This window comes from Triturus cristatus, chromosome 6 (genome assembly GCF_964204655.1).
Source record: "Triturus cristatus chromosome 6, aTriCri1.1, whole genome shotgun sequence".
Classification (NCBI taxonomy): domain Eukaryota; kingdom Metazoa; phylum Chordata; class Amphibia; order Caudata; family Salamandridae; genus Triturus; species Triturus cristatus.
In genome coordinates, this window is record NC_140589.1 from 1,851,947,395 (window position 1) to 1,852,089,615 (window position 142,221).

Below are 142,221 nucleotides of genomic sequence, written 5' to 3' on the forward strand. Positions count from 1 at the left end.
CTTCCATCCCTGTAGACCCATACATGGTCTTTCTCTCTTGGGGCACAACATGCCTTTACCCACTGTTTCATTTCCTCATCTCCTGCTTCATCCTGCAACTGCCTCACTTCTTCCCATGTTCCTACAACGTTAGTAAACATTAAGGAGCAAGAAACCACTTCCTTTTCCTTTCCCCGATTAATTGAATATCTGTTGCGTGCACAATACTGAGCCATGTTATTGGCGTATCTGTTCCCTGTAGTGATATAATCACTAAAGATTAGAGAGAGAAGATTGTGTGTGCTCTAAGTATGGTCGGGCCAAATGAGTGTGGGGAATTTCTCCTTTGAAATATAGTGCCCTCACACACCCTTTCGAGTGTCCTGCTTCATCATGGGGCGTTGCTCCTCGTGGGGGTGGCGCTGCAGTCCCCCACGGGCCCCGCAAGAGAGCTCTTTATCGGAGATCTTTTTGGAGACGCCGCAGTAGTGCATGGGGGTGTGTGGGCCTATCTATGAGGGAAGTGAGTGGTGCGTTAAAACTACTAGGTAGAAGCCAAGACCTTTATTCACGGCTCTGTCTAGTATAGATTAAAAATGATCCTGGAGCTCCTCAGGGAACAAAATAATGAGGGCAGATATAAAATTTACTGCAGCTCTCAGTATAAAGGAGTGAATAGGGGGTGAAAGTCCTAGTAAAATAGGGTCAACATGTTTCGCGCTTCAGAGTAGGTCCATAAGGGATCCAATCGCGCTTCGTCAGGACCAAATCAAAAAAGTGAGTGTAAAGAATATGAATTACTTGAAATAGGTGCCAGTGAAGTAGAGTACTGTGAACCTATAGTACCTTGATAGTAAGGGGATATAGCGTCCTCGCGCTGGTAGGTGCTCCTTCTTTTAGGAAACCTACACCCAACCTAGTAAAGTAAAAACAAGGACAAACACACACATAGACAGAAAAATGGAAAATAAAAACACGGCATCTATCGTATTCATAATTCAATACATGTTGTGAATTCACTGCACAGTGGCACAACAAGTGTTCATTCACAACAGGCATGCTTCAATAGTTCACATGCAGGTAGAGTAATTTAATGCCAAAAAAGAGCTTATAAGACAAAGTGAAGGAGACCGCTACGTAGGGTGCATGTGTAGTTTTGTTTAGCTAATCTAGCAAGATCGTGTGCCATACAAAAAACAACAGGAAAGCATCCTCTAAAGCGGCCATCAGTCTGTGTCACATTTAACTCTAAAACAACACCCTGTGCATATTTAAAATGCTTCTCGAGAAATGAAAGAGTGTATAATAAACACACATGAAATACCTAAGGACAAATATGGCATACCCTTAAGATGTAAGGAATGGGCTCCGCCAGCGGCTCGGAGGTGGCGGACAGAGAAACTGAAGGAGATAAAAAAATTAATCTACCTGGTGTCGATCGATTAGAACGACGGCGTTCGCTTTCCCATGACTGATGTGTACTTACAAGTGCTCGTTCGCCCTCGGAGTGGAAACCTACCCCTCCTCCGGGTAGCGCCGGAATTGTTAGCGGGGGTGGGAGGAGATGCCTCTTAAATATAATCCTCAGAGACGCTGAGTAGCGGATCAGGGCGGTCATGAAACGCCGGAGAGTGACGTAATGACGTTCCGTGAGTAGGTAGTCATGGCAATCACAGATCACTTCCTGACGCCGAGAGATGACGCAAAGGCGTTCTCTGAGGTGTTGCCATGGCGCTCACGGTAGGTTCTGGAGCGTCAGAGTCAGGGCTCGTGTACGAAAGGTTAGTGTGTTAAACCAGGTGACCTTCAATAAAGTATTAAAAAAAAATATGTAAATATGGTGCGCAAAGTAACGGGATACATACTGTCTCGTAAGGATCCTACCTGGGGTGATTATGACGCACTAAACGTTAGCGTGGTGACACATTATAAATATATCGATTAAGGCAAGAAAGCGCTCGGCGCGGAGGCCATAATCATGGGTAATTTGCCACCAGGAATTAAGAGTTGTGAGAGTGGTGTTAACTCGAAAATGACCCCTGATGCAGCGTAGTGAATAGAAATCACATACGGGGGAATGTGAAATACTCGATATTCTTAAAGATGTATTCAATATTTAAAGGGATTCTCGTGATAGTGTTGTAGCGAGTCTAGATAGATCTGGCTAATTGATATTAATTACATATTCAAAGTGCATCTCGCATTATTAGCACAAGACCACGGAAGATGAGAGTGAACCTGGATCTGGGGGGAGTGTCCTGAAGAGATGTAATGTCAAGTATGGCAAGCTGCCATCTGCTTGTCATCTTAAAGTTCATTCTGGATATTTTAAAGGGGAATCAGGTTAGCTCGACCCACAGGATTTCATCATTTAGACCAGTGGTATCACATCTCAACCTATGGACCCATCGTTGTTCTTGTATGAACAGAGTGCGTTTGTTCCAATAAGGATTGGAAACTATGATGGTCCACCTAAGACTTTCCGCTGAGTGTCCTCGTTCAGAAAAATGTGTCAATAGTTTGGTATTGATTTTCTTACGTCTTATAGTGCTTTTATGCTCCCCTATGCGTATTTTGACTGCTTGTGTGGTCATACCCACATACCTCTTATTACATGGGCAGACTATGGTGTAAACACAGTAAGCCGTGTTGCAATTTGTGTGTCTGGTTTGGCGCCAAGGTGTCGTTAAACCAAGGTCGATTTCTTTTGAAATTGCAGTTTCTGCACAGGTTGAACATGAGCCGCAAGGGTAATGTCCCACTACTGGTGGTAAAGACCATAGTGTCGATTGACATATAGGTTGTGGTTTCGGTCTTGTATGTACCAGGTGGTCTCTTAAATTCTGCGTACGTTTAAATGCAAAAAGTGGTAGGGGACCGGGTTCAAAGGCACCTGAATTCAATATTGTCCAGTGTTTTTTGATTACCCTCTGTACACTGTTAGAGCCTGGAGTGAACGTAGTGACACATGTGATAGTATCTAATTCAGGTTTTTCTTTTATTTCCAAGAGAACTGTCCTGGGGCTGTTTCTGGCTCTTTTGTGAGCCTGACGGATAATGTTATTGGGGTAGTGTTGTTCCTCCAGATTGTGCTTGAGCAGAGCAGATTGTATCTCAAACTCCTTGACAGTGTCGCAATTTCTTCGTAGACGTAAGAACTGGCCAACCGGGAGATTGTTCCTAAGAGCCCGGGGGTGGTGGCTGTCGTAGATCAGGAGATTGTTCCTGTCTGTAGGTTTTCTATAGTTTGTGGTGTGTAGGCAACCGTTCTCCAGGGAAATGAGAAGGTCCAAAAAGGGGATTTCATGTCGAGATCTTGTGCTCGTGAACTTCAAATATGGGTTTAGAGTGTTGACCCAATTGCAAAATGAGATACATTGTTCTTCATTTCCTTGCCAAAACAAAACCACATCGTCAATGTAGCGACGCCATAGTAGAATGTGTTCAATAAAGGGGTTGTTATCTCCTAGAATGTGCCTTTCTTCTAAATGGGCCATGTAGAGGCATGCCAGACTCGGCGCAAATGTGCTTCCCATGCTCGTGCCTTGTGTTTGATGGAAAAGCTGTGACTTGAAGGCAAAGAAATTCTCTTTAAGAGCAAGGGAAGCACAGTCGCAAATGAATGAGATTGGTGTTTCGAAGGGCCATGGTTCGATGTTCCGGAGGGTGTTCTCCAATACTTCTAGTGTGGCGTCCTGTGGTATGTTCGTGTAAAGGGCTTCCACGTCCATAGTCACCAGAAAGTCAATCTTCTCCGCATTTGGGAAGAGTTCAATCAGATTAAGGACCTCGGTAGTGTCTCTAAGATAGGTGGGAGTTTTGCTAACCAAGGGGCGTAGGTAGAAATCGCAGAACTTGCTTAGAGGTTCTAGTACAGAATTGATGCCAGAGACAACCGGACGGCTTGGTGGGGGGGTAAGCCCCTTGTGGATCTTCGGTAGTGTGTAGAAGTAAGGAGTGCGAGGTTCTTCTGTCGTAAGGAAATTTCCTTCCTGTGGTGAGATCCAGCCTTCCGCTAATGCTTCGTTGGTCATACTCTTGATCCGAGACAGAAGGCGTTTGGTAGGATCGACTGTGATCAATTCATAGTATGTGGTGTTAGCCAACTGACGGTCGCATTCTCTATCATATGCATCTTGGTCCTGAATGACAATGGCCCCGCCCTTGTCTGCTGGTTTGATTATTATGTTACGATCTTCAGTGATGGTTCGAAGAATGGTTCTTTCTTCTTTTGATAAGTTGTTATAAGGTCGTTTCTGGTTCAGAGCGCCTACATCTTTAAGAACGGCTTGTTCGTACGTGAGGACCTCGTGTGGAGTCATTGCTGCTGTAGGGGTAAATTTCGAAGATTTCTTCAGGCCCGTCTCAGTAGGGGGGTTATCAGGTTTTCCTTGAAAGAAGGCCTTCAGTCTGATTTTTCGGAAGAACTGTTGAAGTTCTTGGTGTAACCTAAAAGGGTCTTCTTTGGGTGTTGGGACAAATCCCAAGCCTTTCTCAAGGAGTATGGTTTCTTTTTCTGTGAGTTGTCTGGATGACACATTCACCACTAGGGTCTCTGTCCTCTCGCCTGGCTCCGTAGCGTCATTGGTTCTTGATCTTGCCATTGCACCTTCTTGAAGCCTCCTCTTCTTCTGCCTCTTCCTTTGCCCCTCCCTCTGTTCTGAAAAGGGGGGTTCGGGAATTGTTGGAAGTGAGGCGGTTGGAGATGGTGTGTTGGAGGTACATGCCACATCGGAGGAGGTCCCATCCATTGTCCGGGATAGGCTGGTGGTTGAAAGGGTGGATGAGAAAATTGAGGTGGAGGTGGAGGATTATGGAATAACGGAGGGCGTGTCGGTTGTTGTATCCCTCTGGCATATGGTGAGTACCGTTGCCCTTCATAACTTGAATCACTCCCAACACATCCTGTTCTACTAGATCTATTGCTACTCCCTTCATCAGAAGTTGTGTCATAATTTTGGAATACGTAGTCTTCTTTAGTGTAGGGGTACACCTTCTCCTTATTGAAACGTTTCAAGTCTTTCTGTAACTTTGTGATCTTCTGCTTAGTCAGAAAGTCTTTATGTTCACTCATTTCTTCGTTAATTTCGGCTAGTCTTGACTTAAATGAAGTAATAGAGATCCCTGTTTTCAAACCGTTCTCAGCCATGGTAATCTGAATAAGGAGTTCATCCGAGAGGCGCTTAGCTGTGTTGATGATTAATACGAGCCAGTCTCGTGTGCACTTCCATGCAATTTGTGACCATTCTGTGCGAAATGTCAAATCTTCTAGGAAGATCCTTGGAGGTATGATAACTAAGAGACCGTTAGGTGCGACGTCAGCTCTCAGGTATTCGGTCATCATCAACCCGTGAAGAGCTGTCTTAATCTGTAGTTTCCTCAGTGATAGTAGGGATTTCCAATCGTCTGCTTTGCTGCCTGTTGCTGCACTGCCATCTTCTCCTAAGAGTGACGGTGCCCGAAGGATCTCTGCTATAGTTTCGTCATCGAAACTTAGACCTGCGTTGTCCATTATAGGTATCGGTGTGTGTTGAGAGAGTACTCTCAGGAAGTCAGGAAAAAAGGGGAAATATAGAAAAACTGGTCCCACGGCTAACTGCCGTTCATTAAATCATATTACAAAAAGAGGGGGGGACCGGGAGCATAATTAGAGAATAGGTCCAGTACCCATGCTCCCTCAAAATCACGTGTCAATATTGAGAGGGTAGCTCTTCCTAAAGATTAGAGAGAGAAGATTGTGTGTGCTCTAAGTATGGTCGGGCCAAATGAGTGTGGGGAATTTCTCCTTTGAAATATAGTGCCCTCACACACCCTTTCGAGTGTCCTGCTTCATCACCACCCCCGGGCTCTTAGGAACAATCTCCCGGTTGGCCAGTTCTTACGTCTACGAAGAAATTGCGACACTGTCAAGGAGTTTGAGATACAATCTGCTCTGCTCAAGCACAATCTGGAGGAACGACACTACCCCAATAACATTATCCGTCAAGCTCACAAAAGAGCCAGAAACAGCCCCAGGACAGTTCTCTTGGAAATAAAAGAAAAACCTGAATTAGATACTATCACATGTGTCACTACGTTCACTCCAGGCTCTAACAGTGTACAGAAGGTAATCAAAAAACACTGGACAATATTGAATTCAGGTGCCTTTGAACCCGGTCCCCTACCACTTTTTGCATTTAAACATACGCAGAATTTAAGAGACCACCTGGTACATACAAGACCGAAACCACAACCTATATGTCAATCGACACTATGGTCTTTACCACCAGTAGTGGGACATTACCCTTGCGGCTCATGTTCAACCTGTGCAGAAACTGCGATTTCAAAAGAAATCGACCTTGGTTTAACGACACCTTGGCGCCAAACCAGACACACAAATTGCAACACGGCTTACTGTGTTTACACCATAGTCTGCCCATGTAATAAGAGGTATGTGGGTATGACCACACAAGCAGTCAAAATACGCATAGGGGAGCATAAAAGCACTATAAGACGTAAGAAAATCAATACCAAACTATTGACACATTTTTCTGAACGAGCACACTCAGCGGAAAGTCTTAGGTGGACCATCATAGTTTCCAATCCTTATTGGAACAAACGCACTCTGTTCATACAAGAACAACGATGGGTCCATAGGTTGAGATGTGATACCACTGGTCTAAATGATGAAATCCCGTGGGTCGAGCTAACCTGATTCCCCTTTAAAATATCCAGAATGAACTTTAAGATGACAAGCAGATGGCAGCTTGCCATACTTGACATTACATCTCTTCAGGACACTCCCCCCAGATCCAGGTTCACTCTCATCTTCCGTGGTCTTGTGCTAATAATGCGAGATGCACTTTGAATATGTAATTAATATCAATTAGCGAGATCTATCTAGACTTGCTACAACACTATTACGAGAATCCCTTTAAATATTGAATACATCTTTAAGAATATTGAGTATTTCACATTCCCCCGTATGTGATTTCTATTCACTACGCTGCATCAGGGGTCATTTTCGAGTTAACACCACTCTCACGACTCTTAATTCCTGGTGGCAAATTACCCATGATTATGGCCTCCGCGCCGAGCGCTTTCTTGCCTTAATCGATATATTTATAATGTGTCACCACGCTAACGTTTAGTGCGTCATAATCACCCCAGGTAGGATCCTTACGAGACAGTATGTATCCCGTTACTTTTTGCACCATATTTACATATTTTTTTTTAATACTTTATTGAAGGTCACCTGGTTTAACACACTAACCTTTCGTACACGAGCCCTGACTCTGACGCTCCAGAAACTAACGTGAGCGCCATGGCAACACCTCAGAGAACGCCTTTGCGTCATCTCTCGGCGTCAGGAAGTGATCTGTGATTGCCATGACTATCTACTCACGGAACGTCATTACGTCACTCTCCGGCGTTTCATGACCGCCCTGATCCGCTACTCAGCGTCTCTGAGGATTATATTTAAGAGGCATCTCCTCCCAACCCCGTTAACAATTCCGGCGCTACACGGAGGAGGGGTAGGTTTCCACTCCGAGGGCGAACGAGCACTTGTAAGTACTCATCAGTCATGGGAAAGCGAACGCCGTCGTTCTAATCGATCGACACCAGGTAGAATAATTTTTTGAACTCCTTCAGTTTCTCTGTCCGCCACCTCCGAGCCGCTGACGGAGCCCATTCCTTACATCTTAAGGGTATGCCATATTTGTCTTTAGGTATTTCATGTGTGTTTATTATACACTCTTTTATTTCTCGAGAAGCATTTTAAATATGCACAGGGTGTTGTTTTAGAGTTAAATGTGACACAGACTGATGGCCGCTTTAGAGGATGCTTTCCTGTTGTTTTTTGTATGGCACACGATCTTGCTAGATTAGCTAAACAAAACTACACATGCACCCTACGTAGCGGTCTCCTTCACTTTGTCTTATAAGCTCTTTTTTGGCATTAAATTACTCTACCTGGATGTGAACTATTGAAGCATGCCTGTTGTGAATGAACACTTGTTGTGCCACTGTGCAGTGAATTCACAACATGTATTGAATTATGAATACGATAGATGCCGTGTTTTTCTTTTCCCTTTTTCTGTCTATGTGTGTGTTTGTCCTTGTTTTTACCTTACTAGGTTGGGTGTAGGTTTCCTAAAAGAAGGAGCACCTACCAGCGCGAGGACGCTATATCCCCTTACTATCAAGGTACTATAGGTTCACAGTACTCTACTTCACTGGCACCTATTTCAAGTAATTCATATTCTTTACACTCACTTTTTTGATTTGGTCCTGACGAAGCGCGATTGGATCACTTATGGACCTACTCTGAAGCGCGAAACATGTTGACCCTATTTTACTAGGACTTTCACCCCCTATTCACTCCTTTATCCTGAGAGCTGCAGTAAATTTTATATCTGCCCTCATTATTTTGTTCCCTGAGGAGCTCCAGGATCATTTTTAATCTATACTAGACAGAGCCGTGAATAAAGGTCTTGGCTTCTTCCTAGTAGTTTTAACGCAGCACTCACTTCCCTCATAGATAGGCCCACACACCCCCATGCACAACTGCGGCGTCTCCAAAAAGATCTCCGATAAAGAGCTCTCTTGCGGGGCCCGTGGGGGACTGCAGCGCCACCCCCACGAGGAGCAACGCCCCATGATGAAGCAGGACACTCGAAAGGGTGTGTGAGGGCACTATATTTCAAAGGAGAAATTCCCCACACTCATTTGGCCCGACCATACTTAGAGCACACACAATCTTCTCTCTCTAATCTTTAGGAACAGCTACCCTCTCAATATTGACACGTGATTTTGAGGGAGCATGGGTACTGGACCTATTCTCTAATTATGCTCCCGGTCCCCCCCTCTTTTTGTAATGTGATATAATCACTACCTTGACCATGAGCAGCGCATTTTACAACTGCTAGTTCTTTTGGCAATTGTATTGCTTCAATCAATTTTCCAACCACTTCTGCATTCTTTATTGGAGTTCCACTAGAGGTCAGGAAACCTCTTTGCAGCCAAAGTTGGCCAAAGTCGTGGACAACTCCGAAGCCATATTGGCTATCAGTTACCACAGTCACTCTCACATTCTTCCCAATTTTGCATGCCTTTGTCAATGCCATTAATTCTGCTACTTGAGCGGATTTAACTCCTTTCAAGTGTGATGCTTCCAAAACTTCTGAAACCGTACAAATTGCATATGCTGCACTGAGCAAACCTTCATCTGTTCTTAGACATGATCCATCTACAAACACTTGATCACTTTCTGATAATGGCAAATCTTTTATGTCAGGTCTGGGTTTTGTACAGAAATCAAGCACATCCAAACAATCGTGATCAACATCATCTCTTACCTCCACTCTTTCAGCATCTGGCAATAGTGTGGCTGGATTCACATTCACACATCTCTCAAGACTCACATTTGTTGCACCTAGTATGACTTTTTCATACTTAGTCAGCCGACTATGTGACATGAACTGTGTTCGGCTCCTTGTTAAAAGGATCGCCACATCATGAGGTACATACACTTTTACTGGATATCCCATCACAATTCCCTCACTTTGTTCTAGACTGCGACATGTAGCAGCTACTGCTTTCAGACATCCTGGCAACCCTACAGCCACTGGATCCAGCATGGATGAGAAATAGGCAACGGGTTTCCGAAGTCTTCCATGTTTCTGTATTAACACTGAGAGTGCACATCCGTTCCTCTCACTACAGTACAACTCGAACTCCTTCTCATAGTCTGGCATACCCAGCGCAGGTGCTTCACAAAGACTGTCTTTCAATTGTTTAAATGCTGCCAATTCTTCCTTGTTTAATTCAAGAGGGTCTTTCACCTCACTTTTTGTCAATTTTACCAATGGTTTGGCAATCAGGGAGAAGTTACTTATCCATTGACGACAATAGCCAACCATTCCTAGGAACATTCTCACCTCTCTTTGTGTCATAGGGGCTCTCATTCCTTTGATTATTCTGATTCTGTCTATTGTTATTTTTCTCTGTCCTTTCTCAATATTGTGTCCTAGGTATTGTACTTCCTTCTTGCAGAATTGCAATTTTGCTGGGGACACTTTCAGTCCTCCATCTGCCAAATGATTCAGTAAAGCTATTGTGTCGGCTTCACAAGCCTCACGAGTTTTCGATGCCACAAGCAGGTCATCGATGTACTGAACCAAAACTGAATTTTCAGGCATTATTAAACTTTCCAGAGATTTCTTCAACAACTGATTAAATATTGAGGGGCTCTCTGTGTACCCCTGTGGGATTCGGCACCATGCCAAAATACGGTTTCCAAACCGAAATGCAAAAATTGGCTGGCTGTCATGATGTAACGGGATTGAAAAGAAAGCATGACACAAATCAATCACAGTGTACCATTCTGCATCATGGGGAATCTGATACAAAATCACCGATGGATTTGGTACAATGGGACAACATGACACAACAATTTTGTTAACTTTTCTCAAATCTTGTACTATTCTGAACTTCCCATTAGGCTTCTTTAGTCCCATTATAGGTGAGTTACATGGACTACTCATGATTTCCCTTAGAACTCCTTGCTGAATCATTTTCTCAATTATCGGAGTTACTCCTTCAATTATTTCAGGGGTCAATCTGTACTGGGGAATGTTTGGATAAACTACTCCTTCTTTTACAGTAATCTTTACTGGATCCACATTCCTCATAAGTCCCACATCTTCTCCAGTAAAATCCCAAACTCCTGCCTTCACTGTCTGTTTTAATTCTGGGGGTAATTCATCTGGATTGAATATGGCATATGTTTCAGAAATATCATTCTCGCTGTTGGCTATAGTCATTTTATACAGGACATCCTCATCCAGTGTCTCAAAAGCTATTCCATCTGGAGTACAGAATATCGTGCAATTCATCTTGCACAACAGGTCCCTTCCTAACAAATTCACGGGACTAGTATCACACACCACAAAGCAGTGCATTTCTGAAAATTTCCCTATTTTAACATTTACTGGTTCTGTGAGGTATGTTCTAATCTGTGTGTTTGACACACCAACTACTTGGATTGTTTCATCCGAAAGAGGAAGATTCTTTACATCAGCTGACCTGACAGTTGATCATGTAGCCCCAGTGTCGACTAGAAAAGTAATGTTCTCATCATTAATCTTTCCATCCACAAATGGTCCTGTCTGGTCTATTTCTAGAGATGCGCCAAGCACGCACTCTTCTTCCTCCCTTCGGCACCGTCAGAAATTCTCCTCTGAATCACTCTCGTCATTTCGCAACCAATATTGTGAAACAGCGCTTGCGCGATGTGGTTTGTTTACCTGCTCTTCATCGTAGAATCCTGTCTCCGCACTATACCTCTGCTTACTTCTGCTTTGCGGTAAAGGTGGTTTTGGCACCTGATTCTGTGGTTTAACAGCCTTCTGCTGTCGCTGCTGTTGGCCACTCCCCTCACACTGCACCTGTGGATTCAATGAGGGATTTTCATTGTCAGTACTTGGAGGGTCCTTACACTCCGATTTCCAATGCCCTAACCTACCTCAATTGTGGCATGGAAACTTCTTTTTAGCTTCTTCTATATTACCTTTCCCCTTTCCTGGGCCAAATCTTTGCTTGTTTCCTGGGTTATTTGCTTGTTCGACTAACTGAGCTTCTTGTCTTTCTGCAACTTTCACCTGTGCCCACATTGCCTTCTCCTTCAACTTCCGTTGCTTTGCCTCAATCTCATCACTAAAGTACTTAGCATGTCTCAGAATCTCATCGATCTTTTTACTCTGCCAGTCTACAGTGTGCTGCTTTATCATTTCGCTGATTTTAGGACGTAAACCATAAACAAATCTATACACAAAATGACTCAGGTCCTTCTCACCAAGATTCTCATCTCCACTAAACTGCTTGAAAGCTAGTATTAGCCTTTCATAATAAGCATGAACTGATTCTTTCGCTTCCTGGTGTGTTCGGTCTATCTTTACCCAGTCTGTTTCTTTGGGAGGTACTTTATTTTTCAAAAATACCATAACCTGTTCATATTTTTTCATTACCTCGGGGTCTGGTGCTCCTGTTTTAGGATCTCTCGGGTATTCTTTAGTAGGCCAGTCTATGACAATTTTACATTCTGCCCATAAATCTGCTGGCACTATTATATCAAATAGGCTATTCAGATCAATCCACAGTACTTTTGACAACTTCACAAATCTGTCTACTTGTCTGTACCACTCAACCGGTTTCTCTCGTAAACGAGGAAAGTCATTGGTAAATGACAAAATGTCCTGTCTCGTCCATGGGACATGCACATATCCTCCTCCTGGTATCTCTCTCATGGGAAATTCTGTCACTACCTTCTCTTTTTCTCTCACAGGAAATGCTGGAAAAGTTATGTCTGAGGTATCATCTCGTTTCCTGTACCACCTACTTTTCCATTTATCTACATTTCCCCATTTTCTAAACAACGTGATTATGTCTCTCATCTGTCCTATCCGTCCAGTAGTATTCATGTTTTCAATATCTTTATCCGTGAAATCCACTCGGTAAGGCTTTTGTAAAGCTTTTACCCTGTCCATGTCAATTCCCATCTCACTCGCTATTTCTTCTAACCTATCATGTAGGTTCTTTGCTCTCCAAGTGACACTCTTGCACAAAAATAGCAACTCCTCGTCCTGGTAATTTCTCAGCTTCTCTATAGGGATCGTTCCTACTATTAACTCTTCTAGTACCATGCGTAATTTAGCCACATCAATTGTTTGTGATTCTTTTTCTTTTCCCTGTAAGCCCTTCAACCATTCACTCAATTCATCTGCAGTGATTACTGTTGATTTTTCTACATTTCCATGTTCTGTTACCCTTTGTGGTTCTAATATTGTTTCTCCTGTCATTCTGCTCCTTTCTATGAACTCAGGATTTAAAAACGGATTATTTGACACATTCAATTCACCTTCACACATTGTATGTCTCCACGGGTTTTTTCTTATTCTCATTGGGGTTTGTTCTGGCTGGACCATCTGTCTATTGTTCACATACGGAACTGTTAGACCATGTTCGCTCTCTTTCTGTTTCTCAAAAATGGGCATTACGGGACCTATCGTTACAGGGACTGTAACTGCGTCTAGGTTTTTAGTCAGATCCCTGATTTTCTCAGTTAATTCCAGTGTGGTTTTTGCTAATTCCATTGATTTTTCACAATCGGCTTTATCTTCCATTTCTTTTTCCCTCTCCCTAATGGAAATACTTCTTTTCCCTTCTGGGGTCGGGATCTCTGTTTTAATGATTCGCATAGTATCTCTCATGGGTGTACTTTGGGTGGATTAATCTGGTTCCTGTCTGTATGGCGGCGGATTTTTGTAAAACATGTCATCTAGGACATCATCCTCAACTTCATTTACTCCATATCTCCTAGGTTCTATACGGTTTTTCTTCTCATCACACTTTCTCCCTTCAGTCTCCCCTGCAGTTCTTACGGGAAACAGTCCTTCGGTCATACTTGCGTCTCGCCATCTCCTCATTCGGTCACTATGAGTTTCACGATCATACTGTCGCCCAAATGTATATCGGTATCTATTACCTCTTCTCTGTTTTTCTCGCTCATGCATCTCATCTTCCCACTCAGTCAACGCCTCAAACTGTGTAGGTCTCGGACACGGCTCTAAGCACAACATTCATTCTCGCAAATTCCTCAATATGGCCAGATTAAATGAGCCATGTTCTGGGAAAGCTAAAACTCCGTCTTCCTTTGTATATTTTACCCAGTTGTCTAACCAGATACAAGTATGATATCCATATTTCGCAACCATGAAGGATGCAGGCGATTTCGCCGGAGGAAGTAACTGTCCTTCCCTTGTCACAATCTCCTTGTCTTTCACAAACCCCCCCTTGATCCTACTGAATAAGGATCTTTTCTTCTTTTCGTCTGGATAATACATTTTCTATTCTCCGTAAGTCTCTAGTCTCCCTTTTCAACTGTACGGTCTTTTAGTCCAATAGCAGCGCGATTCACACTGACGCACCAATCCTGGAGCGTCTACGTCACTGTAACAATCTCCAATCCCAGCGCGACTCACACTAACACACCAATCCTGGAGCGTCTACGTCACCCTGTACTTCTTCCAATCCGTGCGCGGCACACGCTAACGCACCAATTAGGGCGTTTCTGCTGTTCTAACCCACTGTCCAATCCCAGCACGGTCTTTCTGATGTCAGCAGTCGCTGCAGCAGCTCCTGCTCCTGACTTCTGTCTCCCGTCTACCCCTCCTTTACAAAACTACTCGGTAGACTTTGTTTCAATTTCCACAATCCTGTTAGTTACAACATATAAACATCTCCATTGTCCGCTTCGCTAACCAAAGAATAGCAATAGACCTTTCCCATGAGAATTCTGCCTTTACCGAGAGCAGCGTTCACTTCTGCCCTACTACAGAATCGTTACTTCCGTTGATAAAGTAGCACATCCCTCTACTTCACCCTTCTATCAAGCATCAATTGACTGTTTCTCCAGAATTAAGACACATGGTTGGAAACGCAATGCTCCTGAGAAATAAAACCAGAGTTTCGCAATTAACCGGAATGCCTTTTTCATTCACGCACTTTCACACATGAAAATGTAGTACATTCACACAGAATCCTGTCTTTCCCGAAAACAGCGAACAGTCTGTCCTACTACAGAATTATGAAATACGTTAACAAAGCAGCGCTTACCTTTGCTCTGTCCTTCTAACAAGCTCAGAGAGTACCTATTACCTCTTCAGTGATAAGCGTTATCGGAATGCCAGTTGGATCCCTGGTACCTAAGACCAGAACTTCACAGGTAACCTTCGCTATCATACACACTTCTCTCACACAGAAAATGTCTCTAGTGGCAACACACGGCGATGTCACCGAATCGAACCCAGACAATGCGACGCGCAACTTCAATTATTACACGTTTTTCCCCGTGTACCTACAGGGCAACAACAATACCACCTTTCCGAGAGCAGCGCTTACCTCTGCCCTACTACGGAACTGTTTACCGGCTTCCTACATCCCAGAAGCCGCACAGACTACATAGAACTCAACACGACTGCAACATATAGGGTTAGTACACATATCAATACCAATCAATAATCAATAAGCTATATATACAGGCAAAATCATTAAACCAAAACAATAAAAACCATCATACTGCTACCAAGAAAAACTGATGCAGATCGTGCTTCTCAATTCCCCTAGGCTTCCATGGACAGGATGATTACACAGTCACACGCACACACACACATCACACGCTGGTGGGGCCCATAACATCAATATTCATTCTCATCAAACTATCCGTACTGAACCTGAGGGAGATTCTCTGGGGTTCTCCGATCCACACTTTTCTTTAAGATGGAAATAACACCTTTCCCTAATTTACCTTCTTATTATCTCCATCTATCCTGGCAATGGATCATTTAGTTGGGATGGTTTAGTTGCCACTTAACACTCTAATATATACAAATATACATTTCATTGAAAAAACAACCCGACACTTGGATTTTAATCAATATTTCATTTTATCTAAATCAAAAGCAGGTTAAATCCTAATAAGTCAAATTCATCTTTGTCATATTTACCTATTCTGGCTATTTGTCATTTTCTAAGTCAGAACCGTCCCGTTCTATCCGTCAGTCACCGTCCTCTCTGTCAGCATGGCGTTCAGTAGTGACGCGTCAGGAAAGCTCTCAAAACGATGACCCTCGACCCTCTCTAGTCTACCAATATTTTTACTAAAATTTACATATACAAAGTTTCATTCAACTGTTTCTCGAATTTCGATTGGTTCATCGAAGATACATTTAATTTCATTAAGTTACATGGGGAAGTTTTCCCAGCTGGGGAAAGTATCCTTTATTCAGGAAAGTTCATGTTCAACTAAAGTTCGATACTTTTCTTCCTCATTCAGGGGCCTTGGCATGGTTCCCAGATGACCTTCAAACGCATAGCTTCTCCGGTCAGACAGGGGACATGATTGCTGAAGTCATGGCAGGCACCCTTCTCCATTGTTTCATTAGCGACGTCATAAATCTAGTTAGGCTTCAGTCGGCAGCCATTTTGTGGCAGGCCCAAATGGTCAACTTAAGCAAAGAAAACACAAAAACGTAATTAATACATCCAAATGATTATAACAGTGTTATCCTTTGCTAAAACCCATATGTGTATGCATTTATCTAGCCATATGCGACATCCAAAGCCATTAATACTTGATTATTTAAGCGGAAATCACAATTAACATCACTTTAAGCAACGTTTATCATTTTAATATGCGTACAACTTAGTACACTAGTTATTTTAGCCATGCAATTTTATTCCCACATGTATTCTTTCTGTTAATAAGGTTGGTTAATATCAAACCATCAAACCATTAATCATTATAATTAATCATAAGTAATTTTAATAAAGACATACGAAAATGGATTGGGTAAATAAAAAGAAAACAAATTACCCACTCCATCACAGCAGCCACTAGCCAGCAAATCGCCCAGCACTGCCACCCAGAATTACTCCTCACGAGAGGGCGTAGTATTGAAGCGCGTGACACGTCACTGCTATGTTCTGATCGCGAGACGCGAGGGCGGGCCAAAAAGATGCCCAGGGCCGTCATTGGGTAGCGCTTGCGCGCTTCACAAGATTGACGGCCCTGGCTGGAACGGACCAACAACATTCCACTGCAAGCACTACGGTCGCGGCAGCAATTTGCAGCACAGCACTGCGGGCGCATTTACAACTGACATGCAGGTCAGGTGCGCTTTCCCGCTTGCTTGATGCACTTTCAAAAGGGGGACGCGCGACACTGGTGGCCCGTTGGGGCGGCCTTTAAAATGTATTTGGGGACACTGACATACTACTGTGACTGACAGTAGTGTCAGTGAGTGTCCCCCCCAAAATGATAAAGGCCACCGCAACGGTCCACCTATTTCCGCGTGGCCGCTCCCAAAATAGTGCCGCCTGGGGCGGACCGCCCCCCCCCGCCCTCCCCTAGCTACGCCACTGTGCCCAATGGAATTCTGACCATTTTACCATTCCATTTAAGCTCATAACTAGGAAGAGCAGAATTTTCTTAGCAGACAGAAAAATAAGGCAGGCAGTTAACATAGTCATGATTTGTGGTTATAAATGCCTGCACCACTATCTTGCTGCTATCCAGTGGGAGTAGTGGCAAGAATTGTTTGAGCCCGCAAAGTATGCCTGTGAGGAAGTTCCGCAGTTAAACCCCCCCAAAGCCTTGAGGGACCAATGGACTACTCACCTTGGTTTCTGTGTGCTGCGGATGAGGAGAAACATCCAGTAGTGCACCAACCGCTAACCAAGAACTGTCCTTCCCCTTCCCAGGGCGGAGCTACCGTGGTTCCGGGATCTGAGCAAATCCAGATCAAGCACGTGAGCGAGAAAGGCGAATCTGGTGCCCTGAGGAGTGCTGTAAAGGAGCCGGAGACAGAGAGGAAGGTCGTCGTCAGGAACCAGGAAGACGCGGAGGGGGATTCCGGAGAGAGCGATTCCAGAAACGGGACCGGACGAGCAGACGACCCCCTACAGAACACGGGAACCAGAGCGTTAGTGGCGGAAGAAGACCCCGACGGAAAGAGTGGTGGACGCCGGGAGACGCGCAGGAGCCGCCGCAATCCAGGAGGGCTGCGGCTTGAGGTGGTACGTGCTGCGGGCACAAAGGTGTGTTGGTGGGTGGAGGGTGGAGTAAGGAATCTTCAAGGCCGCATTAGAAAGGCTCAAGCACCGACTCTGTCCTCCCTTTCCTGTCTCACTTTCCTGCCTCACTATCCAGCACTACCCCACCCCTTTCCAGGGAATGATACTTGTTCCAAATCGGAACGCTCAAGAAAGCAATTAAATCTGGGCAACAAAACAAAAGCCCTACAGATGAAGTGTACCCTATATTTTTTTATTATTATTTTATTTTGACACTTCCATAATTCACCTGGGTGTGGTGGAAGAATAATTTCCCTTCCAATTCATACATACTTACCGCTTCCTTTTGTTGTGCTGTTCCATCCCTCCAAGCCTCCCGGGATCCCGTCCACCGGCAGGGGAATACCTAAAGAAGGAAGAATGAAGCAGAAGAGCGTGAAGAAACGTTCTAAAGACATTCAGAACAGCCTTATATAAACATGCATATGTAAAGAATTTCCTATAACGAACTTGTATGATTAAAGAATAAAACCACCACTATTAACCCATTACGGCCTCCTTGCTTCTGTTTCCGCCCATCCCTCTGACAATGCCATATCAAGTGCCAGTGAAATTCTGTTTCTGAGAATGCCTGGAAAGTGATTTATCTATCATGATTTCCACATTTTTTCCTTTCTCCTTTTCTGTGGGAGGATTTGGAAGATCATCAGGCCACCAGGTGCTCCATTCCGGAATGCCTGGACAACCAAAAAAGACCACTTCAGTTTTATCTGAATTACACTTTAGCTGATTAATCTTCGACCAGTTAAACAGGCCCTGATCCTTGCCCCGTCAAAGTCTGAGCCATTGTCACAGGTGAAAATCAGCTGAGTGTCGTCAGCATAAGAGACGATCTTGGTGCCCTCTTCCTCTACCATGGATGCAAGGGGGGATAGGTAGATATTAAAGAGGGTGAGGCTAAGGGTGGAACCCTGACGGACACCCACATCAGAGGACGGCACCAGAGATGAGAACGGACGGAGCCAGATAGTCTGAGATCTCTTTCCCAAGAAGGGGGACATCCATGTCAGGGCAGTCCCACACAGGCCGATGTCTTTGAGCCTGTTTAGGAGCCTGACGTGTGGGACCATGTCAAAGGCCGCCGACAGGTCAAGAAGTATCAGAACAGCCTTGCCGCCCTGATCCAAACATGTGTTATGTGGCACAACTTCGAATTTTCCAACAGTCAGGTGATAACCAGACACAAAGTTAGATTGCTCATGCTCAACTAACTCAGCTGTAAACTTTTCAGTTCTCATGAACAAAATACTAGCCTATAGTTTACAACCTATGTGGATTAGGAATTTAGGTCTCTTATTGTTGCAGAGGGAAGAGTCAATAGCTTCTTTTGGTATTTAACCGAGCATAGCTTACAAGAAAGAACCTCTGCTTTCTCGGGTGTTCTAAGACTATTCAAACCGTCACATCCATTTAGGCACTGAAAATTGAGAAATAGTAGATTAAATTAAGTTGTGTATTTCTAGTGAGTCCGCATCTTTTTCGAATGATCAGGCAACTGTAGGCAGAATTCTTTCTTTAATATTATTGAAGTAAGTTTCTATTGTACCTTTGGGTATTCATGCTCCAAGGAATACACTAACTCGTATTATTTGGCAAAGCACACTGAAATATCATTGTAATTAAAGACTTGTTTGCCTTTTTGTTCAATAATAAATGTATTCTAGGGTATTTAGCTAAGAATTTACCCCATAAAACTAGGTGGTAATCTTGAAAAGCACCCACATTTAATCTCCATACTCTATTTCTATACTTTAGCAATTGGTCCAGAGAATCTATAGTATTGTTGTATAGAATATATGTTCTAAATGGTTTATGCTCGTTTAAATTCTATTCAATTCTTTTTCAGCAAGCAATGATGTTTATTTTAAATTGACTAGTTGGAGCCTTGAGAGAGTCCCGAATAATACTCATGGAGGAGGCTTGGACAGTAATACATTAAAAAACGTAATTCATAAAGTTCTCAAAGGCTTCTGCAAAGGATTTTTCAGTCAGAGGGATAACTAACATACCACCTACATGGAACAACAATACAAGAGGAAATCTCAAGATCAATATGGACTGGATCATGATCAGAAATCCCTTTGGTTCCTATTTCTGCCCAGAGTAAATATTGACTCATGTTCTAGCTTAGAAAGAAATAATCAATCCGTGACCCAGATATGAAAATCATTATTAGTGTGTGCTCATAAATTAAGAGTACCAAGCAGGACTCTGCAGAGCTTTTATGTGTAGTAAAATCCTCCTTTCTTCAGAATCTTTACTTGGGACACCAATACCAAAATTAAAGATTTATGGCATACTACTACAACCATACTCTTACTATTACTTTACAGGAAGTGGTAAGCATCACAGACTAGGGTTCCCTTAGTTTTAATGTGAGCATCTATTTAGTGTGTTTACTCTAAATTTGCAATTTACCATTTTAATCTAGGAAGATGACGTAGTGATCTTTGCCTTTCACCGGATTTTGTATACCCTGACATCCATGTTATCATACATAGATCATGCATTTTATTATTCTGATATTGTAAATGAAAACCTACCAAATAAAGTAACATCTCTGGTAGAAAAGCATTGCTATATGTGTAAAATGTATATTTAGAGACCAAACCTGGAACAGTAAGCAAGTGAAGAGTCAGGAAAGAGAACAATAAAAGGATTTTAATCCAGCATAGTTCCACATCAATTGGAACGAAAGTATGGTAGTCACCTCAGAGGTCAAAATCAAAACATAGCAAAACATATGTGAAGATATAAACTGTGAAACATAATTTGCCACAATCAAACCAGCCAAACTACACAACATGAAATTAATAAGAAAAAGATAATGTATGGGAATGCTAAACAGAAAAATAAAATCGCCAAACTAGTAAAATCAAACATGAGCAATAGAATAAAAAGGGCAATGCCAACGAGACTTGAAAAATCAGGAAGGCACTTCTCTCAAAAATGTATGTAGGGGAGAACTGACAATGACAGCATAACATACACCTGAAAGAAAAAAGAAACACAAAATAAAGCATTTGGGTAATATAGAACTTATTGAGAATTATAATATGGTCATATGTAATATATAATATTATTAACACTATGGGGCCTATTAGGATGGCAGTTGTAGCGGAGATTGGGTCCGACCACCGTGCATGCGGCGGTCCCGCCCATGGCATTATGATTGGCCCACCACCGCAGCGGTTGGATTCCGCAGCGTTAACATTGTGGCGGGCGGTGCTGGCAGCAGCACCGCTGAATCGTGAAAACGAGCATGTTGTGCATTTTACTGCACTACGTGGCAGGCTGCTGTGCCTGTCACTTGGTGCAGTGAAATGTAGGGGGTACCATGGGCACTCCCCCAGTGCACCCACATCCCCCAACACGAGGGGGCCCGCAACCGGCCCAAAACGCAATCCCCGCCTGCCTTTCCATAGTGAAGAGACCGCTGTGGAAAAGCTGGCTTCCGCATGCATCCTAATTCGGATGGCGGAAAAAGCTAGGCACCAGCACAATTTTAGCAGTCCAGTTCCGCCTGCCAGGCCAGCGGGCGGCTTGCTACAGGAGGAAAAGCGGCGGATGGATTTTCACACCGCCGCCATAATCTGACTGGCGGTTTTCAAGATTACGACCGCGGTACGGAGGCCACCGCCAGCCCGACTGTGGCGATCCGCCCGCCATTGTAATAGGCCCCTATATATTTCTGGCATTAGCCAAGGCCATTTGTTTTTTAAAAAGAAACATTTTTTAAAATACATATATATATACATATAATGGCCTTGGGCCAATGGTCTTCTCCGATTGGTCTGTTAAATTGTCATTCACATATTGCTTCCACCTACTACAGTATACAGCTTGAGACAGTGGGTCAACCACCTCTGCCAGAGACTCTTCTTACAATTGATTGACTGAATTTTTCTCCTGCACATGTGCCCATCCTCCATAACACAAGCCCCTTTGAATTCCAGAGGTTGTGGGATAATATGTTGTCTTATTTTCACTCATCACTTTTTACATTTATAAACACCAATTTATCATTTCTTTTGTTTTTGTGCTGGCCGACAGTTCCCTACATACTGCTAGCAGGCTGTTTCCACACACAAACAGTTGTCAGCAAACATTCATAATAAGACCTCTTTGTCTGGTATAAATTTACTCTCATTGTCCTATGCATTACGGCTCTGGTGCGTCAGTAGAGTGTGAGCTTTTCATGGATTAGGGCCTTGGTTTGATGCTACTATCTAATGAGAGCATGCCTTTTTTCTTAAACGTTAAGTGTCCTTTCCTTATTGTATTAGTCATGACCACATTTTTTAGGTCTTGGATAGACAGCACATGCGCTGTCTCAAAGAGACTGTTGTATTCAGTATGTTTGCTTCAGCCCTCCTAGAGGCTTCCCATATGCTGTCTCCATCATTGCTCTCATAATCTTTCTTCCCGTTTGTCCTTGGCATGCATGCGTGATGCCTCTTCCTGTGTTGAGCCCTCTCCGAGAACATGGACCAATTACTACTGTCCATCCCCTGCGCCCATTTTAGAAACTGTTTTAGGAACTACTTTTTTCTTTGTATAAGAGCACTTCACACAAGCACTTGTGTTTTCACACCCTCTGTGCTCCGTTTCTGGAAACAGGCCTGTAAATATTGTTCTTATCTCATCACATTCGCTGTGCATTCAAGGACCGAGAGTTGTATCACTGAGTGCTACCACCGAGAGTGGTGCTTGGAACCAACCCATTGCGTCTAGGAAAATAGCTCGGGGATCACAGTGAAAATGAGCCAATGTTGGTAAGCTTTTAATTGATGGTTTCACTTCATTGCTCACAAGTCACCAAACTTTTTCTCCCACCTTTGAGAGTACAGTTTGGTTAGGTAAACGAGCATTTAACCAGAAAACAATGCCCTCTGCATTTACATCACTCAGAACGCACCACTACCAATATATGTAAAGGGGAAGACATGCTGCGGCTAAATATTATTGTGCCGGGGTACGTGTGTGCAAAAATCGCCCAATAAGCAAACGGGAAATTTGTCTATATCCTACCGAAATCAACGATTTAGAGAAGTCACAGCCCCAATGATAACCTGATAATAGGTCACTAAGCCAATTAAAATGATCAGGGTTTCCATAATCAATCCTGAAGCATCACACATTCTAGCAATGAATAAGATAAGTTTACATTCACTTGACTGGTTGTAAATACAGCGCGGGTGACCGCAATTTATTGCTCTTTTGGCAGAATAGTAAAAACACACATTGCGGATAGATAGTAACGCTTCTATCCATATGCTCCCTTGGTTTATAGCTCTTTAATCGCACATTTAACATCAATATTCCCTTTTCCTATTCGGCACTTGATTCCACTTGGGTGTTGTACGGCTCTAGTTTGTCCTGTCTCAGTGCACGTAGTTCTTCCCTGGTGCCAGCATTTGGTCTGCAGTCCTTTTGGTAACGTGGCAGAGCAGGAGTTGACTTGACTCAGCTAAGAAACTTCCGGGTCTGTGTTGACGCCGCTTTTGCTGGTCCTTCGGTAGTGAGATTGCAGGTGAGTGCCAGGTAAAAGGAGGCTTGTTTGCTAGTACAGACCACATCATCTCCACCCAGTGTTAATACTACTTATAGACCTGTATTTTGCCGTTTTGGGTGAAACGTTTTTATACTAAGGTTTGTTAGCCTGATGCAGATTAACCAGAACAAAAAAACGGTATATTATAGTCATGTGGAAGATTCTAGGGAAGTATAGCTGCCATTGGCATAGTGTGCTTCTAAAATACCGCAAGGGGGGCCGGTAGTGTGCCCGAAATGTGGCTTCTATCTTCACCAACTTTCCTTGCACGCCCCCATTCAGAGACTTGACTACATTTGACTACTTTTAATTGTACCTTTATTTTTTTCTGCCCTGATCCGGCGTCAACGGTCTGGTAGTTAACCTTTTGCATTTTATTTTTTAAATTATCCTTGGAGTTAAACATATCAATTGATGACATGGTAGTTATATGAAGATACTATATTTTTACACCCTCTGGCATCCTTTTTAGGTGCATACAGGTTTTATTCAGAAAAAACTCACTTCTGTACCATACCAAAAACTTAGTTGCATACTTAAATTGTGTGCTCATGGCTAAAAGACCTTATCATTGACAATGCCAATAGCTAGCTCATCGCTTGTTTTACATAGAGCTGTGCTTTACACACTAGGGCCCAGAGTTATTAAGGGCTTGCGGGTCCCTTGAGTCATGCAAGCTGACTCAAGGCAACATAAGCTCTCAAGTCAAATTTACTATTCCACGCAAAGCCACTTTGGTGGATCCGCATGACTTAGCAGATGTGAAGTAACTCACCAAAGGTTTTATAAAAGGTGATTCCAGGCGCAGTGCCCAAACCATGGCACTAACAGCTCTGAGGGGCCATCTGTGAAATCCTCTCTCTTTTAAGATGCAGCAACTCTGACAAACTGCACTTCACTCTCTTGGACTGAACATTGTCACAGGATTCAGGGGCGACAGTAGTTCCACATGCACGCCAGTGCTCCGATTGCCCTGGGCGTCGCTAAATGTACACGTGTTATATGAAACCAACGAGAGGCATGAGCATTCAATGAACATCTACTAAAACCCCTATTCTGAGTGCTGTGTAAGTCCCTGTGGAATACCAAAGCAGTGGTAAGCCTCAGCTAGAAGCTGATGACATTTCCCAGTGGGTAACCAGCTGGAAATGGAGAACTACCGCAGTAATCTGCAGTAGTTACTCTGATTATAGTAATTCCCCGATTGTTTGCGGCTCCCTTAGCTGCCACTCAGAGTGCCACGGTACTCCAACATCCAGGAATTACCAATGTCTGTGGCATCAGTACTTCCGTGACTAACTAACAGTGCAGTATTCTGGGACTCCTCAGAATGGGGGCCCAAGTGATGTCATTAAAGGGAAAGTGATTTGAGACTTGGCAGAGGAGTAGCCACCCAAGAACATCCCCTGAAGGCAGCAGCAATGCGGCTGCCCTGGCGCCCGCAGGGTGCCCTAGAAGGGTGGGACTCTAGTGCCAGAAAGGCACCAGCCCACCCCCCTTCTTCTAGGGGACCCCTCGGGGAGGAGTCCCCCCACTCTGTCAGCCAGTGGCTGCTGCGCGCAGGGCGCATCACTTCCGGAGTGCGAGGAACAGGGGGGTATATAGGCCTCCCCCACCCTCTGACCTTCCTCTTTTCGCACCCTGGACACGCCTTCTAGGGGTAGTTGCCGGGTAGCGCGTCAGGGGGCTCGACGCTGTTCCGGTCGTGCTTGGGCCAACGCAGCACAAGTTACGGTGAGTGCACCTAGCCACCCCCCTACCCCCCACTCCCCCATTTGAGGACAGGCCTGGGCGGGCCAGCTGGGCCTCCCGTGGGCGGACATGGGGAGGGGTGAGCTCTTGGTGAGCACGGCTGTGGCCAGCGATCGAGCCTGCGAGGTACGGGCTATGTCCGTGAGTGAAGGAGCCGTTACCTGGCACTTCTCTACGTTGGGGAATGTGCGCGCCAGTCCATGCATGCCCCTATGACCACTAAACAAGGGGGCGCAGAGGGCACCGAGGGTTTCGGTGAGCTTGGGGTGACGCTGCCACTCAGAGCGGGGTTGTGGATGGGAGGCCCCAGTAGGTAACCTGATATGACGTCTCTACTGCCGGGCGCGGTGGAGCCCTGTAGACTGGCAGAGAAAACATCTGCTGGGCTCACCGCGGGCGGTGGTTCCTGGCCCGACGTACTGGTACGAGGTGCCGAGTACTTCTCGGGATCGCGCACACCACGCAGATGCGCTCCAGGGCGAGGCGGTGCGTCAGCACGGGAGGACATGTCCTTGGCGAGCCCTGGGGCCGAGTGCGCGTCCTTCGCCGGCAGCAATATTACCGGAGGCATGGGGGGAGTGCGAACGGAGCAACGGGTTCGCTGGGATGTTTTGCTGCGCGATTCTTTTCACCGCAATCCGTTGGCCCCTCTCCCAGGACTGCCGGTGGAATACGGCTTTGTGGCACCTCACAAATTTGCACAATTGTGAATATGTTGATAAGGAGAGATAGCGCACCTTATAGCCGGCCACATACTGCTGTGACACGAGTGCCATGGTGCCGCCCTGGTGCAACCCCCCCCACACCGGGGGTAGGTAGGCCCTACGAGTGCGCGTGCAGAGGGTGCGAGCTCCAACGTGGTGAAGTTAATATTCTGACAAGAGGGTGCCAGTGGTTTAGGCAGTCCACTTGGGACTCTGGGTCTCTGCTCACCGGTCTCTGAGCTTTAGTAGCTCACTGCTGGAGCCTCGGTTAGAAATACCTTGTTGTCGTTTGTCGGCCCGTAGGAACGTGAGGCTGCCCTTGTAGGTGTAGGTCGCGGGGGTGCTGTTTAACAACTGAGTCAAGGAAAATGAAATAATTATGCAGGTGTGTATGCAATTCCTGGTCGAATTGGCATACTCCGGGGGGGGGTGGGGGGATGGGGGCGGTTTCGGCTCTGGGTGGCGGCGGTTGCGGCCGAACCTGGGAGTGGTGCAGTGTCTTCGGGTAGTCCATTGGCGCCCCTGAGTCCACCGGATGCCACTGCGGGTGCCACGGTTGGCCATCGCGGGGGGGTCTCGCTGGTGGTTTGGCACCACCAATTGCGCCGCCATTTGGGTTGGTAGTGGAGGCTGGCATGGATTGCTAGGGTTCCAGGTGCGGGTAGCTGGATCTTCCCGGGTCGACGTTTGGCACAGCTGCTGCTCAGGTGTAGCGCTCCAGGGGTCTGCTTGTTCCCGCCGCGATGGACGAGGGCGGGGGTGCAGCACCCAGGCCCCGATGCAGTGGCCCGAGGGAGGGAGAGCTCACGCTGCCTCTCCAGGGAGGACGGGGGTGGCGGATGATTGGCGCATAGGTTGTCGCGGGTTGTGGGTCTCCAGTAATGCATGTGGTGCACAATCACGAATATCAAGAAACCATAATTGGGTCACATGAAAAGGGAAAAACCCTCTAACGTTTTAAACACACCCTGTTAACATTGTGACTAATATCCAAAGATGAGCCTGTTCACCAGCACTCCCTGCTTTTGCGCATATGGAAGCTGTTATCCTCACCGGTTAACTTTTCCTGCCCAAGATCACTGTAGGAGAGTAGGGTCTGCAATCCTATGATCACCCAGATTTTTGCTTTTTGCTTCATTGGTTTACGACTTTCCCTGGCTGTGGGCCTGCCAATCAGACCCACAGCCTAGCTGTTCGCTCTCGAAATTAACACACATGTACATTAGGTGCATCCACTAATTGGAACTGGGCCGCCTTATCAGTCCCGGTATCAGCATACCATAGGTATACAGGGCATCGGTGTACCCAGGGCCTACCAGGGGCTGCAGCATGTATTATGCCACCCCTGGATGGCCGCCCAAATCTGACACAACCGGCTGCACAACAGCTGGGGCAAGGTGGTGTAATCACCCGTTGCTGTAGGTGTAGTATTCCTATACCTAACTCTAGAATGGACACATGGATTCCTATCAGTCACTCCTATGGCAGGCCTTATCAATCCTGAAGGCAGAGTGCGGGGAATCATGTGGGACGGTGCTCTGGTGCGAGCTGAGCCCGTCGACGGCTTGCGGAACCAAATCCTAATAGCCGTTCCATGGTGACGCGGGCCAACTACCTTAAAGGGCATTATAATCCTCGCGGTTATTTGCTAACTTTGGCATCGCATCACCCAAACATGTCGAGTAAGGTGTCATACGAATTGGAATACGAACCCCTCGCCAGTTCTGGCGACGGGGTTAGCATTCCACCCTTCTAGAGGGACACGACATGGAAGTAACCTTGAACCCCGGTTAAAGTTGACTCAAGCCTCAGCATCACAAAATGGATGCTGCCACCAGACACAAGTCTGACCTCCTGCTGCTGGGAGACCTTCCAGCGAGGGGAGCTTGGACAAAGGGTTTCCTGTCGAGGGCGGTGTTAGCACCATCCCAGACAGGGTTTGTGTATCCCAGGTAGGCAGGGCTGAAAGGAAGGTGATTGCAAGTAGCACCCCGGTGCTCACTGTGCATAGCCCGGCTCAAACCAGTTTCGGGGGCAACCCTGCCCCTGAGCTGGGGCGAAGCCGGACAAAGGATAGGGGTGTAACCACCCCCCTCCTGGCCCCACCCATAGGTAGGGCCTAGTCACGCACCAGCCCCTTTTCTTAGAATAAAGGTAGGAGCGAGTCCCCTTCCCAAATTGGATAATCGGATAATCGGATAATCGGATAATTCTGAATCTTGAACTACTTTCCACGAAAGGAACTCTTGACTATTTCTGAAGACTCTCCCTTGTGGCTAAGGAGTAGCCACCCTGCACCAGCAGGCACCACCTAAGCGCTTGCGGTTTGCTGCACATCTCTCCCACGGATCAAGACTGCCCAGCTCGACAAGACCCGGGTTCCCTGCCATCTCTGACCTCCACCTACATCATCAGCTCAGCTGAGATTCGTAGGTGTGACGAGACCTGCGGGGCCGGCCATCTTCAGAACCTGCACGACGCTTAACTAGCACGCCCACCGAGGGACCCTCGAGTGAGTACACCTAGGGTTTGAGAAGCCCTAACCCTGAGCGGCTCCAGCACCGAAGTCTGCCTCCCCAGCATCCACGAGATCTGCGTGGGGGCCCTTCTGCTCCTTGCTGCTCACTGCGTTGTCCGACCACTCGCCGCCTGGCTTGTGGCCCTCTTCACGATGCACCACGACAGACTTTCATCACTGGTCTGGTTGCTCCAGACTGGCTCTTGCTCCCCTTCAACAGAGGAGTACCTCGGACCCTCCTGGTCCACTCCCGACGCCATCTTGACTCCACCGCGTGGGTTTGCCACTGCCAAGACCTGCTGTCCCATTCTTGGGCCCAGCATCATCGACAGCAGACACCTTCGTGGGACAGCTCGCCCTCCCTCCGGGTCGCCGCCGCGCCTCCTGGTCCAAGGAACAGCCGAGTCCGACATCATCCACTCACCTGGTCGAGGTAACTTCAGCCGGTACCTTCCTGGTACCCACACGATCGCTGGCTAGCGGTTGAGAACTGAGTCCCCTCTGCTTTCAGGTTTCCTTCATCACCGATCCAGGCTTGGATCTCGCTGAACATCGACACTGGTCGCCTGCCAGCAACTTCTTCTTTCAGGCTCCTGAGACTACAACGAGGACTCCCGACATCTTGCTGAACCCCACGCAGCCGCAGCCTCTAGGCTAGGTAACTCGAGCATCTCGGTGCTCCACCGTAGGTTCACTCTACAAGTGTCCAGTTCCTTTTTCGTTTAGTCCCACTGATCGGATTCCTCCAGAATCAGTAACTTTAAACTACCTAACCTGTCCCATTCCACTTGCAGTGTATATGGTTTCGTGCCCCCCGGGCACTTGTGTAAATTGTGCAACCAGAAGTATTTTCATAAGAGTTTTGTAGTGTGCTTAGCTCTCTGACTCATAAAGAGCCAGGGTAGTCTTGTTATAAATAAATATCCTTTATTTTCATAACAGCTTGTGTGGTGTCCTTTCACTTGATGTTCAAGGGGTATATGTGATGGTAAACAGCTGGCTTAACACGCTCTCTAGAGTTTAGCCTAAAGACTGCTCGTATCCACGCTACTAGGATAGCTGGTCTATAAGGTTAACTTACAACCAATCATCAATAAGGGTCGTTTGGAATGATACACAGTGATCACTAGAATAGTGAGCACTACATATCAGGCCAACTTCTCACAATCACGATATGTGGGGAGCCGGAATTAGAACCAATGCCTTCTAGTGAGGCGATGGGAACTGGCCACCTCCCTGCTGTCTGGGAATCTTTTCAGCGCTCACATGCTTAATTATGATGTCGTATTAAGTCATTGTAAGGCCAGTCTGTGAATTTCCCTTCTCTGTTTGAAACTCAGGAGCAGCAGAATTGTCATGGTGTCAGCGGCTTTAAGTGAAAGCATTTCAATATTATATACAAAACATAGTGACGCCTAGTTACCTTAGGCTCTAACAACCTGTACAATGCCAAGAACACTGACATGTTGCTGGTATGATGTTCTTGCTGCATCATATACCTGGTAGGCAGGTGCAGAAACAGCAACATACCAGTCGGGCAACACACCATGCCATGCAAAGATCTTTGCTGACACGGGTCAGCCAACCCCTTATCCCTCGTTCAGAGGAGAGTAGGCTTTGCGGTTACTGCCACCGAGGGGCTTTTGACGTTTAGTTATCGTATCCCAGCACTGTGCAGGGGTGTTTTTATACACACTTTTTTCAGCTCACAGTGTATTTCAGGTAGTAGGGCATTGGGATCCTGTAGTGCGCACGCTCCTTCCTCCCTTTATGCTAACTTTTGTAAGTGGAAGTTTCAGGTTGGCTTGAATATGTAAGTTTCTCTTGGTTCGCATGTGTTCCTGCCTGCAATGCTGAGGCAAGGGCAAAGATGGCTTGGTCAATAGACACTAGGAGAGATACATCGGTAGAGGGAATTCAAGAAACAGTAGTTTCCCTTGATGAACACCGTATCATCTACTCATATCAGGGCCTTGGGGTGTTGTAGGTTACCCATATAGGTTCAGTTCCACAGCCATATATATAAAAGTATATGGATAGGTTGGGAAGGGGTGGTTTTTCCTCGAGGTAACACAGGTTGGGTACGTGATTGAAGCTAGGATGCTTCACTTGTAATGCACAGGTGCCACGTAAAGGAGCAATTTACAGCCGGTTTGTCCTTTCGTTTGCATGTGTTGGCTCATGGGTGGGGTCCACGAGCCGGAGGGGTGGCAAGTGGCGCATTCTGTGGGGTTACTATTAGCCATGTTTGTGTAATTGCTGATATCGATATGGGGGTGGCAGTAGTGATGGGCAACAGGTCCCCTTTGGGTGGGGGTGGTAGGGGTGATGGGCACCAGGTCCCCTATGAGTGGGGGTGGCAGGGATGATGGGCAACAGGTCCCCTATGGGTGGGGGTGGTAGGGGTGATGGGCACCAGGTCCCCTATGAGTGGGGGTGGCAGGGGTGATGGGCAACAGGTCCCCTATGGCTGCGGGTGGCAGTAGTGATGGGCAACATATGCCCTATGAGTGGGGGTGGCAGTAGTGATGGGCAACATATGCCCTATGGATGGGGTGGCAGGGCTGCTGGGCAACATAAGCCCTATGAGTGGGGGTGGCAGTAGTGATGGGCAACAGGTCCCCTATGGCTGGGGGTGGCAGGGGTGATGGGCAACAGGTCCCCTATGGGTGGGGGTGGCAGGGGTGATGGGCAACAGGTCCCCTATGGATGGGGGTGGCAGTAGTGATGGTCAACAGGTTCCCTGTGGTTGGGGGTGGCAGGGATGATGGGCACCAGGTCCCCTATGGCTGGGGGTGGCAGTAGTGAGGGGCAACAGGTCCCCTATGGCTGGGGTGGCAGTAGTGATGGGCAACAGGTCCCCTATGGATGGGGGTGGCAAGAGTGATGGGCAACAGGTTCCCTATGAGTGGGGGTGGCAGGGGTGATGGGCAACAGGTCCCATATGGCTGGGGGTGGCTGTAGTGATGGGCAACATGTGCCCTATGAATGGTGGTGGTGGTAGTAGGGATGGGCAACATATGCCCTATGGATGGGGGTGGCAGGGGTGCTGGGCAACATAAGCCCTATGAGTGGGGGTGGCAGTAGTGATGGGCAACATATGCCCTATGGCTGGGGGTGGCAGTAGTGATGGGCAACAGGTCCCCTATGGCTGGGGGTGGCAGTAGTGATGGGCAACATATGCCCTATGGCTGTGTGTGGCAGGGGTGATGGGCAACATATGCCCTATGGATGGGGGTGGCAGGGGTGATGGGCACCAGGTCCCCTATGAGTGGGGGTGGCAGTAGTGATGGGCAACAGGTCCCCTATGGCTGGAGGTGGCAGGGGTAATGGGCAACAGGTCCCCTATGGGTGGGGGTGGCAGGGGTGATAGGCAACAGGTCCTCTATGGCTGGGGGTGGCAGTAGTGATGGGCAACATATGCCCTATGGCTGGGAGTGGCAGGGGTGATGGGCACCAGGTCCCCTATGGATGGGGGTGGCAGGAGTGCTGGGCAACATAAGCCCTATGGGTGGGGGTGGTAGTGGTGCTGGCCATGCAACCCCTATGGTGGCCTGTTGTTAGTGGCCAGGATGTGGATCCCCTGTGTGTGTGTGCAAGGTGGTCCGTCTCGTAGCCGTGGATTGAGTTGTGGCGCGAATCGTAGCTGATATGCTTCTTTTCCGGATGCTGTGACGTGCCGTACGTGGCGACCCGTCCAGCCCGTAGGAAGTACGCATCGTACTTGTTAGGGCGGAAACTGCTGTGGATACTGCTTCCGGGCGACTCGGTTCGGCGATAGGAGTTACGGCTCGGACGGAGAATGGAGCTTGAACCACAGCCTACATGTCGGTCGTGTTTTTGGCAGTTATGCGCATCGTACTTCATCTACAGGACGGACCGGGTACGTGTCGGTCGCACGGTAAGGCTACAGACAGCTCTCGGAGAGCTGTCCGACCCGGAACGGAATCGGCCCCCAAGTATGACTATATCCTTTCGTGGAGGCTTTGTACCAGACTTACATGCTATTAAATGGCAATAACTTTGGGAACGTTTTTGATTTGATATTTCATGTAAAAAACACCTCGTTTTTTTTCCAAATTAGGAAATCATGCTATAATGTGTCTGCGGTATTTTCAATTCCATCCTCAGTAACATATTTTCATGATTTAGATTAGATTTAAATTTGCATAGTACAATCTGATCTGTTTATTCAGCTGGGTTTTTGCACACATCCCCTTTTGTTTGGGGACCCTCAGACTAGTTTCTTGTTTTAACACCAGAGGATTTAAATGACTTAATTGTGTCACACGGAATTTCATAACTTTGAAAATGATTCATCTTCATTTTGTTTCTACTTTCAGACTCCACCCCTTGCAGAATATGACACCTTCTAGTTTGCCTTTACAGGCCCCTTCCGTCTCTACCTTTCCAGGTCTGCACCCAAAAAAGATGCTTCCCTTTTAATTCTTGAGTTTCTAGCCTACCCAGGAAAGGAAAAACACTCCCACATTATGCTCTGCATGTGCTGTCATAGAAGAGCAGACAGTGTCTTATGTAAGAGTTTTTACCTACGCAGGTATCAAATGTGATGTAACACTCAAAGATAGCACCTTGCTCCACACTTAGTAATGCATCAGAACAGACAGTGAATGATCATGCAGCAATAACTACAGGGTTACAGTCAGAGACTAATCATGTGCCTCTTTGGTGTTATTTTTCATGTATAACATAATGAAGATGACTGAACAGTGTCCAATCCCAGGGTGCCTCATATTCTGATGGTGCAATTTGTTTCCATCAAGCCACTTTCCATATGACATATTAGCCTAGAACACCTGCCATTCATGTAGCACAGATGTGCAACATTTGGCTATCATCATGTTCACAATATCATGTCTCACCATGATAGTTCATACATGATAGTGTATCCTTGCAGGGTACATTGGACAAATCCAGTTATTCGATTATCCACAGGGAAACACCCCGCATCCCCAAGAACCACAACGTACATCAGCTGTGGATGTCTGTCAACCTAGAAGATGAGTATACCTAAAATAGCAACATAATACCCACATACCAGCCGGTTTGTCCTTTCGTTTGCATGTGTTGGCTCATGGGTGGGGTCCACGAGCCGGAGGGGTGGCAAGTGGCGCATTCTGTGGGGTTACTATTAGCCATGTTTGTGTAATTGCTGATATCGATATGGGGGTGGCAGTAGTGATGGGCAACAGGTCCCCTTTGGGTGGGGGTGGTAGGGGTGATGGGCACCAGGTCCCCTATGAGTGGGGGTGGCAGGGATGATGGGCAACAGGTCCCCTATGGGTGGGGGTGGTAGGGGTGATGGGCACCAGGTCCCCTATGAGTGGGGGTGGCAGGGGTGATGGGCAACAGGTCCCCTATGGCTGCGGGTGGCAGTAGTGATGGGCAACATATGCCCTATGAGTGGGGGTGGCAGTAGTGATGGGCAACATATGCCCTATGGATGGGGTGGCAGGGCTGCTGGGCAACATAAGCCCTATGAGTGGGGGTGGCAGTAGTGATGGGCAACAGGTCCCCTATGGCTGGGGGTGGCAGGGGTGATGGGCAACAGGTCCCCTATGGGTGGGGGTGGCAGGGGTGATGGGCAACAGGTCCCCTATGGATGGGGGTGGCAGTAGTGATGGTCAACAGGTTCCCTGTGGTTGGGGGTGGCAGGGATGATGGGCACCAGGTCCCCTATGGCTGGGGGTGGCAGTAGTGAGGGGCAACAGGTCCCCTATGGCTGGGGTGGCAGTAGTGATGGGCAACAGGTCCCCTATGGATGGGGGTGGCAAGAGTGATGGGCAACAGGTTCCCTATGAGTGGGGGTGGCAGGGGTGATGGGCAACAGGTCCCATATGGCTGGGGGTGGCTGTAGTGATGGGCAACATGTGCCCTATGAATGGTGGTGGTGGTAGTAGGGATGGGCAACATATGCCCTATGGATGGGGGTGGCAGGGGTGCTGGGCAACATAAGCCCTATGAGTGGGGGTGGCAGTAGTGATGGGCAACATATGCCCTATGGCTGGGGGTGGCAGTAGTGATGGGCAACAGGTCCCCTATGGCTGGGGGTGGCAGTAGTGATGGGCAACATATGCCCTATGGCTGTGTGTGGCAGGGGTGATGGGCAACATATGCCCTATGGATGGGGGTGGCAGGGGTGATGGGCACCAGGTCCCCTATGAGTGGGGGTGGCAGTAGTGATGGGCAACAGGTCCCCTATGGCTGGAGGTGGCAGGGGTAATGGGCAACAGGTCCCCTATGGGTGGGGGTGGCAGGGGTGATAGGCAACAGGTCCTCTATGGCTGGGGGTGGCAGTAGTGATGGGCAACATATGCCCTATGGCTGGGAGTGGCAGGGGTGATGGGCACCAGGTCCCCTATGGATGGGGGTGGCAGGAGTGCTGGGCAACATAAGCCCTATGGGTGGGGGTGGTAGTGGTGCTGGCCATGCAACCCCTATGGTGGCCTGTTGTTAGTGGCCAGGATGTGGATCCCCTGTGTGTGTGTGCAAGGTGGTCCGTCTCGTAGCCGTGGATTGAGTTGTGGCGCGAATCGTAGCTGATATGCTTCTTTTCCGGATGCTGTGACGTGCCGTACGTGGCGACCCGTCCAGCCCGTAGGAAGTACGCATCGTACTTGTTAGGGCGGAAACTGCTGTGGATACTGCTTCCGGGCGACTCGGTTCGGCGATAGGAGTTACGGCTCGGACGGAGAATGGAGCTTGAACCACAGCCTACATGTCGGTCGTGTTTTTGGCAGTTATGCGCATCGTACTTCATCTACAGGACGGACCGGGTACGTGTCGGTCGCACGGTAAGGCTACAGACAGCTCTCGGAGAGCTGTCCGACCCGGAACGGAATCGGCCCCCAAGTATGACTATATCCTTTCGTGGAGGCTTTGTACCAGACTTACATGCTATTAAATGGCAATAACTTTGGGAACGTTTTTGATTTGATATTTCATGTAAAAAACACCTCGTTTTTTTTCCAAATTAGGAAATCATGCTATAATGTGTCTGCGGTATTTTCAATTCCATCCTCAGTAACATATTTTCATGATTTAGATTAGATTTAAATTTGCATAGTACAATCTGATCTGTTTATTCAGCTGGGTTTTTGCACACATCCCCTTTTGTTTGGGGACCCTCAGACTAGTTTCTTGTTTTAACACCAGAGGATTTAAATGACTTAATTGTGTCACACGGAATTTCATAACTTTGAAAATGATTCATCTTCATTTTGTTTCTACTTTCAGACTCCACCCCTTGCAGAATATGACACCTTCTAGTTTGCCTTTACAGGCCCCTTCCGTCTCTACCTTTCCAGGTCTGCACCCAAAAAAGATGCTTCCCTTTTAATTCTTGAGTTTCTAGCCTACCCAGGAAAGGAAAAACACTCCCACATTATGCTCTGCATGTGCTGTCATAGAAGAGCAGACAGTGTCTTATGTAAGAGTTTTTACCTACGCAGGTATCAAATGTGATGTAACACTCAAAGATAGCACCTTGCTCCACACTTAGTAATGCATCAGAACAGACAGTGAATGATCATGCAGCAATAACTACAGGGTTACAGTCAGAGACTAATCATGTGCCTCTTTGGTGTTATTTTTCATGTATAACATAATGAAGATGACTGAACAGTGTCCAATCCCAGGGTGCCTCATATTCTGATGGTGCAATTTGTTTCCATCAAGCCACTTTCCATATGACATATTAGCCTAGAACACCTGCCATTCATGTAGCACAGATGTGCAACATTTGGCTATCATCATGTTCACAATATCATGTCTCACCATGATAGTTCATACATGATAGTGTATCCTTGCAGGGTACATTGGACAAATCCAGTTATTCGATTATCCACAGGGAAACACCCCGCATCCCCAAGAACCACAACGTACATCAGCTGTGGATGTCTGTCAACCTAGAAGATGAGTATACCTAAAATAGCAACATAATACCCACATAGGGGGCGATTACGATGTCGTTCAGAAAGGTTCCGAACGGGATACGGATTCTCCAAATCCGATTTGGAATCTATGTTTCCGACCAAATCAGAGACATTTCCGAACGACCGATTACGATGCAAGGAAACCGTTCGGGCTTTCCGATTCAGTTCCGATCTGCATTCAGACGGCCAGAGTCATTTGGAGCTGAATCATACAGCTTTATGGACACGGTTTCTGACCGAGCGAATACGATGTCCGTCTAACAGCCCATCCAAATCAGTCTATCCGACATGAAACAGCTATTGAAATCTGACATCAGGGGCCCTTTTCACCCATAGGTCTCTCTTTTCAACCATGCACAGTGTGGCAGGTACCATGAGGTGTCCGCAGGAGGGCCAAATAGGTGTTGCAGAGGGCTGGTGACTTTGGAGTAAGTGTGACTATAAGTCCCGCCTCCCACCCGGACTCATGTAGTGAAACTGAATTGAACATCACAACTGAAGCTCTCAGAAATTGCTGAAGGGTAAACTCGACCGTAAGTCTTAAGCGGTATCTGACCCCACAGGTTAGGGTACGCCTTAGCGCGCGTATACCGCCGTGGTGGTCTCACATTAGGTCCTGACGAATGCTTCGTGCACTGACGCAAGAAGCAGAAACATGTTGATCACTTTTATCACTCTGCACTTGATTTAGGACGTAGCTGGCCTAATTATCACCAGTTCCTATCGTCCGCCACACCATTTTAATTGTGTCCGGTTTACCACTATTAAAATTCCTTATTGGTTGAAACTGTGGCATATTTTAAACTTACACTATCACCCTTTGCACTGCATCCACACACAAAAAACCAGCACCGCTGTAATTCAGGCGTCGCAGCACACCGGGGAGACATTCGGTCTCTCCGGTGGGAACCCAATGATGAAGCATGTCACCAACTAGGTTGGTGAGTGAGGGTTCTTTTAAAAACATAGTGATTCACTTTTCTAAATCGCTCTGCACTTGTTCACATCTGATGGACACACTCTTCTGTTGTTGATCTATACCATGAGGTGTCCGCCACAGGATGCAAGATTTTTCCCAACTACCCCTTTTTAGGTCTTGCCTAGCGTTGCAGCACACATGCGCTGCTCGCTTTGCGAGGCATGTAGTATATACCGTAGCGGGGAAGCTTCGCGTAAGGTCCGCCCATCTCTTTGTTTGACTTACAGCCTAAATGCTGCCTTCTGATTGGCTTTCAATTTTTTAGTCCCTCCTCCTAATGGCCATGGCTTAATGTGTACACTTCCAAGGCTATTTGCCCCTTTAGTCAAATACTTATGTTTTCCATGTGTCCCTCTGCCCCCTCACGCAGTCCATGATTTTTCACCAACCCCTCACCCCCCGCTCCCGTTCGTACTTTCTTTCACGCCTGCACTCCCATTTCCAATGCAATACGTCTTGCATAAATGCGAGTCGTATTGCACTGCAAATGCTTGTTTTAAAATAGTGCGCAGTCATTTAGAGGCAGGCCCGACAAAGCCGTAGCTGGGATGTGGCACTGGAGCCACCACCCCCTTCCTGCTGGATCTGAAGCTGCATGCTCATGCGGGCGAGCCAGGCCCAAGCCCACAGCCCAAGGAGCAGCAAGCCTCCACCCAGGTCCTGGCAGACACAGCCCAGATTCGCCTCCACCCTCAGGCATTGCCAAATAGGTGTCTCATGGCATGCTGTGCTCGGGACAGCCGCAGTGGACAGTGCCGGGCATAAGGTGGGGCAGGTAGGGCAAACAGCGACAGCCGAAAGCTGAGCGACCTGAGAAGAGCCCGGACGGTGAAGATCATGTCTGCTGAAGCTGAGCCCCGTCCGGCGCACTACCGCCTTGCACAGTGCCTCTCTGCCCTATTGTATGGACTCTGTTTCTTCCTCATTGTGCTGGTCAACAAGGTGGTGCTAACTTCTTGCAGGTGAGGAGAAAGGGCGGCGCCCACCTAATGATGATTGGGCTGTAGGTCAAGGGGACGCGTACATGCTTCCTGGACAACATAGGTGTATCTGGTTTAGTGACCATTTTGTGTGTCTGAATAGTTCTAATTCACACTTGACAAGCCGTGCGATCGTGGGCAAAGCTACTCGTGTCCCGAGTTGTTTGCTCAGACTTAAGAGTTTAGTTGTTGTCACAATATTCCACCCTAGCCAAGTATTACAATGCTAATAATTGAATGTTTCATTAAACATGGCATGGTTGATGCCAGAAGCCGTCTTTTAGTCACATTTGGTGATTTATAAAAAATGTGACGAAGAAGGGTCTCAGCCATATTTATATGACGTGGTGCCTTGGCTATCTTTGTTATTCCCCACAATGGTGAATGTAACTTTTCAGCATTATACTGTTCTCACTACCCCTCTAATTTAAGCTGGAGTGCATGCCTCACCCTCTATACATTTTGCTTAGCTAGGAAAGGCTGAGAAGAGCCCGGACAGCGAAGATCATGTCTAATGACGCTGAGCCCCCTCCGACGCAGTCCAGCCTGGTGCAGTGCCTCTCTGCCCTGTCGTACAGACTCTGTTCCTTCCTCATTGTGCTGGTTAACAAGGTGGTGCTAACTTTTAACTACAGGTGAGGAGAAAGGGCGGCGCCCACCTAATGATGAGTGGGCTGTAGGTCAAGGGGACGCCGTACGCGCTTCCTGGACAACATAGTTGTATGTGGTTTAGTGACCATTTAGTGTATCTGAATAGTTCTAATCCACACTTGACAAGCCGTGCGATCGTGGGCAAAGCTACTTGTGTCCCGCTGCTTCTTTTCACTTACCTGCCTAAAGCACACAGCAGCACATGTAAAACAACTGCCCACCAATATTGACTCTGCATACAATCTAGAAGTGAACAACAATGTATCATTTTATATAAAGATATACAAAATATTTATAACAATATAAAATTAGTGATGACTTGTGTGATATCATATGCTTCGGAAGAAGGTGACGCAGGTTATTGTTCAAGCAGTGATGTTAACGATGACGTCATAACTCATGTAATGAATGTTATTGATCCAGCGCAAAACCGGGAAAATGAGGAACAACATATACCGATATCCTCCCTACATTAACATACATCGCCTATAGATCCCTAATCCTAAACATCAAGGCACTCCACCCACTTGGTCGACGGGCCAATTAGTTGGATTGGTTGATGGTGATTTAGAACCAGCTAAAACACATTTAAGATTCAGAATCCTTATTTCCCTTAATGAAAAACCACAAACTCATATTTCTTGTTAATCAATATTTATTTATCTAAATTTTCATAATAATTTATATTTGCTTTTGTCTCGACAAAGTTTAGAATTTCTAGATCAATTCAAGTAAATCGCAGAATATCATTTTTACCTAATCTGGCTATTTGGGATCCTCTCATTCATTGGCTCTGCATAACCGAGTCTGTCGCAAATTGTCCGTATAAAGCAGGCCAAAGCTCAAAGTCCACTGCTCAGCACGATACAGTCCCCAATTTTATCAAAGGACCAGAAATCATGCAAGCATCTATCATAGCCCGTGGATTTTGGAAAAAGTTTGCAGTCATCAAGCGGTCGGGCAGCATCTGGACCATCAGGAAAGGCGTCATGAACTTCACATATCTATATCTCTCTATTCTATTACCCTTTTTATAATAAAATCAGGTTAAAGAAGATACATTTTTAGGCTTGGGACAGTCGTGATTGGCTGGTTGGGATCGTCCGGTTCTTATTTCCAGATTCTCAGTACAGTTCGAGGCGTGAGGTCACCTGTCAGCCAAAGTGTCAGGTTGTTCCGGTTTACTGTAAGGTTGATTGTTCCCCTATCTTGGCGAACCACCAAATTCATATCCTTGACCGGGAACATGATGAGCAAAGGTCGCAAAGAGGTTCAGGATACTGTTCGCACTTGCGCAGTTCACTCCGCGCCTCACGAGACAGTGGCCACTTCTGCATTCGATGTCAGTGGCCATATTGGATTTAGGCCCCGATGTCAACTTCAGCGAAACAAACACAAAATAATAATTAATACATAAAAATAGTGACTCTAATGTTAACCCCTTACTAATCCCTCTATGTGCTTGTATTTATCTAGAATATAGCGACATTTAAAGCCATTATATTCACCTTTTCGATCCTCCTCGATGATGCAACTTCACAAAGCAACATATATCATACAATATTCTATTACCACATTTACTACTCATTAATATGCATACAGATTTTAGTTAGAAGAGTTATTTAGCCATGCAAATAGCAAATCCCATGTGTAGTTTAAGTTTTAATAATGTTGATTAGCATACATGCAACACTCGTTTAATAATATTATAGTTAATAGATTATATAATTAGTATTTTCATGCAAGAATAGAGGAGGTATACACAATTTTGCACTATCTGCTCCATCAATCCCCCCTTTGGTGATTATATCACCACAATACCTAAAATTTTGTAAATTTATTATAAAAAGTAAATGAATTCACTTATTATTAGTTCACATTTCTGTTTCACCAATTTCTTCTCCTCTTGCTTTTTTATACATACTATCTTTCATTTCTTCTAATTCTATTTCTTCAAACTCTCTTTCTCGTCTTTTATTTTCTCTCTTTTTCAAAGTTTCTCTTTTTAAATTTTTCTGTATTTTCTTTCTTTTACAACATACACATCCTAGTCTTAAAACTAATACTAGAAAAATCACACAGGTTAATGGAAATAGGATCTAACCTATAAATGTACTACCTAATTTTAATAGGAAATCTTTAATAGAGGACAATTTCTTTCCAATCTTTTCCCAAACACCTTCAATCTCCAGTGGTTTAATTTCCTCATGCAAATCAGTTATATTTTTAATGTATGTCTTTAGATCAGGAATATAAGTACAACAATGTTGAACTTTCAGCATTCCACAGACTCCACCCTCTTTTGCCAAAATTATATCAAGGGCAAGTTGATTTTGCATTACCATGGCACGCATGGCAACCATCTCTGTATTTACCAATACAAATCCTCCAGCGGTGCTTGTTGACAAGCGATCCACTACTGTTGATAATTTTCTAATTTTGTGTGCATTCAGAGATATTCCCACTGCTGGTATCAATGCTCCAAAATGTCTCCCACAATTTCTAACCAAGATTCTCTTTTTCTACTGTTAGTTGACTACCTAACTCATGTCCACCAACTCTTCCTCTTCCCACATGGAATATCTTTGGGAAAACCAGGCCTATATAACATGTGCCAAGCCAATGGTCTGGTAACCGATAATATGCTTTGTTCCCGCAGATAAAATATAATCCAGGAAAAACTGGATAATGTCCTCCTTTAAATGCCCATCCACCCATGATCCGATATGTATCATGGCAATCACTTGTACCTACAAAATAATTATCATATGCAGTTTGATTCCTTCTAATGCACAACTTTCCTTTCAGGGGCCAATCTAAAGCCGTTGTTGGACTAGCTTCTCCTGTCAAATGTTTTTCTCTTTCAACATCCCAAACTGTCTTTTCTTCTTTTCCTTCAGGTATTTTCCTTTGCATCTTTACTCTCCTTTCCTCAACCATATCTAAGAAAATCCTTTCCTCCTTCTTTAAGCTACAAGTTAGATTATTTCGAAATATGGACTCTAATGTTAGTTCTTTGGTTTCTAAGAAAAATTCACCTAACACCTTTGCAGGCTTCACTTTATTCAATTTATTAACTACAGGTACTTGTGAAAATATGTTATCTACATCTGAAAAATAATATTCTAATTTCCCTATTTTGTAAAACAAACTTGCTATTACACTACATGTTATTCCATATGTTACTGGGAGGTGATGATATGTCACTCCCTCAGACACAGATGCAGGTAAGTGCATGCAGACGTAGCAGTCCCTCACGTCCATCGTCTTTACATATTCATACAGTAATTTTGAAAATACATTGTTAGAGCAATCATTTATAGACCTGTCTGTATGTAAATAATTTCTATCTATATTAGTCGGATATACTTTCTGAAGCTTTTCTACATTAGTTTTATTCTCACTATGTCCTTCTATTGTTTCTAGTGTAATTTTAAATGAAATCATTAGAGCCAACACACTCCATAGAAGCATTAGTAATCGTGAACAACAACAACACGTTTTAAACCATCTTCTAAGAAATACACATTTAGTTTTTCTACTTTCGAAAAATGATCAGTGTCTTTTGACTTAGCCTCTTCTACTTCACAACTAGTATTGTCTAACCCAAGGCTCTGAGCACCTACTTGGTTCTATCAGTTATGTCTTTTCCAGTAATCTATTGTCTTACCATTGGAATCACTTTTGGTCTTTTCAGTTTGGCATTTGATCGTCTTTCACTTTTCTTTCATAATCTTGATACAGAACTTCCTGAACATCCGTTTCTTCTCCAATGTCGGACAAGATAACTCTCAGGATTTCCGATTCTTCGTCTTCCTCAACCACTTCTGGTACAGTCACCTCTGGATCTTCTTGGCTATCCGCCTCTTCTTTTATTTCAGGCAGCACCACATATGACCATTCCGACGACTTATACTTCTGGTTCGGTTTTCTCATTCTCTTATTTTCCTCTGCTGTCGTTTTTCCCTCGTCTTTCAATTTTTCTCAACTAGATACTTCATTCACTTGTTCAGCTCTAGATGAATTCACTCGTGTCAATTGGTCTCTCAATCTCTTTATTTTGTTTGGCCAAATTTCATCTCTTGCTGATCTTTTCAATTTATTTCCTTTATCATGTTTCTCAGCTCTCCATGCTCTCTTTCTCAGGACTCGACCTTCTAGTACTTCTTCATCACTGTTCTCTGATTCTGTTGCAACTTGACTTTTACTTTAGACTGTTTTTCTTTCCACCACTTCTTTTATTTTCCCTACTTCTGTCCCTCCTTGTGTTTCTTCCACACAATCTTCCTGCTGACTAACTGTTCCTTCTTCTAACTGAGTGTTTGAATTCCCTACAACTCCTCGGTCTTCCGCAAAAATCTTTCCCTCACTTTCTGTATCTGTTACCTGACCATCTGCTTTTGTTACTTCAGGGGGAATTTCTCTCAACTTTCCATCAGGAACTTCTTTATCAAAAACTTCTTTAATTGTCTCTTCACCGCTTTTCTCTTTTCCTGCATGTACCTGTGCTTGTTCAGTCTCTGAGTCTGAACTGGTGTCAGAAATCTGCAACTTCCTCCTCAAGGGACTGTTCTCTGGGGCAACGGTCAAATTTGGTTCTGACTCCCTTCTTTCAGGATTTTGTCCTGTTCTAGTGTCCTCAGTATCAGATTCAGAGCTAGTTTTTAATTCTTCAAAATACTCTCCTTCCTTGTTATCCACTGGGTTTGGAATTCGCAAGGTATGACTAGCATGGATCCAGTTCTTTACTCCTGCACACTTCACAGCTGTTGTCGTAGTTAAAATCACTTGTCGTGGTTTTGCCCAACGTGGGACCAAACAGTTCCTTCTTTTGTGCACTTTAATTCTAACCCAGTCACCTGGGCTTAGATCATGAGCTGGCTTCTTTTCAAGGGTGGTGGCATCCAATCCAACCTGATGAAACACTGAATGTACAGAGTCAGCCAACCCCTTACAGTAATCCAACACCAAGTCATAAGAGATAGACAATAACTTGTTGACTGGTATGAATACATGCCTCATTGCTCTTCCCATCACTATCTCGGGGGGACTCAAACTTGTGTTCCTATTAACCCTGGGCGTCGTGCTCCGCTTCGCCCACGGAGTGCACGTAGCGCTGCCTGCTTCGCCATTTACGAAGTAGGCGAAGCAGGCAGCGCTACGCACACACTGTAGCGAAGCAGAGCTGCCCGCCACCCGCCTCCCGCCCGCCCTAATTTTAAAATAATTAAAAGAAGGTTAAGGTAAATTTAAACATCTTACCTTCAGCGCGGCGTCCCGGGGCTCCCTCTTCTTGCTGACGGTAACTTCTTCATGCAAATGCACATGCGCGGACGCCCGCGCATGCGCATTTGCGTGAAGAAGTTATCGTCAGCAAGAAGAGGGAGCCCCGGGACGCCGCGCTGAAGGTAAGAGGTTTAAATTTTCTTTTTAACCTTCTTTTAATTATTTTAAGATTAGGGCGGGCGGGAGGCGGGCAGCGCGTAGTGGGGCTACGCGGAGCGCGCAAGTGTGCGTAGATTTTGCCACACTACACGCAGCTCCACGTAGCCCCACTACGCCTTCTACGCCCAGGCTTAGTTCCTATCTGGAATTGATCTAATAGTCATGAGTACCAGAGGCAAGACATCAGGCCATTTCAATCCTGTGGCTAAACACATCTTTCCTAATCTGTTTTTAATAGTGCCATTTACTTGTTCCACCACACCAGGAGCCTCTGGGCGATAGGCACAATGCAGTTTTTGTTGTACATTCGATGCCTCACAAATTAGCTTCATGATTTCATTATGGAAATGCTTTCCACTTTCTGACTCAATTGTGACTGGAAACCCAAATCTAGGGATGAACTCCCTCAACAGCAGTTTTGCTACTATAATTCCATCACTTCTTCTTGTGGGATATGCTTCTACCCATCTAGAAAACAGGCAGACCATCACTAAAACCTACCTCAACCTGTTACAGGGGGGCATCTCAATGAAGTCGATTTACATTCTGGTGAAAGGCCCTCCTTCTCAACCCATCGTTCATAGACTTACCACTGTTTTCCTTCCAGGATTGAACTGTTGACATATAAGGAGTCTATGACAAAGGCTCTCAGCTACAAGTCTGAATTTTGCATTGTACCATGTCTGCTTAAACAATCTAAGCATTGCATCTCTCCCTATGTGTGCTTGTCCATGATACATCCGTGCCATGGCGGACACCATGCTATCAGGCATAACTGGTCTTCCATCCCGATAAACCCACACATGATCTGTTTCCCTTGCTGCACATCCTGCTTTAACCCACTGTCTCATGTCCTCATCTCCTGCTTCTTCCTGTAACTGCCTCACTTCTTCCCATGTATTCACAATGTTAGTAAACAACAAGGGACATGAATTCATTTCCTTTTCTTTTGTCCGATTCACAGAATTCTGATTTTGCGCACAATATTGAGCCATATCGTTTGCATACTGGTTCCCTGCTGCGATGTAATCTCCAGCCTTCGAATGCGCAGCACACTTCGCAACAGCCAATTGCTTAGGCAGCTGTATCGCCTCAAGCAATTTCCCAACCACTTCAGCATTCCTTATAGGGGTTCCACTTGAAGTCAAAAACCTTCTCTGTGACCAGATTTGGCCAAAGTCATGCACTACACCGAAGCCATATTGACTATCGGTTATCACAGTTACTCTTACATTCTTTCCCAACTTACATGCTCTGGTTAACGCAAAAAGTTCAGCAACCTGGACTGATTTTACTCCCTTTAGGTAAGACGCTTCCATTATCGCTGCTAATGTGCATACTGCATATGCTGCACTCAGAATTCCTTCGTCTGTTTTCAAGCATGACCCGTCCACAAACATCACATAGTCACTTTCTGTCAAAGGTACATCTTTTATATCAGGACGTGGTTTGGTACAGAAATGAAGCACATCCAAACAGTCATGATCCACATCGTCTCTGACTTCCACATTCTCAGCATCTGGCAATAACATTGAAGGATTCACATTCAGACATCTTACAAGGCTCACATTTGTTGCACCTAATATGACTTTCTCATATTTAGTCAGCCGACTATGCATCATGAATTGAGTGCAGCTCCTTGTTAAAAGGATTGCCACATCATGAGGTACAAACACTTGCACAGGATATCCCATCACAATTCCTTCGCTCTGTTCCAGAATCTTACAAGTGACTGCTACAGCTTCCAAACAACCATGCAATGCTACAGCTACAGGGTCGAGTATAGCTGAAAAATATGCAATTGGTCTTCTCAGTTTTCCATGTTTCTGTATTAATACAGAGAGTGCACATCCATTCCTTTCGCTGCAATATAGTTCGAATTCCTTCTCATAGTCAGGCATGCCAAGTGCTGGTGCCTCACACAAACTGTCTCTCAATTGTTAAAAGGCTGTTAATTCTTCCCTATTTAATTCAATGGGGTCTTTTACATCACTTCTCGTCAGGCGTACCAAAGGTTTTGCAATCAGGGAAAAGTTACTTATCCACTGACGACAATATCCAACCATTCCAAGAAACATTCTCACTTCTCTTTGCGTCATTGGGGATCTCATTCCTTTTATTATCTTGATTCTCTCTGCAGTTATTTTTCTCAGTTCCTTTTCAATTTTGTGGCATAAATATTGGACTTCTTTCTGACAGAATTGCAATTTCGATGGGGATACTTTAAGTCCTCCATCTGCTAGATGATTTAGCAATGCTATGATATCCACTACACAAGCTTCTCGTGTTTTTGACACCACAAGCAGGTCGTCAATGTACTGTACCAGTACTGAGCTCTCGGACATCTCTAGATCTTCTAAGGACTTTTTCAAGATCTGGTTAAATATTGAGGGGCTCTCTGTATACCCCTGTGGGATTCGGCACCAAAAATACGTTCGCCAAACCGGAACGCAAACATCTGCTGACTGTCGTGATGCAATGGGATGGAAAAGAAAGCATGACACAGGTCAATTACTGTGTACCATTCTGCATCATGTGGAATCTGATACAAAATCACAGATGGATTTGGTACAAAAGGACAACATGACACAACGATTTTGTTTATTTTTCTCAAGTCTTGCACTATTCTAAATGTTCCATTAGGCTTTTTCAGGCCTATAATTGGTGAATTACATGGACTACTCATTATTTCTCTCAAAATACCTTGTTTAATCATTTTCTCTATTATAGGAGTAACTCCTTCAATTATTTCGGGTGTCAATTTGTACTGAGGAATATTTGGGTAACGTATTCCTTCCTTTACAGTCACTTTTATAGGATCTACATTTTTCATTAATCCCACATCTTCTCCTGTGAAATCCCAGACTTCTGCTTTTACTGTCTTTTTCAGTTCTTTTGGGAGTTCTTCAGGGTTAAATACAGCAAATGCCTCAGTAATCTCAGGTTCCCTATTAGCCATAGTCATTTTATACAGTACATCTTCATCAGGGGTCTTAAATGCTATACCATCGGGAGTGCAAAATATAGTGCAATTCATTTTGCACAGTAAATCTCTTCCTAACAAATTTACAGGGCTTGAATCGCACACAACAAAACGGTGCATTTCAAAATATTTCCCTATGTTAACTTTTACTGGTTCAGTGAGATACGTTTTAATCTGTCTGTTGGATACTCCAACTACTTGGATTGTTTCGTCCGAGAGAGGAAGGTTTTTAACATCAGCTGACCTGACAGTTGAACGAGTAGCACCAGTATCTACAAGGAAAGTAATATTTTCATCATTTACCTTTCCAGCCACAAAAGGACCTGTCTGGTCTACTTCTAGAGTTGCGCCAGGTACGCACTCTTCTTCCTCCCCTCGGCACTGTCAATGGCTTTCTTCTGGCTCACTCTCATTGCGTTGTAGCCAATACTGCGAAACAGCACTAGCGCGCGGCAGCTTAGTTACCTGTTCTTCGCTGTAGAATCCTGTCTCATTACTGTATTTCTGAGGATTTACGCTCTGTGGAAAAGACGGTTTTGGCGCCTGATTCTGTTGGGCAACAACCTGCTGCTGTCGCTGTGGTTGACAACTCACCTCTTTCTGCACCTGCGAATTCAATGATGCATTATCACCATTAGTACTCGGGGGAAATTTACACTCGGATTTCCAGTGCCCTAATCTTCTGCAATTATGACATGGCCACTTCTTTTTGGCTTCTTCTATATTAAATTGTCCCTTTCCTTTTCCAACATGAAATTTTGGTTTCATACCTGCACCATTTACCTGTTCAATCTATTGAGCCTCCTGTCTTTCTGCCACTTTTACCTGTGCCCACATAGCCTTTTCTTTTAACTTACGCTGTTTGGCTTCAATTTCATCACTAAAATATTTTGCATGTCGCAGTACTTCATCTATTTTCTTATTTTGCCAGTCCACTGTATGCTGTTTAATCATTTCACTTATTTCTGGACATAGCCCATATACAAATCGGTATACAAAGTGACTTAGATCTTTTTCACTCAAATTTTCATCATCACTAAACTGCTTAAAGCCGAGAATTAACCTCTCATAATAAGCATGACCCGATTCCTTAGCTTCCTGATGAGTTCTGTCAATTTTTACCGAATCAGTCTCCTTGGGAGGTACTTTATTTTTCAGAAAGGTAATTACCTGTTCATATTTTTTCATAACTTCAGGATCAGGGGCACCCGTTTTTGGGTCTCTGAGGTACTCTTGTGTAGGCCAGTTTATCATTATATTGCATTCTGTCCATAAATCTGCTGGTACTATTATGTCAAATAGACTATTTAAATCAATCCATAAAACTTTTGATAACTTTACGAACCTATCTACCTGCCTATACCACTCGACTGGCTTTTCGCGTAGTCGAGGGAAATCATTGGTAAATGACAAAATATCTTGTCTAGTCCAAGTGACATGTACATATCCTCCTCCTGGAATTTCTCTCATGGGACATTCTGTTACTACCTTTTCCTTTTCTCTTACGTGGAAGGCTGCAAATGTTTTGTCTGAGACATCATCTCGTTTTCGAAATCACCTACTCTTCCATTTATCTACATCTCCCCATTTTCTTAACAAAATGATTATGTCTTTAATCTGTGTTGTTCTTCCTGCGGTGTTCAGATTTTCAATATCTTTTTCAGAAAAATCTACTCGGTATGGTTTTTGTAAAGCTTTTACTCTTTCAAAGTCTATACCCATTTCATTTGCCACTTCTTCTAGTCTTTCGTGTAGATTCCTTGCTCTCCAGGTTATAATTTTACATAAAAATAATAATTCTTCATCCTGATAGGTTTTTAACTTCTCCGTGGGGATAGTCCCTACTATTAATTCTTCCAAAACAATCTTCAGCTTGGCCACATCTATAGATTGGGATTCTGTATCTTTCTGCTGTAAACCCCTTAGCCATTCACTTAATTCTTCTGAAGTAGGCCCTACACTATTTTTCTCATTATTTTGTTGTACTAAACTCTTCGGTGATCCTGGGACTGATTCTGTCGTCATTATTATTCTATCCACTAAACTTTGATTTACTGTCAAATTTTTAGGCGTACTTTGTTCTGAAATACTTGCTGTTTGTCTCCATGGGTTCTCATCTGCAATTTTTTCTGGCCTCTCGGTCTGTTTATTACTGTTATAAGGAATCGTCAGACAATGCTCACTATCCTTCTGTTTATCAAAAATAAGAATTACAGGTCCTATAGTTACAGGAACGGTTACAGCTTCCAAATTTTTTGTTAATTCCCTAATCTTCTCTGTTAACTCTAAAGTGGTTTTCGCTAGTTCAGCTGCATTTTCATTACCTGGTTTACCATGTTCTGTTTTCTCTATTTCTCTAAAAGGATTGTTTCTTCCTACTTCTTGTGGTACTGATTCAAATTTTATATTTCGTGGTGTCTCTCTTATTGGGGCACTTGGTGTCAATAATGTGGGATCTGATTGATATGGGGGTGGATTTTTATAAAACATGTTGTCAAGAACATCATCCTCCGATTCATGCACACCATACCCTCCTGTCTCGATATTATTTCTCTTTTCCATACATTTTCTATTGCTAATCTCTTCAGCACTTCTCACAGGAAACAACCCATCAGTCATATTTGCGCTTCGCCATCTCCTCATTCTATCATCATGGTTCTTCTGTCCATACGATCTACCAAACATATATCTGTACCTTCCGCCACTCCTCTGTCGTTCTCTGTCATGCATCTCATCTTCCCATTCTGTCAATGCTTCAAACTGTGTTGGTCTAGGTCTCGGTTCTAGATTCATCATTCTCTCTCTCAAATTTCTCAAAACTGCTAAATTGAATGAACCATGTTCTGGAAAAGCTAAAACTCCATCATCTTTTGTATACTTTACCCAATTGTCCAACCCAATACAAGTATGATATCCGCATTTCGCAACCATAAAGGATGCGGGCGATTTTGGTGGGGGAAGCAACTGTACCTCTCTAGTCACAATCAGTTTGTCCTTTTTAATAAGCTCTTAATTTTTCCCGAACCAGGACTTTTTCTCCTTTTCTGGTGGATCGTAATACATCATTTTGTCTTCCGTGTATCGCTAGATTTTCCCTATGACTATTCTGTTGTTTTAACCAATCGTAGCGCGACTCACACTAATGCACCAATCAGGAGCGTCTACATCACTTCTGTAATTCTCCAATCCCAGCGCGACTCACACTTACGCACCAATCAGGGGCGTCTATGTCACCCTGCAATTCTCCACTCTCAGTGCGGCATACACTAACGCACCAATCAGGAGCATCTACATCTCTTACTGACTGTCCAATCCCAGCGCGGTCTTTCTGACGTCAGCTTTTTCTCACTACTCCTGCTTCTGCTGACCCCTCCGTTACAAAATTTATCGGCAAACTTTTTACATTCACTTTTTTTTACTAAAATTCTGTTAGTAACGACATAAAAACGCCACCATTATCTGTTTCGCTAACAAAATATAGTTAATGACCTTTCTCACAAGAATTCCATCTTTCTCGAGAGCAGCGCTTACCTCTGCCCTACTATGGAATCGTTACTTCCGTTGATAAAGTAGCACATCCCTCTACCCTACCCTTCTAACAAGCATTAGCTTACTGTTTCTATAGAATGAAGACACCTAGTTGGAAACGCTCTACTCCTGAGAAATAAAACCAGAGTTTCACAATTAACCTGAATGCTATTTCATTCACGCACTTTCATACGGAAAATGTAGTTCATTCACACAGAATTCTGTCTTTCCAGAGAACAGAGAACAGTCTGCCCTACTACAGAATTATTACACTCGTTAATAAAGTAGCACTTCCCTCTACTTTATCCTTCTAGCAAGCGTAGGCAACTCCTATTACCTTTCCAGTGATAAGCGTAATCAGAGTGCCTTTTGGACTCCTGGTACCTAAGACCAGAATTTCACAGGTGACCTTCGCTATCATACATTTCTCTCATACAGAAAATGTCCCTAGCAGTAACACACAACGATGTTACCAAATTGAACCCAGACAATACGTCGTGCAACTCCAATCGTCACACGTTTTCCCCATATACCTACAGGGCAACATCAATTCCGTCTTTCCCGAAAACAGCGCTTACCTCTGCTCTACTACGAAACCGTTACTAACTTCCGACTTCCTACATCCCAGAAGCCGTCAAACAACATAGAACTCGACGCAACTCAACATAGAGTGTTAATACATAAACCAATTCTCATCCACAATCAATAAGCAATTTACAAGCAATAATCACCAAACCAAAAAAAGAAAACCATAACTCTGCTACCAGAAAAACTGATCCAGCGCAAAACCGGGAAAATGGGGAACGACATATACAGATATCCTCCCTGCGTCGCAGACTCGTCTTCACGCACACTCATTCATACACGCATTAATTGGTGGGCCCCATAACACCAACTCACACACGTCACCATTCACGGGTTTACACACACAGGACGGATGATTAATTCAAGCGCTGGACATGTGGGGGGAACACCTTATAACCTATAGGGAGAGAAAAGTTATTTTACAAGATGTACATTAACATCCATCGCCTATAGATCCCTAATCCTACACATCAAGGCACTCCACCCACTTGGTCGACGGACCAATTAGTTGGATTGGTTGATGGTGATTTAGAACCAGCTAAAACACATTTAAGACTCAGAATCCTTATTTGCCTTAATGAAAAACCACAAAGTCATATTTCTTGTTAATCAATATTTGTTTATCTAAATGTTCATAATAATTTATATTTGCTTTTGTCTCGTCAAAGTTTAGAATTTCTAGATCAATTCAAGTAAATCGCAGAACATCATATTTACCTAATCTGGCTATTTGGGATCCTCTAATTCATTGGCTCTGCATAACCGAGTCTGTTGCAAATAGTTTGTATAAAGCAGGCCAAAGCTCAAAGTCCTCTGCTCAGCACGTTACAGTTCCCAATTTTATCAAAGGACCAGAAATCGTGCAAGCATCTATCATAGCCCGTGGATTTGGAAAAAGTTTGCAGTTATCAAGCGGTCGGGCAGCATCTGGACCATCAGGAAAGGCGTCATGAACTTCACATATCTATATCTCTCTATTTTAGTACCCTTTTTATAATGAAATCAGGTTAAGGAAGATACATTTTTAGGCTTGGGACAGTCATGATTGGCTGGTTGGGATCGTCCGATTCTTATTCCCAGATTCTCAGTACAGTTCGAGGGGTGAGGTCACTTGTCAGCCAAAGTGTCGGCTTGTTCCGGTTTACTGTAAGATTGATTGTTCCCCTATCTTGGCGAACCACCAAATTCATATCCTTGACCGGGAACATGATGAGCAAAGGTCGCTAAAAGGTTCAGGATACTGTTCGAACTTGCAAAGTTCACTCCGCGCCTCACGAGACAGTGGCCACTTCTGCATGCGATGTCAGTGGCCATATTGGATTTAGGCTCAGATGTCAACTTAAGCGAAACAAACACAAAAGAATAATTAATACATAAAAATAGTGACTCCAATGTTAACCTCTTACTAATCCCTCTATGTGCTTGTATTTATCTAGCATATAGCGACATTTAAAGCCATTATATTCACCTTTTCGATCCTCCTGGATGATGCAACTTCACAAAGCAACATATATTATGCAATATTCTATTACCACATATACTACTCATTAATATGTGTACAGATTTTAGTTATAAGAGTTATTTAGCCATGCAAATAGCAAATCCCATGTGTAGTTTAAGTTTTAATAATGTTGATTAGTATACATGCAACACTCGTTTAATAATATTATAGTTAATAGATTATATAATTAGTATTTTCATGCAAGAATAGAAGAGGTATACAAAATTTTGCACGACCTGCTCCATCATTATCACTGGCGGTGTGTGGACCCTTGTGCCTATGTTGGATGCTAGCTGCATTAATGTACCCTTGCCTCCATTGGAGTGTTAGGAACACCTGAGTATAGCTAAGTGCGTGCCAGTGTGCAAAAACATGCCCCTTCCTGGGCCCTTAAACTCTGCCGGAGTGTCACTAAGTCAATGATGGTGAGCATGTTTTGGTCTCTCTGTGTTGCCCAGAGAGTGTGTTTGGGTGAGTAGCAGTGTATGATCAGATGCATGATTTTTTTGTATCCAACCAGATTAGACTCGAGAGTCAAAAACAAAATAGTGGACAAATCTGGCGCATCACCCCTTCCTCGGTCTGGCTGGATGATGCAAGTTTGCACAGAGCGACTAGAATCGAGCGCCTGTCAAAGTTTACGTATTAGTGTCCCTGGGAGGAAGATGCTTGTAAATTTACCTTCAGTATTGGTAATTTGTGCCCCTCCTGTGAGAGGTCCCGTCTATGTGAGCAGGAGGGGTGGCCTGATTTGGTTTCTCTCTTCCGGTCCCTTACAGGTGGAATTAAAGGTGTGTTTGATGTAGAGCCATATCACTCCATGTGGTCAGGACACTTCCTTTCACACCTGGTGGGGTCAATGGGAGCACCGGTGACTATAACGCCCAGAATACATTGTGCCATCAAATAAAAGCCTAGGACTAGGACCTACAGTGAGATGGCCACTCTAGTGGCTTAGTCCCACGGATTGGCCTTCCAGGGTCTATGTACATATTGTGTGAGCTGCAGTTGTCGGCCCTTTCATGTGCAATAAATGTCTGTGAGGATTTTTATGGTGAGTCTTGAGCTCATGTGGTCAGTTTTGCCTCCCTTCCCATTCTGCAATTTCTAAATACTGTAAATGAGAACTGCAAGCACCCATATTTGCATCTGAAATATGCAAATTAATTGAAGTAAAAAAAAACGAGCACTTCTGGCAGCCACAAGTCACCAGCATGCCACAACTGTGCAACGTCATTTGCTAACTAACGTGCATGGAAGAGCTGTTTTACCAGCACAACTGCAGAACATCACCTGCACAGCTCCTGAGCTGTGCCCGTGCAGCCCTCTGCATTACCAGCACAACTGCAGAACATCACCTGCACAGCTCCTGAGCTGTGCCTGTGCAGCCCTCTGCATTACCAGCACATTCGTATTATATCACTTGTACAGCTCCTGAGCTGTGTCTGTGCAACCCTCTGCATTACCAGCACATTCGCATTATATCACTTGTACAGCTCCAGAGCTGTGTCTATGCCACCTCTCTGCATATTATAAGCTCAGCCGCAGAACATTACCTATTAGCTCCTGAGCTGTGTCTGTGCAGTCCCTCTGCGTAATCAGCACATCCATATTATATCACATGTACAACTCCTGAGCTGTGCAGCCCCTCTCCATTACCAGCACAACTGCAGAACATCACCTGTATAGCTCATGAGCTGTGCCTGTGCAGCTCTCCGCATTATCAGCACATCCGTATTATAACAACTGTACAGCTCCTGAGCTGTGTCTGTGCCGCCCCTCTGCATAATCAGCACAGCCGTAATATATCACCATGCAGTGTGAGAATATATTTATGTCTGTCAGTGGAAGCTGCATATCACGTTGCATAAATAATGTCAGCTTTGTCAATACTAATAAGGTACCAAAGCCGAGACTGATTTGCATTGCAAATGCTTGTTTCAATTGGAGCCGGTGTTCTCGTTCAGGACACATGCTCCCACTGAAGTCAATGCGAGTCCGACAGAACGATGTTTGGAAGCAATGTAATCGGTCGGTCAGACTTGCAGAACCCGATTTGGTTGGAAATGATTCTGCTGGAGCAGGGTTTTCTATTTAAACTCAAACTTCAGTTTATATATTTTTATATGTCATAATTAAAATTACAAATAATTAATCACTAAGTATTAAAGTTTTGTCGAGTCTTTATTAATCAACATTACTAATGAAAGAATTACTCGTGGGAATACAATTGCATGGCTTAAATTAATAAGTGAACTAAGTTGGTGAGCAAATTAATTAAATATGTGTGGTTAATGTGCTATTTGTATGTGTTTGCGCTTTAAAATAATATGCTTTAATGCTTCTTTATGTCGCAAATGGCTAGATATATACATACACATAAGGGTATTAGTGGGAATTAACACTGTATAATCAATACGATGTAGTAACGTTGTTTTGTGTTTCTTTTTAGGTCTCTCCTAGACATGCAGTATACACTTTAGTGGGGAAGCTTTTTGGAAGCTCCGCCCACTGGCTTAGATCAGTAAATGCTGCTCTCCGATTTGTTTACGGCTTGGTAGTCCCGCCTCATGACGATTATGTCGTCATTTGTAACCTTCCAAGGCTACTGCCCCCTTTACTCACCGCACTTTTTTCTGGCACCCAGCCTGATCACAACAGTGCGCACGCGATGTCGTTTCCAGCTCCCGGTCTGTAAGCGCTCCCCCTGCATGTTCGCGCATGCCCATCAAGCCGCATCGTAATGTTTTCACTCCGGGAAACAATGGACTTGTATAGATATATATAGCGCAAACTCTCAAACTCGACCCGAAGGTATTGAAATGCTTTACATAAGCACCGATTACATTACGCAATGACACATTCAGGGACTGGGAGATAAAGTGATTTGCCGAAAATCACAGAATGTGGACCGACCACGAGGCTCGAACCCTGGTCTCCAGCACCAAAGTCGGAAAATTAGCCATCAGACCACAGCCGCTCACTTTGTCTAACGGGAGTGAAAAGGAATATAGCCAAAAACAACATAAAAGAAAGCACCACTGAACCTCTCTGTCTGCTTGGATTTAAATCGTTTCCAAGTTAAGTAAAAATAAAAATTTTCTAATAATAATGATTTTGTATTCTTTTCATACACATGTGTTTGTTTAATTTTAACAGTCATCTCGTTAACGATGGTTCATAGGAAAATGCAAGCCGCATCGGCGTGTTTTCACTCGGGGAAACAGTGGACTTGTATAGATATATAGCGCAAACTCTCAAACTGGACCCGAAGGTATTGAAGTGCTTTACATAAGCACCGATTACACTACGCAATGACACATTCAGGGACTGGGAGATAAAGTGATTTGCCGAAAATCACAGAATGTGGACCGACCCCGAGGCTCGAACCCTGGTCTCCAGCACCAAAGTCGGCAGTGTAGCCGCCAATCCGGTCACTTTGTCTAACGGGAATGAAAAAAAATATAGCCAAAAACAACATAAAAGAAAGCACCAAAGCAACAAGATATGTTGCTTTGTATTTGTGGTATAAAAATAACTATGTATATAAAAAAATAGGTTCCTTGCTGCTAGGTATGCTTTAAAATGATAATCGCTGCCCATGAATGTTGAGCTACCTAATTGATTGACTATCTTATTTTAGCACTAACGTGTTGCACTGCTGTTCAGCTTGCACTTTCCCTGCGCGCATCAGTTGGCTGAGCAGTGACCTTTAATGAGTTCACGTGAGTGCACTTATTGCTGTAATAGCAGATGTTGAAATGGAAGACAGGATAAGCTGAAGTTGAATAAACAGCTGCATTTCATTTATCCCGAACGTGATTACATCATATTGGCACGGGCTGTGGAATACTACAAGCGTCTTCCCGCCTGCTCACGACCGCAGATATCTTTAGTGTTGGGGGAATCTGTGAGACTCTTTGAGGGCTATCAATCATCACCTAACTGATGGCTTCTGTTATTTCTGCCATTATTTATCTTCCCTGTAACGATAATGTATTTTGTCACACGCCTTTGATCGTGTCTCCATTCGTAGGTTTTGAATGTAATGGATAAGGTGGGAATGTATCATAAAAAAAAGTCTGAAGTCATTCTTAAATAGATGGGAAAATACACTGGGCAAAGTTGGAAGTTGTAAACAATAACAAGCATTTGCAATGCATTAGGTGTCGCATTTAGGCATGTTTAAGCTACTGATATTACAAATAACAATGCTTTTTTTTTTCTTCCTTTTTTAAAACATAATTAAAAGGCATAAATAGCTTAAACTTGTTAAGGGCTGCTAGCACTGGCATAATCACCTGTTCTGCCTCTCTCAACAACTGGCAGAGATTCATTATCTTAAAGGCTGCGCTTGTTAAACTTGAGCAGGGCCGTTATTTCACCTTCAGCTAGCTTTTGGCAGAGTGTATGCACGGTTATCATTGCTGTGGATCACATTTTCTTGCTAATCACAGCTTGTGTCTGTTGGTGTGCCTTCGCTGATAGGCACAGCTTGAGTTAAACCTTTATGCTGGTCACTGCCTAGAGTTTCCTGTCGTCCTGTTTTCTTTCTTTCAGTGAATGTATAGAGATCAGTTGGTAGTTTCCTGCTTGTACGCTGCACTGTTTTAAAAAGAATAAAACTACTACCCGCATCCCACTGTACCCGCTTCACTTGTTGGAATCGTATATTTCTTCAATGCTCATGAGCGGCTACCGTGGTGGTGGTTGAAATCCACTGAATATGGTGAGATATATGTGTGTGTGTATCTCAATGTAGAGGCTCCATGTTTTTATGCATTTCATACCTTGCCACATAATTCCAATCTGCCCTAATTTTACTCAACGCCACACACTTCCACTTCCCATAATTCAACTCTATACATTTCCATTCCACACCACATAATTAGACAACAAATCACATATTTCAACACAATTATGCAACACACCATATACGTCCAATTAACACCACAGAACTCCACATCATGATACAAAATTTAACATCACACCACATAGTTAAACTCCACAACACAAAATGCAATTCCACATAATTACACTCACACACAATCCCACTCCACATAATTCCAGTACAGTCAATACCACATAATTACTATCCACATGTTTCCACTACACAAATCCACTCCACACATTCCACCATACACAATTCCACAACTAACAATTCCAATCCGACCCACAGAATTCCACTGCACAGCAAATACATCCACTCCAATCCAAAACACATAGGTAAAAGAAATTGTCATTTACATCGCCAATACCTCTAACTCTCACAAATGCGAGACCAATTTGCATTGCAAATGCTTGTTTAATTAAGTTGTCCATTCTGGCCTGTTGAGAAGTGGCCGACATCTACAGCCTGCATTTGAGTAGATGAAATATGAAGAGAGGCCTCGCTGAATATGGTTGAATATGACCTCGGCCTCTGTCTGAGCTAAAAGTTATGAAAAGACGACAACTCTGGGATGTTCGCCAAATATCCTTGGAGGAGAACATTTGTCACAAATGAACGTTTTTGATAAACTTACAGTGGTTTCACTGCGAGTTAAACAATTCCGGAGAAGAGCATCCATAGATGTTGCAAAATTAGTTTTGACTTCCTTTTTCCGTGTTTTTATTTTTGAGATATCCGAGAGTGAAGATTTTTTCTAAATGTTGCAAGCTGACATCCTTTCCTGCTCGCTCTGCTCAACGGACGTTTAGAGTTTGTTTGTAACTTTTAGTATGTAAATTTTAGTATAAATATTTCTAGACTAGAGAGGGTCTAAGGCCACTTCTTTCTGAACTTATGCTCAAGAGGATCGATGCTGACTGAGAGGACGGCGACTTGAGAGACTTTGATTCTTTACTGAGAGACCTGTCCTAACTTAGAGTACGACATTTAGCCAGAATAGGTAAATATGAGAATAAAGATTTTGCAATTGAATAACTTTTCTTTTGAATTAATTTAGATAAAATAGTTCTTGTTTGAATTCCAGTGTTGGGTGGTTATTTCTTTGTCATTTATTGAGATCTCAAATGTGTTTAAACTGTTTAAATCATGACTCGAGACAATTCAATTTGATTGCATTGACCTCAAATTAGGTGCAGATTGATTTAGGAGTTCTCTCTTATATTCAGTGTGGATAGAGTAATAGAATGACTGTTGGTGTTATGGGCCCACCAGCGTATGATGAGTGTATGTGCGCATGACTGTGAAATTACTCTGTCCGTGGAAGAAGGGAGAATTTATAAGCTCTGATCTGCAGCAATTCCAACATCGATTCGGTCGAAAGAGTATCCGACCGACATTGCAATAAGTAGTAAGGGAGATTATGTTCGACAGAGGCCACATTTACTATTCTTTGATGCAAGGTAACACTGCATCAAAGATGCCGTGCTGCTTTGTGTCAAAGGGGGCACATTGTTTCTTACCTTTGGCAGCCATGCACCAAAGCACATACCCTTGTGCCAGAATGCAAGGTGTGTGCATCCTCTGAGGCATACTTCATCTCCAAAAACGACGCTTTAAGGCTATTCAACATTGTATGTGTGCTGTACAATACACATGCAAAGTAGAAAAAACAAGAAGAGGAGTCATAAGATTTTTGTGAAAATTCCTCTGACTTGTGTTTGAAAATAGGGATTGCCATTATAACCAATGGGTGTTTGCAATCAAGCACCATCCATGGAACGCCCACTCGATACAAATAATAAAAAGCAGCATTGCACAACTTTGTGATACTATCCAACACAAATCCCAAATTGTTATGTTTGTATGTGACACACTTTCCGGGAAAAAGTCAGGGGTCATATGATGACACTTCCTGTGATGACATTGAGGTCAAAAGATATGTGAAGTCACTTCCGCTACTACTGGCATTTTGGTTAATTGAAGTCCTTGGTCATAACAGGACATGTCCAGAGTCAGTTGCCAACTGGTATTCAATCATAACATGAAGCCTACAAAGGCACTAGACAACTTTATAAAACTGTTGCCCATGCACTCTTGTAATATAGTCAAGCACGTCTTCCTTTCTATAAGTAAAACAAATACCTTTGTATAAGATAGCTCATAGGCCAGTGGTGTCACATGCAGTAGCTCCTCCTGCAGAATGTGGTGAGGGAGCCCTGAAGACCTCATTTCTCACTGACATTCATAGGCATTGGGATGACTGGGGGACCCCTGAAGGGTGGAGGCCCCCATGTGCTGCAGGGATAAGTGACCTCTCAGAACTTTGGATTTCATCATAGATACCAGAGCTATATTAGTTTTTACAATGTGACCAATGTTTGCTACAGTAAAGCACAGGTGTTGGTTCCTTTTACTAAATTGCCCCGTTGAGCTGGTACGGGGCTGTACCCACATTGTACATTTTTTAGACCTCCTAACCCAGTGATGTCAATATGTCATGCATGAGTAAGGTGGTTCTGATGTACTGCAGCCCGTTTCACTGGGGGAAATTTGCATTCTGGTGAACAAAACAGTCAGGGAAGCAGAAAACACCACTTTCATACTTACAATATGACACTCATGCATCTGTACTAATGATGACTCAATGTTTGTTTAAAGATATTTATCCTATTACTTTATAAATTACTACATGGGCTGTGACAACAAAACATACGAAAGCAGAGTGATATAATTAGGGTTAAATTAAGTGTAAACACCATAAACATTTCTATCAGGGTCCCAGCACTAGACTCCCTCTTTTTACGCCCACTATTATTACTTGCTAATATAAGAGAGTGTAAGTAGACTAAACATTGCCTGCAGGGGAATCGTTACAATTGTCACTCTTCATACCTATGACACAGCAGGCCTCTCTGTTATAAGACTTTCAACCGGGAAGGCACACAGAAAAGCGGGGCCCTTTGTTAGTAGAGTTTAAACAAACTTGGTTTCAGCTCCCGGTGCCCAACCCAGGTCCAAGATGGACAGTAGCAATAGATAAGAATCTGACTTCTCTCTTGACAGCTCATGGGCATAGACTGCTCTAACTAGACTGGTCAAGTCTACATGTTCATATAATAAACTGACCATAGCGTAATATAACTGATTGTAAATGACAAGCAAGGCAGACACATGGTCGAAAAATCCAGCCAGTTCCTGTATATATTGCATGTGTCACCTCTGTGCGCATCTCACATCTATATCTCACATATGTAACAGATGACCCTGAGAGGTAGATAGCTGGGGATCTTAGCCAGACTTGTGTCTCTAACTCTACTGATAAACTAATGAGAAACTGTTGGTATGTTAGGTTATGCAGATTTGTACGAGCGCACTATCAGCTGGGAGGGTATACTGGCACTGAGCAGGTGTGAGTCTAGGTATACATACATCCTAGTGGGACTACTCGAAAAGCCAGGTCTTCAGCTCCTTGTGGAACTCAAGAAATGAGAAGGAGGCCCTTATCTGTAGAGGCAGGTTGTTGCACGCTTTAGAAGGGTGTTTGTTTTTCAAGCTAAATGTGCCTGCATTTTATACCAAAGTGTAAACGTGTAAAATAGCTCACTTAAAGTAAACAAAAGTGAAGTACTTGAAGTAAAGCTAACATTAAACACTTCCAAAACATGGAGTCTGGTGCAGGAATCTATGTCAGAACTATGCCTGGACTTTAACAAACTGCATATAAAATAGCTAATATGTCTGTCTTCACTAAAGGCTTAGGGACCAATTACAAGTTTTGCAGTCTTACCACCAATCTGCCATGGCGGCAGTCCCAAAGGGACCCCAGAGTCGGCGGTCTTGGGCACGCCCTATCACCGTGCATGCAGCCTGAACCACTGATGGTGGTGACATAAGGTGACCTACTGGCATGTGTGCAAATTCAGGATGGTGAGTGAATAAATTCAGGACAAAAGTTCTGTACCGAAGGTCAAAATACAGGACACAAATTCGGGATAGAAGATAAGTATTACAGACACATCAGAGGAGTTTGCACAATAGTATATACGTAAGTAAATAGACAACCAACATAAGAACAGGTCAAAACAAGTTTGTATCAGTTTAAAATGTAGTACAGCACACCAAGCAGAATCTGACCACTGATGTAAGTGACAGTTTGAAGATGTTGCCCCCTTAATATAATTGCTAGTACATGGACTCATAGACAGTAGCAATATTTATTTCCTGCTAGTTTTTCAAGTTGTACTTTTTCTCTGAACTAACACACTTCAGAAGTTCTTTGTTCCTAAGAGAAAATTAATAGAAGTTTGCACACACATGTTACATGTTCACCTGGATCTGCAATTCCGCCTCAACAAGTTCAGTATCACACCTTTTTCGTGTTACAATCCACATGAACTACAATTGAGAAAACATCTTAAGATTAGGTGCATTGCTGCCTGGTAAGCTAAGTATAAATGCCATGATTTCTTTCATGTTGGGAACTTTGCAAGGCAATTTGACAAAACATTCAGCCATTTCTATGCACATGGCAAGTTGGTGCCTGCCACAGCTCACAAAGCAGGAGCAATTATACTGTATTCGTTAAATAAGTATTGCAGTTCCAGTTGACAGGGTTAAGTTCACTGCAGTACAAAAGGGGGTGGTGATGGACGGAGCATCAGAACCAATCAAACACTCACACCCCAGTTCAGCCATGGCCATATGCAAATCAGTCTGACCCTGTGCCAGAAACCGGTCCTAGGAAGCTTGTTTCCGGTCCAGGGAAGGCATGGCTTGGCAGTTCGGGCTGGACTGTTCCCATGAGGCACAGGGTCAGACTGATTTGCATATGGCCATGTCCGAACTGGGGTGGCAGAGTGGGCTAAAGAACGGTGATGGATTAAACCCAGATCAGTTGACTGGGGATGAGTGCTTGCAACGTTCAACACTCCGTCCATCATCCCCTTTGGTTTTGTTAAGTTCACTGCACCAGCAGCTTTGCTGCTGAAAAGTGAAAGTTTCTCGTAAGTAGCATGGTTCTAATGCAGACAATAAATGGCTCAGTGAAAAATCAAATCCTTTTTCTAAATACTTTAAGGAGTGCTTCAAAAATTTCAGGAAATCGCTCTGCATGATTGCGCTTAACTTAGAATTATGGGACATTAACTAATTGTGAACTTGGAAACCAAAGAACTGATTTTCTACTCTGTCCTTTAAGATGTTCTTCAATATCCTGAAGATGCCTGTACCTTCGAGGTGCTCAGCTCATTCTTTCGAAGCTGCATAATAGACGCGTTGAAAATTATCAAAGTCATGTGAACAAAGAAAAGGTAAGCTTTGCCTTGTGACACAGTGGCCTTCCCACTTTTAAGTCCTAGAAAATCCCATATTGCTCTGGGTAATTTCTCTTGCCGAAAGAAAGTAAATAGGATTTCAGTGCTGCCCAGCACTTCAACAGCTGATCGATGGCTGGGAACAAAGTGAGCCACTGTGTTGAGACATGCCGAAACAAGGAGTGCTACTCTAGGTCCACAAAAGTAAAACATTCTCTCAACTCCGCTGTTCTCCTAGTGGAAGAAGAGAAATGTTTGTAGACTTTTAGAATAAAGGATTCTACATACATAAAAAGTTAATTAATAGCAAGACAGTTTGCAGGCAGAATATCTTCATTCAAAGCAGAAATACTGAGTTATGTCGTCCAATGTTGACACCTGCAGTGTCAACATTATGCAGTGACGTGCTCTAATTTTAATCCATCCTCTTGTAATTTTGTTGCGATCTGCTGTGCAATTGCTGTAGCAGTCTCAGCAGCATCCTCATATAAATCCAGCAGAGTGTAGGTCACACCTAAAGTAAAATTAATGTGCCGCATCTAAAGTGGGTAGAGTTTAATGTTTCCTTCATTTGAGGCATCACTACAAGCTGAGAAATATCCATCTTTTAAGTCTTCATATGCTAGCTGCAACAATAGAGGTGCAAGCACATTCTTAGTGATACTTGATGCATTTGTGCTGCCACAGCATTCTTTCATCGCAATGCATGAGTCAGGATAAATTACTTTGGACAACTTGAAGCCACAATCTAAAGAGCGGTAGGAGATGTGATGCTTCACAGCATCGTACAACGGGGTGACCTCTGCAGCTGTGACCTAAAATAAAAAAGGAAAATACAAAGGTATAAACAGCACAGGAAGAAAGTCTCCACTGGTGAAGAAAATATTGGACACAATGGTTCTTAGAGCTGCTAAAGTGTCAGCTTCTAATCCAAAAGCAATTCTAATATGCTATTGATATACACTGAGTGAGAGAAGCATGTCAAAGGCAACCTGACTTGTAAACAATGCTGCGCATTTAAAGAGAGTAATATAAAATTGCAAGGTGGCTTGCGTAATCACTGGGGGAGTCTTAGAAAGAGTGTGACAAAGCAAGAAGAGTGTACATGAATTACATGCAACCTATATTACATTATGACAACACAAGAAATGACTTACTTAGGCTACTTCTGGCTGGAAGCTTGATTGGCAGTATAATAAATTTGTTGCCAATTGACGGTATACTAAAATTGTTGCCATATTCGTCGTCCCTCAGGCATTTTTCCTATGTTGTGCTCCTGACTCATGCATTTTGATTTCCCTCTTTCTTCCGTGTACAACAGAAATGTCTTTATTACAGAGTCTGCACTTGACCTTGTACACATCTTCTGAAGACTTACAGATGTTGGGGTGTGTAAGTTCCCATTCTGGTCTGTGCTTCACAAAGCATTTCTTTGTTTTTTTCTTGGGTGTGCTCCGACAAGGAGACCCCCTGCAAGGTAGATGTTGCTTTCGAATATGCCTCACAATCCGATGTGAAGGTTGCCTCTGCAGCACCTTCGCCTGACTCATAATCAAACTTTTCGTTTTTTCCTTTAAAGTACTCTGTAAAATACCCCACACACTTGAGATGTAGATGCATACTGCATTCAATGAAGAAAATAAAACATATCAGTTGCTTACTTCACTCTTGCTCATGGACTGGCCCACCTATCACTGCCCTCTCACGCTCATAATTCTACCCAGAGTGGAATAGAAGGACTTCTGTACAGGCCTATAAGTTTAAAAGGCCTAGCAGTGATTGGAAGAGGTTGTCAGCTAACAGTATGTCGTCTTTGTTATTGATCCTGTATGATAAGTGTTTCCATGTTGTGTGTGATGACTACCGAGGTGTGGCTATTACGTTAAGAGGCATTGTGACTTTTAATGTGGTGAAAATGTGTGAGAGACAATTGTGCACTAACTAGCCAAATATCAGTCCTTTTTATTTTACCTGTATATGGGGAATAGTATAGTGATTGGGCTGTTTTGTTTCTATGAACTGTAAACTGCAGATTCTCAATGATGCACAGAAGTGTACCCCAGACTTGAAACTGTATACATCGTTGAGGCTTTATTGTAAGTCAGAAGGAGGCACTGTCTTTTATATACAGAATATTTCCATTGAAGTGGCAGCAAAATACCATCCTGTAGTTTTACTGATTAAACTATATAGCGCAAAAACAATAATGTGTGGAAATGTGGTTTCAGCAAATATGCATCATTTGAACATCAACAAGTTAAGTTCCTTGATTGTTCTGATCCTATTAAAACTCTATTTCCAGCATGCATCAGAATTACAGACAAGTGGTCCATTTGTGGTTTCCTAAATGCAGATATGTTTTGAAACATTTGCACAATTTACAGGTATTTAAAAGGTGTTGTGTGACACAAAAACTGACAGCTTACAGTCTTTGTTTTCACATGCCCTTTACTGCCACCACAAGACTGCCAACTAGTGCACTTTACTATTCTGTCTTTGACTGCAAAGTTAGAGAATTTTGTAAACACCAATCCACATGTTAAAGGGATAAGCAGAAATATGTCAAAAAATATAGCCTGACATATGCCCTCTGTTCTTGAACACATAGCATTTGTGACAAGCTGAAAACAAAATTTAAAGATATATTTTTTGCCTGTTCACCTTCTCAACTCAAACTCATAAGGCTGGGATTATCGTGTGATAGTTTGCTAGACTTTGTGCACTTGGTCCTAGGCTGGTTGTGCAAGGATGTGAAGTTGGGACATTTAGGGTTTTCTCATGGGTGGTACTGCACAGGAGATACCTGGGTTTCTGTTGCTCATTATCTCACAATAATTGTGTTAAAAAGCAATATTTTGTCATTATCAGTACCCAATTTTGTGATATGGAAAGGCTGAAGCATCTCACTCTTCTGCTGAAAAATATGTTCAGTAAGAGGATGGCTAATAACACTCTGATCAGACATGGCGAAGAAGTGGGGAACTCTGAGTGCTTCTATTTATATTAGATTTGGAGTTCACAGTGCTCTTCTTCACAGCAGTAGGCAGTGTAGGCACCAGGAGGACAGTGTGGGTCTAGAAGCAGCTAACATGACAAAGGAGAGATTAACTAACTAACGCCTTCAGAGAAGAGACTTTTCATGCACGCTCTCATCCTTAAACCACTAATGGGTTTCCCTCTGTCACTACCACTGGTAATCTCTAGCCTTTGTTCTACATTATTGTTCCGTCATGCTTATCCATGGAGATGTCCACCTTTATGCTTTTCCCTTAATCCCGGATTCATAGCTCATGCACTGGATCCCTGAGGTCCACGCTATGAGCACTGCTCAACAGGGCAGGAATTACAAGTGTATTTTTTGAGACGTAATTATTCAAACTAACACAGCCAAGAAGGGTTCACCCTGCTTCTAGGACAGTTAATCTAATTTATATAACATTATCTCGTCAATGCTCCATAATCTCGAAAGCTGTAGAGTTTCTAACCCAAGGAAGATGTCTTTGTGTCAAAGCATGCTGTACAGAACAAAACCATGAACCAGAGGACTGGACCTCAACCCTAAAGGTATTGTCTGCAACATTTGTGGACCATCTTGGGCAAGGGACTTGCTGTTACCACCATTAGCTATATCACATGATGTTTCTAAGATATATTAAAGTGTAGGCTCTATCCAAATACTAACCTTGGCTTGAAGTCATAGTTATTGTAACAACACTGTTATTCTGTAGCTGGCTCAATGTTCACTATCCCCCCATGTGCTAGGCCTTGACTGCTACAGTAACAAACCTACAAGAGTCTAGGAGGCACTGGAGGCACTACTATTAGCTTAAAAACAAGTATTACCTACACTTAACAAAGTGGTCCCCGTGACTTCAAGAATACTGAAAAGGCCCTCCCAGTAGCAATATGGTCCAATTTTATCATTTTAATGAGAGTGTACTGGAACTCTTCTACTAGATAAGTCTGTCCACTTAAAGAACCTGTGCAGTTAGTTTATGTGGTAGGTAATAATGAAATTCACCTTGTTTCATGCTGCTCCCAAAGTTGGCAGATAAAGGTACCGGTGGCAATGGATAAAGTAATGTGCCTGGATCGCATAGTTCTGGCCATCGGGGAAGATGGGTGAAATAGCCGTGATCTGGTTACCACATTTGCCTCTGGTGCACATCTCACCTCTGTTTGGCTGTTAACCATTATGATGATGTGTGTATCTTAAAGTCATGGATAACATCTTCTTCATTGCAGAACAGGCAGTTAGACAAGAAAGTGGCAGATGGCAGGAAGATGATGTAGCGGGGAGAGGATGTAGCCTTACGGCTAGAGCGGTCGACCTCAAAGCTGGGGAACCGGGTTTGAGTCTCAGCAGGGACGCTCCACATCCTGTGATTCTGGGCAAATCACTTAATCTCCCCGTGCCAAACACACAAAAAAAAAAATGAATGTGTCTGTTTCTAACGCAACTGGTGCTCATGTAAAGCGCTCTGATACCCGATGTCTCGGGTCTAGTTCGCGCTATATAAAACTCTTAGAAAATAAAAAATAGGATAGCAGTAACTCTTTCTTAAAAAAGACCTTAGAGCAGACATGCCTGGATAGCAATTACTATTAGTAAAATACTCCTTCTAGAAACAAAGTCACTAGAGGACACTGCTGAGAAACATATAATGGCATATCGGTGCTACAAGAGAAAGTCCCACAGGCTCTCTGCTCTACACAAATCTCATTTCAACAGAAACATAGGACATTTCAAGAAAAAAACTGGAGACAAGGAAGAGGCACACAGGAAATGGGGAAAAGAGCACGGAGAAAGCAGTAAAGGTAGATAAAAGCAATAGCCCTTCGAGAAGTTGATTGCAGGGGGTAATGAAGCCCTTGGCTGACTCGGTAGTCTGCTTCTTCTGGGACCAGGAGATTGTGCTGGCATACGACGTCGCTCTTCCAAAAGTGCAGTAAACTGAAAGGCACTTCTGCTCAGCCTAAAGTAACCCTACTAAAGCTGTTCTCATTGGCCCCAGTGGAGCAGTGAGCACTAGGATTGGCTGACAACTCTAGGCGGCTATATAGTCTCTCCACACATCGTCCTGGGTGACAATTGAAGGGTGAAAAATGCCACATCACTGGCTGTCACCCAAAACCTTTACAACTTGGGACAAATGGCATCCGTTAAAGAAATTCTCACGAACAAAAAGGCAAAATTACGGGCTGTCCATGAAAATTACAGGTTAGTCACCCTACGTCGATGGAGTGTGTCCGACCAGCCACACGGCAGACTGCAATTTTGGTGAGTCATACTCCTCCGTGGGTTCCTGCTGTGTAGATTATGAAAACACAGTGGTACTGGCAGTTCCCCGATGGCAGTAGTCCATTGTAGTGAACTTTCAGCAAAGTACCACAAGAGTGGCCATTGGATGGATACAAACACAATACAACTAGGGGCTGATTATGATGTGGGATGGAAAGCCTCCTCATGAAAGTCGGATTCCCCTAGACCATGTCGGAATCCTTTGGACCGACTTGTTTGGACTACAAGCCGACGGCTGATTACGGTTTTCGTAGTTGGAGTGTAGATCGCACGGTCTTTCAGAATTGGTTCCTAGCAGGGCCCCCTTAATCCTGCGGCCAACGGTTGGTGGCCGAGGGGGTACTGTAATAATGAAAGATGTCTCGTAGACAGGCCGCTTAGAACAAGTTGTAAGTTTATTCATCAAGTTACAAAGTCCATATATAAGCTCATTTAAAGCCCATGTAGATCTCTTGTAGAACCCCACCAGGAGCAGCCTCCCTGCTGCTCAGCCCATCTCTACCAACTGCCAACTCCTCCAGTCCCACACACTCAACATTCCAAGTGACATCACTCATGGCTGAGCAGCAAGGGACAGAATATTAATAAGGAAGATGCACCACAACAGCAATAGGTTATAACACATCTCCCTTCCTTACGAAAACAAAGCATAAAAATATAAATGCAAAAACTCAAGATATCACCAAAATACCATCACTTACATAAACAGGAATCAATAAGAAAATACATTATGCAAGTAAATATACATCAAATCAGCAAATACTCGCAAGAAAATATCTAACAAAAGAATAATGAACCCCATCCCCCTCCCTAGAGAAACTAGTTAGATGGGTAAACACTACCAACAAATTAAAAGTAATAGGGTAAAAACACCTCCCTATAGGGGAAAAACACCTCCCAAAGACTCTGCGAACACTGTAATAGGGAAAAAAACTTTCCCTATGATACTCCAAAATTCCAAATACTGTAATAGGGGGAAAAAACACCTCCCTATAGGGGAAAAACACCTCCCAAAAACTCTGTAATAGGGAACCTCCCTATGATACTCCATAACACTAAACACAGTAATAGGGGAGCAACGTCACCCAATAGGGGAAAACACCTCCCGAAGACTCTGAAATAGGGAAAATAAACCTCCCTATGATACTCCATAACTCTAATCGCAGTAATAGGGGAACAACGTCACCCTATAGGGGAAAACACCTCCCAAAAACTCTGTAATAGGGAAAATAAACCTCCCTATGATACTCCATAACACTAAACACAGTAATAGGGGAACAACGTCACCCTATAGGGGAAAACACCTCCCACAAAAACTGAACACATCCATTTACATTGAATGTTACATCCACAGCAGCTTCTTTGCACACACACAACTGCGTTGCAGAACACATTGCTTACAGGGTTGCACATGTCAATCCACAACCAAGAACAACAGCATGACTAAGAATAAAATACAGATACAACACCATAATAAGATTGCATGTTAAACATTTTGAGCATAAAATAAGTATTGACACTACTATAAGAGAGAAGAGAAAAAAAAAAACAATGAACACAAAAGCAAGGAAAGATATAACGAACACCGGTGAGCGAATTCTCACCCGAGAACTTGACAAGCAAAGACGAAATGAAAACTTCAATGTGTCACTGTTTGCTCGACCTCGACAAAGCCTTGAAACCAGTTCCTCCAATGTCTTATCCATATTGCGGCACAATTGTACAGCGTTGTCTCCCAACTCCATCTGGTTTTATTCACACTTTATTCCGGAACCAAAACACAAAAAAAACGTGGTTGGCAAAAAGTGAAAGACGTGGTTGATAAACAGGAACTCCAATCAACCCTTCAAAATCGCTGCGCTATGGCCAAACTCAAAATGGCAGCACGCTTCATGACGCCACGCCGGGTGGCAAACGGCGCGTATCTGCATACAGGCGTCAAAGGGCAGCATCACTGGGCATAACATCCTACGAAGTCGGAACGTCGTCACAGAGGATTGCTGAATGCTGGACACGTCACGATGTAAGTAAATGCGCGCACGCACAAGCTGATCTCATGGCATGTTTAAATTTAAACAACGGTGCCCTGACAAACCCTCCGTGTAGACAAGAAAATGACTGACCACCCAAATCTCACCTGACACTGTCCCTTGCGTGTTAGGAATTGTGCTCCAAATCACCCAACACATCAAACATTGGGACACTTCCACCTTCACACCGGCCGTAAGTTTAGAGGCAACACCAGCCCCTGCATCTTCGTAACGCTCACCAGGGGTGTCGGTTCTTCACAACTGTTAATTGCTGTCAATTCTCCAACACCAGTCGCTACTTTCAATTTAGATCAAAAGCCAGTCTCCACAGCAACATAGCGGCTTTTCTCCATTAAAACGGCAAGGGTAAAGGCACTACAACACCAAAGCAGGTTGGAATTCAATACAGCTTTTGACTATTTCTTTTACAAGGGCAAACTCCAAATACCCCAGAACAAGAGCAGGCTTTAACTTCAGAAATCGGCAGGCCCAGGCTAGAGCTGACCGTTCCGAGATAGTCAGAAATGTCCAAAACCACAGTCAATCTAGTCTTTTGGGGAATCACTCACCCAAGTCCAACATCTGGCACGTCCACGATAGGGCTGACCGGTCTTTTGGTCACTGGTGGGGCTAGTGGAGTGCAAGATTACTTCTCTTTTTTTTTTATGCGCTTCTTCAGTTCCAAGTCCATCCAAAGTAGGCTCTTAAGTTTCACCAGTCCAAAATACACGCAGGTTCTTTAAATCGTCGCCAGTGTTATAATGAAAGATGTCTCGTAGACAGGCCGCTTAGAACAAGTTGTAAGTTTATTCATCAAGTTACAAAGTCCATATATAAGCTCATTTAAAGCCCATGTAGATCTCTTGTAGAGCCCCACCAGGAGCAGCCTCCCTTCTGCTCAGCCCATCTCTACCAACTGCCAACTCCTCCAGTCCCACACACTCAACATTCCAAGTGACATCACTCATGGCTGAGCAGCAAGGGACAGAATATTAATAAGGAAGATGCACCACAACAGCAATAGGTTATAACAGGTACCTAAGGTACTCCCTATAAAACCCTGCACTGTGTGGCAGGTACCATGGGGTGCCTGCCACAGGGTGCAGAGTTTTCCACCCCCCCCATTTCCCCATTGGAGCCTGTGTTGTTGGGGGAACACAGGCTCCCATAGGAGTCAATGGGAATCTGACCAAACAGTGTGCAGTCGTATCATAATTGGTTGGGCAGAACTGTTGACCTACAGTCGGTCGGTCCGGATTCCAAGATGGTGTCGATTGGAAAGTTTCCGCATGACATTGTGATGAGGCTCCTAATGTCCAAAGGCCAAGTGGATACATCTGCAAAACACTATAAAGCACACCCCATTTCAGACCATGATCCTTTGCCACTCCACATCAGCACAGCAATTCAGAGGCATCATTCTGGTGAATGAAGGCAGGCCTTTTTTGCTCCATCCCTTTCACCACTCTCCAAACACTTTTTCTGCACAATTTATTTTCATTACTAGGTGAATTATATGTTTGTACTGTCACTCACATCGCTGCTAACTCTCCTGTTTTTGGCGGGACAGTCGCGGCAAGTTGGAGACTGTCCCGGGTAATTCACTATACTTCAAACTCCAGACAATACAGAACACCGCAACCAGACTCGTCCTCGGCATCCACCGGCACGAACACATCAGCGAACACCTGCGGAGACTCCACTGGCTCCCCGTGGAGAAGAGAATCACCTTCAAAATCCGCAAACATGCCTACAAATGCCTACATGACAACGGACCCAAATACCTCAACGACAGAATAAACTTCCACGTACCCAAAAGAAACCTCCGATCTGCCAACCTCGCACTGGCTGAAACCCCTTGCATCCACAGAGCCAGAGCAGGCAGAAGACATTCTCCCACATTGCAGCCAGGAACTGGAACGAGCTACTGGCAGACATCAGATGAGCCCCCTCCCTGAACACCTTCAGGAAGACTCTCAAGACCTGGCTCTTCGGCTGAATGAATCTGCACCCCCCCCCCCCAGCGCCTTGAGACCCTCATGGGTGAGTAGCGCACTTACAATTCCCTAATTGATTGACTGATTGAGACAGTCCCAGCAATTGCACTTCCAGCCCTGCCAGGTGCGACACATGTCGCGTTAGTAACGCATTACAGCAAGTAAAAGGGTTGTCATGCAAATCATCTTATTCAAAAAGATGAGTGGTTCACCTCTTTTGATTGTAGAATCTGCTGTTTTTCATGAAGCAACAGTGCTGGGGCAGCTCCTCCATGTGGGCAGAGAAGCGTCGCCCCACTGCTTTCTCAGGGTGCCAGAAGCAGAAACTTAAAATGGTATTCTACATACTATTTTAATTTTCTGCTTCTGGCACTACGAGAAAGCAGAAGGGTTTGGTTGGGGGCGGGCGGGTGGGTGGTCCTGCTTTAGGGCAGGGGAGGAGTGGCTTGCCCACTCTAAGGGCGCCGACTGTTTAGTCGGCCCAAGGGCCGACCAAATCACTCACACACTCTCCCCCTTTTCTCCATGTAGACTGCATGCAGCCTACATAGAGAAAATGGTCTCCCCATAGACGCCTGTGTGGTCAGTGTCCCAACGAATCACAACGCTGCCATTGCAGCATTGTGGTTGGCTTAGAGGAGAGGAGGGAGGCTGCCTCCTTCCTGTTCCTGCGGAGGCAGGAAAGCAGGAGCAGACCGAAGATGCGGGACCGGGGACAGTAGGTACATTTTTGAATTATTTTCATTTATTATTTAAACCCCTCTCACTGTGTGACCCCCCTTACCTTGTGACCACTCGCCTATCTCCCCCATCCCGTGTGACCCCGCGCTCGCGCCCCCTCCCATGAGCCATGCCGGCTGCGACTGCAACCGTGATGCAAGGTAGGTGTTTCACAGCAGCCTATGGATGTTCAGTGAAGCCTCAATGGGGCTGCTGGTTAAGCTGATTGGACTGGTTTTGGTTGCATTACACAGTGCAGGTTACCTGACTACCTCCCCTGGCCCTATTGGTCAGCATTAGTTGTACGCATGTGTGTGCGGCTGTAAGGCCTGCTGTCTACCACAATGAGAGTTACTGCTGCCAGGAGGCAAGTGCAGTGTTAGTGCCCATGAACGAAGTTCAGCAGCCGCCTCATTTGTGAAGTGACAGTGGATAAAAGGCACCAGTCACCGCAGGCAGGATCATATTTTTTATTTTACATTTCTGTAAGCAGCCATCCTAGGCCACCAGGAATTGCTGCTGCCAGAACTGAATGAAAGGACAAGGAGTGTCCTCTGGGACCTCCTCGACACGTGCTGCCTCGCCCTGCTCTTGGGGGTCACCGGGGGCTCGCTTGTGTCCAGTGTTTAAATGTGCAAGGCATGGCACTGAAGACAGCATGTCTCACGCCATGCCCTCTTCACCCTGACTCCAGTCTACAGCTCAGCTCAGCTCCAGATTAGATGTGATGCAGAAGTGGCTCCACAGATGCAGCTGACCTGCAGTGACCAGGCCGAGCAGGAGGAGGTATTTTTCCTGCACTGTCAGTGACTCCGCTGTTAAGTCAAGGAGAACGTGTTATTTAATGTTCTTGCTGGTGAGAGATCGGAGTCTTGTCTCGTGCAAGTCTTGACACACCAATAGCGCAGAGGGTTACATGTGCCTGCTGCAAAGAATGTGTATCATGCATATCACAGAACCTAATATTGCTAAAAGTAGTTTGTTAGGTACAAATGCATTCTTCTTAGTAAAGCTAACCCAATCACTGTGGTACGTTTCTACTTCTCCATACAAAACACCCTTAAAATATACTGCCCCCTAGTATCTGTGACATGTGACTCTACCCCATTGTTTCATTTCCTAGACGGTTTTTAACCTTGTATGATTCATTGTCTATCTGTAATGTGTCTGTGATGTTAAGTGCTCTGACACCCTGCATTGGTATGAGCAGCGCTATCAAACAAATTCAATGTTTGTGACCGAGGGATTATGGAGAGATGAGGGGCACTGTTGGCCAGTGGTTATGAGGGGAGCCGTGGAGAACGAGGTCATAGGGAACCAAAAAAGATTGTTGCATTGGGCGCCATCTGCTGGTCTTGAGAGAGTGAGTAATGTCTGTCACTGTGCTGTTTGAGATTGATAGTTATGTCCAGTTGGGAAGGTGTTGGTATCGGTCTTGACTGTATGTATGAATGAACATTAACAGCACATTGCTTATTTTTTAATACAAGTGACAATCCCTGACAGTATTATTTTTAATTCAACTACATGTTTGTTTGCATATGTGCACACAATTTTATAAAGTACTGACTCTGAAAGATGTGTTTATCACAGATACACAATTGTTTTACTATACACTCAGCTTATAAGGGCACTAAATTAGCGCCATTCCATTTCGGTTGTTTGGCAGCAGTTTCAAGATCTTCTTACAGTTTTGTGATGCTTATATGGGTGTAATTTCTGGTATTGATTTTTTCCATGAACTTATTTGTTTGATTTTGCTCACCAGAAAGTGCCTCCCTAATTGTCTCACATTTGGTCATTGAATGTCATTCTTGAGTGCACTGAAACCATGGAAATGTCACATTATGCAATCTGAAAACTTGGCAACTATGATTTAGCTTTAAGTGTAAAGTTGCCTGGCCTTCTTCTATTACAAACTGTTCCATCAGTATTTGGAAAGGAATACAACCAATACTGTTCCCGTATCAAGATAGTATAGGGGTCATGTACAATTTGCTGATAGTAACATGACCCAGTTTGTGTCTATCTATGGTTCGAGGTTAGAGTACATAAAGTGCTTCATTTTTTTTTTGCTACAGGAAAAAAATAAGATATCTTTATATGCATATTAGATTTCTTTAAAAAGAGATCTGAGCAGGGTAAAGACAGGCAAATATTGCTATGCCACCGGATAGAGCAATTGCAGAGAAATTAGTGTGAACTGATGCTCCTTCAGCTGAGAGAGCACCCGAAAAGGAAGGACATGTAAGTGGCACTCCTCCAGCTGAGAGAGTTCCTGAAGTGGAAGGGGAAGACTAGGGGAACTGAGCCAAAGCTTAAAATTCAAGAGATTAAAGTCAGTGAAACCCCTACCACCTAAAAGAGGAAAAAAAGGGAAGAAGGCCTGGTCCTGCTCTGACACTTAAAACAGTTCTCATAAAGCGAGGACAACCAAGTCTTTCTCCGTCAGTTGATAGAGGGGTGGTCAATAGCAACCTAGCTAAAGTTCCAACCTCTGCCTCTACTGTCGACACCCACTCCTACCCCTCCCTAGCCGGCCTCCTAATAAACTGCCGGTCAGCTGTAAAGCATGCATCTGATGTCGCCGACCTCATCATGAATCTTGACTGAATCTTGACTCAAGGATTCTTCTTTGCCCCACCTTGACCTCTTAGTCCCGCCCAACTATAGCATCGTAAGGATGGACAGGCACTCAAAGAAAAAAGGGGGCGGCATTGCCTGTATCTACCGCTCCAACCTCATTGTTACGGAATTGCCGGTGGACCCCGCGGACTCTTGCGAATACCTCGCACTCGCCATCTCCAACAACACCTCACAGCTGTGCAAACTGCACATCTTTTACCACCCCCCCGGCAAGAACGACACCTTTACGGACCTCCTCATGGAAATCATCACAACCAAGGTGTCCCCAAACTCTAACAACATTTTTCTTGGTGTCTTTAACTTGCATTGGAACGATCCCAAAGACCCTTAGGTCAATGCCATCAGAGACCTCTTGGCCGATCAAGCCCTTACCCAAGCCTGCTCCCTCCCTACTCACTCAAAAGGTGCCACCCTCGACTGGATCATTGCTAAGAAATCAGCGGTCAAACTTATCTCCATTGATCCTTGTGATTGGTCTGATAACCATAACATCACTTTCCTCCTGCCCAGCACCCACAAATCATGGGCCCCCCAACCCGTGATTCCCAAACAATGGGTTAGGGACACCAAGAACCTCGACCACGAGAAACTGGCAGCTCGTTGTGAGTCTGACCTCCCCCCCCTCCACAGTGCACATCGGTCACAAACCTAGCGGACCACTACTCCTCCACCATATACGACATTCTTGATGACCTGGCACCGCTAAAACTAAAAAGACAGAAACCCTGGTTCAGTGGATCCCTCAACAAGGAGAGGAGATCCCTTCGACAGTCTGAACGAATCTGGAAAAAACACCCATCTGCAGCACATCTAAAACTCCTTCCCCAGGCCAGAAATGCCTACAATAAGAAAATCCTCAACAGTAAAAAGAATTCTTCAGAACTGAACTGGAGAACGCTAAAAATCGGCCTCGCAAGCTGTTCGACTTGGTCAACCACCAATCCAACAAACTAGTGAAAACTGCCAAAGAAACACCTAAACCCTTAATATCAAGCAAGGAATTTTCTTTCTTCTTCTGTGACAAAATCTCTGCCCTAGGAAATGAACTTAAATCCGCAACCCACCACCAAAATCTAAATCAGCCAGCTCCACCTCTTCTCTTCGTGTTGTCCTCCCAAACCTCACCCAAAAACCTTGCGCACTGGTCCAATTTCAAAATCTATGACGATCAATCTATCTCGAGAATTCTTGCCTCCTTAAAACCTAACAATCACTTTAACGATCCTCTCCCCTCTAACTGCCTAGCTGCCGCCTCCAAGGCCTTCATCCCTTCCTGGACCACAATAATCAACGCCTCCCTCCTACAGGGCTCAATTCCTGATTCGCTCAAGGTGGGCCAAGTTGTCCCCATCCTAAAAAAACCTACGCTGGACCCTGCCTCCACCGAGAACTATAGACCCATATCCAACATCCCACTCCTTGCCAAAGTTCTGAAAAAATGTGTGCAACAGCAGCTAAGCCTACACATCAACAACTTTCACCTGCTAGATGACTTTCAATCAGGTTTCAGACCCAGACACAGCACGGAAAACCACCCTCCTCCAAATTGTTGATGACGTTCTCCAAGCCCTACACCTAGGCAAAACCTGTCTCCTAATCCTTCTAGTCCTCTCTTCCGCCTTTGATACGGTTAGCCACGAAATTCTCCTTGAACGCCTCAAACTCAGGTTCGGGTTGGATGGCACCGTCCTTGAATGGTTTAGATCCTTCCTCCAAAACCGCTCACAGAGAGTCCTCATCAACGGTGGCCTATCTGCCCCCTCTCCAGTTTCTGTTGGAGTCCACCAAGGATCAACCCTCTCCCCTACCCTTTTCAATCTTTAACTTGAACCTCTCACCGAAGTGCTTTGTGCCGCCAACATCTCCTACCTTATGTACTCCGACGATACACAGGTCTACATAAAAATCTCTTCCCCTGAGGACATTGTCTCCCTAAACGAGGCACTGAAGCTGACAATCCACTGGCTCACCGCCAACCAGCTTAAACTCAACGCAAACAAAACTGAATTCCTTCTGATCTCCCCACCCAAACCAAATACAGACATCCAGGAATGGATCAAGACCATCACTGCACTAAACTGCCCTCCTACCATTGTTGACTCGGCGAAATCCCTGGGAATAACCCTTGACGGCCGCTTGAATATGCACGGCCATATAAACGCGATGGCCAAAACAGCTAGATTCCACCTGAGCTACCTAAGAAACCTAAAACCCTTCCTCGATGTGTCCGACCTTAAAATGGCAACCCAGGCCCTAGTCATTTCCAGACTCGAATATGGATGCTCTACTCTTGCAGGGCTACCCAAGAACTCTCTGGCCCCATTGAAAGCCTGCCTCAACACCGCCGCCAGACACATAATGGGCTCCCAAAAATTTGAACACATCTCTCCGCACCTCAAAGCTCTGAACTGGTTTCCCCTGGAGGCCAGAATACAATTTAAACTGGCTTGCATAACTCACAAAGCTCTGTACACGAATTCACCTACATTTCTTGCACAAAAACTCGTGATATCCAGACAGGCCAGAAACTCCAGATCTGCCAAAAACTTGCTGCTGCAGCCAGCACGCTTTCTGAAGAAAAAAACCTACAATCGAGCCTTCTCTGGGGCCGTTCCAAGAATCTGGAACTCTCTCCCACCCTCCATCAGAAGACTTCCGTCCTTGGCACACTTTAAGAAGGAGACCAGAACGTTCTTAATGGGAAAATACCTCATCTAATGAATACTTTACAATCACCTCATACACTTGTTCCACCCTCCACCTCGGCATTATCCACGGCCTCCACGGATTACACATCTTTCTGGAGTCCTGGGCATCCCCCCATGAGCTGAGACTGCGCGCCTTCTTGTATATTATAACTACCCGCTTGAACTTTCTATCCCACATGTAGCTTCGACCTCAGCTCTGGTGCACCTCGTGGATATGGAATCCTTTTTGTATTTTTTTTATCTGCATGCTTCAATTTTCTCCATCATGTAGCTTGGACTTGAAACTGCGTGCTCCTCCTGTATCCCTATCTCTCCCAATCTGATCTCTCCCATACTTATGCTTTATTTCCCCCCCCCTCAATCCTGTAAAGCGCACTGATACCCTTACGGGTCTGGTTCGCACTCTATAAAACTACAAAATAATAAATAGAATAATAATAAAATGACAGCATATAAAAGGCTCACTGAGGGAGGAGAGAAAAAGTCACACTCTGTGATATGATGTAGAGAAGGCAGGGGAAACAGAAGACTTAACTATTTATATTAAATTATAATGTTTCAAATGTTATGGTCTCTTTGTATACATTGTCAACAACTATTTACGTTCAATATAATATGTCATGGTTGGAACTTGAAACTACAGGAATCCTTTCAGGTGGATCAGAAAAAGGGTGGTGATAACAATTCAAAAACATGAGCAGTGTAGTGTCTTCTAAAGACACCCATTAACTAGAAAATTGGAGTGGTTTGTATAAAAAGATCAATCAATCAATCAACAGCCACTTATAGAGCACACAGCTACCTCAAAAGTGGTGCACCAGTGCTAGCAGACTAAAGAGACTGAGAAGCTCCAGATGTTACTTCCCCTTCCTAAAGAGCCAAGTTTTTAAAGCCTTTCTGAAATCCTGTTCTGCATTCAGCATGGGAAGGTGGCTGGGCAAGGCATTCCACAATTTGGCTATTCTTATAGTAAAGGACCTGCCTGTTAGAAATGGGGGTCTCTAGTTGGCAGAGGTAGGTACCTATGTCCAAATAGGGACCCTTGCTTCTAGTCAGGGTAAGGAGGATACACACTTTAGATAACCCCTGCTCACCCCCTTGGTATCTTGGCATGAGCAGACAGGCTTATCCCAAAGGCAATGTGTAAAGTATTTGTACCAGCACTCACAGCATCACAGTGATAACACCACTAATGGACACCACACTGGTTTAGAAAAATATAAAGTACCTTTATCTAAACTTTTTTTTTTTTTTTTTTTTTTAGTTTCAGAAAGTTTTTATTGAAATAAGAGATGCTCAAATATTACATAAAAATATATAAAGTAAGAAAAAGGTAACTAAAAATAAGCAAATATCAATTACAATAACATAGGCTGTAATATGAAACACTAAAGATTAAGAGTAAATATAAGCAAAAACTGGCAATTGATATGAAATAAAGCATTAAAAAGGGATATGAAATACACAATATAAGCAATAGCAAAGTTGAAAAAAAAAAGAACGAAAAAGAAATACCTTGTTTAGAAAGAACAGGAAATCATGGAGGTTTAGAAACTTCTTGCTGTATCGGGGGTAAAGACAGAGAAGTACAAGCACTCAAGTCAAAAAATACTGTAACTGGGCTCCACAATTTTCTTCGTTTAAGAGCTAAGGTTAAGGGATAAACAAAAGTTGTGTCTAATCTATGATTGTAGCAAAACAGCATACCACCAAGCCTTATAAGATAATTTGGTGAAATCCTTCCAGTTTTTGGTGATTTGCTGAAATGCCACAGCTAATAGCAAATCAATTATCCCAATGCTACAAGTGCAATGCACCCAGATGGGAGACAGGCTCCCTAAAAAAATATGAGATAGAGAAAAGGAGTGAGTGGAGGAAAAAATCTTATTAATTTGAGACCAAACCTGCTTCCAAAAATTAAGAACAAGGTGGCAATCAAAAAGCATGTGGAAAAGATCTGCACCTGGTAAAGAGCAGGACCAACACTTGTCAGAGGTATCTGGGAAGTGATTGCTGAGAGTGAATGGTGAAAACAATAAACGATTATGAATAAAAAATAGTGTGTCCTGGCTCCTCTGCTTTTTATTTTATATATAAATGAATTAAGCACATCTTTGGGTAAACTAACCACCGATGTTCCGCTCGTCAATGGGAACCCCCTCCCCGCACTTCTTTATGCCGACGATGCGGTACTTATAGGTCGTACACCCAATGCACTGCGCACTTTAATCTCAGGCTTCGTTTCTTATATGGCTGATCTTGACTTATGTACAAATTTTAAAAAATCCTACATAATGTCCTGCGGGCCAAAGAAACATAAAATTCGCCATATTACGTCAGGGAATAATGTTTTAAACAGCACTTGTACCTTCCCTTATCTAGGCTTGTTGTTTTCTGATTTTGGATCCTGGCAACCTCATGTTGCCAGAGGGAGGAACAAACTGGGCAAAGCAATTAATTCTATAATTACTCTACGCCAACCAAAGCATGTCGAGGTCATTCCATCCCTTTTACAAATTTATAAGACCCAGTGCGTCCCTACAGGAACCTATGGTGCCGAGGTGTGGGGTTACTCGAATTGCACCAACATTCAAACAGAAGAAAATAAATTCTGTAGGAAGGCCCTGGGGGGGTTATTTCGGCACCCTCCTATGTGTGCCATAGAGAATTGAATCTCCCCTACATAGAGGATTTTATAAAATCAAGACCCGCTTTGTTTTGGTTAAAAATTTGGCGTAATCCCGCTGCCTCATTGACCCGTGATATCATCTCAGACTGCCTAAAAAGTGAGCGGGCCAATTACATTCCCTGGCTTAATGCGGTACAGAAGAGTTTAGCAAGTGTAGAAATGGGGTACCTTTTCTTAGCCCCTGAAACAATAGACTCTTCGCATAAGAATATAGTAAGAAGGGCCTTATTCGATCTGTACGGAGTGAATCGAGAAAATATTGAACTCGCTAAGCCAGCAATCCTTAGGTATATTCCTATTCAAGGTTACTTGCGCAAGAAACTGGGCAGATGGAACAGGAGTTTGCTATTCAGGTTTAGGGATGGAAGTGTGGTAAATTTACTTTGTTTCCCCTTGGGTTATACCCATAATTTGGGAAATTTAGATTGTCCATGTAACCAAGGTGGGAAGCAAAGCTTGCTGCATTTTACATTGTTTTGTGGCTTTTATGCAAAATATACCAAACACTTCCTAATTCCCTATTTTAGAGTTAGTGCTTTGACGGATTATAACGAGGCTTTCAGAACTTTACTGATGCTAAGCACTGACGATGTAATCTCCAGAGTCAGCCACTTTCTCAAAAATGCTGTTCGTTCTCGTGCCTCAATGAACACGGTCTGACATTGCACTTTTTCTGGATAATGGGTGTTTATATTCCATAATGAACCTGGCCTGACAGTTTACATTATTATTTGCACATTGCATTTTTGCACAACGGGCGTTCCCTTAGATGTGCTTTGATTAATAAGATCTGTTTTATCTTTGTCTATTGGGATGACTTTTATGTTTTATATATATTTAAATGGATATTTTTTATAGAGTTATCAATTTTATCTTTTTATTCCCTGATGTCGAACAAAATGGAAATGGCCTGTTAGATCCAGAAGCATTTTTTGTACTATCTGTACATTGTGATTTGCACTTTTTTGGCTGTTCTGCACATATCTTAGTTATTATTGTTGATGTAACTTTTATTGTGTATAGGGATGAATGCTGCAATTTGTATGTACTTTTATGGATGTTTTAAATATATCTGAATAAAGATCATTTGAATTGAATTGAATTGATAGGGGATATGGGAAGGCCAAAACAATCCATGTTTTCCAAGGCAGAGGGTGAGAACACAAGAGTAGAGCCATCATTGTTTTGAACCCAACTCCAACATACTACTCTCATTCAGAAAAGGGAAATGTGGACCAGAATAGTAGAGAGTGAATGCTGTAATTACCACCCTGCACACGCAGGAGGAAATTAGGAAGAGGTGGAATGACCTGCGGGGGAAGGTGCATTCCCTGGCCTCCAGACCAATCTGGTAGTGTTCCTCGCAGCGCCCCCAATACAAATATTTATTTGGGAGGAGAAGGTCCTGCAGATCCTACATTCTGAGGGATTGGCAGGAATGACTGGGGAAGTGGAATCTGGTGGGTTAAACGTCACTAACTGTCACAATACTTCAATGTCCTGTTTGCTCTCATCTCAGATTTGGCAATTGTGTTCCATATCTACTTTCCCAGAATGCAATACTCAAAGTATCAGATGTGTTGGATTGTCTGTGTTATTGTGTATTGTTGAATATAAGATCACATGTACCATTCTCCTTTACATGACACATGTTGTAATGGTGTCTATAAGTGTATTATTAAAACAAATATTATTCCTGGCCCATGATTTGTGTCAGTATGTAAAAATATGGTCCATCCCAACTGCATTTTGACAACAGGTATGTTATACTAACCATTTTGCAAGTGTTGCCAAGTATAGACTAAAGAGAATACAACTGCCATGAGACCCTCTTCCTATAACGCAAAATGAAATTGTGATTTTGCTCATTTTCACAGATTACAACTGATGTTCAGTTCTCATGGACAGAGCAATCTACACACAATGCTCTATTCAAAGACTTAGTCATGGACAAAAACCCGCACTAAAAATCAGTGCCAATGGCATGACTTAATACACTGCACCGCTTGCGGAATTCCATGTAGCACAACAGAGATTTATTTCACTTACGCAGAACTCCGCACACTTGGCCCAGGGCTACTCTTATGCTATGCACTTTTGGAGTATCTATCTCCCACTACTTTGGCCCTCAATGTCTTCAGGCCGTGATAAGCAGCAAAATTGCTTCGGTACAGCTTTCATTTGACTTTGGTGAAAGTAGACGTATCATGAAGTTTCTTTTCTTTTTTTGCCAGCATTTTAGCAGCACTTTATTTGAATCGACTTTAATTTATATGACTGGCAACAGCATCAATGCTTTTCATTTAAAAAAGTTTTTATTGTGTTTTATTGTCCCAAAGAAAAAAATACAGCATGAGGTCATATATACTGAGAGGTTACCATACAATTGAGTAAACAGTCAGAACTGTAACAGCATTTTGATTGTAGGTTTCTAAATATATGTTTATACTAAGTCCTCATATAACCTCATATAACATGGTACATGTACAAGAGGGGAGAAAGAGTGGGGGAAGAAGAAAATGAGAGAAAAAGAAGAAGAAGAGCAAACAGATCTGAGTAATTAACAATCAGGAATGCGTAAGAGTTGTACAAAAAGTCTCCTTATATACTTTAGGGCAGGTTAATCTTTTGCAAATATAAGTTAAGCTTGGACCATAAAAGAAAAGAAGGTTATATATAAGGTTATCAGCACTCCTTACAAAACATACCCACACCCACCACATGTGGTATGAATTGTTGTTATAAGCTTTCCAATTCGCAAGGATCATGAAGTTTTAAGTGAAAAAATACCATTGGTGTGAAATGAGTATTTGCATTATTTCTGCTACATTGCTGTATAGACTGACCTACGTGACATCATGATGTTGTTTAAAGTAAATTAATATTTGCTGAATTCTGGGGCTTGTGTGATCAGTGTGGAAATGTATAATTAGTATCCATCCTTTTTGCTTACATCAGTTTACTATGGTATGCTACAAGGGCCAAAGTATACCAGGTTATCAACTATCATGGTATAGCCATAAGGATGGACTGTAGACAAGCCCATTAATGGAATTGGAGGTGACATCACTGTGACCAACTGTTTCCAGGTAACGTAGTATGCATGCATATACTCATGCTAATGTTGAAGCCTATATAGTCAACCATGAAGCTGCTGTGATCTGTGCATTGTTTTGTGTTGAAATCTGCTGGTCAGTTAAGTAAACGCAGGTGCAATAAATCCATTTTTAGAGGTCATTTCAAATTCCTCCCAGGCAAGCAAAGGAGAAAGGACAAACATCATTGGGGACACAGCTGGTCACAGTGGTTCCATTCATGACAGTTCAGACACAGAGGGACCCAGTGACAAAGGGGTGTGGGGAGTGCCACAGAGGACACAATCTCAACTTCGCCATCTTCAGAGTTATCCTCCAGTGTGCTCTACCGAGTGGCCCCACAGGAGTTGATCCAACTTTATACTTGTCCGCCAACCCCAGTTCCAACGCCACCCTCCCTGTTTCTCCCCAACCACTTGGACGGACCTGCTCCCCTCTAGGGAGCAGTCTCCTACACTCCAGGTACCTCAGCCCCTTCACCTGCCACCCCACTCTCCTCTGCACAGAGTGAGAATGCTCTTGACCTCCTGAGAAACATCTCTGTGAGTCAGAATGCAGTATTGAATGCCATCCAGGGGCAAGGCAGCCATCTGCAGCAGATGGTGGCCTACTGGAAGGCATTCACAGAGCAATGTTTGGCTTACAGAGATCTTTTCAGGCTCTGGCCTCCTTCCTCATCACAGCCTTCTATCCCTCAACCTTGTGTCCCTCCCACTGATCCTTACCCATACCAATACCCTGTTCCCAACCTATCACAATCAGGGCCGGCACGAGGCATGAGCAGTGTGGGCAGCTGCCCAGGGCATCACTCCTGCTCACAACTAAGGGTCCCTGCACTGCCTTTAAAAAACACTTCGCGTTAGGAGGCCCAGAGAGCAGCAGTGGTGCAGAGCTGCACGGCCCAAGGGAGGGTGCCCCCTCCTCCAGGACTCGTAGCCACAGACTGAAACAGCTTCAGAAATCTAATTGCAGCATCTGTATGATAACAGCGATTAGATGGGTACTTTGAGTGCTGTTAGGTGTAAAGGGAGCCCTGCTCCTCTGTGAATGGAAAGCAGGGTGTCCCGCAGTGCTCACAACAAAATAAAGAATCATGTCCCATCTCCTAGGATGGATGAAAGAGAGACAGGAGTAATTAAAATGTAAACAAAACACATTTATTCAACACAGTGAAGTGTTTTACCTCAGTACATTGCATCTTATTGCTGAATTGAGATGTATTCAGTAAAAGTGAGAGTTTTTAAACATTAACTGAGAAACTTTACTGCCCCTACCCTGATGATCATGGTATTAGTAAACTAAGAGCAGGTCCACTGGAATTATGTGGAAGAAAGGACCAATTTAGGTGGCAAGAAAATGCACATTGTGTGGCATAATGCAGCACATTTTGTGACAGTATTACCTCATAATTTTGTCATTTATCCAAATACAGATATCACACCCTCCTGTCTTTCGCAATTTTGTGTTTTGCAAAATTATTGTGAAATTAGGTGTGAAGCTTTTCAAGACACAGGCTGCAATAAAAGCAAATACACTTTGCCACCTGTTTACACTGTGGCAAAGGTCATGGATGGGTGATGTAAATTTGTCAGCACATTTGGTTCTTGAACAAAATAAAGCATTGGTAAATGCAATAGGGCTTGTTTATGCACAGCAGTGGCCTTATCAATGCTTTATTAGCCATGCTGCACACATGTGGCATGGCTGAATCTTTTTAAAAAGCGTTATGACGCTCCCACACTGGGTATGTCATAAAGCTTTTTTTATTATCCCTGCTGTCGGAAGTGAGAGCAAGGGGCATGAGGGTGATTGGGGATGAGTGTCTCTATACTACTGCAGACACTACTCAGTGCTTATGGATGGAGTGTGCAGCTGGCAGTCCATGTTGTGTTCAGCAGGGTGACTAGGATTGGTGTACTGAGCAGATTACCCAGCAGTGGAATATGCAGAAGGATGTCCCTTGATGGTGTGTGCAGCAGGCTCTACCTGAGTGGTGTGTTCAGCAGAGAGTTCCTGGGTTGTTGTATTCTCAGCATGGAAGTGAGTAGTGTGCAACAGGGTGTTCTTCTTTTGTGCGTGCAGCAGAACACACTTCTGTGGCATGCTTAGCAAGGTGTTCCTTTGTGATGTTGTACAGGAGTCCCTGGGTGGTGTGTTCTACAGGGTGTCCCTTGCTGGTGATGTCCTCTACATCTGTTTTTATGGGGGTGGGGGGGTGCTCAGCTAGATGTCCATTGCTGGTATGTGCAACAGGGTGTCCCTTGGGGGTGTGTGCAGCTGGGTGTAACTTGGTAGCCTGCTCAGCTAGGTGAGTTTGGGTGGTGTGGTCATCAAGATGTGCCTGGGTGGCATGCCAAGCAGGGTGTCCATGGGTGGAATGGTCAGCAGTGTTCCATGACTGATGTGTTCAGCATGCGGTAGAGTGTTTTGATCGGCAGGGTATTCTGCGGAGGTGTGTGCAGCCATCAGATCACGGGGAGGGGATGCACAATGGAACTCCTTTCTGGTGTGTGGAGGAGGGATGCACTCCTTGATGTGTGCAACAGAGAGTGCTTGTGTGACATGTGCAAGTTAACAGTGGTCTGTTTGTGTTGCACAGCAGAGATGTCCCAATGTGCAGCAGAAATTGAGGGATGGTAGCTAGATGGGATATACAACAGGTTTCAATAGTGTGATTGTAACAGAAGGAGTGTGTATTATATAGTTAGGGGTCCCTACCCCTGACATGTGCAGCACTGGATTCCTCGGATGCATGGAGCAGGGAGTCCATGTGTGAAGTTCACAGCTTAAATCTCTGAGGGAAATGTGCTGCAGCGACCTCCTGCATGACTGTGTGGAGTCTTTTTGTGCTGTATTCATTGTGTTACTATGTGTATGTGAGTTGCACACATTGCCTCTTAATATATGCCTGACTGCTCTGTGCCAAGCTACCAGAGGGTGAGCACAGGTTTTATTTTAGTGTGTATCTAGCTTGCCCATACTAGGATTGTGGTTTCTGCTTGGACAAGGTGCATACCTTTGCCAACCAGAAACCCAATTTCTAACTGAACGATCTCTCTATTCTCATGGTGTAAATTGAGGTCTATTGTCGCAGTATGTTTGGTGAAGGCACAATAAGAACATGCTATTAAATGGTCAGCCTGCAGATACCAATGACATAGCCACCACGAATATAGAAGGGAGCACCCTGAACAATTATTCCAAATATCTGAAGTTACTAACCATGACCGAATCATAAAGTGAGAAGACTTCACAATACAGGGATACATACATCATAAATTGTCTGCTGTCAGTATTCAAAGTGTAATGACCTGAAAGGTCACTTGGCAGCAAAAAACTACATGATGCTCAAAACACATTGACTCTGTTCACAAAGAAACCTAAGTCATCTGTGCCAAATAAATTAACATCATGCTGAAATTGACAGAATAAAAATTTAGAAGAGCGGTTCTTCTTGCCAACTGCCAACATGATGCCACCCTTTATGTTTTCTTAAGTGGGAAAACAATATAACAAATACTTAAAGGCTTTTCGTGCCCACTTAAAATTTACAATTAAACTGAAAATTCATATTCTGACTATTCCTTTATATAAAGACTAGGGGGCATATTATCAACGGAATGCAACAATTATCGCAAAGCGCGCTTAGCGCGTCTTTTACTATGACCGGCTATAGCTGGATTACATTGCCGTGTTAGCAATGCTTTGCTCAGAGGCGATGTAAAATCCAGCGATAGTGGTGAAAACCAGTAATAGCGCGAGAAATCCAGCAATATTTTGACTGCGCTAATGTAAAGCTTGCTAATAGGTAGGTGTGGACTCAGCCTGACAATCCACCTCCCATTGACAAGATGGCTAAGTCAGTTTTTAATCAGGCGTTAAATAGCAGCGATAATCGTGGTTAGCGCAACTTTTATTATCGCTTCGCGGGTCCGGGGCCGCATTGGTAATAGAGGGAAGTTGTGTTTGCGACTGTTTCCATGTTGTTTTAGTGTTTTAGTGAGGTACGCCTACTTTACATATCATTAGTGATAAATATTGCTGATGTGCAAAGCGGCGAAAAAAAAACCAGCTGCTATCGCACGGAAACAAGCGCTAACGCATGTTAGCGAGTCCTTGTTGATAGTGCAATAGGAAAATTGCTGCTTTTCCGGCGATATGTGCCGAAAAAACGGCTAAACTTTTCTTGATAATATGCCCCTAGGAGTGGTGAGAACTCGCATAGTTTGACTCTGCAGAATTCCACAGAGTGACATGAAAACTCTGCCAGATTCTGCAGAGTTCCCAAAACTAGCAGAATTAGGCGCATTAAGGTTCTTGTGCAGGATTTTAGTGCCTGGAGCTTGTTCTGCACTGACAAATAAGTGTGCAAGGCACCATGTGGCGCCTCAGAGGGTGCTATATCTGGAGCTGATTTTACTGCCGCTCGAGTACATTTACTACTCGAAGTGCAACTTGCTGACAGCGACCGCCCGTGTTGGGGAAATCTCACAGAGTGCCCGCCTAGCGACTGAAAATCATGCTAGGGGATACCAAATCTTGCTCGCCAACTTACCATTTGTTAGCCGCAAATGAAACTAAACTTCACCATGTGGCGTTTGGCAGAATTCAGCCGGACCTCAATGATGTATGCGTAAAGTGGGGTGACCCACGGAGTAGACTATATCACCCATCCCCCTAATAAAAACTACAAAGATAAGTGTCAGGTCTGCTAACGCACCTCATGCCAGTTGTGTGTCACATGATATTGACACTTTTTACATGGTCATCCAATAAACACTGATAAGGAAATAAAGTGAACAGTAAAGCAGATTTTGAGTTCATATGTGGAAAATATATTATGGATTTTACCACCTCCCTGGGGCATCAGAGGCAGATTCAGAAGCCATTTTTGGTGTTTTGGTCAGGGCAAGGGTTAGGAATGAGTGCTTTGAGCACAAAGCTCTGCCATCCCTGTCCAGACCCCACTCCCTCCAATGACTTTTTAAGGCTGCTTAGGCTGTGACAGCCTGAAAGCCCTCTAAACCCTGTCCAGACCCTGCCCCGTTCTAGGCACTGTTCCTTTAACCTCATGCTTTTTAAGCAGCACCCTAGAATATGGAAGCAGTAGGCACATCCATTGGAAATAGTCCGGCATTTGCTGTATACCCTTACATATTACTTTGTCTACAAGATCAGAAATGCTGATATTATCTTATTTCCTGACTCACACAATTTGCTGGGGTAATACCTAGCAAAAGAATGGACCCTTGATATCATGCACAGTTTCTTCTGTGGCACAATTATTTGTCTTTTGTGCAACAAGTGCTTTGCACACGCATATATGATTTGCTGATGTTGATGAGTATTTAGGGTATTGTGGCAGACATGCAAGTACTTGAATGTTATGTTATGTTAAATAGTTTGTAGAGCGCGTGAATCACCCCAGGAGGGGTCTCTCAGTGCTGGCAGAACTGTGCAAGAACGTAAAAGAGATGTCATTCTGTGAACATGGTAGTTTTCAGAATCTTCCTGAACCTAAGGTAGTCAGAACATTTTCTGAGCGAGAGGGGGAGCTGATTCCAGACCAGCGGGGCTTGGTAGGAAAAAGATCTACCTCCCATCCGTGCTCTCTTTATCCCAGGAATGAGTAGCAGAGATTTAGAGCATGATCTCAGTTCACGGTTAGGAATGTATTGGTGGAGCCTTTCAGCAAGATATATCGGGCCGGGGCCCCACAAAGCTTTGTGTGTCAAGCAGCAGAGCTTAAACATGACTCGTTTCCTCACCGGCAACCAGTGCAAGCGTTGGAGCAGCGGAAGAGAGGCTGATCTAAACGGTGCGTTGGTAACCAGTCGTGCAGCGGTGTTTTGCACCACCTGCTGGCGACTGAGGGCAGATTCATTAGTGGCGACCAGAAGAGCATTGCAGTAGTCTATTTTATTCAACACAAGAGCTTGGACAAGTGTCTTGCGGAAAGAATCCGGGAGAAAGGGGAGAGCTTTCCTCAGGAGGCTCAGAGTATAGAAGCATGCACTGACTGTATGAGATACATGGTCATTCATAGTCATAGCCTGGTCGAAGCGAACACCGAGGTTCTTTACTGTTAGTTTAGGCTGGGGAGCGGGGCCCAAATCAGTTGGCCACCAGGAGGGTGACCACATAATGGGGGCATCTCCATAGAGGATAATCTCTGTTTTGCTAGCATTCAGCTGAAGATAATTGCCACTCATCCACTCCGAAATAGCTAGCATACCCAGGGAGAAGGTTGATTGAGCTGTCGGTGAGGATTTATCAAAAGGGAAGATAAGTTGGGTATCATCTGCATAGGATACGGGGATGAACCCAAGAGATCTTAGAAGAGAGGCAAGGGGGGCCACATAGATATTAAATAACGTTGGGCTCAGCGAGGAGCCCAGTAGCACGCCCTTGTTCAGACTTTCGGTGGTGGAACGGAAAGGGCATAGGTTGAGAGTTCGTGTGCGTTCGGAAAGGAAGATAGTTACCCAACTCATCGCCATTCCCCCTAGTCCAGTTGCTTTTAATCTTCCGAGCAGGGTCAGATGATCAACCGTATCGAAAGCGGCGGAGAGATCTAAAAGGACTAAGATGGCAGATTGTCCCTGATCGAGTGTCCGTCTGATGCAATCGGTAACCGCTACCAGAGCGGTCTCAGTACTATAGTACTATAGTTTGCACGGAACCCTGATTGGGACGGGTCCAGGTAACCAGTTGCCTCGATTTGGTTCGAAAGATGTTTATTCACGTGTTTCTCTAGGACCTTGCTCAGGTAGGGGAGGAGGGAGATAGGGCGCAGGTTGGAAAGGTCATCCATGGGAAGCTTGTTATTTTTACGCAGAGGAATGGCCTGTGCTGCTTTCCAAGCAAGGGGAACCTGCCCCTTTCTTAAGGAGGAGTTAAGAAGTGAACTGACGGAGTCTGCAAGTACGTGTGCGACAGATGCCGAGATTTTTGCAGGCATAACATCTAGGGGGGAGCCGGATTTAACATTGCACAGTAGTGTAATGGTCTCGTCCCGTGAGAGGGGAGGAAAGGCCAACAGAGTTGTATGTTTGGCAGCAGGAGGTTTACCAGTGTCATCAGACCGTGGTGTGAGGGGGGTTTTAGAAAATTTATCATAGATGGTGTCGATTTTTTTAATGAAAAAGGAGCTGATTTTATTGCAAAGAGGCTGGGAATAATTATTGTCCAAATCACAAGCTTTAGGGCAAATAAAATCTTGCAAAATTTGATGGAGAATTTTAGGGGCGTTGCCTGCCTGACTTAGCTGAGAGGCTATATAGGATTTGCGAGCTTGTTTTATTTAATTATGGTAAAGGGTGCGAGCAGCTCTGTAGTTCACTTTATCAGTGTCAAGGTGAGTACGACGCCACCTTCTTTCCAGGTTTTTGCAGCGGCTTTTAGTTGTACGTAATTCGGGAGTAAACCAGACAGCCAGATAGCTCCTGGGAGCTTTAGTACAGGTCTTTACAGGGGCAATATGAATGAATATGAATATGAATGCTCAATGCATTCATATTCAGAGTGCTTTGTATCCAAATATTCTTGAAACGGTATGTACTGTGGAACCTTCTCCTGAAAACTGACTTGGTTGTCTGCTTTCAGCAAGGCATGTGCTATTTTTCTCCCTCAGTTTCTATGTACGTGTCTAAGTTTGGCATGCCCCTCTCCCTGTAGGTACCTTACAATAGGGGCACTAAGGTTTTGTTGTACCACTAGATTCTAGATAGCATCCGGTTCAGAATTCGGTGTTTGGCTGCTGCTAGAGCAATGTTCATGGCCAGGTCATTGTCAGCCTTCTCACAGCTGGTTGGTTAGTATCATACAGACTCACTGGGTGGCTGTGCACTTGGGGGAATATTTATCAAGGTTTTGCTCTAGCTTTGCATCATGTAGTGTGACATAAGGCCGGTGCAAGTAGTAAGTCATATTTAAAGAATGACATATCTACATAAAAGCATTGATATTTTAAGGATTGTGTGGTGCAAAAGCTGAGGCGAATCCTGCTGTGTCATGCAGAAATTAATATATGCAATATAGGCATTCTCAGTGGTATTTATAAGTGTAGCACTGCTTCACACATTGTGTACAATTGCAACGCAAAGCTGGGAATGTGCCAGAATTACTGCACATTGGCAACTCAGGCGCAGGAAATGATGCAGTGGTTGTAGTACAAATACCTCACCATCACAGGACACTCTGGTAAGCTCAACTATGCTATGGAGGTTGTTTATACTGCAATTTTCAGTAGCTGGGAGACAACGACATAGGCAGTGAAGTTGGAAGGAACGTGTTTTTGGCAGCGCATATCCCTCATTGACATCAGGGAGGAAGAGGTCATACAGTTTTAAAGACTCAAGGGGAAGTCCATCAAGGAAATGCTGGAGAAGATAGCACAAAGTCTCCAGACAGCAACTGCACAGACCAATTCCATCCCACCACACTGGCTTTGCTTCACTTGTTGGTATTTTACAGGGAGCATTTTCTGTGTTTCTCCCATCTGTGTTGGATGCCATCATAAAAGTCTCACAACTGTGCCTTCTTTTCCCCAAAGCTAGCTTCTACACAATTGCTGGATTTCCAAAAGCACGTGGTGTCATAGATTGCACACATGTTCAATTTGTGACCCCTACAGCAACATTGAACCTGTGCAGAAACTGTAAGCATAACCTACTACATCAATGTCCATGTGATAGTGGGCTGTGGTATGTTCCCTATGTAGCGCATTGTCATTTTTCCCTGTGATAGTCTAACTGTGCACATAGTAGTCTGCTTTTGTTCTGCACATAATAAAATATAACATGCTTGTTTTTGAGCCACATTGTTATTTCACAAATAGGTTGCACATGTTTTGGTATTTGGTTCTTCTGCCTGGGACTTAGAACATTTCCTACAATGTCAAACAACACTGCTTCTTGTTATTCTCTGTGGTCCAAGACTAACATCTAGACATAATAGGCGCTGTTTTTTAACACACACATGTGATCATATAGGCAGTGACTTGTCATTTTGTAAACAGAAAGAAGACATTCTCGAAGAGCATAGGTCCCAACACGAGAGAGCTGTGCCAGCTGAGATGTAGAACAGCTACCTATGTATGGCAGGTATGGGCTTTGCCACTAATCCCAGGGATCTATAAAATAACATTGTGCTTCTATAGCGAGGGTAGACTTAGGCAGATCTATCAGTCAATATGACAGGGCTTTTTATTGTGTATGGCCTCTTAATCATGCTAACCACATAATTTACCTGCAAATGTTTTCTAATTGCAGTGCAGCTGTTACATAATAGAGCATGATAGTTTCAAAAAATATTATAAGCTTTCTTCACGTCTCTTTTTTTATTCTGGACATGATTGAGTGAGAGAATGAAAGGTGATGACCTGCTACCGAAATCCCTGAGAGGGCCTAGAGTGTTGTGTTCTGGGGTGCCAATTCGCTTGTCTCTCTGGAAAGGAAAAGGGGGGAAGCGAGGCACGATTAGCAAGTCAGATTTAGGCCCAAAGGTACTAATGGTGTATGGTGACTCAGTCCCTACATATTGATGCTCCTGTGGACCCAGACATTGTTCTATTTCTGAACAGAATACCTGCAACATGGCCCCACCAACTCTTAGTCTGGTACTTATTTATGGGTCTCCTGAGTAGTACTTTTGCGTGTCCATAATACTCTTCCACCTTCCACCGGAGACGTCAGTGGTACCAGGCATTAATCCTCCACAGTGTTTAGGAAGCACCTAATTATGTTGGGTTTTTTCAAGCTTGAAATTTGAAAAGAATAAAGCCCACTTTTGTGTTGCACTTCATTTTCCATATTGTTTAGATTATGGCAAAGTCACAATCTCTTGTTATTCTAGTGAATTGCAGACCGACTGTCCATGCTCATTTAATTCAATCTGGACTTGCTAATGTAGGTCGTGTTTTTATCTTTGTGATAGAAGGGGACTCCGCTTACCATTTTGAAGTTTTTTATTCTTGGGTTGAATTTACAGCAGTTGATGGTTAAATAAATACATTCATACATACACAGCACCAGCTGCATCATATCTATACAAAGCAAATGTGCTTGTGGAAATACCTTTGTCTTATTGGGAAGTCCACACTTTGTTCCTTGACACCCTTCCACATGTACTCAAACCTGTAAGCTTTGGTCACCTTATTAATTACGATGCGACCTGGCCAGCTTTAGTCGGATATATACAGTTCCTTGATATGACTAATCAAAATCATGTGCAATGTTAATCCTTATACCACGCACCCGCTTCGATCCCCTTAGTAATTACGATTTGACCTGGCCAGCTTTTGTCAGATATATACCGTTCCTTGATATGGCTAATCAAAATCTTGTGCAATCACTAATTTCACGCACCTTGTTGGCGCAACCAGCAAGGGTTGACCTGCTGGGGCAAGCCCAGTCACCTGCAGTGCCTACAATAAGTTTGTAATTGTTCATTCTGCTATGGGCAAAAGACCCACCAATTGTGAGGAAATTCCATTTTGGATCAGCCAAAAAATGTATCAAATTGAAGATTGAAGTTGTATTTTCCCTTACGGGACGACAAAACAAGCACAGAATATTGACTATGTGGTTAACTAATGGTATGGTTCCTGGAATCTGAGACTGTAACACCTGGGGGACAGTTTTTGCCGCTGTTTATACTATCTGTCATGGCACTCCCTCGATGTCTGTCTTACCAGGCATCTTGAAACAGATACAAAACAAACACAGGATTTGAGGATGAAACTAATAGGAAACTTTCCTGCAGCATTCGTAATGATTCTGTCTAACGTTAAAGGTGAAGCAGAATCTCTGGCTATATGCCAGAGGCTAGCAGCAGTTGCACAAGTCAACCATGAAGGTGAGTTGCCTATAATTATTGCTGATGTGTACTTATCCCTAGGACACAATCATTTGGAAAACAGACCTACAAAACCACCTCTTGGCATACCTAGTACAGACAAGGAAGCCAAGTAAACCCACAAGTTTGTTAAAAAACAATGGGATAAATCTAAACACCCTCAGAAATGTAAGCCTCGCTGAGATTTTCCGCCCCAGGAGTCCTCAGAGAGATGGTATGATTTTTGTGATCACACTAAAATCAAAAATCCTGGCAGTTTTCAGGTTCCTGATACACGTTCTATAAATTCCTTCCAGGAATTGTCTGACCAGCAATATGACAGATGAGGGTAATCTGAACGCAGACAAGAAGAGTACGTGAAACTAGAAAGGGAGACACCTGCTCATCTGACTTGAAAATACAGAAGGAGGAAAGGCCTAACTGCTAAAGATGCCACAGCACGTGAGAACTGTCCTCCTGAACAGGAGTTAGGGGGTGGCTCTCCTCAACAGCACAGCAGAAGTCGCCATGGTGCACCAGAATCTCTAGCAGTTTCTGGTAGTAAAAGCAACTGATTTCTTTATTATAGTTGAGCCCATAGCGCTTCCTGATAGATAATATATTCTCGACATTCAAATAGAGGGTGACGTCCAGTGCACCATTAAAGCAATACTATGGGGAAATTTCACTTTATCCTATGACATCTTTGTAGCAGAAGTCGATTGGCTCCCAAAGTTTGTACAAAAATCTTCCCAATGAGAGGATGTTATTCTTTCTTTCTTTTCTGTCCTTGTCCTTCAACAAGTCAAACAAGCTTATTCGAAAGAATGGGCTCTTGCACTACTCCCTCTTCTATATCACAGTCCTATCGTCTGGGATAAGGAATCACCTTATCATATTATACCCTTAGGGTCCAGCCCACAGGTGCTAGCACAATACCATATAAAACGGGATGCCAGGGCACAAGTTAGAGAAATACTCTCGCCAATTTGAGTACCAGAGGAAATTGAACCCTGTGTCTCTCTGATGAATAATCCTCATTTTCCTGTTTTGAAACACACATACCACATAGTCTTAGAATATAGACATTTAACCCCTTTGTTGCACCCGTCAGCCAAGGGTCGTTTCGAGCACTACCTCGGTAGTGCTGCGCACGTCTGTTGGCCGACACGGCCCCGCCCACTCAATGGAACACCCTGCAGTGGAATTACTGCCGCGGTAAACGGGTTAAATAGTCATACACACACTATTGTCGTGCAAAACACACATAGTACAGCATTAATTCAGAATGTAGTTCTTAAAAAGTAAAAAAAACACTTTAGATATATCCAATGGTTTCTTCAGCCACAATCCAGCGCTTGAAAGCAAGGATTCTACACCCTTCTGGCCACTCGGCTTTCAAATGAGATATGCAAGGCTTCCCATCGGCTGCAGGAATAGCCCAGGATTATTTGCTGCTCACGTAATGCTAATTCTACACGATATTGGTCCAGATGCATTGTCCTATGTAGATGAATCAACTCTACATTTGGACAGAGTAGATCGCTTAATATTGGGATTTGCTGAACTTGGCTATAAGTTCGACTTCGGGAAATCTAATATAGCTTTTCTGAGTGTCCTTTTCCTAGGAAATGAACTTCCACACAAGGGAAAGGGCCTCCTTGCACCTCATTTTTGGGAGAAGTGTACATAGTTGCAACCTCCAACTGCATTAAAGAAATTACAGTCCCTGCTAGAATTTCTTAATTGTGGCAGAACATACATACCATATTTGCACAATGCATTTAATCACTTTATGAATTAATACAACCTGATTTTTCCAATGCATGTTTGACACCACAACACGGATACACTCAGATCATTACAATCTGACTTACTTGCTACACGTCACGATTTTACCTGGTGTCTATTGCATATAAATCACCCTAATATTTCAGTGGCGGATATGTGTTTTGCTTCAAATGAAAAATTAATGATTTCAATGCAGATGACTATCCTAAAATAATGGCCACATGCACAAAGTAAATGCATCATTGTTGTTACTCCTGTGCCAGCCTTAGAGGCATGTCACTAAAGCAAGCATTCCAAATGTAAAGGCCCTCCATCCTAGATGGATACAGTGGGCTACATCCTTATCAGCGGTTAATGTAAACTTTGTCTTCGACCTGTCTCAGCACATGGATCACTAAATAGTGGCTCCAATAACACGGGTGCAGGTTGGCTGGCTACTTTCTCAACATCAGCTGAGACTTAAGATCATGTCTGTGGAGACTGAATCTTTCTTGGATTTGTTGGCATTTGAATTTGCAAGTGACATTATGGATACCTCCGATGCACTTTAATTTGGTTACATTTTCTAAACTGACATGTTCGTTTTCATATTATAAATATGACTTTTTTTTATAACAGGCTGAGTTGAAATGCTTTGAAAGTATGACCTCACTATTATTATTTAGTTAGTCGTCGTGCTACTGTCCTGACCCAAGGGAGGGTTTCGTGTGTTCCCTATGCAGCCCATTGTTGTTTTTTACTATGTTAGCATACCTGTGCACGTTGCAGGCCGCTTTTGCTTTGCACACATTGCAATATATCCTGCTTGTTTTTAAGTCAGATCGGCTGCACATGTGTTGGTATTTGATTATTCTGACCGGGATTTATTTGGAGCATTTGTATACACGGTTAAACACTGCTCCCTGTTATTCACTGTGATCAGACATTAACATCAAGACATAATAGAGAAATCCAGCTGCTGTTTTTGAACACACAATTTTTATCATATAAGCTGGGACTTGTTGTTTTGAAAACAGAAAGAAGACATTCTCACAGAGCAATGGTCCTGAGATTAGAGAGCTGCGCCAGCTGAGATGTGAAACAGCTAATTATGTATGCCATGTATGGGGTAAGGGTGGGCGGAATTTGCGAAAGTGCCTTACGCAAAATATCGCGAAACGGCCAAAAATCTCCGCGATCACGTGAAATTTCGCGTGATCGCAGAGATTTTGTGCTGATTAATCCGTTACTGAATTTGACCTTCAACTCGAGCACCTGCTTTATATATATCTGTAAGACTTACATATATAAATAAAGCAGGTGCCCGAGTTGAAGGTCAAATTTAGTATAAGTGCTTCCTGTTGAGGTTTAATTTTTGTGTGTAAGAATGGCTAAGACAGGACGGTTCATGATGTCATGCCGCAGAGGTCAGTGGGGCAACAACAGGAAAAACTCCCACTGCTCAAGTGGTGAAAAGCTCAATCCGAAGGCCACATCCGCACCAGTTTAGTTTAGTTATAACGTTTTTGGATAGATTACAGATAGAACCGTCAGAAAACAGTTGAGCAAATGCATGTATAAAACAAGCTGTGTCCTTGTTGCAGTATTTACACATTAAATGCTATTTGTTGAAAAGCATTCCAAAGTTTAATTAAAGTAACCTCTCGTAAATGGTTGACTAAAAGATGCAAACAGCAAATGAAACATGGGCAGGAATTTATAGCGAGTAGCTGTGGAGTGAGTCCTAAAGAAGTATCAAGAGCCAACATAGATTAAAATAGAAATGAAGATTTGAATCCAATTAATCAATGTAAACCTACCTCTGCTTATTAAAAAAAAGAGCGTCTAAGTCGCATTACAAAGCAGACCTCATCAGTAAATATTACATTTGACAAATGACGATCAGCATGTGTTTTCCAGACTGGTTGAATGAATGTGTGCTTGTCATAGTGTTGATGTAGTGCTTGCGGTCTTTGTTTCAGCCGCGAAGCATGCTGGGGTCCTCTGCGTCACCGCGTCGGTGGATGACATACGCTTCCAAGCCACTGTACGCAGGATCACGCTTCGCCCTCTGAGAGGGACAAAGGAGATGATCGCGCAATAATCAGTCCACGCAAGGTACTTTGCGTAAAAGGCCATTTTATTAGGACAGGGTTGGACAACCATAACCAGAAACATAACACAAATCCCCAACAATCCCCAACAACAACATTCCTCACTACCCATACTCTCCAAGACTCCAACTACTCCATACCCACTTCACACCGCAACCTTCTCACTTCCTTTCGCTTCCTCACTTCTCCTCCAAAACTCCACCCCCATCTCCATTCGTCGTCCACTGCTCTGACGCACCCCCACGTTCTCCCCCGTATCCCCCTCCCCGGGAGGGTGAGTATGCCCGTCATGGACTCCTCCCCCCTCCCCAATCCGCCCCACACACACACACACAACCCGTCCTAAACTGGCACGCTGAAAAACATGACCTCCTCAACTAGTCATGTAATTGCCGGGTGGGTGGGTGGCCAACGCTCCACTAACTACCCTCCCTGAGGCGCTGGGGAATGGAAGAGGAAGGACTTCCTCTTCCTGCCCCTTTTAACCCTACCTGCGACCCCACCCCTTATCCCACCCCTTCCTCCCCTGTCCTTCCTTCTGCGCGAACTCCCCGGGGGAAGACTAGACCGCTGGTCTTACTTCCCCCGGGGGCCTCCTCGCGCAATAATCAGTCCACGCAAGGTACTTTGCGTAAAAGGCCATTTTATTAGGACAGGGTTGGACAACCATAACCAGAAACATAACACAAATCCCCAACAATCCCCAACAACAACATTCCTCACTACCCATACTCTCCAAGACTCCAACTACTCCATACCCACTTCACACCGCAACCTTCTCACTTCCTTTCGCTTCCTCACTTCTCCTCCAAAACTCCACCCCCATCTCCATTCGTCGTCCACTGCTCTGACGCACCCCCACGTTCTCCCCCGTATCCCCCTCCCCGGGAGGGTGAGTATGCCCGTCATGGACTCCTCCCCCCTCCCCAATCCGCCACCCAGGGAACCCCCGGAGGGCGGTTACCTGCCCCACCCCACACAAGTGCACCTTTCGCCCTCACCTCCTCCTACACCAGATCGACTCATTCCACAGCCCACTGATAAAATCCCTCATCTCCATCATATAGTAGGCGTTTCCCATGTGCGAAAGGTGCACGCCATCAGCCCTAAAAAGCAAGGGCTCTTCAAGCCGCAGACCAGGATGCGCCAGCACCTTGATCCCACAGTCCTCACAAAAAACTCTCATTGCCCTATTTAATTTTCTGCGGGCGCGTTCCACCGCAGCGGGCTTCAGCGCCCCCCTCCAAAACTTCCTGGGAATGAACTCTGTCCACACAATACAGGCGCCAGCCAGATTGCGTTTGATCGCTGCCAAGTCCCGCTGCATTAAGTAGATCAATGACACCGCCGACTGTCGCACCAGATCGTTCTCTCCCAGGTGAATGACAAGCAGATCCGGACAGCCCTGCTGCGAGACCTTCTTCGTGAGCCAAGGCAAAAGTTCTCCCCATCGCATCCCACTCCTACCCCACCAGAAAACCTCATGACTGCAGCTTCTCAGGCCCAGGCTACGCCCGTACACCTGCCTGTCAGCAAACTTGGCAGCCCAATGCACAAATGAATGTCCCACTATCCAGGTAACCGTCTTGGCTCCAGGACCCCCAACACAACCTACGAAGAAAAAAGGAGCATTAGAAACAAGAAAGGGGCACACAAAACGCTCACACTGCCGCCGCGCACCCTTCCGTCCTACTTCCTCACGTACCGCTCGCAGCAGCGCGAACGCCATCTACCAATCCTCCTGATCTTATCCCAGGACCAACCCAGCCGTGCCACCGCCGTCGCCGCGCCGATCCGGAAGGAGTGAGTCCCAAACCCCGCCGGGTCTCTCCCTAAGCGCCGCAACGCCCTGCGCAGCACCGCCAAGAGCTGGTAAGCCGTGACCCGTTTCCCAGAAGCATGACAGAAAATTTCCCCCGCCAAACGGCCACGCTGCCCGCAAAAACTGCTCCACTCCCGCACCGGGCAAGCTGCCAACTCCCCCGACTCATTCAGCCACACCCACGTGCCCCTGCCAACCTGATCCGTCTTGGAACGCCCCAGCCATATCCCCAGGCGCCCCCCATCCACACATACATCCTCGAACCTCAACCCCACCCCCCCCCTACCCCCCAACAACTCCGAAACCCGAAATGCCCCAAAGAACATCCACGTCATACACAGGCGGAACAACGCCAACTCATACCGATCGTAACACAAAACCCCCAACTCTCCCAAAACATCCACCAACAGGCCAAAAGTGATCGCCTGGCGCAACGGCGCTCCCACCCGCCCCCCCCGCTCCCTTGTCCAGCCCTTCAGCATCCTGCTCAGCAACTCACCCTTGGCCGGATCAAAACCCAGATAGATCTTCCCATAGAAAGAAATCCCTGCCAATTTGCCTGCAATTGTCACTGACGACAAACCCCTGTCCATGCAGTGCAAAACATAGCGCACGACACCCGCTTCACACTCACCCTGAGACATCCGCCAGTCCTCCCGCGACCAACCCAAAAACGCCCCCAACTCCACCCATGCCATACGATAAGTCCGCCGCGTGGACTCGGCAACAGACTGCTCCACCAGATTCACCACTCTCACTCCCCCCAGCTCCAGATACCCTCCGGCACCTTGGTCTTGGCAAAGTCCGCTCCGGGCGCCAACCTTCGGAAACGCTGCCACTGCGAACGAGACAATGCATCCGCGATGTCATTGCTAACGCCCGGCACATGTTTCGCGCGAAACAGCACATTCAAGCGCAAGCACAGCAGCATAAAACTTCGCAGCAAGCGCAGCACCCGCAGGTCCCTCGCCCTCTGATGGTTCACCAGTTCCACCACCGTCATGTTGTCCACATGAAAAAGCACCGACCGGTTCCGGAATTCCTGCCCCCACACCTGCAACGCCACCAACAACGGAAAGAACTCCAGAAACGCAATGCTCCTGCCCTGTGCCAACCAGTGCGCCGGCCACTGCTCCGCACACCACCGACCATCCCAGAACACACCAAAGCCGCGCGCCCCAGCCGCATCCGAAAAAATCTGCACCTGCCACACCATGTTGTCATCTGCAAAGTCCAAGGAGACCCCATTGAAGTCACTCAGGAACCCCTGCCACACTCGCAGATCCGCCCGGACACCCACCGAAATCCGCACCCTGTGATGGGGCAACACAGCCCCGGACATGGCCAACCCGAGCCGCCTGCAAAACGTCCTGCCCGCCCGCACCACTCGGCACGCAAAGTTCAGCAAGCCCAACAAACGCTGGACGGATCTCAGATCAATCTTCCGTTGCACCATCACTTGGCTCAGACACTCCTGTATCTCCAAAACCTTCTGCTGGGGGAGGCGCGCCATCCACTCCACAGAATCCAATTCAATCCCCAGAAACGCCAGACAACAACTGGGCCCGGCCGTTTTTTCCGGTGCCAACGGCACACCAAACTCCCCCGCCATCCTCTGAAACTGGCCCAAAGCCGCCCCACATTCCCCCGTCTGACCACGGCCTACGAACAAGAAATCATCCAAATAGTGGGACACCAGCCGGTGCCCCGCCCTGTCAGTGAAGGCCCATTGCAAAAAGGAACTGAAAGTCTCGAACAGAGCACAGGAGATCGCGCACCCCATGGGCAACACCTTGTCCACAAAAATGGCCCCACCGAACTGCATGCCCAGCAACGAGAAATCCTCCGGGTGAATCGGCAGAAGGCGAAACGCCGACTTGATGTCACACTTGGCCAATTCCGCCCCCCGCCCACACAGCCGCACCAATCCAATCGCATCATCCACCGACGCATACAACACCCGGGAATCCTCCTCCGCGATGAAATCATTCACCGACCGCCCCTCAGGCCAAGACAAATGGTGGATCAAGCGAAACTCGCCAGGTTCCTTTTTTGGAACCACCCCCAACGGGGATATGATGAGTTCGGGCAGCGGCCACGTGTCAAACGGGCCGGCCACGCGACCTTCCAACACCTCTTTGCGCAATTTAGCCTCCACGACTTCCGGCAACTCTTTGGCTGACCGCAAATTCTCTGCCCACCTGCACTCCCGTGGCCCCTGGTACCCTACTCGAAAACCTTCCGTGAACCCCCAAAACAGCCGCAGCGCCGCCACCTGATCAGGGTAGCGGGAGAGCCACGGACCCATGGCCTCCACACTAACCGGTGTAGGAGCCCTTTGGCCCAGCCTGCCCCCTTCCTTTCGTGACCCGCCATTGCTCGGACGGGGTGGCCAAGGTGAAACACTGCGTGACCGGGTGCTTGCCACCACACTTAGAACACTCATGTTTGAATTTGCAGGGGTGGCGGGTGCAGAATCCCTTGTTGAAATTCCAACACGCCCCAGTGGTGGCTCCCCCACTCTTTGCAGGCTGCCCGGTTGCGCCGGCAGCGGCAGCCTGTCCTCCCGCACCCCCAGCTCCACTTGCGCCCCCTCCCGCCCCCCCCGAGGCGGGACGGGACTGAAAAGACCGATAAGCCACCGGAAGGTCACTCGCAGTGTGTGTGGCCGCAGAGGACTGCGTGGAGGCCATCCACTGCACCCACAGCTCCTGATCTACCTCTCCCCAGGGCTTGTCCGGGTTGACGCTGACCCTCGCCCGAAATTCCTCATCATAACTTAGCCAGGCAAAACCCCCAAAGTGCATCTGCGCTTTTCTGATGATATCCATGTATTTGAACAACGCAATCGCCCTATCCGTATGCTTCTCGCAATAAATACTAGCATAAATCAGGAAGGCCGACGTCCAATTCTCCATAGTTATCGGCACCCGTGGCCGCCGTGTCAACTCCCACTCCTCCTCTTTCGACCCCTCTTTCGCCTGAATCTCCCGATGCAACAATTTAAAGACATCCACATATTCGTGTTTCCAAATCCTGCCCCTTGTCTTTTCAGACAGATGGGACCCCAGGGGCATCGCCAACCCCATATACGGCAGCTTCTTCTTATGCTTCTCACCCCCTTCCTCCTTCCCATCTGTCGCCTTCTCCGTCTGAACACCAGCTCCCACCATTCGCTTCACATCCCCCTCCGGGGGCCGCCGCCTTAGCCGGCACCTGCGGCTGCGCCGCCTCTCCCACCTCCCTCACCAACCCATCCCCCCACCCCCACAGACCTACAAGACTTCTTACGCCCCCGCCCAAGCCCCTCATCCCACGCCCCCCACCACGTGCTCTCACCTGTCAAAATGCGTGGCACCTCCTGCGCCCGTCCGCCTGGACCCGGGGCCGACACCCTCGCCGCTGGCGCCTTGCTGCAGCCGGCTTTGCCGTCCTGGAAAACACCAAACTTTCTCGTTGCCACCGGCCCCGTCACCTCACGCACCTCGCCTTCTTCCAACTCTTCACTTTCCGACTCATAATCCAGCTCTTCGACCACCACAGGCTCACTAGGCTCCATGCGCACCTCACGCACTACCCGCTTCATTCCTTTTCCTTTCTCTCCAAGGACAAACTCATACTCCGGCGCCGATGATGCGCGCTCCCTCGATGGAGGGCAGGCCGCCGCGGACCCCCCTACTGCTTCGTCCCGGCGTCTGGAGGCCGTAGTGCGCCCCGCCGGCCCACCCCGGCCTCTACCAGCAATCAGCGCTGGCGTGGATCCCGCCCCCCCCTCGTGACCGGCATAGTCCGAGGGGGCCCCAGCGCCACCAGGTCTCTGAGACGTCAAGTCCGTCCCTGCCTCATCCAGCCACACCCAACGCCCGCGCCCCCGAGCCGGCCCTGCCCCTCCCCCGCGGGCCACCACCCCTCCCCCGCGCGCCACCGCCCGGGCCGCCGCGCGCTCCTCCTCCCTCTCCCTAGCCGCGCACATCTCCTCCCAGCGCCGCTCCGTATCTTCAATCAGCCGCCGCTGCTCCCGGATACGCTCCTCTAACGACATCTCGGCCCAACAGTCGTCCCACCGGCCCTCCCCCGCGGCCCGCGCCCCACGACCGCGGCCTGCGCCCCCGGAGGGGCCAGGCGTCACCAGCCCCGTCCCCCGGCCCCCCACAGCCTTCGCCGGGCCCTTGCCTTTGCCTCCCCGCCCCCCACCCTTCCCCTTGCCCCCACCCCCCTCGACCGGCCCCTGGTCCCCCCACCCACCGCCCTCGCCCCCCGCGGACTCGCTCCCCGAAAGATACAGGGAGAAATCATCCCCAACCCGCTCCTCCGCGTCCTCCGCCAAGTCGCTGTCCTCACTGTAGTCCACCAGGCACGAAGCCCCCCCGCTGCCCCCGGCCCCCGCCCCCACCCGGACCAACCGCGCCTCCACAGCCCCACCCTTACCCTCAACAGCCCCCCCGCCCCCCCCCACAGGCACCTCTGCGGACGAACCCAGCGCCGGGAGGCTCAGACGCCTATCCCCTGGCTTCCCCCCAGGCCCTGCCTTCTTGCCCCCCCCCTCGCGCGCCCACCGCGTGTTTCTTGGGAGGCGGTTCCTCCATACAGGCAACAACGGCCGCGGACGCCGAACGCGGGGTCCTGGACATCCCCACCCACGCCTGCTCCAAAACACCCGGCCGCAGAAGGTCCGCCCTCCCCGCACGCCCCAACAGTTGTAGCGCCGCCCGCACCGCCGCCTCATCCGGCGTCTGGCCCCCACCCGACTCCATGACAACGCGCTCCGCGCCAACCACCGCTCCGCCCCCGCCGACTCCACCCGACACCCGCAGGCCGCCACACGTTGCCAAACGAGGCAGCCCAGATATCGCTCGCTACACAGACACACTACGCTCACCGTCGCAAAAAACACGCCCCCGCCGATCCTCCGCAGCTCCGCAGGCCCCGCACCGCGCACCAACGCTCCACTAACTACCCTCCCTGAGGCGCTGGGGAATGGAAGAGGAAGGACTTCCTCTTCCTGCCCCTTTTAACCCTACCTGCGACCCCACCCCTTATCCCACCCCTTCCTCCCCTGTCCTTCCTTCTGCGCGAACTCCCCGGGGGAAGACTAGACCGCTGGTCTTACTTCCCCCGGGGGCCTCCTTAACCGGGTCGGGGGCATTGATGATAGTGTTCAATGACTCCCTCCTGGAGCAAGGGTCGTTCTTTGAGCGTCTGCCAGGGCTTGGGCCAAGTCCCCCTGAGTCTGAACACAAGAGTCCGAGGTAACCAAGCGTTCTGGGTGCAGGTCTGTGACGTCAGGAGTGTGAGAACACTTTATTCCTATTCAGAGTGATTTTAAAACTCAGTGCGCTGTAAAAATAATCTACATGCTGGCGAGGCAAACTGGAGAAAGCAAATCGGTTTTATGTGCTAATTTTTCTTTTGACATGAATTTCTGGAAAGATGTTTTCAAGAGGATCTCATTAGTGACAGAAGATGTAATTATTATTAAGGGTGGGCGACAATTTCCGCTTCCCTCGCGGATCGTGGAAGTTTCGACATTTTAGCGTTCCGCGCGGAACGCGAAAATGTCGAATTTTCGCAATTTACGCGAGCGGAATGGAAATTGTCACCCACCCTTAGCATGGGGTTCACCACTAATCCCAGAGATCTCTAATACATCACTGTGCTTCTATATTGAGGGTAGGCTTAGACAGATCTGTCAGTCAATATGACAGGACATTTTATTGTGTATGATCTCTTAATGATGCTAACCACATTATTGACCTGCATATGTTTTCCACTTGCTGCACGGCTGTTACATAATAGAGCACAATAGATTCCACAAATATTGTAATCTTTCTTTGTGTCTCTTTTTATTTATTGTGGACATGTATGAGTGAGAGAAAGAGAGGTGACCTGCTACGGAAATCCCTGATGTCAGGACACTCATCTGGAGAAATAGTCCGCAGAGTCGATGTTGAGCCCTACTCACTCCCAGCCCAATGCCCGATCAAGGAATTATAATCTCAAACCAGGTTCTGTCCTAGGTGGATAGGGGGTTAGGACAAAGTAATACAAGAGACAAAGACTTGCACCCTCAGAGTGGTGTCTAGCTCGCTATGCTGCTCAGGAAAGCCCTAAATGTCTTCTTTAAGGGTGCGTCTTCTAGGGGTGTAGAGGAGAATAACAAAGGAGAATAAAAACACAGAGTATATTAGCATTGATACACATTTACATAGTTAGTTCAAATAGCATTTGAACAATGGAAGTACTTACATTCAGAGATTTTCAGAATAACACAGAAAATGCATAGTCTTTTAGTTCTTGCGGGATATTATTACCCACTCCTTTCATGAGCTTCAAATAACAGTTCACAGGTTTACCTCTGTCAGCATATTACGTCATATGCTTTTGTTATGTGACTGTTCTTCCATTTTTGAATTCTCCTTTTCCCTTTTTAAATGTTTGCAAATTGTCTCTTGAACTTCCGGCAGAATGTGTGGGTTTCTTATGTTGAGATAATTCACAAGTCTTAAAGTTTTTATTTTGTAGAATTGTAGCGGGTGAGTTTTTGAAAAGAAACAAAGAATAGTGCACTAACCTTTTTTTCTCTTCTTTTGCTTTGTCTTTCCTTTCATTGCAGGTTATGCCCTCACAATGCCGGGATGACTAACGGGTCAGCTCTAGAACAGCTGCTTTGCCACTGTTGCTCAGTGGTAGGTCTTTTCTGGAATGCAGGGATCGAAGAAGTCCAATGAGCTGCTCAGGGAAGTCTGTGGGGGCACACTTGTCATGAGGCCAGGTGAAGAACCTAGGATCAGGGAGATGAGGGTGCGATGATCCAGGAGAGTAGGAGGGTGGAGAAGGATTCTCTTTTCAGGAAATACAGCCAAGCACCGACTGTGATATGGCAGAGTATTCATAGGTAGCAGTTCTTTCTAGAAGGGCACGTGTTTATTTATCGTTCAATGGTTGTGGAAAGTCCCTGACTGCAAGCACGTGGATCATTACGTACAAGTCAATCACTCTGGAAAGTACCCTACATGAAAGTCACTGTATTGGTGGCAGTGAATCACTCTGGAAAGTACCAGACTGGAAAGTCTCTGACTGCAGGCACATGGATAATTATCACGCACATGAAAAACTGCAAACACGAAGATAATCTAAATGTTTGATTTAGGCAAAAGTGATATCACACTTAGACAAAATCCTTAACCTAAGGTGTGTGAGATTGAGGAGCAGCTACATAATTTATTAAGCAATGGGTTGTTGAACATGTGGTACATGCTTGGGCACAGGAATTAGTGATCATAAAACCTGAAAGGGTCTAAATTGTTGTGTGCTCGAGTGCCAATTCACTTGGCTGTCCGGAAAGGCTAGGGGTAAAGTAAGGCACTATTAACTACTCAAATTTGGCCCATAGGTACTGATGTGGTATGGTGACTCAGTCCCTACATATTGATGTTCTGTGGTCCCAGGTACAGTTCTTTTTCTGATTAGAATTCCTGCAATTCTATCTTGGAATGTTAATCAATGTCCTGGCAAACCTACCTGGAAGTGCACATGATGCATACATCTTCCGCCACAGTACCATCTATGAACAGTTTCTGAAAGACAGTTATGGGCATGGTCTACTCATTGATGAGGGAAGTTGAAATATACATAATACCAACTAAGAATTTGTAATGTATGACTTAATAGCCATCTCTGTGTCTGGATCTTGTGTCATGTGCACATAGTGAGAAGAACTTTCTCCAACATGTAGTCAATGATGTTCCATTGTGTGATTCCATCACTGTTCCAACAATGAGAGTAGGAAAAATACCACTGTGAGAAGTGTTGTGTCATCTCACATTGTGTGAGAGGATGCAAAAACAAGTTCTGCAATATTAAACAATAAAAAGACAAATCATGTGGTCCACAATTAAATTCAATATGTGTAGAAAGGATACATTTAAGCAAAGTTTGAGATGTGTGTATGTGATATGGTGGTGGAAGTCTGGATAAATTGTCAATGTTCCACTAAAATAACAGTTGTTGAACAAATCATGTGATCCTTAGCATATTTGTCACACATATGCTTTCATGATATCACAATGGGTCTTAGAGCATGACTGATCAAACCATCTATGTGGTGCAGACAGTGGTGCCTCGTAGTGATAAGAAGAGTCCCAACTTTATCACTAATCGCATGAAAAGAAGTATAGTCTCACCAGGGAACCTATCATCAAGGCAAGCTATAACAGAATCAGAACATGCATATAACAAATTAGTATAGAAGATTTCAGAAAAACATTCTTCATGATCCCATGTGGCCTCCAGCCTCTGCGGCAGGTAGATAGTGGGCAGGTAGATAGTGGGTGCCACATTGTATGCCTGAGATAGTGACGTTTTAATGGATTATGTTTGCTCTGGGAATCCCATTGGGCTTTGTAATTAAATAACGATGAAACCAAAGCATAAGATACAAATATTTATTGAATCACAGAGAACTGTCCTCTAGTAGTGAAGGTAGGCATGCCCACATTGGAACCAAAGTCAGCACAAACCTCACTTAACAGGGAGAAATTAAAGTTCATCAGGAAGCAAGAATAAATGTTGTAGATTAGAGTCAGCCCGCACAACTTCTGGAGTGTACACCTCTTCAGTATTATTGAGTCAATCTAGAAGGTCTTGAGAAAAGCATACGTGTTCTGTGATACGCTGTGGATAGTTAGCATTATAAAAATGAAAAATGAGGAACCTGCAGGAGTCGGGAAAAATAAGCAAATTGCACAATTTCATTAGGAGCGACAGTGTCAAGCTGTTGTATTTTGCAATGTAAACAACTAAGGAAATCTTTGCTTTCCGCGATCATGAAATAATTAGCGGGGAATTTAACCCACAATATCCATCTAAAAATAAGCTGTTACTATCCTCCCAAGTATTTTGAAAGCATATAATATTACATTTTTCAAAAATTACAGCAAGATGCAATTTGACCTTATACCCACCAGATCCACTATGTTTCAACACAGAATGTCTAGAGAGTAGGGTGGTCCTACATTCATGGTCAACCCCCACACTGTTATTGTCATCCATATGGGTAGGCTTCGGAAGGGTCAGTCAATCATTGGCTTCTAAGATACTCAAGGGATCACAATTGTTACATGTAGGTGTCATGTGGTCACATTTAGGCCAGAGCATGAACACCACCATTTTACAAGTTCACGTTTTAAAGTTGGCATCTTTCTTGAACATTGACATTAGACACACATTTGCTTACGTGCCTGTATGGATAATGTTCTATCAAACAACTTTGCATACATATACACTTCTTTGTAGGCATGTTATCAGTAGGCCTGGGGGGCCTACGCGGAACTCCGTGAAGTGACCAAAAACCTCAGCCGTGCTATGCGGAGATATGCAAGCGGCAGGGTGCATTACACTGCGACCATTTGTGCTGAATATTATCGCTGGGTGTTTGTCCCACACTGTAAAATCAACATGAACACCACCACACACAGTGCAAGAGGGTGCTGCTTCTTTCTGCTGCTCAAGTTAATGTTCTATTGGAGGGGCAGATTCCTCAACATGAACGGAAGGTTTCGCAACTCAAGAGATAGTGACCAACCACAACTGCCTGTGTTGAGAAATCTCGCTGGGAGGTGGTCTGGAGTAAGATTTTCCTCGCTTGCAAGCACCAACTTAATGTTGGCAAGCGTGAGCGAAGAAAAACTATGCTCCACTCCAGAAAAACTGTGCAAACTCTATGAGCGGAGTGGAATTTCACAGCCTTAAACATTTTGTACGAAAGCTATTTTCACCACGCAAAATGTTGTTGTTTGTTATTTTTCACTCAGAAACTGCTTTGTGAGGATAGAATCAATAATGACAGACTGACTGGGGCTTCGGCATGGTAATATGGGTGAAGTTTATTATAAAAACAACATCACTCCTTGGTTTAGTTAGAGGAGCATTTCGCTGACACTGTTGAGGTAACTCCATACTGGAACTCCAGCCCAGCTGATTCCTGTCTACCTCCTGAGAAGGATGGTGTCCAGCTCTACACCAAGACGGGCTCCCTGATGAAACATACCCACAGGTAACTGTGGAGTTAGATCACCCTTCATGGAAGCTGTCAGATTTACCCACCTTAGGCACACAAGGATAGGGAGTGCTAGGTATGAGCACTAATCTAATTGTTCTTATATGCAAGCATATATTATATGTAACAGCACAGTGGTTGAATTGTTCATCTTCTTTACCATTTCCATGATGCAGATTACTCCTTCTATTAATTATTGCATTACAAGTATTTTACACAAGAATCTTATTGCTTCAATAAATATTTTGAAATGCTAATACAAGTATTTCTAGTGTTTCTCTTTGGTCATGCGTGAGTTACCAAACAAAAGGGTTCTAGATCTGTTTCCACAATGTCTTTGGGAAGTCAGGGTTGCCATGTTCTGAGTTTGCACATATCACCTGTTACCTTGCTAGGTTAGGAGTACATATGCTGCACTGTGAGCTAGCCAGGAATAAGGCCAACATATCCTCATGGTGTGCGTGGACTTGCACAGATTTGAAATTTATGTTGTCCAACAAACGCACAGTGTTACTGAGAAAGTAAGAACTGTACCACAAAGGGACATTAAAGGTCTCCTTATTGGATTGGTGCTCCTTGATATAAGTCACTGGCATTGAGTGAGTTATGGTTGCACTTGGCAAAGTACTCCTATAGACAAACAAAGGAAGAGGCAAATCAGCAGAAGAGTCTCTCTGGTTGACCTTAAGTTTTCTTAACAATTGGCTGACAGTTTATGCATTATTAGAATCCACCACTACACATTCACCTTCAATGGTTTTTGGGGCTTACCCAACCATGAAACCCTTCTGACCATATTGATGAAAATGTAAAAATAAGGTATGTGGTCAAAGTCCCCTTTAACTCAATGGAGAACGTTATTGTTCAGTTGTGAATAATGATCCATAATCCCAACCTTCAAAGATGAAACGTTAGCTAGAATAATAGCATAAGAGGTTGTTGCAGGCAGTAAATTATGGGTATATCACAGAGGGGTCTTTCCTCCACCAATCACATGAGATTCGGCCTCCCTGACAGTTTGGCCGCCAGATGTCAGCATGACAATCCTTTGTTGTATGACCTCTGGTCTTACCCTCCAAACCTGCCCATCGGAGAAAGGGCCCGTCACTCGATATAGACCTAGTCAGAACCCAGGGAGCCAAAGGTAAATGTGGGTCAGGTATAAGAGTCAATAAAGATCTCATCTGTTCTGCAGAATCTATGTTAGCCAATAAGGAAGTGTGAGATTTGACACTTATCTTAGAGAGTACATCTTCTATTCTAGTAAGCCTCTCGTTGCACATTGCAAAAGATTTGGCAACAAAATGTCCAAGTATATCTAAGAGTCTAAAGATTTAGATGTTCAAAGTTTAATTGGGCACACCATAACCACCCCAATCCCGGGTAGATACCCTACGAGACAAATGGCCCTCTATTTTCTTACCCCTACCAACCCCAGAGGAAACAGCGGGATTCCCTGGACTGGTGTATTGTGGCCTTGTCAGAATGAGTGTTGCCAGTTGTCAGTTAATCAATTTCAGGGATAACAGTAGGATTGATTGCAGGTGTAAGTGTCCCTAAACGTACTTGGAGCAGTAGCGCATAACCCCAGTTCTTCTTCAACAGTAATAATCTTGTCAGTAATAGCTCCTACGACAGATTCTCAAAACGACCATATATTGGAGCCTTTTTCATATGCGCTTTTAATTATTGTGAGCAGGTGAAGTATGAAGAATGGTGCACCGGTAGAGCCCCTCATGCTCCTACATGGATTCAGGTGATTTGTGGGCAACAGAAAGTCCTTACAGCCTGCACAACAAACTAGCTTTCCCCCTGTAATATCTGTTTGGAAAGCGGTCATAAAAATAATTTTCTTGGCATTCAAATACCTGCATTTTTGTTGGTGTTGTTGCTACTTTCCCTGAGGAACAGGAACTATTTCAGGTGCTATCTAAACCACTGAAGGAAAGCTTCAGCACATATGGATAAGGGAAGTGAGGTCCAGATTTTTGACAGTCAAAAAAAAAAACAGTCACCAAAAGAGACTGATCTAGTTCTGGAAATGTTTGGGAGAAATAACTAATTTGGCCTTAGGGTACAGGGGGCTTAATCCCATATGAATTTTGGAGATATGAAGTTGGTCGATTGTTGATAGATTGTACAGTGAACAATTGTTATAGCTTTAAAAATGATCCTTTGATGAACAGGGATCCAGTGTAGATGCATCAGAATAGGTGAAGTATGTTGACGCCCACAGGCATGCAAGTGCATTTTGAATCATTTGAAGAGGATATAAAGTTTTTGCTGGGGCTGAAAGAACTGCATTTCCAAAGACAATACATGACTTAATAGAAGTATTGATAACAAAAATGTGATGACAACTGATCCAGCGGAAAAAGGGCGGAATTTTTTACAGATTCTCCTGCGTCACAGATCTGTCACCACACTTATTCATTCACACACGCATTCATTGGTGGGGCCCATAACACCAACATTCACACTAACGCACTCGTATCTGCACACAGGGGGATGATGAATCCGCTGGACATGTAGGGGGGTACCTTATTACCTATAGGGAAAGAAATATATTGCAAGATTTTACATATATACATCAACACCTATAGAATCCTAACCTTAACATCAAGGCACTCCACCACTTGGTCGAATGGACCAATTAGTTGGACTGGTTGATGGTGATTTAGAACTAGCTAAAACACATTAAAGCTTCGGAATTCTTATTCAATGCCCTATTGAAAGAAACCACAAACTCATTCTCAGTTAATCAATCTTTAGTTTATCTAATTAATTACTTCTAGTTGCATAATTTGGCATTTCAGTCAATCAAAGTTCCAATTTTAATTAATCAACACAAATTTACATGACATTTATATTTACCTATTCTTGCTATTAGGGTTATTTTCTAATTCGATTGGCTCTGCATAACCCAAATTCTTTGCTCAATCGTCTCAATCGGAAGCAGGCCAAGACTCAAAAGTCCGGGAAAAGTTCTTTGCTCAGCACGACACAGTCCCAATGATCTCCAAAGGACCAAGTAATCGCGCGAGCGAATCGATCACAGAACGCACTCCCCTCCGGATATGATCTGCCGCTGCTATATATTTCCTCTCTATTCTACTACCCATTTTATAATAAAATTCTGGGTAACATGAAACATTTCTTTGACTACGAGAGCATGTGATTGGTCCATTTGTCGAATTTAGCAATTTTGGTCCAGTTTCCCACTGACTTGGGTTCTCATAGAAGTTGCTGGGTCACTTCCTCAGTCTATATCATACCCCTGCAACATTGTTGAATCTTGGTTATGTGTGACTATTGTTCCCTGTAGTAATTTTCACTGACTGAAGTTTGGCAGTCCTCCATGTTCCTATCCTTGACCAGGAACACTGTGCTCTGAATTTGAGGATGAGATCTTTGGAGACATCTGAGTCTGCGCAAAAGACTTCGCGCTCACAAGACAGTGGCCACTTCTGAACTCCATTTTGAATGTCATGGCTTGGTAGACCCGAATGCCAACTTAAGCAAAACAAACACAAAGAATAATTAATATGCGGAAATGAAGATTCTAATGTTAAAACCCACACTAATCCCTTTTTGTATTAGTATTTTCCTAGCTTATAGCAACATTTAAAGCAATACTACTCACCATTCGGTCCTTACAGGAACGCAAAACGTCACCAAAGCAACATAAATCATGCAATTTTCTATTACCACATCTCCTACTGTTAATATGCGTACCATATTTAGTCATTAAGTTATTCTGCCATGCAAATAGCAATGAGTCCCGCCTGTAATTTGTGTTTACCAAAAATGCATGTTGTTGTTAGTATAACACAGCACACAGTTAATTCAAATTAAAATATAACTCGATTACGTAATTAGTATTTTCATGCAAAATAGAGAAGGTATACACAATTTTGCTTTACCTGCTCCATCAATCCCCCCTTTGGTGATTTTTAATATCACCACAAATTCCCTTAAATTTTGATAACATTTATAATAGAAATGAATTCAGTTCTCTTAAGTTTTGTTAGGTCACATGATTGTTTCCTCTGTTTCATCCTCTCTTGTCTTTTAATATACATTCTCTTTCCATTATTCTAATTCTATATCTTCCATCTTTCTTTCCTTTCTCTCTTTTCTTAGCAGTTTCTCTTTTTATATGATTTTGTAATTTTCTTCTTTTCCAACATAAACATCCTAGTCTCAAAATTAATACTAAAAATATCACACATGTTACTGGAATTAGAATTTTACCAATAAAGATACTACCTAATTTTAGTTAAAAGTCTTTAAGAGTAGAAAACCATTTTCCAATCTTTTCCAAAACACCTTCAACCTCCAATGGAACAATCTACTCATGCAAATCAGTTATATTTTTAATGTATGTCTTTAAATCTTGACTTTCGTCAGGAATATAAGTATAACAATGTTGAACCTTCAGCATGCCACAGACTCCTCCCTCTTTGGCCAAAATAATATCAAGGGCAAGTTGATTTTGCATAACCATGGCTCGCATGGCAACCATTTCTGTATTTACTAATAAAAACTCCTCCGGCAGTGCTTGTCGATAAGCGATCCACTACTGTAGACAATTTTCTAATTTTGTGTGCATTCAGAGATATTCCAACGGCTGGTATTAATGCTCCAAAAATATCCCCTACAATTTCTGACCAACTCTCCTTCATTCTACGTGTTAGTTGTCTACCTATCTCATGTGCACCATCTTTTCCCCTTCCCACATGAAATATCTTTGGGAAGACCAGGCCTAGATAACATGTGCCATGCCAATGGTCCGGTAATCGATAATAAGCTTTGTTCCCACAGATAAAATATAATCCAGGGAATACCGGATAATTTCCTCCTTTAAATCCCCATCCACCCATGATTCTATAAGTATCATGGCAGTCACTTGCACCTATGAAGTAATTATCATATACAGTTTGATTTTTTCTAATACACAATTTCCCTTTCTGAGGCCAATCTAAAGCCATAGCTGGACTAGTTTCTCCTTTCAGATGTTTTTCTCTTTCAACGTCCCAGACTGTCTTTTCTTCCTTTCCCTCAGGTATCTTCTTTTGCATTCTTATTCTCCATTCTTCTGCTATATCTAGAAAAGTGTTTTCTTCTTTCTTCAAACTACAAATGAGATTATTTCTAAATACTGATTCTAAAGTTAATTCTCTAGTTTCTAGGAAAAATTCACCTAAAACTTTACCAGGTTTTACTCTATTCAGTTCAGGAACTACAGGTACTTGTGAAAAAATGTTATCTACATCAGAAAAATAATATTCTAGTTTCCCTGTTTTATAAAACAAACTTGCTAATACACTACATGTTATTCCATATGTTACTGGAAGGTGATGATACATCACTCCCTCAGATACTGATGCAGGTAACTGCATGCAGACATAGCAATCTCTCACATCCATTGTTTTTACATATTCATACAACAATTTTGAGAAAACATTATTAGAAAAATCAGTTATGGACCTATCTTTATGTAAGTAAGTTCTATCTATTTCTTTAATCGGATGGATGTCATGAATCCTTTCTACATTAGATTTATTCTCACTATGACCTTCTATCGTTTCAAACGATACTTTAAATGAAACTATCAAAGCTAACGCACTCCACAGAAGCATTAGTAATCCTGTACAACAGCAACATACCTTGCACCATCTTCGAAGGAACACACATGTAGATTTTCTACTTTCTGTGTTTGCCATTTCGGAAAATGATCAGTGTCTTTTGACTTAGCCTCTTCTACACACAACTAGTTTTGTCTAAACCCAAGGCCCTAGGCGCCTACTCGGTTCTTTTCGGTTATGTCTTTTATTCGGTAATTTCTAAATTTTCTTCTGGAACACCTTGGTTTCCTCAATTTGCCATTTTATCGTCTTTCACTTTACTCTCACAGTCATGATTCAGAATTTCCTGAACATCTGTCTCTTCCCCGATGTCGGACAAGATAACTCTCAGGATTTCTGATTCTTCGTCTTCCTCAACCACTTCTGGTATAATCACCCCTAGATCCCCTTGGCTGTGTGCTTCCTCTTGTACTTCAGGAAGTGCCACGTATGACCATTCTGGTGACTTACACTTCTGGTTGGGTTTCCTAGTCTGTTTTCTTCCTTCTGACGGTGTCTGTTCGATGTCTTTTGATTTCTCTTGGCTAGACACATCATTCACTTGTTCAGCTCTAGATGACTTTACTCGTATTAATCTGTATCTCAATCTCTTTATCTTGCTTGGCCAAACTTCCTCCTTTGCTGGCCTTTTCAACTTTTTTCCCCTTTTCACTTCTCTCAGTTCTCCATGCTCTTTTTCTCAGAACTCGTCCTTCCTGTACTTCTTCGTCACTGTCCTCAGATTCAGTTCCACCTTGACTCTTACTTACAGTAGTTTTTCTTTCCGCAACTTCCTTTTTCTTATCTAAGTCTGTCCCTCCTCGTGTTTCTTCCACACAATCTTCCTGTTACTAACTGTCCCTTCACCTACCTGGATGTGTTGTTTCCCTACACCTCCTCGGGGTTCTTCCGCAACAATCTTTCCCTCTCTCTCTGTATCTAGTACCTCACCATCTACCTCTGTGTTTTCAGGTGGAATTTCTCTTGTTTTTGCATGTGGAGTTTCCTTATCAAGAATTTCTTTGACAGTCTCTTCACCGTTTTCTTTTACACTTTCAGGTACTTGTACTTGTTCAGTGTCTGACTCTGAGCTAGTGTCAGAAATCTGTAATCTCCTTCTTAATGGTAGATTTTCTGGTGCTATAACTGGACTTGATTCCAACTCCGCCTTTTCAGGATCTTGTCTTATTCTTGTTTCTTCTGAATCTGACTCGGAACTGGTATCAGATTCTTCAAAATATTCCTCTTCCCTGTTATCCACTGGATTTGGAATTTGTAAGGTATGACTAGCATGAATCCAATTCTTCACTCCTGCACATTTCACAGCTGTCGTCATGGTCAAGATTACCTGACGTGGTTTACCCCGCCGTGGGACCTGACAATTTCTTCTTCTATGTACTTTAACTCTCACCCAGTCACCTGGACTCAGATCATGAGCTGGCTTCTTTTCAAGAGTGGTTGCATCCGATTCAACCTGATGAAACACAGAATGAATGCAATCAGCCAACCCCTTGCAATAATCCAACACCAAGTCATCAGATATAGGCAATAGTTTGTTGACAGGAATGAAAACATGTCTCATTGCCCTCCCCATTACTATTTCATGAGGACTCAATCCAGTATTCATATCAGGGATAGATCTAATAGTCATGAACACTAGAGGCAAGACATCTGGCCATTTCAATCCTGTGGCTAAACATTCTATTTTTAATGGTGCCATTTACTTGTTCCACCACACTAGAAGCCTCTGGGCGATAAGCACAATGCAGTTTCTGTTGTACATTCAATGCTTCACAGATCAGTTTCATGATTTCATAATGAAAATGCTTTCCTCTATCTTATTCGATCGTGACTGGAAAACCCAATCTGGGAATGAACTCTCTCAATAGTAATTTTGCAACAGTAATTCCATCACTTCTTCTTGTCGGGTATGCTTCCACCCATCAAGAAAATAGGCAAACTACCACTTGAACATATCTCAGTCTATTGCAGGGGGGCATTTCAATGAAGTCAATCTGCATTCTTGTGAAAGGCCCTCCTTCTTGTTCTATCGTTCCTAGGCTCACCACTGTTTTCCTTCCAGGATTATACTGCTGACATATAAGGCATCTTTGACATAGGCTCTCAGCTACAAGTCTAAACTTGGCATTATACCATGTCTGTTTGAAAAGTCTGATCATAGCATCCCTTCCTACGTGTGCTTGTCCATGATACATCCGTGCCATTGTAGAAACCATGCTATCGGGCATGACTGGCCTTCCATCCCGATAAACCCAAACATGATCGGTCTCTCGAGGTGCACAACCTGCTTTTATCCACTGCTTTCTTTCCTCATCTCCTGCTTCTTCTTGTAACTGCCTTACCTCCTCCCATGTATTCACAGTGTTAGTAAAAAGCAAGGGACATGAATTAATTTCTTTTTCCCTACCACGATTCACCGAATTCTGGTTTCGTGCACAATATTGTGCCATGTCGTTAGCAAACTCGTTCCCTGCTGATATATAATCAGCGGTTTTTGAGTGAGCAGCACATTTTACTACTGCCAATTGCTTAGGCAGCTGTATCGCCTCAAGCAACTTGCCAACCACATCTGCATTCCTTATAGGAGTTCCACTCGATGTCAAATAGCCTCTTTGGGACCAAATTTGCCCAAAGTCATGCACCACACCAAAGCCGTACTGACTATCAGTAATCACAGTAACTCTGATTCTTTCCCAACTTGCATGCTCTTGTTAATGCAAATAGTTCAGCAACCTGGGCTGATTTAACTCCTTTCAGAGAAGATGCTTCCAATACAGCTGCTACAGTACACTCTGCATAAGCTGCACTCAAAATCCCCTTGTCTGTTTACAAGCATGACCCATCCACAAACATCACATAGTCACTTTCTGTCAGAGGTACATCTTTTATATCAGGTTGTGGCTTAGTACAAAAATCAAGCACTTCCAAACAGTCATGATCCACATCATCCCTGACTTCCACATTCTCAGCATCAGGTATCAATGTTGAATTCAAAAGATCCTCCTGTCCCTCCCCCCTCTACCTCTTGAAGAATCCATCCTCCCTTTGCCAGATGATACAGATATTATTCTGCCTTGCCTCCCTTCCTTTTCCCCCCTTAGTACTGAACTGTTGCCCACGCTTTTCAACTCTGTAAAAAGCGGCTCCCCGCTAGATCCTGTCCCTATGAATATTCTAAAGTTAGCCTTATCCAACATCAGTACATACATTATCCATCTAGTTAACACCTCACTTGAATTAGGAAGGGTACCCCAAGACTGGAAACTGGCAATGCTTAAGGCCCTGTTAAAAAAGCCTCATCTCGACCCCCAGGACTTTTCCAATTATCGTCCCATTTCCCTGCTCCCCGGCATCAGTAAACTCGCAGAGAAATGGGTAAATAAACAACTAGCATCCTTTCTGGAGACCCATAACCTGCTCCACCCAACCCAAACTGGGTTACGGAAAGGACAGGGCACGGAGACGGCACTGCTGAGGGTGGTTGAGGATTCCAGGAGGATTCTGGACGCAGGTGGCAGCGCGGCCATTATCCTCCTGGACCTCAGTGCCGCCTTCGACACGGTGAACCACCGTGTCCTCCTGTCTCGTCTTAAAAAACTGGGCGTCAAAGACAGGGCACTCATGTGGTTGGAGTCCTTTCTTGGTGACAGATCCTTTAAGGTCTTTACAGAAAATAGCTGCTCTCCATCAATGCCATTACAGTGTGGGGTGCCACAGGGCTCCTCCCTCAGCCCCACACTGTTTAATGTTTATATGGCGCCCCTGGCAGAAGTAGTTGCCTCCTTTGGGATCCAACTGGTAAGCTATGCTGACGACACCCAGCTAGTTGTTTCTCTTAATCAGTTGGAATCCTCCCCCTCCAGGCTCTGTCACTGCCTGGAGGCAGTAGCAAACTGGATGGACCTGTCCCACCTGAAATTGAATGGAGGTAAAACGGAGCTGATGCTTCTAGGAAAACGAGCCACATTTGACAACTCGATACATTGGCCCTCCTGTATGGGTCCAGGACCCACTCCAAAGACCGAGATAAAGAGTCTCGGCTTCTGGTTGGATGCAGAGTTGTCATTTAAGATCCAGGCAAGGAAAACAGTAGCCACTTGTTTCGGACTGCTGAAAACAATCCGGAAAATCCTTCCTCAGTTACCCGAGGCAGCAAAGAAAACCATTGTCCAGTCCCTTGTTCTATCCAGGTTGGATTATGGAAATGCGCTCTATCTTGGAGCCCCCGTGTCGGTTATCCGGCAACTTCAGGTTGTCCAGAATTCCGCAGCACGGCTACTCACGGGCACTAGCCATCGTACATCAGCCAGGCCCGCACTTGGCACCTTGCATTGGCTCCCCATAAAGGAGCGAATCTATTTTAAGACCCTCTGCACGGTCCATAAAACACTCTATGGGAGTGGCCCCCCCATTCTAGATGATATGATCAGACCTTATAACCCTACCAGGAATCTTCGCTCGAACCAACAAAATCTGCTGACAGTTCCTAGGATCAGCAGATCCCGCACAGGAGGTCGCCTGTTTTCGCACAACGCGGCTGGGCTGTGGAATGCTCTTCCCCCACCTCTCCGCCAAGAGCCTAACCTCCTTGTCTTTCGAAAAAAATTAAAAACTCTTCTGTTTCCAAAAAACTAGTTAAAATAACTCTTCATTTTTAATCCATCTCTGCTTGGTTAGTCTTAAGCGCTGGGATGCTCCCGAGTAGCCATGCGCTATATAAGAGCCTTTTAATAATAATAATAATAATAATAATAAGGGTCCACATTAAGACACCTCACAAGGCTCACATTCGTTGCACCTAAAATGACTTTCTCATACTTAGTTAGACGGCTATGCGTCATAAACTGAGTGTGACTCCTAGTTAAGAGGATTGCTACATCATGAGGCACAAACACTCTCACAGGATATCCCATCACAATTCCTTCACTCTGTTCCAGGCTCTTAGAAGTAGCTGCTACAGCTTTCAAACAACCAGGCAATGCCACAGCTACAGGATCCAATATAGCCGAAAAATATGCAATTGGTCTTCTCAATTTTCCATGTTTCTGTACTAGTACGGAAACCACACATCCATTTCTTTTGCTGCAATAGAGCTAAAACTCTTTTTCATAGTCAGGTATGCCAAGAGCTGGTGCTTCACACAAACCATCTCTCAATTGTTTAAAAGCCTTAAACTCTTCTTTATTCAACTCAATGGGGTCTTTCACATCGCTCTTTGTCAAACGTACCAGAGGTTTTGCAATCAATGAAAATTTACTAATCCACTGACGGCAATATCCAACCATGCTAAGAAACATTCTCACCTCTCTTTGAGTCATTGGGGCTCTCATTCCTTTGATTTTCCTGATTCTATCTGCAGTCACTTTTCTTAGCCCTTTTTCAATTTGATGGCCTAAATACTGTACTTCTTTTTGACAAAATTGCAATTTTGATGGGGATACTTTAAGTCCTCCATCTGCCAAGTGATTCAGCAACGCAACAGTATCCACTACACAGGCTTCTCGAGTTCTTGATGCCACAAGTAGGTCATCGATATATTGGACCAGTACCGAACTTTCAGGCATTTTTAAATCTTCTAAGGAGTTTTTCAGAATCTGATTAAATATTGATGGACTTTCTGTATACCACTGTGGGATTCGGCACCATGCCAAAGTACGTTCGCCAAACCGGAACGGAAAAATCTGTTGGCTAGCAGGGTGCAATGGAATAGAAAAGAAAGCATGACACAAGTCAATGACTGTGTGCCAGTCAGCATCATGAGGAATCTGATATAGAATCACAGAAGGACAACATGATACAACGATTTTATTCACTTTTCTCAGGTCTTGCACTATTCTGAAAGTTCTGTTAGGCTTTTTCAAACCCATAATTGCTGAATTACATGGGCTTCTCATTATTTCTCTCAAAATACCTTGTTCAATCATTCTGTCTATTATAGGAGTAACTCCTGTAATTATTTCGGGTGTCAATTTATACTGTGGAATATTTGGGTAACTTACTCCTTCCTTTACAGTAATTCTTACGGGATCTACATTTTTCATTAATTCCACATCTTCTCCCGTGAAATCCCATACCTCTGTTTTCACTGTTCTCTTCAATTCCTGAGGCAATTCCTCTGGGTCAAATACAGCAAATGCCTCAGTTACTTCGGGTTCCATATTAGCTATAGTAATTTTGACCAGTACATCCTCATCAGGAGTCTCAAAGGCTATGCCATCAGGAGTACAGAAAATTGTGCAAATCATCTTACACAACAAGTCCCGTTCTCACAAATTTACAGGGCTGGTATCGCACACGACAAAACGGTGCATGTCAGAAAATTTGCCTATTTTGACCTTAACTGGTTCAGTAAGATAAGTTTTTATCTGTCTGGTTGAAACTCCAAATACTTGGATTGTCTCATCCGAGAGAGGAAGATTTTTAACATCAGCTGATCTAACAGTTGAACGAGTACCACCAGTATCTACTACGAAAGTAATGTTTTCGTCATTTATCTTTCCATCCACAAAAGGGCCTGTCTGGTCTACTTCCAGAGTTGCGCCAAGTACGCACTCTTCTTCCTCTCCTCGGCACCGTCAATTACTCTCTTCTGACTCACTCTCATCGCGTTGCAGCCAATACTGCGAAACAGCACTAGCGTGCAGCAGTTTAGTTACCTGTTCTTCGCTGTAGAATCCTGTCTCATTACTGTATCTCTGAGAGTTTGCACTCTGTGGAAAAGGCGGTTTTGGCACCTGACACTGTTGGGCAACAACCTGCTGCTGTCGCTGTGGTTGACAACTCACCTCATTCTGCACCTGTGGATTTAATGATGCATTATCGCCTTTAACACTTGGGGGTAATTTACACTCAGATTTCCAATGCCCTATCTTTCCGCAGTTGTGACATGGTCACTTCTTTTTGGCTTCCTCTATACTAATCTGTCCTTTTCCTTTCCCAATATTGGGTTTTTGTTTCATATTGCTCATGCCATTTGCCTGTTCAATAAGTTCGGCTTCTTGTCTTTCTGCCACTTTTACTTGAGCCCACATGGCTTTTTCTTTTAACTTACGTTGTTTGGCTTCAATCTCATCGCTAAAATATTTTGCATGCCTTAATACTTCAACTATCTTTTTATTTTGCCAATCAACAGTATGCTGTTTAATCATTTCAGTTACTTCAGGTCACAATCCATTCACAAATCAATATACAAAATGACTTAAATCTTTCTCACTCAAATTTTCATCACCACTGTATTGTTTAAAAGCCAATAACAATCTCTCATAATAGGCATGTACAGATTCTTTTACTTCTCGATGAGTTCTATCAATTTTTACCCAATCAGTTTCTTTTGGAGGTACTTTATTTTTCAAGAAGGTAACTACATGTTTGTATTTGCTCATTACCTCTGGATCAGGGGCACCTGTTTTAGGATCTCTAGGGTATTCCAGCGTAGGCCAACCTATCGTAATTTTATATTCTGCCCATAAATCTGCTGGCACAATTATGTCAAAAAGACTATTCAAATCAATCCACAGTACTTTTGATAATTTGACAAACCTGTCTACCTGCCTATACCGCTCCACTGGCTTCTCACGAAGACGGGGGAAGTCATTTGTAAATGATAAAATGTCTTGTCTAGTCCAGGGAACATGCACATAGCCTCCTCCTGGAATCTCCCTCATGGGACACTAAGTTACCACTTTCACTTTTTCTCTTACTGGGAAATCTGCTAACGTTTTATCTGTTACATCGTCTCGTTTCCAAAACCACCTGCTCTTCCATTTATCTACATCGCCCCATTTTCTCAGTAAAACAATTAGCTCTTTAATTTGTGTCATTCTTCCCGTGGTATTCAAATTCTCAATGTCTTTTTCAGTAAAATCTACTCTGTATGGTTTCTGTAATGACTTTATTTTTTCAAAATCGATACCCATTTCACTCGCCACTTCTTCCAATCTTTCATGTAAATTTCTCGCTCTCCATGTTATACTTTTACATAGAAACATTAGTTCTTCATCCTGATATGCTTTTAATTTTTCTGTGGGAATAGATCCTACTATCAATTCTTTCTAAAGTTATTTTTAATTTTGCCACATCTAAAGGTCGAGGTTCAGCATCTTTTTGCTGTAAACTCTTTAACCATTTGCTTAGTTCATCAGAAGTGGGACCTACAGAAGTTACTTCATTCCTCACTCATTCCGGACTTTTTGGCGATCCTGGTACTGATTCTGTTGTCATTAATTTTTTATTCATCATGCTCTGATTTATTGTCAAATTTTTAGGAGTACTTAATCCAGAAGTTGCTACCACTTTTCCCCATGGATTTTCTCCTGAATTTCTTTTTTCTATTTCAGCTTGCTTATTACTGTTGTATGGGGTGGTTAAACAATTTTTACTATCCTTTTGCTTATCAAAAATAGGCATCACTGGCCCTATTGTTACAGGAACAGTTACAGCTTCCATATTTTTAGTCAATTTCCTAATCTTTTCAGTTAACTCCAAAGTAGTTCTAGCTAATTCAGCTGAGTTTTCATTTGTCATTCTACCAGGTTGTGTAATTTCTGATTCTCTAAAGGGATTATTTTTCCCTTTTATTTATTTTTGTGGTGCCTCTTTCACTGGGGCACTCGGTGTCAACAACGTAGAATTTGGTTGGTACGGGGGAAGATTTTTATAAAACATGTCCTCGAGTACATTATCCTCCGACTCATTCACACCATACTTGTAATATTCTAATTCTGTATTGTTTCCCTTCTCTGTACATTTTCTACTACTAGTCTCTTCAGCATTTCTCATAGGGAACATCCCATCAGCCATATTTGCACTTCACCATCTCTTCATTCTATCATCATGATTCTCCTGTCCACACGGTCTACCAAACATATATTTATACCTTCCGCCACTCCGCTGTCGCTCTCTTTCATGCATCTCATCTTCCCATTCTGTCAATGCTTCAAACTGAGTAGGTCTAGGTCTCGGTTCTAATCTCATCATCCTTTCTCTTAAGTCCCTTAATACTGCCAAATTAAATGAACCATGTTCTGGAAACGCTAAAACTCCATCTTTTGTATACTTTGCCCAATTATCTAGCCAAATACATGTATGATATCCATATTTTGCAACCATGAAGGATGCGGGCGATTTTGGTGGAGGAAGCAACTGTCCCTCTCTAGTCACAATTGGTTTATCCTTTTTTAATACATTCTTAATCTTTCCAAACCAGGACTTTTTCTCTTTTTCTGATGAATCGTAATACATCGTTTACTTTTTCTGTATCGCTAGGTTTCGTCTACGACTATTCTGTGGTCCTATCCAATCGTAGCACGACTTACACTAACGCACCAATCAGGAGCATCTATGTCACTTCTGTACTTCTCCAATCCCAGCGCGACTCACACTAACGCACCAATCCGGAGCGTTCACGTCGCTCTGGCTTTTCTCCACTCCCAGCGCGACATACACTAACACACCAATCCGGAGCGTTTACGTCTCTCAATTGCTGGCCAATCCCAGTGCGGTCTTTCTGACGTCAGCTTTTCTCGCGACTCCTGCTTCTGCTGACCCCCTCCTTTACAAAATTTCTCGGCAAACCTTTTCTTACGTTCTCTTTTACTCAAAATCTGTTAGTAACGACATAAAAACACCACCATTTTCCGCTTCGCTAAACCAAAGGAATAGTTTTGACCTTTTATACAAGAATTCCTTATTTATCGAGAACAGCGCTTACCTCTGCCCTACCACGGAATTATTTCATTTGCCGATAAAGTAGCACTTCCCTCTACCTTACCCTTCTAGCAAGCATTAGCTAACCGTTTCTCTGGAGATAAAACACATGTGGAGACTTCACTGCTCCTGAGAATTAAGGCCAGAGTTTCACAATAAAGCCGAATGCTATTTCACTTACACACATTCATACGGAAAATGTAGTCCATTCGCACAGAATCCTGTATTTCTCGAGAGCAGCGCTTATCTCTGCCCTTCCACAGAATTATTTCATTTGTTGATAAAGTAGCACTTCCCTCTACTTTACCCTTCTAACAAGCTTAGGGGAGACCTATTATGTTTCCAGTGATAAGCGTAATAAGAGCTCACAATTGACTCCTGTTACTTAAGACCGAAATTTTCACAGGTGGCCTTCGCTATCCATACACCACTTCCACACAGAAAATCCCTACCGATAACACACAATGATGTTACCAATTCGAACCCAGACAATGCGTCGCGTGACTCCAATCGTCACACGTTTTCCCCGTGTACCTACAGGGCAACAAGACAATACACCGTGCGACTTCACTTGCCACACGTTTTCCCCGTGAACATACAGGGCATCCAACTTCCTACATCCTAGAAGTCTTCAGAAGCAACATAGAACGCAACGCGACTCAACATAGACTGTTAGTACATAAATCCATAATCAATAAATCAGAAATCAAAATCTATAAGCAATAATCACCAAACCAATGCAATAAAACCATCAATCTGCTACCAGAAAAACTGATCCAGCGGAAAAAGGGCGGAATTTTTACAGATCCTCCCTGCGTCACAGATCCGTCACCACACTTATTCATTCACACATGCATTCATTAGTGGGGCCCATAACACCAACATTCACACGAACACACTCGTATCTGCACACAGGGGGATGATGAATCCATGGGACATGTGGGGGGTACCTTATTACCTATAGGGAAAGAAATATGTTACAAGATTTTACACATATGCATCAACACCTATAGAATCCTAACCTTAACATCAAGGCCCTCCACCACTTGGTCGAATGGACCAATTAGTTGGGCTGGTTGATAGTGATTTAGAACCAGCTAAAAAACATTAAAGCTTCGGAATTCTTATTCGATGCCCTATTTAAAGAAACCACAAACTCATTCTCAGTTAATCAATCTTTAGTTTATCTAATTAATTGCTTCTAGTTTCAAAATTTGGCATTTCAGTCAATCAAAGTTCCAATTTTAATAAATCAACACAAATTGACATGACATTTTTATTTATCTATTCTTGCTATTAGGGTTATTAGGGTTATTTTCTAATTCGATTGGCTCTGCATAACCCAAAATCTTTGCTCAATCGTCTCAATCGGAAGCAGGCCAAGACTCAAAAGTCCGGGAAAAGTTCTTTGCTCAGCACCACACAGTCTCAAGGATCTCCAAAGGACCAAGTAATCGCGCAAGCGAATCGATCACGGAACGCACTCCCCTCCGGATATGATCTGCTGCTGCTATATATTTCCTCTCTATTCTACTATCCTTTTTATAATACATTTCTGGGTAACATGAAACATTTCTTAGACTACAAGAGCATGTGATTGGTCCATTTGGCGAATTTTGCAATTTTGGTCCAGTTTCCCACTGACTCATAGAAGTTGCTGGGTCACTTCTTCAGTCTATGTCATACCCATGCAACATTGTTGAATCTTGGTTATGTGTGACTATTGTTCCCTGTAGTAATTTTCACTGACTGAAGTTTGGCAGTCCTCCATGTTCCTGTCCTTGACCAGGAACACTGTGCTCTGAATTTGAGGATGCCTGGAGATCTTCGGAGACATCTGAGTCTGCGCAGAAGACTTCGCGCTCACAAGACAGTGGCCACTTCTGAACTCCATTTTGAATTTCATGGCTTGGTAGACCCGAATGCCAACTTAAGCAAAACAAACACAAAGAATAATTAATATGCGGAAATGAAGATTCTACTGTTAAAACCCACACTAATCCCTTTATGTATTAGTATTTTCCTAGCTTATAGCGACATTTAAAGCAATACTACTCACCATTCGGTCTTTACAGGAACGCAAAACGTCACCAAAGCAACATAAATCATGCAATTTTCTAATACCACATCTCCTACTGTTAATATGCATACCATATTTAGTCATTAAGTTATTCTGCCATGCAAATAGCACTGAGTCCCGCCTGTAATTTGTGTTTACCAAAAATGCATGTTGTTGGTTAGTGTAACACAGCACACAATTATTTCAAATTAAAATATAACTTGATTACGTAATTAGTATTTTCATGAAAAATAGAGAAGGTTTACAAAATGTTGCTTTACCTGCTCCATCACATCTATCCATCAGAACAAGAGGAAAAGGGTAGGATATTGCAAATGTTTTTAAGTAATAAAAGCAGGTGTTGACAATTGCACTTTTATGAGGGTGTCAGATTTGAATGAAACCTATGCTGCATTGTGAGCATCAGGAGTTTATTACTCCATCTGGTACAATCAGAAGATCAATCTTAGATGTGCTTACCCTAAGGAAATTCTGAAACATCCACCAGCATGCCAATTTTTCAGTAAGAAATAGGATCAAAACCGAAGGTCAGTTGCATGTTATCTGTACATGTACAGAACTTTGATCCAACCCCAGTTAGAAATTGGGACATGTGAATGTTAAATAGTAAGGGTGGGATTTAGAGACCAGAGGGACATCACAATTGAGATCTCTGGGTTTGGACTCATATGGAGGAAGAACCACCACTTACTACTAGTCAGTTAAGTAGGGGTACAACGAGTTAAAGGCTAAGATGCCAATTTCCTTTAGACTGGCGATCATATTAGAATGGTCAGTAGTGTCAAATGTGACCTATAGGTCCAGAAGGACCAAAGATGCAATCACTCCATTGTCCATCAATCTACAAATACTGCGAACTGCAGAGAGCACCAGCAGGTTGGTGCTTTTTCCAGCTCAGAGACTAGCTTGGAAAGGATTCCAAGATGACATGTTATTCTATGGAACATTACACTTAGTTAAGGACTAGTTTCTCTCTCAGCTTGGATCAGTAGCCAAGTGGCCTACGGCAATGAACTCTATGTAGGAATGGCCACAAACCGTCTACAGAGACTTCAGACCAGGTTGTATGGTGGAAGGGATTTTGGCTTTAAAGTGCATAAAATAGAGATTGCTTGGCTGAATTTTAGATATGATTGATAATTCCTTACCTAGAGGGCTGTAGGAAATCAATGTACATATTTAAGGCAGCCGACCATAAATAACAATAGAATTGATAATAAGACAATAGAGAACAGAATGAACCAAGGCGACAGAGGTATTTATCAAAAGTACAGATGATTATTTATTTAAATATTTTTACCAAAAATAACCTAAGATATTCATACTCTCACATTCATGGCCATCAATCTCACTCTCATTCAAACAAAGCAATAAAGATTAAAAATGTGTTATGATGACAGTTTGTGCAGTAATAAATTGACACAGAAATATTATAAAAAAGTTCAAACAAAACAATGTGGCACAAATTCGAATGACTGGTGGTGTTTCTACGCGCATTTCGGCACACTGGGGTGCCTTCGTCAGGAAGAGGGCCACAGCTGGAACATATGTAGAATCTAAAACCGATATATATATATGGCGACCAGGTAACTACCAGAGTCTGTCAAGTGATTCAGTACTTGATATGTGATCCACGCTTAATCTTCTTAATATACGTCAGGAGATAAGTCTGGATGTTGCATAAGGGGGGCCAAAACTGTCTTGATGTTTCAGTTTCTACGTTCTTTATTGAAATGATTGGTTGGAGGATTAATTGTAGAAATAATGCTTGCGATAACTGACTGTCGTGATGATGCACGATATACGGATTAGTTCATCTTCTATACAGAGAATTATTAGAGTTCAATGTGGTGATGTAGGATGGATAGTTTTCAAGCCTGATATGTGTTAACAAATTTATTTCGCCGATATGGGACCTCCGGATGTGGGGTTCTGGCTCACAGCTACAATGGCGTAGATATCCATCCATCAGACGACACCCAACTCATCCTCTCGCTCACCGATGACCCCACCACCACCAGAACCAACTTACACAGATGCATAACAAACATCACTGACTGGATGAAGATCAACTGCCTGCAGCTGAACACAGACAAGACAGAAGTACTGATCTTTGGCAACAACAGCAACACATGGAACGACTCCTGGTGGCCATCAGACCAAGGATATGCACCCACTACCCTCAACCACGCCAGAAACCTCGCAATCATCTTTGACAACAAGATCATCATAAAATTATATATCAATGCAGTCTCCTCTGCCTGCTTCCTCACTTTGTGCATGCTATGTAAGATATTTAAGTGGCTACCCCTGCACACAAGAAGCACTGTGACACAAGCCCTCATCACCAGCCAAGTAGCCTATGGCAATGCACTCCATGTAGGAATTGCCACAAACCTTCTACAGATACTTCAGACCAAATAGAACACTGTAGCCAGACTCATCCTCTGCCTTCCCCAATGAACCTACATCACACCCCACCTCAGGAAACTCCACTGGCTACTCGTACAGAAGAGATGCCAATTCAAGCTGCTGACCCACTCACATAGGCTTTACACAACCAAGGACCTGCCTGCATTAACCACGCCTGAACTTCCATCTACCATTGAGAAGACTACACTCTACCTCCTTTTCACTTGCCCATACTCCCCGCATCTACCAAAGGAGAAGTGGAGGACGCTCCTTCTCCCACCTCGCAGCAGAGCCTGGAACAGCCTCTCCACGCACCTCCAGATCATCACCTCATTTCCATAATTCCAAATGGCTCTCAAAACCTGGCTCTTCGAATAAGCCTCCGGGACCTGCAAGCACCTGGATACTCTATTGGGTGATTAGCTGTGCTTTATAAATCCTGATTGATTGATTGATTGGTTGATTGATCAGAATATGTTAAGCTACATGTATATGTAAAGTGCACTATTACAAGTGAGGGTATAAAGTGTACCCAAAAATGTAACCAGTGGACTGCAGCACCTATTGTATCCTCCTCTGTAGTGGCAGAGCATACATAGTTTCAGGCCTACCATTGTAGCCTAACTAAAGCAGTTAGTGAACTTTTAAATATGAATAAGTCACCACTAAGTAGGCATTATAGCCCATAAGGCAGGGTGCATGGAGTTTAAAAGTATATGTAAAAATGCAATATTATCCATATCCTTAGAGTGACTAGCACCTAATAGCTATTTTCACTGTAGCACATCTGGCTGTCAATAGAGAAACACTAGGATGCAATATTACATTTAATAATACAATATTTGGCTAGGAAACACATAGACAGGTAATCTCTGTATTCTTTGTATTATTATGTATTGTTATTATTATTAAATGTCCAATTCACCAGTGAAGAGAATTTGCGAAATTGACTTTCGCAAATTATCGCGAAATTGCGCAAAATCTCCGCGAGCATGCGGATCTTTCGCGAAGATGCGGAGATTGCTTTTCCCACCCGTTCGCGATGTGTTTTTGCGTGCTCGCGGGGAAATATATCTCCAACTTGCCCATGCAGTCACTAATGGGTGCGGCCATCTTGCTCGCGATGCTTATTTCCTGTACGCGATTGCAATGACGTGTTCGCGATCGCAAACTCTCGCGGGATAGCGCGACCAGCTACCAACAATCCAACATCTTGTGGCGCGCGCGAACGGATAGGAAAACTCGGTGGCGAATGCAGGGACCCAGTAAGTCGCAACCGCGCACGCGAGAAGGCATTTTTAAAGCGCAAACAAGAAAAAAACTTCAGTTTCGTGACAGGTTGCAAAAGTTTTGACATTTTCGCGCTTTCCGCGGAACGCGAAAATGTCAAAATATCGCAAATTCCACGAGCAGAACAAAATTTACCACCCAGGCTTAATTTCTAACAGGTTATAACTTTTACAAAGTTACCTTTTCCCTGCCTATAGCCTCTGGAGCCCTCTGAGTACTCAAGACCTGAATGAGGTGTGAACACTACTTCCAGAGCAGATACCAAGACCTGGGTGTAGGGAGATGTTTTCTATTCCTCAGGCAAGACGACTATTTGAGCAAGGGCTAGGAAATTATTCTACTTGAAATGGGTCTCTCCTGTGATAGGTAGATGTCAGATGACACCTGGACTAGGTCTGTCCTTTGTTACTCCAGTTAGCCAGGCTCCAATTGCAGTGAGGACAGAACCGCTCCAAGAACTGCCTCTAAGTGACCACAGAGGAGGGGTTGCTCATTTTGTCAAAAGAATCGGACCTGCAAGATACCTATAATGGATGCAAAATTTGAATTTCTCCCTCTTGGGGCATTTATGCCTAAAACCAAAAGCTTCACCAAGACTTCATCCAATGGCTATCTGACTTGTGGAGCCCCCCATAGCTACAGCCTGCTGCCTTGCCCCGCTGATTTTGGACTTCCAATTTGAGACCAAGGTAACACTTCTATCCGGGTCGAACCTGGTTTCTGTACTTGACCCGCGCTCCATTGCAGCCACCTCAAACTAGATACTGGTCTAAAGCAACCAGAAGACCGTTGTTGGCGCTTAATGCTTTTTGGCACTATTTTTATTTAAAACTTTAAAATTCATATCTCCAGTTCCATTTTGGGATTTCTGTTGTTTTGATGTTGTATATTTATTGAAATGTAATCTATTTTTCTAAATTGGGTTGAATTTTTTGTTATGTTGTGTTTTGACTTTTTTACGGTTTTGGTGCTCAATAAATACTTCACTCATTGTCTCTAAGTTAAGCCTCTCTGTACTATGCCATTGCTACAGGACTGAGGAACTTCGATTTGCGATCACGATCGAATCGACCCGCCATTTTGTGCTCCGCCGCCATTTTGTGTTGCCCTCACTCAGGCAGCACGACGAACGAGGTCTTTTCTGCTTTTCCTGCAGCTTCACGTCAAAATAAGCCTTCTGCCTCCATTTGCAAAGCTGGTGTTAGGACTGGCCGAGTTCACTAATCCCTGTCTGGTTTTCCCAATCCCTGTCTCAACTATCCGTTGGTTCACACTATTCTCTTCTGACTTTATCTTATCATCTGGCCTTCACTGTCCTCTGCTAGTATTCTCTCGTTTCACAACTGTCCTCTAAAACATACAACCATGTCTCGCCACCTGCAAGTCAGTTACAAACCCGTTGATTAATTAACTTGTGGGGAGGGGTGACAAACACAGTTGGAGGAGAGGTCTCTTCGAGTTACTGGATACTTTGTTTTCAAACCTTTCTTATTGGTTCCGTTCTGTTTTTCAACCTTTCTTATTTGCTCTTTTTATATGTTTTAGGTGTGTTCCTGGTTAATGTATATGCCACCTATGTACTATATAAGATTGTGCGCCACGGAGTGAAGTGGCAGTCTCCTGAGAACATACCGTGTGTACTTCTAGGACAACTGTACTAGCTGCAGCTAAGAAAATCTGATCTTTTACGCCGACAGAGTGTTCCTGTGTCTCTGTGTAGCTGAACAGGAGAACCTTGGAGATTAAGGCGTACCCTGCGCCGCCAGGCCCATAAGGTTCTGGTTCTTCAACTGGCGCCCAACGTGGGGCAGCTTCAGAGGTAGTGGTTCTGCCTGAAGGTCGTGAGGAACCCCGCAAGAAAATTCTGGAGGAATCGCGAGCCACGTCAAGCGACCCCTGTATGTCGAAGTGGTCCGAAGGTCTTTTGCAGCGTGGTTACTCCTTCCTGGCGGCTACTGACGACTGCTGCCCTGACTGCCGCCCTGCCTTTGCGCCCTTCTTTTGGTGATGTATGGTAAGGTGAGACGATAGACGGGCCTCTGTTGGCGTAAGAAGACGTCCTTAGTCCATAGTTAAGTATTTTGGGTGGGTCGCTCCCACAATTTTGGTTCTTTGTTTTGTCCCTAGGTCTTTAGATTTGACTATTGCAATAGCCAAAGCCGAGGGGTAAGTGCATTTGTGCTGAGTAACGAGTTTACACCCTTGAAGTTTGTGAACAGTCTGGAGACATCACGAGATGCCTGGTCTGACTAAGTTTGGAAAGCTTTGTTGCTTTGGTTGTAATAGGGATTCCCGGCTTGAGGATTCTTGTCCGATTCCTTCGGTTGGAACTCCCACATATGAGCTCTATTATAAACATGGTGTTGGCCCCATTGCCTTTAACGAGACTTGGACCCGATACACAAAGAAAGATGGTGTTTTAAAATGGCCAGAAAATGGTAGTTTCGAGCCTGATGTGCTAGATAATTTGGAAGCAGTTTTATTTAAAAGAAAAGCCCGGCCGGCACTGTTTGACTCTTTCCGCCTTTGGCGTAAGGAAGCCAAACAGAGAGAAATAAAGCAAGCAAAAGGAGATAGGAAAGCATGACAATTATACAATTCCAAGATGATGAAATTAGTAATGCGATGGAAATTTCATAAAGACAGCATCGTATGGCGATAGATAAATGCTATCCAATGTTGCCAGCTTCCCCCTCTGATAAAAGAAAGGATTTAGAGGAGGATTCCTTGATGTCTCATCTATTGAGATTGCCTCCGCCCTATGCACAAGGTGCTAATGCACCCCAGTTCTTACAGCCTGTTCAGCCGCCAGTAGTACCTCCGCCTTTTCCGGCTCTTCCGAATTTGCTCCTTCCAGTATTGCCTTTACCTGTTTTGCCTTCAACTTCTACTTCCTTGCCCCCATCTCCTGAAGATCGATCTCCTTCGCCTTCTGCTTCTCCTGTTGTTACTGGTTCTCCTTCTGTTAGTTCGCCTAATACCTTGTCCCCTATCCTTATGTCCAATTCTCCGTCTGTGCGTAAGCGACTCACAGACACTGTCACTGGTATTTTATCACCTTTCTTTGAGGCGTTAAATGTATCTCCGGCTCGAAGACAGTCTCGTAGTCAGTTCCCAGATTCTGAAGAACGAGAAAGGTTGGACTCTCTTGCTCGTAAATGGATTGAAAAGGGTCCTCGGTATAGTGTGCTCGATATTATGCCTACCTTCTCACAGTGGAATGCGCCTACGCAGAGATATGTTTTTAATGCTATGTGTGATACTCTTATTAAAGGATGGGAAGATATGGATTTGGGTTCGGTTCCTCAGGGTCTGTTAAACATTCAGGCTGATTTTGATAAAGGTCTCATTGTGGCTTCTAAGGTTGAGGACGCTGTAAAGACACTTGTTTCCTTCAGAACCTTATTTACCTCACAGACTTTTCTAGATTCCGATCCTTCAGTTAGGTTAACACTGAAAAATTATCCAATGAGAGAGGTTCCTCCGGTTTGGAGAGAAGTGGTTCCAGCAGCAGGTGCTAATCAACCTATTCCTGCTCACTTCCAGCGTATATGGGTACATGTTCCCTGGAAAAAATCTGAAGTTTTAGCTCTTAAACAGTCTTTACCGGATCCTCGTAAGAACCCTGCGGGTTATTATAAAGAGTTGTCACAAACTGTTGAAGCCTGCATCATGAATTTAGCAGATATTGATATGTTGATGGGGAATGTCGTTCCACAAGCATTATGGGCTAGGATTCGTAAAGAGAATCATGCCCAAGAATTAGGTGGAGACTGGGATGCTATAATTGCCGAAGATAGAAACCAAGTGGGTGGTGCGAAGCCTGACGCTTTGATTTCAGAACTCCCTGGTAGGATTATTACATTAATGAAAACAATGATGCCTGCCTTGAGAACTGGGATAAACTAGCGGCATGCAAACAAAAGAAAGATGAAAGTGTCTCTGATTTCTTTACTCGTTTAGAGGAGACATTTGTTGATCACAGTGGTCAAGATATGACTACGGAGGGTGGACAGCGGTTATTTGTAGATAAGTTCGTATTTAATTTGGTTCCCGAGCTGTCGCATAAGTTGAAAGACCCTGAAAGTTCATGGGCCGTTTCTTCTTCAGCCCAGATATTGGCTACTGCTCAATATTATGAAAACAGAGATAAAGAAGAAAAGGAAAAGCAAGAGAAAAAGATGAAAGAATTGAAAACGAAGGTTCTCTTGCAACAGGTTTATCCTCCTCGTTATGCTTAGCCTCTGTTTCAACAGCCTCCGCAGTTTCATAGGTTGTATCAAAAGCCTGAGCCATATATTCCGCGACCTTTGTTAGGTCCTAATCAATGTGCCTATTGTAGACAGGAAGGTCATTTCAAGAATAGTTGTCCGGTTTTATTGCGGCGAAATGGGACACTATCTGCTCGACGAGGTCGAGCTGGCCTCCAGTCAGCAAACAGAGGTAGAGGTCAAGGTGTGTTGACTCAAGAACAGCGTTCCCTTCCTCCTCCTAATTCCGTTAATTATTTTGATCAGCAGAATGTTAGGTCTACGCAGTACTACAATGAGGATTGTTATGTTGAAGACGGGAATGAAAGTCTTCATGCTAACTAGGACAGCCATGGACAAAGTAAGGGAGTTATGTCGATTCCAGTAGACCAGAATGGACCTTATGTCAATGTTACTACAATCGGTGTTTCAGAGCCATTTCTTTTAGATACTGGTGCGATGAGAAGTTCTATCATTCATTCTAGTCTCCCTGGGGCACCTTTGTCTGGCTTAACGAATGTATCCGTAGGTTTTTCTGGCGCCCCTGTTCGTAATCCAGTTTCTTGCCCTTTGCCTATTTCAATTGGCCCTTATGATCTGGAAGCTCCGCTTCTCTTGACGAATGGTTGTGGTGAGAACCTGTTGGGCTTGGATTTATTGAAGAGAATACATGCAACGATATCTTGTTCTCCTTCTGGTGTGTATCTTACTTTAGGACAGAAACTGATTTCGCCAATGTATTTGTCTAAAGATCAATTTCCACCTGAATTGCTTTCTCTTCCTGCAACGCTTTGGGCCACGGGTCCGAATGATGTGGGTTGTCTTGAGATTCCATCTTATGTTGTCACTCTTAAGCCTAATGCTGAATTGCCACGTATTCCACAGTATAGAATTTCTACTGAAGGTGAAAAAGCGCTTTTGGAAATCATTCATGATTTGATTCAGAAGGGTGTGGTTGAGGAAACGAGAGGAAACATATGCAATAGTCCTATTCTTCCTGTTCTTAAACGCACTGATCCTTCTCAGCCTTCTGTATATCGTTTCGTAATTGATCTTCGGGAGGTAAACAAAATTGTTGTACCACAATTTCCGGTGGTCTCGGATATCACTGCTCTGTTGACAATGATACCTTCCACAGCGACTTGGTTTTCTGTTATCGATCTAAAGAATGCCTTTTTTAGTATTCCATTGCCGAAGAGAGTAGAGATATTTTTGGTTTCTCTCTTGGAGGCCGAAGCTTCCGGTTTAAGCGCGCACCACAAGGCTATTGTGAAAGTCCAAAAACCAAAGGAAATGATGGACGGAGTGTTGAACATTGCAAGCACTCACCCCCAGTCAACTGATCTGGGTTTAATCCTTCACCGTTCTTTAGCCCACTCTGCCACCCCAGTTCAGAAAGTCCCTCTATTTACAGCCAAGCTTTAAAATGTCATCTTGATACTTTTCATTTGCCGTCTGGTGCTGCTCTTATACAGTACATGGATGACTTGTTGATCGCTGCTGATTCAAAAGATATTTGCAAAAATGTGACTGTTGCATTGTTACATCACTTGTTTGATCTGAATCATCTCACCTTCCAAACTACAATATGTTCGTCGAGAGGTTACCTATTTGGGTCATCTCCTATCAAATGAGGGACGGCGGTTAACCCCAGAACGCATCCAAGCTATTGCACAAATGTCTGTGCCATCCACACAAAGAGAGGTACGTGCCTTCCTAGGTATTACTTCCTATTGTAGGCAGTGGATCCCTAACTTCTCTCTATTGGCCAAACCTTTGTTGGCACTTACTCCTCAGCCCCTTCCATGGACTGACGAATGTCAGAAGAGTTTCACAGACTTACGTGTTGCTCCATGTTCTGCTCCTGTATTGGGTACTCCCGATTACAGCAACCCTTTCACGCTGTATATCCATGAGAGAGAGGGTTGTGCATTGTCGGTTTTAACGCAGCGTTTTGGAGACAAACAGCGACCATGTGCATATTTTTCAGATACGTTAGACCCAGTAGCTAAAGCATTGCCTAGTTGTTTTAAAGCGACAGCAGCCGCAGCAATTTCTATTTGACAGTCTGCTGGAGTGGTGTTAGATAACACACTTATTGTTATGGTGCCACATGCAGTGGATACTTTGCTAAACAGGACGAAAACGCAGCATCTTACGAGTGCTCGTCTGTCTGGATATGAGCTGACGCTTTTGGCTAGTCACGTACACATCAAACGATGTAACACTTTAAATCCAGCTACTTTGTTGCCTCTTCCAGTAGATGAAGATGTTCAAAACCAACATGATTGTTTCCTCCTTACTGAGGAAGAGACAAAGCGAAGAATAGACTTGAAAGATACTCCGCTAGAAAATCTGGATGGAATTCTATGGGTAGATGGTTCTTGTTTCAAACTTTCTAATGGAGATACAGTTTCAGCCTATGCTGTTACTACTTTACATACAGTTGTGGAAACAGCACGTATTAGACACAATTCAGCTCAAGCAGCAGAACTAATAGCTTTGACTAGAGCGTGTGTGTTGTCGAAGGGAAAAAGAGTGAACGTGTATACTGACAGCCAATACGCGTTTGGTGTAGCGTTCAATTTTGGGCGTCTCTGGAAAGAAAGGGGATTACTTACTTCACATGGCACTAAAATACAACATGGTCAGTTGCTGACTGATCTTCTTGGGTCACTTGCTTTGCCTGCTCAGATAGCAATTGTGAAGCGTAGGGCACACAAGAAAATTACAGTTGATGTTGGTCGAGGGAATGTATTTGCAGATGAAGTAGCCAAAAAGACAGCGAGAGATGCTACAAGTCGAATGTATATTGCGGGTCCTGCGATTTGGGTCAGAGAGAAAGGAATGTATGAGGATACAGTGGAAAGTGTAAGGTCGATTCAGGAAGAGGTTACAGAGAAAGAATTGAAAAAGTGGAAAGAAAGTACAGGAATGTTAGATGAGATGGGTTGTTGGGTGGAATTATCTGAACATCAACGTTGGCTGTTACCAGATGCCTATGTACTACCAGTAGTTACTATGGCGCATGGTCCAGCCCATTTAAGTGCAAAGGGAATATGCAAGCTTTTGGCTCCAGTGTGGCAAAATGAAGGAATACCAAAGTGTGCAGACAATGTAGTGAAACATTGTATTATTTGTTTGATGTACAATCCAGGAAAGGGAACCCCAACTCCAGCAGGTCACTTTGCTCCTCCGACATATCCATTTGAGGTGTTGCAGATCCATTACATTCATATGGAGCGATGCAACAACCTTATATATGTTTTGGTGGTAGTATGTGCCTTTTCTAGGTGGATAGAAGCATACCCTCTAAAAGACAATACAGCCCTATCAACTGCTAAAATTCTACTAAAAGTATTTTTCCCCAGATTTGGTTTGCCGAGCATTGTCTGGAGTGACAATGGGAGCGAATTTGTGAGCCAAGTCATGCAAAAGGTTTGTGCAGGTCTTGGTATCAAACAAAAGTTCCATGCGGCACACCATCCACAGTCAGCGGGTTTAGTAGAATGCTACAACGGAACGTTGAAACTTAAACTAGCAAAAGTGCAAGCTAGTACAGGACTTAATTGGCCCGATGCTTTACCATTGGCTCTTCTATCCACCAGAACTGCAGTACACTCTTGTTTGGGACTTAGCCCTTATGAAGTGGTTTTTGGGTGCCCAGCTAATATATGGGGAGTCCCTCACCCTAAGAAATACTCAGACTTGCCATATCCAATGTTGATTGATTACTTGCATGACCTTACGACTAAATTACGTGTTCTCCATCAACAGGTTCAAAGTGCTTTGCCAGAGGCTTCCACAGACCCAGGTCATTCCATCCAACCAGGTGACTGGGGTGTGCGTGAAGAATTTCCAGAGGACGAAAAATTTGGAGCCTTGTTGGAAGAAACCTCGGCAGGTTTTGCTCACCACGAGAACAGCAGTAGAAGTCGAAGGAAAGAAAAATTGGACTCACGGCGTGCATTGTAAGAAAGTGCCTTTGCCACTGCCCTTTGATCAGTGGGTCCGTATGGGTATTAAAGACTCTGAGAGTGAAAAGGTTCCACAATTTGTACCATTTAGCGATGCACGCCTGAATGGAACATTGTCTGAGAAAGAGGACGACGACATTCTTCAAGAAGCAATAACACCACATCGTCGCTTGAATACGACAAATCCACAAACATTGTTCCGAGACCAAACTGCACCTGACAAAGAACGTTATAATCTAAGACCTAGAGTAAAGGACACTTAGAATTTTCTCTCTTATGTAGTTTTCTATCCCGGTTGCAGGGTCACGGTAGGAGTCTTCGTTGCGACCTGAGTAGAGGCCATAGGCCTGCAGGACTTGCAGTGTCTTAGGACAGCAGACAATCGTAACTAAGTGATTGAGGAAGATTGCCGTGAGCACCCATTTAGAAGGATGGAAACTACATTAGGCAAAAGAGAGAGAAAGGATATAATGAAGAAAGAATTCTGTAGATTAATGTACAGTCGTTTTAGTATAACCTTGTGTATTATTATATTTTTGTGTATTTTATTGGCATGTATACGTTGGATTGTTTATGCTATGCAGCAAAAGGTTGTCCCTACTTCTATCTCTTCTTCCTCTACTGTCTCTCCACATCTATTTCATACTCTTCCTCAGCATGAACTCATTAGAAGAACCGAATATTACAACAATTCATTTGTCCAGATACTACATCAACACCAATTAGTGATCAATACATCTGACTGTTGGGTGTGTGGACTTATGCCACATACCACAGAAAAAGGAATGCCATATTTGGTTCTCCTGTTCTCTTATGAGGGTTCTGCTTGGGCTTATTTTGCTATTTTCTCCAATGCCTATCAAAGCAAATTCAGACAATCCGTTAGTTCATATATTGGTGGTCCAGATTTCAGCCATAGTTCATTGATAAAGGGAATGGTAGCTATGGCTAAAATAATGGAAAATAGTAAAATTTCCATTGACGAAAGAAAAGCGTACACTAACTGGAACGTCACTCATTATGTCACTAGCCTTAGTGATAAGGTTAAACGAGGAAAATCTTCACCGATTTGGACTATTCCCCATCAGGGAAATTTCTGTCTGCAAATAAATAGTCGGTCTACTGACACCGTACAAAGAAACAACTGTTCCCACACATACGTCTACTCCTCTCAAAACTCGCCGCCTCTAGTACCATCTCAAGGCACGTATTTTATCTGCCACGATAGGGCTTACACGTGGTTACCAACTGATTTCTCTGGTATCTGTTATATTGCTTTTCTCCTTCCCCCAACATACACTGCTTCTGCAAATCATCATCGAAATCGATATGGCAGAAGAATTATTGATTCCAAAGACACAGCAGGACAAGAGGAAGGTGATTTCCTCAAAGGATTTCTTCCTTTTTGGGGTCCAATGGCCAACAGCAGAAATATAAGGAAACTGGTTTGTGTCGTAGAAACCACTATAGACATCACTGTAGGAGCCTTAAGTAATATTACAGCAGAACTACAGGCGAATCGTCTTATGATTTTACAAAACCGAGTTGCCTTAGACTTTGTTTTTGCGGACCGTGGTGGAGTGTGCAAATTGATCGGGTCAAGTTGCTGTATTTTCATACCTGATGACGCTCCGACAGTATACCAAGCTATCTCCAAGTTACACATAATCTCTGAGTCGATTCATCAGGACAAAGGAGATTGTCCAAATGGGGTTGGAAGGTATTGACATTCCTTGGAGTAGTTTTAGCCATCATTTTCTCTTCTTGCCTTTGTATACGCTGTGGTCCCATCGTCTGCGACCTTTGTGCTACTATGTGCATCCCTAAACCTAAATCACAAGTAACAGAGAATATTAGAATGATGGTACAGCAACAGCTCGATGACCTCATGGCCATCGACATTGACTCAGATTAACGTGAGTCTATGTATCTTGCCTGAGTTCTGGCAAAAGGAGGGTCTGAGGAACTTCGATTTGCGATCACGATCGAATCGACCAGCCATTTTGTGCTCCGCTGCAATTTTGTGTTGCCCTCACTCATGGCAGTACGATGAACGAGGTCTTTTATGCTTTTCCTGCAGCTT

The 142,221-nt window shown here is 44.2% G+C and overlaps 1 pseudogene; it reads right to left on the reverse strand.

The window, feature by feature from the left end:
- Positions 1-63,382: 63,382 nt before the first annotated feature.
- LOC146822193 (uncharacterized) lies at positions 63,383-104,305 on the reverse strand (annotated as a pseudogene).
- Positions 104,306-142,221: the final 37,916 nt, after the last annotated feature.